Here is a 144,179-nt window from a genome sequence, read left to right as displayed (position 1 = left end):
CCTGATCATCTGACCAAGTACTTCAGAGATGTTTATCCTCCTGACACCAGTTACCCTCATCACCTTGGGCCCAGTGGCCTATTCTGCCCTCTTCAACCAGAAAAGCAAACGCCACTGCTGCCTCTCACCTCTACCAGCTCCTCGTGACTCAGTGCTGTGTCTTCAGCAGAAAAAGGTAGGTCTCTCTCCATCCCAGAATATTCTCCTCGCAGCCTGAATTCAAGCATTCAACCACAGCTTCGACTTCCTCTTCCTGGGCTGGTCCCATCTGTCCCACTCACCTCTAATGGGCTGTCCCTTTGCTTGGCAGAAGTTCTACATCAGAGTATGTGTAATACCTATGGGCATGGCTTTTAAAAATTAATTAATTATGTATTTAAATTTTAAACTGCTTTATTGAGGTATGCTTGACATGGAAAAAGCTGTACATACTTAATGTATGTAACTTGAGCTTGGGGATAAGTATAATCTGTGAAACCATCACCACCATCAAGGCCAGAAACATATCCATCACCTCCCAAAGTTTCCCCCCATCCCCTTTTATTATCACTATTACTACTACTGTTGTTGTTGTTGTTCCGTGGTAAGAACACTTAACATAAGGTCAGAGGTCTCAGCCAAGTGTGAGTGCTTCTCAGTGTTCTCAGCAGCGGGCACCAGGCTGTACACAGACTTCCGGAACTTGTCTGTCCTGCACAAGTGCAGCTGCGCCGTGTGGCCATCACCTACCTCTCCCCTCCTCCTCCAGCCCCTGGCAACCACTCTTCTCCCCTCTTCTGTGTGACTATTTGCGATTCCACGTTACAAGTGAGGCCACAGAGGATCTGCCCTGCGTCTGCCTATCTCACTGAGTACAATGTCCTCGATCGAGGTCCGTCCATGTTGTCGCAAATGGCAGGATGTCCTTGTTTTAAGACCAAACAATATCCCATGTATGTATACACGATGTTTCTTTATCCATTCGTTATAAGCATTTTTAAAAACTGTAAGACATTTTATTCATACAGCAAACATTTTTGAGTGCCTTTTCCAGCATGCAAGGCACTCCTTAGGCTGTGAGAGGAGCCATGGATAGATTGACAACTGTCCTGAAACTATTGCAACTTAGAGGCAAAGATCAGACTGGTAGCTAACACTGAAGTTGAGGGAAGTGTGTGGTTAGTGCTTAGAGGCATATTTTAATCTTTGATTTGTGTATTTCTCTTGTAATATCTTGTGTCCCCCCCAGTTCTAAAGGTAAGTATCACGTTTTCTAATTCTTTTATTTTTCGCAGGACGTAGACTAGCGCTCTGTACGAAGTAAGCTCTCTGGCGGCCAACGTGAAGTCGAGAATTCAGGCAATTTTTCAAATGAAGCTAATTTTTTTAAAATAAGAAATTTGAGTTTGCACTATCCTGCCCGCGCATCTACGTTGGCCACATTCAGATGCTTTTCTCTCATGCTTCATTTCATGCCTGCAGAGACCTCAGGGCCACATTTCACCGGACTCTCAAGCCTTCCAGGCGACGCCCAGCTCCGGCTAGGGCTTACGGACAGCTCTCCATCTCAACCCTCATCTCTTTGTTTTTTAGGAGAGCAGACAGATCACTGGAATTTTTTTTACGGTTTCTCAATCTTTTCTTGTCTTTCACACCCTTGGCCCTTGACGGTTCTAGTTAGTGAGCTTGCAGAAAGTCTCAGAGTGATCTCTCAGTACTGATTGGTTGAGGCGATGCATTTTGGCAGGAATCCCATGGAGATGGTACTTGGTCCTCCCCAGCGCGTCACATCAGGGGTGCATCTTCTTCCTGGAGACGTTACTTTCCTCACTTGGTTACGACGGCTGCAGATGTTCTCCATGGTAAAGACTATAAAGCTATTATTTTTCTCTTTCTAATTGATGAATCTCTTGGGGGAGATAAGTTGAGACTATGAAAATACCCTGTTTTTTCTCAAAGCTTAGCCCAGTGATTTTTGTATCCATCAGTGGATCTTTCCTGCAGTGACTTTTACTGTGATGTTTGCCTATTGGTGATTTGGTACTTTCCTCCTTTCTTCCACATTTGTTCACTTGAGCTCTGTAAGGAAGAGCTGCCTGTCTCTGCCGGTTGTTTATCTATTTATTTGTTTATTTACGTCACTGTGGACTCATGAATACTTACTTTGTTCTGTGGATTAGGATCCAACTCTTGTAATGGATGTTTTAGGAGCCGCTGTCTACTTGGCTGCTCACATCAGGCCGGTTTTGACCGTAGGGGGCTCCTTCGGGGGGCTGTCTGCGCCCTCGTGGCACCTCCCTCTGTTTTTCAAACCCGTCCCAGCTTTCTATCCCCACGCGTCTCAGGCTCACAACCGGACCCCACGGCAAGGTCGCCTTGTCCGGAACAGACTGCAGGGCGGCCTCGCTGGAACCTCGCCCCGGTTTCTGAGTCTCCGGTTCACAGTCACACTTGCAGCCAAACACCACCTTCCGGGAGAGCCTCGGCCCGGAGCGAGGCCTCCTCGTCGCTCAGCCCGAGCCGCGGGCGGTCCCGGCCGCGAGCAGCGGTGCCACGCCGCCCCGACCCCGGCCGGACTCGCATCGCTCAGGAGCGGCCGCTGGCAAGTGGGCCGCAGGCGTCGGGCTTGGAAACAGTTCCAGCTTTCGCCAGCCTGGGGAGCCGGAAACTAGGAACCAAGCGTCTGTCCTCATTTCTCTAAAAGTAGCTCCGAAGGAAACAATCCAGGAGAGTGTACGTCACCTCCACAGAACTGAGTGCCGTTCCAGCAGCCAGGAAAGAGGGACACGTGTGTCACAGGACCTCAGGGAGCTCGGCCTCTAACGCGCACACGCACGCGGATCCGAAAAGCTCCTTTGCCCACACGTGCTGGACGCAGGATCCCACAGGAGAGCAGGGGCACCGGGGGTCCAGAGCCCCGGGGAAGGGGGGGCCGGGGGTCCAGAGCCCCGGGGAAGCGGGGGCGGGTGTCCAGAGCCCCGGGGAAGCGGGGGTGGAGGTCCAGAGCCCCCGGGGGCGAGGGTGGCGCGGGGGGGCGGGGGTCCAGAGCCCCGGGGAAGCGGGGGCGGGGGTCCAGAGCCCCCAGAGACGAGGGGGGCGCGGGGGGGCGGGGGTTCAGAGCCCCGGGGGCGGGGGGGGGCGGCCCCAGGAGCAAGGGGGAGGCGCTGCCGCTGAGCATGGCTGTTGAATTCGTCTACAATGAAGCACTTTAACATGTACCTTTATTATTGTGAGACACTCTGACATCGAACTTTTCGAAAATAAGGTCTGAGTGACACGAGTGAGACCAGACCCCTCTCTTGGTTTGCCCGTGATGCCCCGGGGCCCGGCGGACTCCCGGGTTCACAGCATAGGGACCTGGGCCAACTCACAGGGACGCACAAGCTGTTCAGTGTCAGCCTGGCTCCTGACTCACTTTGGGAGGTGACAGCACAAAAGACAGAGCCTAAAGACGGACACCCCCGAGTTCTCATCCCAGGCCCCCCCGTTACTCCCTGCACTTCCCGAGGCATCACTTGCCCGCTCAGACTCCATGGGGCGCATGCGTGGAAGTCTGGAGAGCCGCCTGAGGCCCCCCAGGCTAGAGCGAGCTCCAGTCTCGAGAAGACAGCACCGAGGCTTAGCTCCACCTGACCGTTTATCACCTGCCCCACGTCAGTCTTTGATTCATGAAGGTGACTTTGGTCCTAATTCCTTCTCTCCTTCAACTAGCCTGTGTCGTGTACCTGCCACGTGCCCCGCGCTGTTCTAGGGGCTGGGGTGCCGCGGGTCCAGGTGAGTGCCTCCTCAGTCAGCAGAGCACAAAGGCATCTCCAGAAGGATATATCAGAACTTCTGTTTCTATTTGTTTTAATATAAAGTTTAAAAAATGAGCCGACCTCATGCTTAGCCTAGAGAGTGACAGTGGCCCCTCCACGGGGAGGGTCCTAGTGGTGACCGCCACCGGGCACTGTGGGGTCCCTTATGTGGATTTGCAGGTGTTGAGCAGACAGCCCCCAAAAGAACTATTAGCTAGAAATTGTGGATGAAAGATGGCGGTAATAAAGAGCAAAAGCAAACAGCAGCCCAGAGCCTTCTTCACTCCGAGTACAAGCTCTTTGTCAGCTGTTTCCAGGCTAAAAACGTGCAGTACTAATCTAACAGGAAACCAGTCCCCAACATTTGTGATTCTCAGAATGGCTATTTGAAATGTAGATGCTATAGACTGAATGTTTGTGTCCCCATGAGATTCACATGAGAAACCCTAACCCCAAAGTGATGGTGTGAGGAGGTGGGAGGTGATCGGGTCCTGAGGATGGAGCCTCATGAATGGGGTCAGGGTCCCTTCAGAAGGGACCCCAGAGGGCTCCCTCGCCCCTTCTGCCATGAGAGGACACAGCAGGAAGGCAGCCGTCTGTGAACCGGGAAGGGGGCCTCACCAGACACCAGATCTGCCGACGCCTTGATCCTGGTGTCACAGCCTCTGGAACTGTGAGAAATAAACGCTCGTTGCTGAAGCTGCCTGTGGTAGTTTGTACCTCAGTCCAGTCAAACTAATACGGTGGATTTCCACCTTCTGTCATTAACATCAAACCTCACACCAGACATACGTTTTACCCTGAAGTATCAGCTAATGATCTATCCCAGTGATCATGTAAAAGTCTTGAGTACACTGGCTTAGAATCACCCAAACGCCACGCTCACTGAATGAATGACTCATTTAATAACCTATGCCAGACAGCATGTAAGAAGCTGGGTGCTGAGCTAAGGCACTACCCCGGCTTAACGGAGCTCTCTCTCCACACACACGCACACGCACACACACACACACGGACATGCACACGTGTGCACACACACTGCACAGTACAGTGTGATAAGTGACATGTGAAAAGGCTTCTGTAGGACGAGGTTCTGTGGGTGCAGCAAGGGACGTGCCTGGGGGAAGCAGGGAGGGCTCGGGGGGAGGAGCCGAGCCCTGGGGGAGAGGGAGCTCGTCTTCCCCCGAGACAGGCCGCACGAGAGGGAGCAGGCCGGCCCGAGCGGTCAGCTGTGCAGAAGCAAGGACACCGCAGCGTGCGTGGCATCCCAGGGGACAGCAAAGCAGCCTGGGAGGGAAGCGCCCCGGAGGCTCCGGGGAGAGGCGTGTTCACGCCCCCAGGCTCTGCCACGCCACGTGGTGCCCTCCACAGCCCGGTGCCGCACAGCCCCTCCCGGGGAGCTGAAGGCCTGTACCGAAGGCCGGGCGGACCTTCTGGAAGACCTTGTGATTCCAAGTGAATCTCTCTGTCCTGGGGGGGCAGGGGGGTCACTCGCTCCGCATGGGTGTTCCTGGCTTTGCAGTTTCCGCCCCGGTCCTGCCCCAGGCCCTCCCCAGAGGCACCACGACAGCAATTTGGGCCCGTTATCTCCCCGCCTATTTCTAGCCTTTATATGTACGTCTGTGAATAGTATATGTTTGTTTTTATAAAGGATCTAGAAATTATATTTGTGGCCTTTTATAGAAAAGTAAACATGACAGACTATTAAGTACCAGTACTTATAGTGGAAACCTGGGGGTTCGTTATATTGTACTTTGTATATTTTGGATTTCTTTTTTTAAAAAGCCAGCAAAGCTTGGGACCCCAGGTGGTTGACGGCCCTGCTCCATTCACGGTTCATAATCCAGAACTTTCTCTTCAACTCCTCTGGGGGGCTTACCCGACAGCTCCCCAAGGGCAAGGGTGGGGCAAGAACTCGCCTGAAGCTGCCTGTGAGGTCCTGCCCGGAGGTCACCTGTGTGGTCAGGACCCAAGCTCTCCACACTCCTGTGGGCCTCGTCCCTGGCCTGGGGCAGGGCAAGAGCTCATGGGGGCATTTCTGCCTCCGACCCAGTGCACAGCGGGGTCAAGGCCACGCTCGTCTGAGTCCTGGGGACACCGCTTCCAGCTATGTGACCAGCAGTCTGCGAACGGAAGGGTCGGATCTACCTGCCGCCGAGTGACGTGGGGCAGTAAAGCCCTCGGCAAATGGGGCTGGAGGAGGGGGCCGGCACCACCCTCCGCTCTCCGTGGGGCAGCCAACAGGAAACGGGTCCCTCCTGGCAGGACCGGTGAACGGCACCTCTGCTTCCTTAGAGCAGCAGCGTGAGGGCTACAAATCTCGTTGGAGAGCCGTGTGCTGTCAGAGGAGATGGTGTGTGAATCTGGAAAGCAGGGGGCTCAGCACATAGAAGTGACATCAGCTGAAAATAACAGTGATTGAAGTCCTCTAATTTACAAAAGAAAAGGTCTCCAAAGAAGACCTTAGAATGAGAAGGAGGTCACAGAAGGGAGGCTTGAAAAGAGGAGGCAGGTACCGGGGAGGAGGCCGCGGTCAAGACAGAGCAGCTTTGTCCCGGGAACGCAGGTTTGGGGGTAAAGTTCCGAAGGGGAGCAGTTTCCTACTGAACTGAGAATCTCCTGCACCCGGAGATTTGTGGTTTGTGCTGGCAGTGAGCATTTCCCAGGGGTCAGGGTATCACCATCACCGTCATGGAAGAACAGACACATTCTTACAGGGGAGATGGTAAAAAGGACAAACAGCTGCTTCTCTCTGAGGTTCTGGGAGCTTCATCCGTTAATCAATCGTGGAGCCAAGATGAACACAAAGGTAATTCTCAGAACACTTCCCCTCCCTCACCTCCGCCAGTGAACATCAAAATACTTATGCCTACGATAGTTTGTTTTTTAGTGAGAGTGGGAAGGAGACCTCTGCTTAGGTCTCCTTCTTTTAATTACCTATCTATACTCTAGTATCACTTATGTAAAACTCTACCAGCTTTCTCTGTCTGGCATCTATCTATCTAATCTGCCTAGAGAGACTGCAGGAGGAATATTTGGATGTGTTCACATTGCTTATCTCTAGATGAGGAGGTGGAGATAATTTTTACTTTTAAAAAATATTTCATATACATGTATACTATTTCAGTAATTAGCATATGTCATTTTTATCTTCAGAAAAAAAGCTACGTTTATTTTGAGAGAGACAGACAGACCAAGGTTGATCATATTGCAGAGCTTCAGATTCAGGCATTTGATCAACCAAGTTGAATCTTCTGCAAAGGGTGTTGAAACAACTGAGCTGGAGCACAAGTGTGGAGTTATATCTTTTTTTTTTTTTACAGACTTCCTTTATTTAGAGCAGTTTTAGGTTCACAACCAAATTGAAAGGTACAGAGATCTCCCATGTACCCCTGCCCCTGCCCCCCCTCACAGAGACACACACACAGAGACACAGACACACACACAGACACACACAGAGACACACACACAAGACACACACAGACACACACACAGACACAGACACACAGAGACACAGACACACACAGACACACACAGACACACACACAGACACAGGCAGACACACACAGACACACACACACAGACACACACAGACACACACACAGACATACACAGAGACACACACACAGAGACACACACAGAGACACACAGAGACACACACAGAGACACACACAGACACACACAGAGACACACACACAAGACAGACACACACACAGACACACACACACACACAGAGCCTCCCCTGCTATCAGCATCCCCACCAGATGACGCAGGTGTTACAATCAATGACCCTACATGGACACCCAGTTACGACATCAGAATCACCCATGGTTCACATCAGGGTCCACTCTCGGTGCCGTGCATTCTGCAGGTTTGGACAAATGTATAATGATATGTATCCACATTATAACATCATACACAGTATTTGCACTGTCTACTCATCTCCTTCCACTGCCACAACCAGTGGTATTTTTATGTTGGGGTTACAGCTTTTTTTTTTTTAATATTTATTTATTTATTTGGCTGCGTCGGGTCTTAGTTGCGGCACGCAGGGTATTTCGTTGCGGCGTGCAGGCTTCTCTCTGGTTGTGTTGGGCAGGCTGCAGAGCTTGTGGGCTTAGTTGCCCCATGCGTGTGGGATCTTAGCTCCCTGACCTGGGATTGAACCCACATCCCCTGCATTGGAAGGTGGATTCGCAACCACTGGACCACCAGGGAAGGCCCTGGGTTACAGCTTTTTAAAGGCCAGATCTCCTTTCGTACTGCTTCTTTCTTTGGAATTTGGATTTACAGAAAACATCGTTCTAATTTCTAAACTCTACTGCTTATCAGCTGTGTGGCCCTGATCAGATTGCTCAACCTCTCTGAGCCTAAGCAGCCTCCACTGTAACACAGACGCAAACTAACTATCTGGCAGTGATGAATAAATGTGTACAAAGGGCTTACGGTCATTCTGAGGAACGTGCGTGTGCATGTGTGCCGTGTGTACATGTGTGTCTGTGTGTCTGTGTTGTGCGCTGTGTGTGCACGTGGGACTGTACAGGCATATACTGCATATGCAGGTGCCCATGTGTATTATATGTGTGCACACGTGTGTGTGTACATTTGCATTTTGCCCTCATTTTACTGCCACCGTGTATTTCTGGCGGGCGGTGCTGATGAGGCCCAGAGGCGGTACAGGAGGTCAGAGGCAGGGGAGCCTGCAGGAGACCCAGCTCTGCCGGCCCCTGCCAACCAGCACTCCTGCCCGGCCCCCCCTGCCCCGGGGCTGAGGCAGAGCACCCACTGGGACCCCAGAGTGGTCGGAGTGAGAAGTTACCCAGGGTAGTTGAAATGCACTGTTTATTTGTCAAATTCCCAAAGGTAACCCTGCCAAGGATGGTTTACCGACTCACAGCACTTGGGTCTCCTCTTACATTATTAAGCTCCAGAGAACTGTGTTTCTTATTCATCATCACACAAAGCTCAAAAGAACCAAGACAGAATCCCGCCTCCTGGCACCTCCACAACCCCAGAGGAAAAATCGAGCAGTCCGAGGTCCCTGGTCTCAGATAAAACAAAGTATTTAAATTCTGACTGATTTTTTTCTTTTTCCCAAGAGGGGTTTTATGCTGGGTGATAAGAACTTCTTTAGTTTTGTTTTTGTTTTTTGGATCTGTTTCTTTTAATCCCTGCCCCCTGTAAACTTTATTCATTAATGTTAAGAATGACATAGTAGAGTCAAAATTCTGGAGCTGAAGTGGAAAAATATAACCAGAGTACGTAACGTTGGACCCTAAGCCACAAAAATTATAGTGCAATTTGTTGCTAAACAAACTTAATGTCCTTTATTAAATTTCTCTATTATAAGCCTCCCAACGATTCCTGCAGCTCCTGGAACTTAAAGCTGTACAAGCCACACCATTTGCTACTTTTCTGTCGCTAAATTTCCAAAACCAAGTAATGCTGAGATCTCAACCAGGAAACAAGAATTGTATACTCTTTTTCCTCACCTTTCTCTCTGGTGGACAGTGCAACCCAATGAATAATATTTTAGGAGATTCCAAAATTTTCCCAAATGGTTAAAAAAATTATGTTTCACAAATTAGTTTGTAATTTAAACATACATATAAATTAGACAAACAGAATCCCAATTCAGTGATATGCAGTACAATCAAAGGGAAGGCTCCCGTCAGGCAACACTTGGCTTTAGACACGTACCCGGAGGATGAGAGGGGATCCTGTGAAGCCCAGCCCGGGAGGATGAGAGGGGATCCTGTGAAGCCCAGCCCGGGGGGTTCTCGGTTTCGGCCCCGCTGACATTGTGGGACAGGTCGTTACTCGCGTGCGGATGTTGAGCCGCATCACTGGCCTGTGTCCACCAGATGCCAGGAGCAGCCCCCTTCCACGTGTGGCAGTCACAGGGCCTCCAGACATCACACAGGCAGGCCCCATGGAGACCCTTAACTCCAATTAAAAAAAACAGGCTGTTCAATAAAAAGGAAAGAAACACCAACACAAGATACACCGTGGATGACTCTCAAAAACTTTATACCAGGAAGGACGCCAGACCCACAGACCACACACTGTCCCATTTATATGAAATACCCTGCGAGGCAGCTCTACAGAGAAAGAAAGTGCACCCGTGGGCGGGTGTCAGTGCGGGAAGCAGGGGCGATGGCAAGGCTCTGCATCTGGTTACGGTGACAGCTGCACAGCTTGGTCGGTGTTTTAACCTCACTGAATGGTACACTTTAGATGTGTACTATTTACATATAGCATGTAAATTTGACCTCAATAAAGCTGTTTTTAAAAAAACATGAAAAAAACAATAGGAGGGTAAACGTATTGCAGAAGGAGGAATCAAAACAGGGGCCAACCTGATCCCAGCGACTTGCTTTGACTCTGGGCAGCGGTCTCCCCAAACAGGGGTCAGACCCCCGCCTTCTGCTGGCCCGAATGACCGTTAGAACAAGCCTGAGGTGTTTTTGCCAAACAGCTGCATCGTCTGTTAGCACCTGATGCCACCCAACGGGCTGTGTAGTCAGTGCTGGTGTGTGTCTTTCTATGGAAAACATTGTGTACGCATGGCCACCCATGTCCAACCCGGCCAGGAAGAAGACGGGCGATCAGCAGGGCTCTGCCCTGTAAGACCGTCTCCGTTTTCTGTTAGCATGTGAAATAATTCATGGTGAGGCATACCTAGCGTGACATGAAATGCAAAGGGGAAAAAGGTTTGAAACCCCCCAGAATCCCCCATGGCCGACTCAAACCTCTGCCACAGTAAAAAAAACCAAGTCTATCTCCTTTGGTGTGCCTTAAATAACAGCTGTTGTTGCTATTCAAAGAAATTCTGGGGTCTCTTTTATTGTAAATGGGACAGCACATGCCTTCTTGGGGAACGGAAATATCCTCTCTTTCCTGGAGGGCTAGCCGTTTCCAGGGGTTGGTAACCTGTCTCAGGCGGGAGAGCTTTCCCTGGTCAAGTTATAAATACCTACTTGACCCAATACACACACAGCCTTAATTGTGTGTATTGAAATTTTTAGAATCTTCAGCTCTGATGGACCCAAGAAAATCGAGAAATGGGTTACAAATTGAGGCTGTTGGTTGGGTAAGTTATCCCAAGACCTCACTGTGGCAAAGTTTCGGGGAAAGGAAGGTGTTGATAGTGAATTCACCCCCATCTCCTTTAGCTGGAAGCTGTGCGGGCTTGGAAGAGATAATTTCAACAATTTAAATTTCCCCCAAAGGCCACGCACACAAAAAAGATACTTTTCTCTTTTAATGACTCTACATCTGACCTGAGACAAAACACTGAAGTTCTGAGAAATTCTGTCTCTATTTTAAGACCCGGTAAACTGAGGACAGGAGAACTCACACCGGCCCTGACGGATATGGCAGCTAGGAAGGCGGGTGACGCCTGACAACATTTCCGGAAAAATAACTGTACGATAAATAATTCTGATTAGGCCCAACTTCCGAAGTGGGCTGAGGGCAGGAAGGATGCTGATCTACCCAATTAAATCCCACTGGTTTCCTAGAAAATTCTTTGTCTCACACGTATTCTGTGAAATGTGCACAATTTTGCAGTGACGTTTTGCTGAACAGGGTCCAGGCAACAAACACATGTTAAAAATAATCATCTCCTAAAACATGGGAATAAGAAAAAGGTGACATCGCTAGAGAAGATCCAAAGTCGTGGTTTTTTGCCTACCTCTTTTTGACAAATACATAAATATAAGCTTCAGAAGTAATTTTGCAAGTTTTCTTTCCAGATCTTGGCAGTTGTCAAGTGCCAGGATCGGAGCGAGAGGCACGTGGCTGGGGTAAAAGCCCTCACTACCTAAGTGGCACAGGTTAGGCTATTTTCCAAAATACGAAGTTGTCTTTTACTTCCAAAGGGCACGATGGTTCCCTGCTTTCTTAGCTTTGAGTTTTAAGCTTATAGAAACCAAAGAGGGAGGGCGGGGTTACTGATTCAACAATGCAACTGGGTTTATTCTAGCTAAGCAAGTCAGAGATGTATTCACCACTATACTTCACCATCGTCTGTTAAAGTAATTTACTCATTGCCTTTTTATAATGGTTGTTATAACTACTTTCCAATTGCCCCATTGTTTCCTTTCCTACACAAACATTTCTTTTGAAAAAGTCAATTCTTTTCCATGGACTTGAGAGCTTTTGTTTTGTCTTGTTTCGTTTTGTTTGTTTTTGTTTTGTTTTGGGGCAAAACAATTCTGGACAAGAGGAGGCTGATTGTTTGGTCTTAAAAGTATGTTAAGATATGTCGGATGATGTGGTGTTAGCCGGAACAGCTGTCATTGGTCCGGAGCTGTGTGTGTGAGGCCATGTGACTCGGTGCTGCCCTGTGCATCGTGGACAGCAGCACCCCTCACTCCGCCTGGCAGGTCCCCGGGACCGCAGGGCACTGCTCCTGGACGGTCCATCCCCACCTGGACCAATGTCCCTCCTTCCTGTCTGCTCAGTTCTTGGGCCACCTGCCCCATTGCTTCTCCCGGCAGCTTCTGCCCTGCCTCTGGCTTATTTTCCGCACCTTTGTCTTGGTTCTTCCAGCAGGTCCCTCCTAGACAGACACCATCTCTACCTGCTGCCCCTTCTAACCGAGATGCCACCCATTGGCATGTCTAGACCTGTTTAGTGGATCTCAGACACAACCAATTCACGTCTACAAGCCTCAAGACGATTTCAGATCCACAGTCCTTGAGGAAAGACACTTCCCTGTGTAAATGTATCATGTGGAGGCATGACCTGGTCTCTCGTGGACCAGGTAACTGTGGCCTCTTCTGCGATTCAATTCCACTTTATCAATTCATACATCAATCCACTGGGACCCGACTATGTCACATGATAACGTTGCCTCAACCTTTGTTTCTAGATTATTTTGGCAGGTTATCTTTGTTTTGCTCACATGGAGAGCGCGTTGCTCATTGGTTCCAACATGGTATGGAGCAAAGAGTAACGGGCTATGCGTCAGACCTGAGTTCTAGGTCTTGTTCTGCTACTTAGCGGCTGAACGTGGGTGCTGGTGACTCCACAGCTTTGCTGGGAAAACGAATTAACGTGTGCGAAGGTCCTCTCTATATGGAAACACTTTATGACGCGTTATAGGATTTACAAAATGAAAGTAATTTTCTGAATGAGGGAAAACAAATTTTCATAATCTCAGAAAGAAGCTATTGAACAGAAAATCTAGAGTCTGGAGTTTTCCCAGAGAAACCTGAAGACAAGAAGCGGTAAAATGGAACAGACGTGTCTGGAGACCGTGACACAGTAAAGCACTTCAGATCCCATCAAGAGGCTGCACAGGGGCCTTGCCGCCAGCAGGCTGGCTTACGGGGCAACATTCTGGCCGCCCGACGTCAGCTCGTGCCTTTTCCAAAGAGGTGTGTGATTCTAGGACCAGAAGTTGTGCTTCTCCAGAGAGAAGAAAAGTGGCTTTAAGCAACCGTTTCAACTGGTACCGTGAACTTTGTCCAGAGCTAGTTTCACAGCAAACAATCAGCGTCAAAACTCTTCTGAGAAATGAATGTAAATTGTGAGAAAGGCAGTGAATGAAGAAATCCAGGAAACAGAACAAGGCTATCAGATAGCAAGTGCGTGGATTGGAGTGAAAGGTAACAAGAATAAGGTCCACGGTATTGTAAGAAATATGTAAGAGTTTAAAAATCCAAGCCACAGGAAGGTGGCTGAAGCCAGAAGAGTGTGGCTGGGCTCTGGTTGGGGCTGCAGAAGGGAGCCGCAGAGGAGACGCCGGAACAGGCCTCTCCTCTGCACCAGAGGCATCCTGCACCCTGGGGGGACACATGGGCTCGGCTGGGCGGGGACCTGGCCCGGGGCTGTGAGCACAGCGGGGGGGCCACCAATAGTTTTGACTGATTGACTTAAATACAGGAAAAGGAAATAAACATGTCAGCAGAATTATTTCTTTAGCTTAAGAAGCAAAATAAAATAAGATTAGGGTCCTCGTGGTGAGGCCCTGATAAAAAGAATGTTTAAGAGGCTAAGATTCAATTCCCAGAACATTTGACTTTTCTGTATTTATTTTTTAAAGAAAGGCCCAGAAACAAATGACGTCAGCACACAGGGGAGGTTACGAAACTCCAGGTGGGCTGAACCGGGTCCTGCCTGGTCCACAGTGGGCTCAGATTCCTATTTTACAAGGGGCTAACTGTATGGGGGCAAACGAGGTCCTGAGCACATTCCTGAAAGCTGGGTGGGTGGGTAGGCAGAGGGGCTGCTGTCCTCCGCCGGATGGCTCAGCCCACCGTCTCGCGAGCCCCACAGTGAAGACGGGGCTCCCACAGCGCACAGTCGTGAGGGGCCAGGAGGGAAAGCACAGACCGGAACCTGGGGTCGGGGAGCGAGGAGGGCAGAGCTGGGGCCTCTGGGGCGCCCCGCTCGGTGCTTGCTGGCCCAAGGGGGCAGGACAGCCTGATGGGAGCGAGACTCCGGGGAGCTATGACCACAAGACTCAAGCTCCTGCCGCGAGCCAGGCCCCGCCCCCAGGAAGCAGAGGGCCCACTGCCGAGGCTGGTACTCCCACCTTAGCAATGCATTTGGTGAGCAACGAGGATTTACTGTGCAGCACGGGGAACTCTGCTCAGTATCTGGCAATAACTTACAATCTGAAAAAAGTATGTAAAACTGAGTCGTTTTGCTGTACACTTGAAACAAACACAATATTGTAAATCAACTAAACTTCAGTAGAAAAAAAAGAAAGAAATGCACTTGGTGATTTTTGGCACAGGGGAAGGGCATGCTTTGTGACTGGGATTCATCAAAGTCTCACAAACACTTAAATTAGGTCCTTCACCAAATAGAGGTGCATCGTGATTTTTGCAATAGAGGAGATAGTCTTAATAAGTCGTTATGTACATAGAATTATTATATATCTGAGTCTCTGAAATGCACTAGGAGAGACGGCAATTTAAAGACACATTGATGGGAGAGGGGGGATGCTTCAACCTCTGCTCACCTCTTGTGAAGTGTAGATTCTCATATGTGAGCCTCTTAATGGAAGGGACACCCACAGGAGAACACGGCACAGGAAACATAGAGCAGCTTTCTCACCGAGGGTCCCCCAAAATAACAATAATAATCCTCAGTTATCTTTGAAGAGAGGACCAGAAAAAGTGAACATTTGAAAAATCAGAGAATTTTCATTATCTTTTCACTTGTGCCTCTACAGAGAATGAAATAGAAACAGATTAGTGAAGTCTCGGGTATTAGGAAACGTGAAAAAACCAAATCAGAATGGGGTTGGGGGACCCACGCACATAGGCTGCAGTAAAACAGTGGGCTTCGGGGCCTCAGTGTTTCCAAGGGGACTTGTGAGCACAGGTCCACACAGCATATATGACACCAGGGTCCTTCGTGTGACAGCCAGTAATGGTCACGGAATTAAAAAAGAGTATGGGACAGAAAAGAAACACATGCTGTTAAAAATGTTCTTGTTGAATTTTATACTTATCATTCCAATAAATAAATGAGAACAAAAATAAAATAAATATCACAGTAAAAAGAAGAAAAAAGTCATGGACTAATACTTTTCAACTGCAATAAAGTATATTTTGAAAATTGGGGAAATAACGTATGTACCTGTATGTTGGTCTGTCACATTAATGAACAATTACAATTTGTTTTAAAGCCTTAACTTTTGCAAATTTATTGCAAAAGTTAACAAATAAACATAAGGAGAACCGAACTTCTCTTTATGTCAGATTTGTCAATCTATCTTCACTCATCATTGATCACAGACCTCTTTTGCTTTATTTTAATTTTGAAAAATTTCTTTCATGTTAAGCAACAGATATATCGATACAAATAGTTAGGAAAAGTTTTAAAAGCATAAGATTGGGAGAGATTCACAGAAAACCCATTTCACATCAAATTCCATAAGTAGCATGTCTATGCGTCTTTGGGACCAATTCTGGTAGCTTTCAAATATCTCTCCAGCCCCAGAATTGTAAAGGCAAGTAAATGTTCAGGTGGTACATAGGGGCTGCCCTTGGTTATTTCAAATCTACTCTGCAGGTTGGAGACCAAACTGCCCCCATGGGGCTCGGATTCCAAGTCTTTCTGAATTTAGTGAAAAAGAAAAAGACAAAACTAAGACTGGCTGATTCCCTCTGTGCCGGTGCTGCCTGTTTACTGGAATTCTCTACATTCACATCGTGTAGAAAACATTGTTAATGAAAGATGACGTAATAAAAACACCCACATCTGAAGGGGATGTAATATTATTAAGGCTCTACAGCAGACACAGCCGTTATTTAGACTTGGATCAACCAAAGAAATTCTGGGGGAGGAGTATTTTAGCACTGGAATGGTTTAGGGTTGCTGGCTCTTGGTAGACAGATGAACGTTTAGTTGTTTATTACTAAAAGTTATTTGTAGTAAATGCTCTGTGGCCAGTGCGTCTCCACATCTCCTGCACTGGGAGCGGTGGGGCCCTGCTGCCCCCCTGGAGGGACGGCTGTGAGGAGGGGCAAAAGGGATCCCCCAAGTCCTGGTGCCGCACCTGGGGGCGGGGAGGGGACTTCAGGTCGCCAGGGGCACCCGGTGACCACGCTGCCTGGAAGCTCCAGCTCTGGAGTCTGGAGTTCGGCTGAAGCATTTCGGCGGCCCTGCTGGGGACACCCTTGCGCAGAAGTACCTCTGCAGGGTCTCATGGCAGCACCTGGGGACCCCGGAGAGCGGCCCGGCCGCCCCAGCCTGGGAGCACGGTGAGCGCCGCCAGGCTCCGGCCACTCTCTGGGGCCCCCGCCCCCGGCCTGATAGCCCCTTGCCCCGCCAGCCTCCTCCCCCTTCCGTTACAGGTGCTCCCCGCCAGTCACCTTTGGCACCTGACCCTTTCTGCCTCTGGGGAACGCAAACCAGCACTGCCCGCCACTACTTCAAGGTGCCGATGACCTACCTATGTCAGTCCCCTGGCCTGGTGGATTCGTATCTGGGAAGGTCCTGTGGGAGCCCATCGGGCTGGGACGCCTGCCCTTCCTCACAGCTCTTCCCCCGCCTCCATCCCATCCTGCCCGCCAGTCATAGCCAGGCCCCCAGATGCCCTGCACATCTGCTCCCAAGTGCACCTGGCCGTGCCGCCCCCTCGTTCGCCCTCCGCCCAGCAGGCGCTTGACTCCCCTCCCTTTCCACCCCCAGCCAGCGCACCCTCCTCTGCAGGGGCCTCGTGGCCTGCATCTGTGCTTCTAGCTCAGCATTTGCTCACGGGACATTCCGGAGTGACTGGCCCCTCTCCCCAACTCAGTTTAAAAGCCTTTGAAGGCAGGGCCGCCACGCCTGGCTCCTCCCCTCCCCATGGCGGTCTGCACGAGCTGCTGGGCACCTGCACGAGCTGCTGGGCACCTGCACGAGCTGGGCACTGGGCCCCGACTGAGGAACGCAGTCCGTCCTCCCCCGCCCTTCACAGGGGGCGACAGTTCATAGCAGATGTCAGAGGCCACTCGACCCTGCTGGCCTTCCCTTGGAGGGTGTCATTTCTCCAGATGGGCCATGGGAAGTACAGATCGGGGGGCACACTGGGCACATTGGCAGGCATGGATGCTTCTAGGATGCGTTTTAAAGATGAAAGCGGTGAGTCACAGGCCAAGCCCCCGACAGCATGCTTCTGGGGCAAAGCTTGGAGGAAAACCCAGGCTCCTCTCTCAGAACTACTTTTGGCATCAGCTGCTGACACCGATACTTCTTGGAAGCCGGTGGTATTTCCTCTTCCTATCACGGAGTCTCCGTCCCACGCATGCTGAGGACCAGGGCTGCCTGTAGGAAGGAGTCTGGCCCACAGCGAGCAGAATACCCTGCCAGCCAGCATCCCATTGGGTCTGGGGAGTCAGGACAGGACACGGGACGGGAAACTTCTTCTGCCCCGAGCCTCCCCGTACTTCTTGAAGACCTGCCCTGCCTCCCTGCCCCCAGCCCTGCCCTCAGCCCCAAAGTCGGAAGGAGGCCCCCAGTTCCTTCAACACCCACTGTTGCTTCCCCTGCCTCTGTCCTTGATGGGTCTCCACTGAGTTATTTGAGCTGAATAACAGCAACTCCCTGGGCTTCTTGCACACCCCCTCCCGGAGCCCCTCAACTTGTGTAACGCTGCACCTCGAGGACAGAACACCGTCTGCTTCGGGTGCTGGGCTCCAAGCACCAGCCCCACTCCGGTCCAATTCTGTGTTCCTGCAAAGGGCCTCCTGGGGCGCCACGACACCCCAGGACTCTGCCCGCCACCCGGGGCGGAATCAGGAAGGCCCGGTGGAGGCACGTATGGCGGACACAGCGTCCACGCAAGGGGATGTGGTGGGAAGAAGAAAGGCTTTCCCTCGTGCCTCACCTGTGTTCCTCCTCAGTCTCCCCACGAGCCCCGGCCTCAGGAGAGAACCCCAGCACGGATGCCCGCACCCACTGGCATTCCCCCAGGGATGCTGGCGTTTACAAGGGACCTTAGCGCAGTGGGGTCAGGCTGCTTGGACTCCAGGCCTCACTCTGCCACTTTCTGGCCTGAGACTGGGCAACACGCAAGTTCTCTAGAATTTCTGGAGTTTCTTCACCTGAAAATTGGGGATAAAAGTAAAACCTATGTGACAAGATTGTGGAGAGGATGTGGATTCGGGGCCATCACACACTAAGTGCTCAGTGACTGCTGACCGTCCAGAGGCTGCCTGTCCTGTCCTCCAGATGGGGGGGGGGGCAAAGGGGCCTTCCCAGACCATGAGGGGCCACCCCGGCTGGCCGCGAGGTGGGCTCTGGCCGCACCTGTGCGCCACCAAATAGGGTGCCGTCCAGCCCCGCCCATCCCTCCCAGGGAGTTTCTTTCATGCGGGTCTGAGAAGAAGTCCCCACGGAGTGGGCTGCCTCCTCGGGGGCTCCCGAGGTGTTCCAGGGAACTGGGGTCGCAGCGGACTTCTACCAGGCCACCTGGTCACGGGTCCAGGCCTCGGCTGCGCCCTCCCGGCCCGGCACCACCTCTGCCCCGAGCTGCACGTCGGTACCCGCAGCTCCGAGCTCCCAGCCGCGGATGACTCAGGAGGGGCCCTTGTGCCCGGGGAAGGGCCCACCGCGCAGCACACCTGGGATGCACCTGACCTCACACCCTCCTGCTGTTCCTGTTGGCATCCGCGTGCTTCCCACACACCAAGGGGAAGGGAGCGTCCGGCAGAGCCGGGGCGGGCCTTTCTGGATGCCCTGAGGAAGCTGGGCGCCCGTGGCCTCTTGCCGTGAAGGGCACACCCTTTGCAAAGCAGAAGGTGACATTTCTCTGGGGCACATGGAGGCCTTTTGATTATTATTTTCCAAAAAGTCTTCCTCCCATCAGTGCCTTGGGGAAACCCAGAGCTGACTGACAGGCAGGGCCGCTCGCCAGCAAGCACGGTTCCTGTTTGTGCTGGTCTGGCCACGTCTGGGGGCAAGTGGACTCTGTCCGTCTCTGTGGCCGGAGGGACACACACGTCAAGGTCCCACCACACACGTGCTCATCGTGAGAGTGTCCGGGGGGCCAGGCCCCGACCCCCGTGAGCTGATGTGTCTCCCTGGGTCGAGCTCACAAAACGCACTTGGCATGATCAGCGTTGTTTCCAAAAACTGTCCCGAACTATCGATACTAGAAGGGATTGTTCTCCCCCAGAAGCAGCCCCCCTGCCCCATCTAGTTTTCCTACACAGGCCTTGGTATAGAGGACGTTCTCAGGTCTGATCCCATCCCCGTAGACGCAGCACACCGCCTGGATCAGAACACCGGCGGCCTGTGCTCAGTCAAGGCTGACAGAGCCCTTTACACACCCACTCTCACAACTGAACCAGAAGCTTCAGGAAATGAACTGCGGACTGTTAACTCCTGATAATTGTCTGGAGCCAAAATACACCAGACTTGCAGGTGTTCGTTCAGCCACGGACGCAACGCTTCCCCGACAGTGAGCCCAGACCAGCCCTGCAGCCTCTCGACGAGCTGGAGGAGCCCAGGCTGCAGAAGAGAATGCTAATTCTGGTCCTGGCTGCGATAATCACGTCCCATTGTTGCAGCTGGGAGGAAACAAGAGAGCAAAGCGTCCCTGTGAAATGCGGCCGGTGTCACCGGATTCAAGCACCTGACAGCCTGGCTGTCCTAGCTGGGGGCCTAGCGAGGCCCCAGTAAATCCTCAGAAGGGACAGAGAACATTCTGCAGCCTCCGGGGACAAGTCAAAGGCCGTTTTTTTTTTTTTTTTCTTCCTCCCTTTCTCTGGGCAATAAAAAGGAAAGGGAAGAGGAACTTCCCTCCGAAGTCTTGGTGATTTCTTGTTAAGTACATCTATAAATACAAGCGTGTTGAAAGCACATTCTCGATAAAATTATTAATAACGCAGGGTCAGGATGGGAGGGGTCACCTAATGTGGGATCACAGGATATTGAGTCTTAGCATGTTCCCTATTTTCAAGACTAGATGCTGGTGTGCAGGGCAGCCTGTCGTGACCAGCTCTGACTTCCCCTGGGCGCCCAGGTTCTGCTGCCCAAGGTCCCAATGCCCCTTGACGTTGCCCACATGGCTCCTCTGAAGGCTCAGGAGTCCTCTAAAATAAAAGTTAAGACAACAGAACACCGCTGTGTGCACACACACGCATGCACAGTAGTCCCTGGAATTTGTAGGCTGTCTCATGCACCAGCAACAGGAAGCAGCCCCAGAAGTTGGAAGTGGGGTCCCCTGCTGAGACAGAAGCTGGAGAGAACCAGCACCCCATACATAAAAAAGCCCCCAGTGGGAACCTATCCCCAGGGAGAAGCCCAAGGTTAACAAAGTTGCTCTGAGAGACGTGAGTTAAGTCAGAGAACCGGCTCAGGCAGAGGGAGCGCGTACCAGGGTGGCTGCTGGGGACGAGGACAGGGACGTAGGAGGCCGGAGGCTGCAGACATGCTCCCGGGCGCTATGGCAGCAGCACGCGTCTCGGGACACGCCCGTCAGCAGACCCCGCCCCCAGGTCTCAGCCCCACATCCAGGAGCGTAGGGAGATACCTCAGGACTAACTTACAAGATGCTTTACTCCTTTTTTTTTTTCAGCTTTATTGAGATATAACTGACATATAACATTGTGTAAGTTAAGGTGTACAGCATGTTGGCTTCCAAAAATCTGATAATGAAAGACAGCCTAGTTAGGGGATAAAATTAGTCTTCATAAAGCTAATGTTTTACCTTTCACAATAAATTAATAAACTGGACATTTGGATTGGACATGAATTGTCACAAGTATGGTGCCTGGGAGTCTGTTCCGGGTCTGTGGACAGACTTGAGCCCCTGGGGCGCGAAGCTGGGTGCCAGCAGGGGGTGAGCCTCGTGGACGCCTCTGGCCAGCGGCCCCTTCAGTCTGCCCTCGACGTGCCAGAGTCCACACCCCACCTCGGCCGGGGAAGCAAGCCCCTCAGGGGTTCTGGTCCTGGGGGCACCGGCCTCCCCCTCCCCACTCTCCCTCAAGCCCCTTCGCCTCCGCACCAAAGCCCCGCTCTGGGCGCCACGACTGTCGCCTGGATGGCCGTGCTTGCTGCCTCCCGACAGGCCCCCGGCGTGGGCCCCCTTCCCCTGCACCATCGTGGCGCCTTCCTGCCCAGCACGTTCGGCAAGCCCCACTCCGTGCCCGCAAAACGGCATCCACGCGCTTGCAAAGCTCCACGCCTGGGGACCAGACCGCGGGAAGCTGCAGGGCACCCGCCCTCTGAGCTTGGTCAGCTCCAGGGCTGGTGTGAGGAGACCAGTTACTGTACCAAGCAGAGAGCGAAAGCCTGGGCCTCTGCCTGTTTCTGCAGCTTTGTCTGCACCTCTCATCAGCGCCCACCCCTGTGCCTGCTCTGGTCACCCAGAGTGACTGTGGCCTCTCCTGCACGCGTGCCACGCCCCTGCCAGGACTCCCCCGCACCCACTGTGCCAGCCAACTCCAGCTCTCATGCTTCAGGCCCCGACTAGGTACCACCTCCTCTGAGATGCCGTCCTGGGACACGACCTCCCTCACCCAAACTGGAGTGGCCTCTCGGTTCCCTTCCCCACACACAGCACCAGGAGCACCTATACCAGTGCGTATGGCCTGCTCTGTAACCGCCAGTTTTCCTAACTGCCAACCCCACCAAGCTAGTCTGAGAATCAGGGGTGGGTCTGTGCATCCTGCCTGAGTCCCAGAGCGCCTGCTGGGATGAATAAGCATTTCTCAAGCGAACTGGCAAATGAGTGAATGAAGAGAGACAGTGCAGGTCTCCTCCACCATGGGCCACGGTCCTGAGACCCAGGCTGGACAGACCTGTGTCCAAAGAACATCACAGAAAAGACAGCCTAAAGAAACTGCCAGGGCCACGACCCCCTCCTCTAACACGGCAAAGCCCTTGGGGCAGGGGGGTTCACCGTCCCCATGTCCACGTGACCTGAACACCTGCTCTGGTCTCGGAGAAGGAGCCTCTGCCTCTAACGTCTAAGCACGGTCAATACCATCCTAACGGCAACGTCCGTGTGCTTTTGGCCACCACCCACCACGGCCCCAAACAAAACCCTGAGAGACCGGGGGAGCAGGCAGAGGCTTTGGCTTGGACAGCCGTGCACACGGCAGCGGTGCTGGCTCTCCCAGGGGCCCTGGCGTCAGAGCCTCACAAACCTCTAAGCGCAAAGCCCAGGGCACTCCGCCCCTCCCTCTCACATTGCACACTGATTTGAGATCAAAAGACCCAGGTTCAGGCAAAGTAGCACTAACATTTTTAGCTTTTGGTGTGTTTCTTGGCCTCTCTGAGCCTCAAGTGAATGAAATAATACCTTCTCTGTGGGTTTATACAGCTTCAAGGTGACAGTTCGTGACCTGCAGAGCACCGATTGCTAGGTGATCGTCGTGGGTGCCACGAGGGGCGGGGGAGCCCACAGGGTTGGGGCCCTCGCCAGAAACCCTGCTTCCCTCATGCTGTTTCCTCATGCCCCCTGGCACGCCCTCACAGGTGGGCAGTGGAGACACCTCAGGGCCTCGAGGCCTGGCACCTCCACCTGGATCACCTGTTCCTCACCCAGGTAGGCCTGTCAAGTCAGTGTAAGCATCGTGATGCCCGTCATCCCACACCCATCAGGGGCCGTTCTGGCACAAAGTGTCCTGCCCCGAGCCCTTGCCAGGAGCGTCCAGGCACTGGAGACGCAGCACACAGGTCAAGCCTCCTTCAGCCAACGAGCCCACACACCTCAGCTCCTGTAGTCCCGCCAAACCTCTCCTTTAAGTAAAAAGTTAAATTTCCTTCTTCCCCCACTGGAGTTCGACGAGAGAACGTTGGGAAACAGACTTAAACTGCTCTTCACACCGGCTGGTGTCCTTCACGTTGAAGCCGAGAGCGGAGTTGGGAGACGGCCCTGTGCACCCCCCAGACTTCCCTCTGCTCAAGCGGGGGACCCGCTTTCTCTCCCGGGGAAAGGAGTTCACGTCTCCTGCCGTCACTACCCTCCTTCTGGAGGAAGGCAGTGGCCTTAAAATAAAGCAGCGTCACTGCCGGGGGCAGCCTCCGAACGTGCCTCGTGGCGCCCGTGGCAGAAGCAAGTGGGATCCACACCCCAGCTAAGGGCGGGCGCAGCGTGTGGAGCTGCCCTTCACCAGATGCATGCACGTGTGGTGGAGGCGAGACCCCAGGACGAAACAGCCAGGAGACAGTCCCCAGGGGCAGGTGTGCCCAGCAGGGCCCTCAGGAGTGGCAACCACGATTACCGCAGGGTCACCGGGTGGGGCAGCAGGGCCCTGAGATGGCCTGGGGGCAGCAGGGCTAAGGGCAAAGAAGGAGCCGCAGCAGAGGAATTAGGTAAAAACCCTTCCCTTGTCAAAGAGCACGCGTAGTTCCCAACATATGATGACACAATTGCATATGTATTGTTTAAATGAAAACAGGCGAGTTCACAAATTACTTCTGGACACTGAAAAATGAACTCTGGTTGCTTTTCTTCTGGGCAGCACCTAAACTCTGGCTTTGCAGTATTTCAGGTACATTACAGTCTTCTGAGAGAGGCGCAGTACTTCAGAATCCCTGGGGTGGCTGCGGAGAAAGAATGTCACTGGCGACCGATATTAGGACAACATTTCAGGTTACAGGAATAGGTCTAGGCGTTCACATTGTACCCGTATTTAAGTCTTCAAGCTGACTCCTAAATACTTCTTCTGTTAACATATTTACATTTCTTTTTGGTTTAAGGAAAACATGACTTTAGAGCAAACCGTCTTGGCTGTAGGTGAGGAGCTCCGCGGCTGCGCTTTCCTTTCTTGCTGTACATCTGGGGCCTGCACGAGTGTGGAGCCTGGCCAGCTGGCTTGGCCTGACGTCGGATTTACCCACCACAAAGCGCTCCCAAAGCCCGCGTCAGAAGCTTCGAGTGGCCCAATGATATGATCCTTTTCCCTTTGGCTTCAAAAGCAATCGTGACCAAACGCTTTCAACCGTGAGGCAGAGTTGATTGGAATAATGAAAAACACTTTTTCAAAAACCGTTTAATGAGGTAGCTGAGATCAAATCCCAAATCCACAGCAGACATGAAGGTGCTTAATAAGTGCTCAGGCATTAAATGTATTTCTAAGCGCAAACCGTGACAGTGCCTAACAACTGCTCTTTCTTCCTAAATCCCGAAGGTGCATGCAAGCCTTGCGAGGGGTTCCCCAGAGTGAGAACAGCAGGAGGCTGGGAGGAGGGGAAGCCGGACGGGGGAGCCGAGGGCGGGCGTCTGGGCTGCGCCCCACACCACCCAAGGGCCGGCGGTTCAGGCGGGCACACACCGAGCAGGGCTCGGAAGGGCAGGGCTGAGCAGGGCCGGCGGCCGCAGGAGGGCCCGCTCGGCCACCTCCGGGCCCCGGGGCCCAGTGCCGCCCTCAGAAGGCGGAGGGGGCCCCTGCTGCCCCCTTGGCCACCCTGAGGCCTCCCCGCTGCCCGCTCGCAGGCCCGGCGGCTCCTCCACGGCCACCTCCAAGTGCCTTCCAGCGGATCTCGCACGGGGAAAGGCAGTGAGGCCGATGCCGGCAGCGTGGCTTTCACGGCAGCTCCCGCAGCGCACACGTTCAGAACTCACGCTCACTCACTCACACACGCGCGCGCGCGTGCACGCTCCCCAGCTTGCCCACGGGTGTGAGGCAGCAGCGTCTGGGCGGCGCAGAAGCTGGGGGTGGGGCTGCTGGGGTCTCGGGGGGGGGGGGGCCTGGATCCACCGGGACACCCCTTCCCGTCCGCGGGCAGGGGCGCCGAGGGCTCGGCTAGGTCTCCGTGGTGCAGCTGCCGTAGGCCGGAGGAGGCGAGGCCGGGAGGCCACCCCAGCGCCCGGCGCCAGGCGGGGGCTCCGCGCGCCCCTGCTCTTTGTATTTACCCAGAATGCCTCTGGCTTCTTCTGCATCCCGCAAAGGGCTCTCTCCGTACTCCTCCTTCAGCCACTGGCGGAACTGGAGAAGTGAAACAAACCAGGACGTCACACAGCTCACCCCCTACACTCCCACCTGCTACCTGATGGTGCAGGTTTGCCCCTATGAACAGGGGGCCAAGGGGCATCGGGCAGTCAGCTCTGAGGGTTAGGGTTAGCAAGAGAAATGACTGCTTCTTCCAGGTTCTGGCCTGAGAACGTGAAAGCAAGCCTGACCAAGGAAATGGCACTTGACCCCAAGACAGAGAAACAGAAGCTACCATGGGGCCTGAGGACGGTGGGAAAAGGGAACGACCGCAGCGGCTGGTGGACGAGGGGCCAGTGATACTGCAGAGGGGCTCAAGGGGTGTCCTTGGACCAGCCGACCTCGGGGGGCCTTTCCAGCCTCCACAAGTCTGGGCGGGCGTGGAAGGACGGAGGTGCGTTCCCAGCCCCCGAGCACGCTTACCTGACGGACCTGGCGCTCCTCAAACTCCTGGAGCTGCCTCTGGAAGCCCAGGTTGGGGTTTGCGCAGGACCTGCCCGCACGCACGGTGCGCAGGGCGTCTTCCCAGCCGAAGTCGGTGACCGTCATGATGTACGCCACCACCAGAGTCACGCTCCTGGAGACGCCGGCCAGGCTGCGGGGCCAAGAACCACACAGGCAGGGGAGGGTCGGGGACCCTGAGGACCCACCGAGGAAGCCTTCCTGCCTCGGAGCGCGCGTGGACAGCAAGCCAGTACGTTACTAGGCGATCACGCAGGACACGCCAGCTCTCTCTGCTTTATGCCACTAGAAGCTCAGGCGTTCTTCGCCTGTGCAGCCTCATTTTTTATTGGTTTTCTACTGGCTGCGGCTCCGGACACTTCCATCTTCTGATTCTCTATTGCGCCCGAGCCCCTCTTCAGATAGTCCCATCTCCCTGGACAGACGAAGTAACTAAAGGACATCCAGGGACTGCAGGGGTCCAGGATCTGAGCAGCAAACCCAGTTATGATCTGCAGCCATTTAGACAGCCTCACGTTTTTAAAGTCTGGTTTTCTTAGAGATACAAGGGCCAAGTCTATAACTTAAAAAACTCATTAAATACAGAAGCCCTTACCAAATATTTTGTGATCCTCTTCACATACATAAGCAGAGTGCCAGCGTGGGCACGCTCTGCAGGCCATAACGGTCAATTTTCTCTCACAGGCTGAGTAAGGGGACCGATTTTAAATGCACATGCAAATTAAGGTGGTCACAGAGAGGTGGTGCTGCGTCAGACTCAGCAACGGTTTAGATGGGGAAGTTTAGCGAGTTTCTCATTTTTAGAAAAGCCTGTCTTCAGATTGACACAACTGTATGAGACACAAATTCCTAGAATATCAGGCCTGCACATATTCAAATATAAATAATAGTAAAAAACCACTCTCAAGTAGTGGTTCTTCCCTCGGGCTGTGTATCAGAAAAACTGAGAGAGCGTTAAAGAAAAATACATCCCCTTGGGCTGCAGCCGGGCAGGTGCTAACCCACCAGGCACAGGGCTCCAGAGCCCCTTGAAACGGCTCTGACTGCACCGCGAAGTGTTCTGAGGCAACTGCGAGCAAATGTCACAAAACCTGCACTTTGTGTTTATTGCATGTCCCGCTCTTTTTAAAAGTAAAATGAAAATGGGCAGTGATGAAACGAGGGCCCACATTCCCTGAGCGCCTGCGATGTGTCAGGTGCAGGGCACTGTGCCTGAGTTCTGTGTCTTTCTCTGCACGATGTGTGCCCAGGTGTATGCGTATGTACCACACAGACTGCAGCTGAATGCGGGTGGATAGCTGCATAGGAATTGCTCAATTCTAAGAGTCTATTCAGTTCTCTTTAAAGCAAAGTATAAGCCCAAAACACATAAAAGCTCCAATCTATAAACTGAGAAACAATGGTCATTTTGGTGTGACAGTAACGCAATGCTGAACGCCCACACGTGCAATCAAAACTCTCCAGCAAGAAGCAGTGTTCTGCATGGACACTGGGCGGAGCTCATATTCTGACGGGATCTCGGAGGAAGGCTGGAAAAGGAGTTTCTGTGTCGTGACCTCAACAGTCCCTGCAGAACCCTAACTGAGAAAATGAAAATCCTAAGTGAAAAGGAAAGAAAGGATGTACGGTTCTCTTTGCACAAAAGCAAACAATGGCTAACAAACAGGCAGGGTCGGGTGGGGTGTGTACTGGGCGTTTGGGGGAGGTGAGCAGAACAGGCCCGGGGTCACCCGGCAGGGGCACACGTACCAGTGAACAAGGCAGCCCTCACCTCGCAGGCGGCACTCGTGGATGAATTGAATACTTTCTTTGAAATGTCTTGTCCTGGGGTGAGGAAAAAGGAGAGAAGTGACATCACAGGCTGTTTCACTGAACGCCACTGACTTGCTGGGGGGTGGGTCCTGCCCAGCCCCATGGTCAGTCTGGGTCCCTCAACACTCAGCAGTACACTGACCTGCTCGCCAGCCGCTCAGGTGAGGGAGGTGCCCACCCAGTGTGGGCTCCCTGAGCCCCAAGGCCAGTTCGTTTCTGACAGTCTGTGGATAGGTCCTGTCTGCCCGTCCTCCAGGCCGGGGAAGGGGAGCTGCAGCTCCAGTCCTGCTCGGCCTCACTGGATATGGGACTTTGGGAATGTCACCTAGCTTCCCTTAACCTCACTTAGAAAGTGGGAGCTATGTCTCACAGGCTGGGACGAAGAAACATATACCAACGTGCTTTGCAAACTCTGAGGTCCTGCATGAAGATGACACCATGATCTTTTCTCCTGACCCTCAGCTTGTCTACGGCCCCCTTCTCCCGCCCCTGGTGCATGCCCAGCTGTGCGCACCAGCATGTTCTAGATGCGTAGGTGGGTTAAGTACAAGTACTCTGAGGGGAACCACCGAGTATGTGCTTTTCGACGTCTCCTGCCTTTGAATGGCTTATAAAGCAGCAAAACACCTAAAGTTGCCCATGGACTAAAGTCACAACACCTACTGAGTAGTGAGTACTTAGCAGGGACTCTGCTAAGATGCAAGAGATTCAGAGCTGAATAAAATGTCGTTCCCAGCCACGCAAACTAGGACCGCTGTCTCCTGTCAGGGGGAATGACAGGAGTAAGGACGGGGAATTCAGGCGAGAGAAGCCGACTCAGCAGCTCCTGACTGCAGGAGAGACTCAGAAACCCAAGTGCCGGTGCCCGGCTGGATTAGGGCAGCTGGCACAGAGGAAACTGTAGTGGCAGGCCTGATGCCACCACGTGTGGAGGGGCCAGGGTCCCACCCACAGACTCTAGACTCTCGCCTGAAACCTGACTATAGAGCAGGGCAAGGGGTGCTTCTGCTGACTTTCCCAGGGGCAAACGCTCCCAGTGTAAACGTACAAAGTGAGCAGGGCGCCGCAACGCTACTCCGCCAAACCCACTTGCTGTAAAACAGGCGAGGAAAGATTCCTGCTGTGATCCTGAAATCCGAGGAGACCTCGGAGCAGGGCCGTGAGGCAGAAGCCAGGAAGGCCGGGCAGCAGAGCAGGGAGGGGCAGAGGGTGTGGCCCTGGGGGCCACAGGTCCGGTCTGGGGCGGGGAGCGCCGCCCATCCTGTCTCTCAGCAGGCGGAGCTGGCGGTGAACTCCTCTGATGCCTGGGAAGGGCTGGGGCTGCGGGGGTCTCCTCCGTCACCCTGAGGCTGTCGGGCAGCAGTTCCCAGTCCCTCGGAGGCCCGTCTTCCCTCCAGTTCCGGCCACAGAGAAGTAAAGGGGAGGCTGTGGGCTGGGGGCCGCTCCTGATAAAAGGAAGGGCATCTCTGCCCCAGGCTTCCTGCCAGGAGACTGGGAAGTGGCTTGTGCCCAGAGTTGCGTCAGCCGCTCCGCGACAACAGGTGGCAGGCCTCCGGGGTGGAAGGGGGTTCCAGGAGCTGCTGCCCAGGCTTCTTGGGTAGGGAGTGAAGTAAACCAATGTCTTTATAACTTAAAACACTGTCAATCAGATATTCTGCTATTTACAGCCAAGCACTGTCTACCTGATGTTAACAAGTGCAACGGTTTTAAAGACACTGAGCCACTCAGTGGCCGAGGAGCGGCTACAGGCTGCCCGCCCACCCTCTGCCTCGTGGTTTCCCCTGCAGACACGCCAGAGGGTGGGCAGCTTTGACTGTGGGTCCAGGGCTAGGCAGTTTGCCCAGGACCCAGGCCCATCTCAACTGCAGGCTAGCGGCTGAGGGCACACGCCTCCGCACCCTAGGCTGGCCACACTGCAGTATCCAAGGGTTCCCAAGAGGCCTCTCCATGCCTGCAGCCCATGCTCTCGCCTGTCCTCTGTGGGGCTCTTTCTGGTCCAGGACAGCTGTGTCTGAGATGAGACAGGTGGGAAGAAGACCCTTCCAGCAAAGGAAGAGCGAATCAGGAAACGAGAGACAACGGCCTGAGCGCGTGGGGAGCACGGACGGCCTCGGAACATACTGTGGAAGCTACACCAGGCAGGTGGCTTGTCCCGGGGACCTGTCGGCCCTGGGGAGGCCACCGACACCTTGCAGAGATGACAAGTGAGCCCCTTTACTGAAACCCCTGGGTGGGAACCTCTTCCGCCTGCCTTCCACACCTGCATGTCCGAAACCACACGCACGAGGAAACCCAGGTCCTAAATAAGGCGTGGTGCTGGGTTCAAGGGTCAGTTTTGCCACATCTCAGCATGAGAGACTGAGGTGGGGTGTGGTCAGCAGGGAAACATCCGAAGTGGCCAGAGCCCAGAGCGTGTGTGCGAGGGGCCCCCAGACAAGGAAGCTGTGAGGAGGGTCTCCCCCTAGCCTTTCCTCTTTCAGCTCTGTCTGCATCAGGCGTCAAGTCCAGGAAAAACCCACCGACGGCTCCGGCCCATCACTGTTTTGGGACAAGGGCTCCGGCCCAGGAGCTTAACGATGCCCACGGAGGGCCCGCTCAGAGTCCCACCTCGAAACTTGACTCACGGGCAAGACCGGGCACGAGGCCAAGCCGGACAGACACTCCTCGAAGTGCCTCTTCCAAGGAAAGCCAGGAGGCAGGTGCGCTCAGCGCTCCTGGGGTAGGTTATTTCCAGGGAAGCTCGTGACATAAGCCCTGGCCCGGTCATCACACCCCTCCTCCACAGTGGGAAATACCCGGGGCTCCGGGCCGCACGTTGCTCAACCCTGGATCAAAGCAGAAGCCCAGAGGGAAGCACATCCGCCACAGGCTGTTTCACTGAACGCCGGTTCCCTATTCCTGATCTCCGTGCTGTACCTTTACTTCCACACAAAGACACGCGGGCAAGCTCTGTCGGAGGACAGCCAAGCTGGGCACGTCCACAAGGACGCGCGCCTACACGCGCACGTGGCTGCCGACAATCGCCGAGAGCACGGGGGCCAGGCGAGAGATGCCCTTCCGTGGGGTTGGTGCACAGCCCGGCAGCTGTGCCACTGTCCCCTCCTTCCTCCTCCGCAGTCTGTGCTGGCCCTCCCCGCGGGCCAGTGCATCCCAGCCCGCCCTCTCCATCCAGAGGCCCAGAGCAGGACCAGCCGGGTCTTCCTGACCTTCGGGAAAGGACGCTGGACGAACCTAGCAGAGCCACACCACCTGACGCTCATTCTTTTGAGTTTGGACCATCTCTTCTTACTCCAAGACTGCAAGACTTGGAGGCTGTGGTCCCCACTGTTGGGGGGTCTGAGGCGGTCCTGTCCTGCTGGGAAGGACTCTGCTTGTGGGAGGTCTGGCCCAGCACCTTGGGGGGCAGCTGGGCTCACCCCAAAGCCAGCAGTGCCAGACCAGGCTGCGCTGACAGCACAAGCCACAAGATCCAGGCCGCTTCTCCTGCCCCTCATCAGAGTATGAACATGTGTGTGTACGTGTGTATGCACGTGTGCGCAGTATGTATACAGGAAAGCAAAGGAGAAAAAGACCAGGAAAGGCCAGCACCTTAGGGGTTTTTTCCCTCAGAAAAGAATGTTTAAAAAAAAAGCCTACGGGTGGCGTGTCTTCTCGGGGTGCGGGCTCTGGAGGGTGGGCTCAGGTCAGAGAGCTGCTTCCTCCCGGGCAGAGTCAGCCCAGCCCCCCAGGCCCTGCGCTGACCGGGCAGCTCTCACTGCACCCGAGGTGAGCGGGAGGGAAGCTTCCTCACCGGAGCACGTTGCACACAGCCTTCAGCACATTTACGTCCAGGCTTCCGCAACTTGTACATTTCCTGCACTGTCAACAGTTAAAGAAAAGTCGCGGGGAATGTGTGTACTGTACTTTTCATTTTGCCAAATAAGGTCATTTAAAAAACAAACAAAAACACACCCCCTCTCTACCATCTGCTACAACCTCATTTCACAAAGAGCAGTTCCACCCCAAAAAAACAAGGACGACATAGTCTAAGACTAAAAAATAGGTTTTTAAGTTGAATAAGTGAAGCCTTATGAAAAATGCAATACACATTTTCCACATATTTCTCATTCTGCGACCGCAAAGTCCTCAGGAGTCGTGTATGTGCAGGTGTGTATGTGCATCTTTGTCTGGAAGCAGGACAGAGCACATCAGGGCCCACTTAGCTCTGATCTTGCAAAACGGCTTTTTAATAATAAAAATAAAGAAAAATGTAAATGAGAGAAAAAGAGAGCTGGAAGTACAGAAGACATGAGCTAAACTAAAGAAAACACACACAAAAAGACAGGAGGTGGAATAAAGCAAGGAGGGTTTAAGGCAAGCGCTCTGCATTTCTGGTGCCTCTTCTCTCCACAAAAACCCCAGGAACCTGAGACCCTGCTCGACTCTCAAGCCACTGTTGTCACCAAGTTTCTGCTGCGAAGATGTGACGCTGCAGCGCCACAGAGAAGACAAAGAAGATAACCCTCCCCTGATGGTGTCTAAATACTAATAGCAATCTGATAAACATTAAACTAAGAATGAATAAAATAAGCTGCGATACCTCCAACCATTCACTCTCAAGACACGTTAACACTCCCTTCTCGAAGAGGCAAAATATGGAATCTGATTCTTTGGAGACACTTAGTGTCTTTACACACTTGCACTACCTCACCTAATGCTACAGAAATCGTGTGAGACAGGTATTCCACAGGGGAGACAAGTGAGGTTCAAATGACTTGCCCAGGGAAACACAGACAGAAAGCAAAAGCAAACATTTCCAGAAGCCTCAGTTCACTCAACCACTGCATGTCGGCCACTGGCAGAAGGGGTGTGCATTTGATGTAAACCCGACGACGCCTCCAATTCTGCAAATCACGCAGAACGCGTCAGCCTGGGGTCTGTGGGGTTGTGGCCACTGTGAGGACCTGAACTTCCACGTGTCCTGACTTTGTGAGGCGGGGTGGTAGTGGGGACCAAGCTAAAATTCTGATGTGTTACTGCTGTCTCCAGCCAGGGTTATGCATTTCGGGTTCCTGGAAGATCAGAGGGGAGTTTGTGAGGAGTACGGCCAAGACAGAAAACTGACCTTCCTGGAGCGTCTGCGGTGACCGAACGCAGTTAGTCTCCAAAGGTCACAACCCTCTTACTAAGCATAACTAGCAAGAAGAATTCCTGCTGGTATAGGGATTTGTGGGGAAAGAGTTAGGATATAAAACCTTAAGTTATATCCAAAGTTGGAAATAATTTTTAAAATCTGTAACTAAGTTTAAAAATATAAGCAATACAGTTTTCTAGAATTTATTTTTGTCATTAAATATAGGAACTCTTAGGCACCAGGAAGTAAAAGCTGCTAGACTGAAGGACCCCTGGTTCTAACTGGGTTTCCAGAGCAGTTAGAGGATTTGTCTCCTGACCATCTACATTGGCTGATGATACAGAAACTGAAGGCACATGCTCCTACTACTTGGTGAGTAATAAATACAAGCTACCCAAAGCGAGGTGGGTGATACAGAGAAGTCAAGAGCTCTGCCTGCCAGCGTTAACCGTCTCACTGTATCACGAATGCATGCTCGCTGTGCTTTCCAGTGAAATATCTGTAACAGGTAGAGAAACTCAAACTATTTCATAGGCTGTCTCTTAACATACGAAGTACCCTCGAATTCCAAGCTTAACTTCACGATATAACTTCACTAAAGCAAGAAACATTTATAGAATCGTGGACATTTATGCACCTAAATCCTTACCTGTATATAAGCTTTGCTATTACTAATGGATCAAAAATAAAAGTTTCCCTGAAGAATCACACACGTGCCTATGAGCACAACTGTCTTTCGCTGAGTTATGGTCTGGACCCCCTTTTCCAACTGAACCCCAGGTCGGGCTGCTGCAGGGCTTCAGTCACAACAGCAGCGACGGCCACTGCCCAGCTCGGCCTGTCGCCAGCCCCAAGCTCAGACGCCGCAGCACCCACCTGCTGGACCACACTCTTGGCCAGATTCAAGGAAAGGGAAAGAAGGCAAACCACACATCGTAACCAGACATCCGTACACACTTGGGACAGGAGAGAACTAGTTCAAATCTTATGAGCTAGTCCTCTGGCCCCAGGTTGACTGTGCTCGGGCTGGTTTTGCCAGAAGATCTGAACAGACCCAGGAGACATCGGAAGTCAGGGGACCGGCGGCTGCACCCTCTGTCCCCGTCCTTCCCTGGATCACACCTTCCCAGCATCCGTGAGGGCCTCCTGAGCACCAGAACTACCCTTCCTGTAACTCTCAGGCCCCACCAACGCACTCTGAGTAAAATCACACTCTTATTTTCAAAAGTGCTCGGAGGTCACAGAGAACACTTCCACACACACGGTCTCATCTCCACAAATCCTGGAGGCAGGCGTTTGCAGATGAGAGAACTGAAGTGCAGGGGCGTTAGAATGACTGGCCCGAGGCAGAGGGAGCTGCTTTTGAACCTGAGATCCCTAAGCGGTCTGGGTCTACCGCTCACTCGTCTGCACAGGGCAGGACCGCTGAGCGCCGTCTTCACCTGGTGAGTCAGGGTCCTTGCCCCAGACGTGGAGCACCGTGCCTGCCTCTACCGAAGCTGAAGAGTCCTGGGGCGGTTCGAGCAGAGTGGCCATCTGCCCTGACCACAAACACCCACGGGCTGTTGCAGTCGGATTCTTCCGAAGGGTCAGAATGCCAATCAGGTACCGACAAGTTCAACAGTGTTAGAATTTCGGTTTGAGATAAGAGCAGAGCAACCATTCTAAAAATAGCCACCAAAACATGGGCAGAAGATTGCCGTGGTCTCGAGAGAAAGGCAGTGGCTCACTTCCTTCCGTATACACCATGCCCTCCAACCACTTCTGTTTCTCGACACGACTAGTAACCAAGGAAGTTCTCTGATACTTCTTCTCCTTCCAGATCTAGGCTACTACTGTTTTCCTGGTGATCCTATAGAACCTTTCCTTCACCATCCTCGATCTTAAAGATTGACTTTTTCTGTGAAATATGGAGAGCTGTTGTGGAAACACAGGCTTTGGGTAGGAGGCTTTGGCCCTCCGTCCAGCCTCCCCTGCCCCTTCCTGGTCTGACTCTACACCTCCTGCCCCTGCCCTCACCTTTACTCTTTCCCCCATCAGTCCATCTGACTATAGCCTCCCGTTTTTCCAAACAGGTAGACCTCACAAAATTACTGCATAAGCTGTGATTTCTCTGCTCTCCAGCAGTGAAAAACCAAGGCTGGCTGACATTCAGTACTGGACAGCCTTCAGAGGGGTAAGATTGTACGGTCTGTACTGCTGCCATGTCGGGCCTGCAGGCGATAAAGCTTGAGAACCATCAAGGTTCTCAATCCTGACAAGCCCGTGGACTCCCCAGTTCTCAACCACCACAGCCTCTTCCCTGATGAAACGCAGCAACGTGTCACTCTGGAAGGGTCGTGTGTCTGACCTAAAACAGGCAGCAAAGGTGAGTCTGCGAGGCAGAGGCCGGGCCGCCGGACGTCCTGAACAGGCACGTCCTCGGCTCCTGTGCCCCTCAGCCTGCCTGGCTCAGATCCAGGCTCAGGAAGACTTTCATCTAGTCCGTGTCACCTCCAGACACCGAGGAGTGTGGTGTCACAGCTGTAACCTCGGTGGTCTCCAACCCCTGTCCCCCATCTGCCAAAGCCCAGTCCCACAGGTCCCGTATGACTGTGGGGAATCTGCAAAGGAGAGCGATTATGAATCTCTCCTTGGAGGGACAGAGAGAGCTAAAGCGGCATCAGAGATGTATTCAGCAGCGGGCAAGAGAGGGCAGGACTTTCCTGACCAGAAAAACCTGGTCTCTCAACTCAGACCAGCTTTCCAAGGAAGCTGTCCCTCAGGTGGCCGTTGGCCATGTGAGGCCGCTGGGCACTTGAGACGGCGCAGGTCCGAATGGAATGTAAGTGTAAAAAGCACACCAGATTTTGAAGACTTTGTATGAATAAAAGGATATAAAATATCTCATTTTTAAAATGATGAGCACATGTTGAATTGATAGTATTTTGAGTATATTGGGTTAAATAAAACATATTATTAGAATTATTGTCACCTGTCTCTTTTTTACTTTTTAATGTGGCTCCTAGAAAATCTAAAATTATATGTGTGGCTTGTGTTTGTGGCTCATATTCTGTTTCTATTGGACAAAATGCAACAGCTTCTAGGGAGAGGGTGAACATGCTAAGGGTTTGGTTTGAGGCACCCTTTGCAAAATTAGGCTCCTTATACACACCCCAGCGTCAGAGCTGCACAGTGGAAGGACCGGCAAACCAGGAGCACCGACCTCTTGGGCCCCCCGCCTCGCTGCAGGGCAGCAGCTGTGCATCAAGGCCCCTCTGCTCTGATGACGTGAAGTCCTTTACCTTTAACGTGTCCAAATAATGCAGAAAAAAACTTACAGGTTTTGAGATGGTGAATCCGCTGCTGGAATGCACAGGTATTTAACCCCCTGTGGAATGATAAAAAATAAAATAAGATAAAAAGATGATACTCTGTGGAGAAAAACATTTAAAGGAACTATTTACTCAGGTCAAAAAACAAAAAGTAAAAAGGAGAAGTTTTTCACTCATCTTCTATTGCCAAGGAACTGGAGGAAGACTCTTAGTTAAGTTCCTGGTCATTTTCTATGACCATGCACACAAATATTCATGCTCTAGTTTGTAGGTTAGTTTGTAGGGTTTATCAAAAAAGCGAGATAATTGAGTCCTTCCCAGGAAGTGCCTACACGTTTCAAAACTATCATCTCTGATGCTTGTTCAAATACTCTACTCTTTAAATCTATTTCATTTAAGATCCTGAATGGCCAAAAAGGAAGCACTGATAGTAAAAACCTTACCATGATGACATGTTATATGACAGTCTTAGGAGGAGGAGAGTTACAGTTTCACTGATGCAATGGTAGGCGCTTCACTCACTGGAAACAATTTGATTTATTTTGCTTGCTTTTCAGAAGAGTAAAAGTTTACATACCAAACTAATATTTTTTTAAAAGGATGACCCAATTTGAAAAAAAATGAACTTCACATTGTTCACTATAAAAATCTATAAAAATGTTTGCATAAATTCACACTATAAAAAAATCATGCCAAATTTGAGTTTTATTAAAAACTTGGTTGCCTCTTCTTTGGAGGGATTTAAAGTATAATACGAAAGGTCTTCAATGTCAAGGAAAAATACAAGGTCTAGAAATCTCAGCAAACTTTGCGAAGGAATATGGCTTCATGAAGACTTAAATAAACCACTTTTAACTCTTTCTCTCTTGATAGCCTAATCTAATAGAATCTAGCCACCAGGTCATAGATGATTAATGGGGGGAAACATATCAGAAACTAGAAAAGTAACCAACCTAAGAGAGTCAAAGAAGGAGAAATATGTGGAATCATGGTACAGACAACCACAAGTCCCTTAGCAGCTGAAGGCATAAAATTATTATTTCTAGAATTATTTGCAATTTTTTTGCAGTTGGTCATTAAAATTTTACACTCAACTCATATCATTAGGAATTTCTGTGTTGTATTTGCTAGTGCAGTCTTGTGAGGAACACGTGGTCCTTCTCCACGTTGTGGATCCCACTTTCCAACACAGAAGCTACAGAAACTATGTTTCTCAACCTCCTTTGCTGTTAGGGTGCAGACTCGGGACCTGATTGCATCATCTGACACACCTACTTGAGGCAGATTTGGAAACAGGACACGGGAAGAGTCAGATGGGTACAGAGCACCTGCTCGGCAGGTGCAGGTGGCGGCAGAGGCGGGAAGTGCTGGGCGGACGTGGCAGCAGGCCGCAGTGGGCAGTCATATGTTGTGCACTGGGTGTTGTTCCTCGAGCTGCAGTTGGCAGCCTGTCTCTCCAGCTCTTCGGAGGAGAGCATAGCCCTCGGCTCTCTCTTAACAAGCCCCTTTCTGCCGAGGTGCCTCAGAGTGGAATCTGCTGTCTGCAACTACGATCTGAGCGGCACAATTCCCCTTCCTGTCCCCCGCCGTCACGAGAGGTCAGAAAGATCGTTTCTCCTGCTTATTTTACACACACACACACACACACACACACACACACACACGTATATGTATGTATGTACATATATATTTTTCAGTTTTGAGTCAGTCATGACACCTTCCAACAAAGGCTCCTTTGGATCTCCAAGAAGATGAGTTTTACTGCTACTTATTCACAGAGGAACACTCCACATGGGGCCACACGTGCTAACACGCTAACACGCCACGGGTTAGCTGCTGGGAGAAGAATGTGAAGCAGCAGGCTGTCCCTCACTCGAGCTTCGCTTCGTCACCTCACTGTCCCCTTCTGTCTCTGTCCCCGTCCCCCTGGACTCCGGGCCTTGTGCTCTGCTGGAAACAGTGAAGCAGCTGCCTCAAGTCCTAAAGCACCTCCAAACCCGGAGAGGTTTGACAGCCCTGATTTGCAGGGAAAGAAAATGGAAAAGGAAACGATACTGTTAAAAAGAGTCATTTCAGGCCTCCCCTCACGGAGGCCAACAGGCTTGCTGGTGTAGACACACACTGATCACCTTGTAATCCGCCATTGAAATGACTCATTTACTTTTTTCCTTTTACTCTTAAGTGAGAGTTGGCTGGATCAGGCCCAGAAGCTTGTGAAATGCTTCCCTCCCACACACTTCCCCCAATTCCCTTCAGACCAACCCTTCCAGAGGGACGCGAAGGGTTCTCAGGGTTCCACTTTCCCTTCTCCTGCGACTGTCAGTCTCAGCAACTCGCCAGTCAGCGACGCTGAGGTGGGTCCCTCTAATGTGGGGTGAAAGCACCTGTCACGCTTTCCGACTGACAGCCCCTTAATTCTGCAGAATCTAGAACCGGCCCAGCCCGTATGTCAGGAGGAGAGAAAAAAATGGAGAAAAGGAAGAGAGGAGGGGAGGGTAAATGGCTCTTAGCTTATTGAGAGCGTCCACCATCAACGCCAGCATGGTGTCGGGGGAAGCGCTCTGCTTCTTCAGGGTTCTCTGGACGGGGTCTCGTTCCCCTCTGTGCTGCCTCATGTACGAAGGGAAAGAGGCCAGCGCCACACAGCAGGAGCAAACCGGGAGAAGGTGGCAAGGAGTGTCCCCACTCCGAGCCTGCCGAGGGTGAAGGGGCACCTTTCGGCCACGTGGGTCCCCTCAGCCTCACTAGCTGGGACGGGCATGTGGCGATGACGGCTTCCCATCTGTGACGCATTTAAGGAGGAACAAAGGGGCTCCTGGCCACAAGTTTGGGGATCCCCTACTGCAAAGGAAGGACGCTGAAAACATAAAATATAAGATCATGTTCTCTCAAAGATGGAATAACAGCACTAATAACCTTCCCTGGAATGATGCCTGGTATACCACAGGCACTTACTAAATGTCTGTCGGATGGTAAGAACAAGGTGAAAATCAGTTAACGTGAAGATCACATCACAAGAATAGTACAAGGGAAGAAAAATACTGTGAAGTGCCCAGGCCTTAGTCTGGTGACCACGAAAACAAGAGTCACGCCACGCTGGGGGCACGCCGCACACACACGCTCCAGCGGGACGCAGCTAAGAAGCAGCTCACCGTGATCTACAATAAGAAGGGAACAAACTATGCAAATACAGTGAAGAAAGGAGTCAAAACTGTCGAAAAGGTTCAGTTGCTCACCACCCAAGAACGTCTACTTATCCTGGCTTAGTCATTAACAAAGCACAAAAAGTATCTTTCTTGGAGGCCACAGACTGCAGAACATAAGGTGCCTGAAAAAAGGCTTCAGATGCCTGCACATGTGTACAATTCAGTTAATTACTAATTCAGAAAGCAGCAAGAGTGCTGGCAGCGTGAAGGACCTCAACGTTAATGAGAAAGCTGGACAGTCTTAAAATTGTTAAAGGACTGGGCTCTGCAGATGTTTTAATATGATGTGGAACAGAATTTTTCATCTACTTGGACCTAAACAAAGGACCATTCTGTAGTGCTGGAGTTCAGAGAGACAGATGTTTAGCTAAGTTATGGAAAGTTTAGCAAAAAAATAAAGAACATCTTATTATAGGACAAAATTCTAGAGCAATGTGAAAAATTCATAAGTAATAAAAATAGCAGCAATGTTTCCCTTACTATAGCATTTGCTAGGTGGTATTTCCTCCTTCATATTACCACTAATATTTTTTCAAAAACCCTAAAATCAGTTATCTTCTTTGAAACAAAATTCTTACTAAATAAATAAAAATTCAGTATTTCCATGATGCTTCAAAAAAGTGATTGCTGGAAAGCTAATTGACATTAAACTTTTATGGAGCTAATAAATGTCGAGTTACAGACTCTCAACTTAGAGAGCTGGCCCAGGAGTGCCCAGTGAAGTACAAAAATAAGCTCAGTTAAGACGGCCATAGTTTCTACGAGGGACAAAGAAAGAGCAACCAATTTCTTTGGACTACATGACATTTTGAACGGCCTCACATGTCCTGAGAATGGCACCAATACTGATGAAATGGGAACCGGAGGGAGGAAAGAGGCCAAAAACATATACACTAAATATTCACAATACCAAGTGACACATCAATTAGTGTGACATAATGTCACACTAATGTGACATAATGTAGGAAAAAAATTAGGAAAACACAGGGAAGAAGTAAGAGTTAGGTGGGATTTGCCAAGGAGCGCTTTTTGGATGAAGTTTTGTTTTTGTTAGGTTTTCAAAGAAGCGGTAGTCACCACTCGACTGAAAAGAAAGTTTAGAAAGTATTCCAGAAGCTCTTCTTGAACAAAAGGTTAAAGCTTTCTAAGTCCGTATTCTCAAAAGTTCTAATAATTTTCAGTTTTCTGTTTCAACAAGCATAGTAACCACCAAGAGTAAGGTTTTTGCCTTTCTTTGGGCCTGAAACTAAAGATTACACTTAAAACGATACGTAGGCAAGTACTTGAAAAGCAGGGCCACGGTTCTGATTTCAGGACTAGTGAAGGAATCAAACTCTCGCTTGTTTCAAGTACAATTTCTAAAATTCACTGTTCTTTTCTTTCTGAAACATCATAAGTAAGAGTCTTCTGAAGAACCTAGTTGACATTCTACATTTCAAAGGAAAGGCCAAGCCCTTCAGAGCTGTCTTGTCTCTCCCAGGAAGCTAATGGAGACCAGTTATAGAAAATAACTCCTTTCTGCCTATTTACAACCTAAGAGGAAACGTCAGTAGGAGGAGCAGGGGCTCACTAAGGGGCCAGAATCGGGAAATCCAGGCAGAAACGACATAATCAGAAATCTTGGTTTCTCATTTATTCCGTTCAGTGCCAGCAGCAACTTGGGTGTGCATGGGAGGACCCCTGAAGAGACTGCGTTTTTCCTTCGACCAGCATGTTTGGGGGCTGTACTACACGGCTTGAGAAAGTACGCTGAAGACCCCATGAAGAGCTAGTTTCACCACATTCCCAAAAAACTCTGAGTCCAGAAAAGAAACATAAAATTAAAGAGAATTAAATTTGGCGACTTCCCTGGTGGCACAATGGTTAAGAATCCGCCTGCCAATGCAGGGGACATGGGTTCGAGCCCTGTTCTGGGAAGATCCCACATGCCGCAGAGCAACTAAGCCCGTGCGCCACAACTACTGAGCCCGCACTCTAGAGCCCGCGAGCCACAACTACTGAGCCCACGCGCTGCAACTACTGAGCCCATGTGCTGCAACCACTGAAGCCCGCGCACCTAGAGCCTGTTCTCTGCAACAAGAGAAGCCACTGCAATGCGAAGCCCGTGCACGGCAACGAAGAGTAGCCCCTGCTCGCCACAACTAGAGAAAGCCTGCGCAAAGCAATGAAGACCCAGTACAGCCAAAAATTAAAAATAAATAAATAAATAAATAAATAGAACTGGAAGTACAGTGTTGAAAAAAAAAAAAAAAGAATTAAATTTGAACTGTCTCACACCTGATCAGAAGCAGGGCCACAGCTTATATACTAATTTTAAAAAAGTCTCTCTCACTTGAGACAATCACTCTCTCCACTTTTTCGGTGTGGTAAAATATACATAACATAGAATTAACCATTTTAACCATTTTAAGTATACAGCTCACAGGCATTAAATGCATTCACATTCACATCCCTGCCACCCGTCTTCAGAACCTTTTCATCTTCCCAAATGGAAACTCGGTCCCCATTAAACACTAGCTCCCGCCCCTCCCCAGCCCCTGGGAGCCTTCTACTTTCTGTCTCTATGAATTTGACAACTTCTGCACTTTTATATAAACCTAAAGGTAGGTAAACTCTGAAAAAATTAGTCTGGCCACACTCTTAAAGGTCACATACCCAACAGATGGCAACTGCTGACTTGAAATTGCTTTTGGACAAACATACCAGGTTTGACAGCCTCACTGTCTGTTTCCAGGGCCCCTCCTGGCAGAGTCTCAGTGCAGAGAAAGCCCATGAAGATGCCCAAATCGTTCATGTACGTGGAAGCCAAGCCCAGTTCCTGGCACATACATTTTGATTAGTATTTTTCCTCGATTTAAGAATTTTCACCCAGCCAATAACATTTTAAAGGGAAAAAGTACAGTACAAAATTATATCCATAAAGAGATTACATCTGGAAAACCTGATGTACGTCTGTGGACTAAGAACTGGAAATCAGCATAAAAGACCAAACAGGGAAGGTCCAGAGGGTGAGGTTCCCGCCATCTCTCTTTTTGGTTGTTTATACCGCAGCAAAAATCTCAAAGAAACTACTGTGGAAAATCACCCCAGAAGCTAAATGTGGCCCTTTAGTTGTGCCATATAATACACGTCTTAAATCCAGGTTCTAAACCGAAGATGCATTTTCTTAACGTCCCCATTTGCCACTGATTCTTCCTGCATCAGCTAAATTTAGGAAACACCACCACAAATAACAACTTCCAAGAACTCTGTGGTGCTTGGTGGGGAGGGGAGGGGTGGGAAGGTCAGAGTGGAGAGACAAGATTTAGCCCTCAGTTTGATTTTGTGAGAAAAAATGCAAATGAGAACCCTCCAGCACCTGCTGGCTTCTTTCAGGTTAGTCAAAAAACGACATACATTTGACTCGTCAGGTCAACAGGTGGAGAACCCAAAGGCTTATTTTTGCTCAAACTCCTTTTGCTAATGCGGGCACAGTCCGCTGGAGTCCCTCAGGCTGCGAGGGTGGGCGATGGGGAGGTCACGCCAGTCTACCACCCAACCCTCTTCCGCGATCTGGGTTCTGTCTGAGGACCTGCTGGTGCACCCGACGTGACTCGTGAAAACAGGGCAGTTTCGGCAAAATCTCTCCAAATCGAGCAATGCTGCGGTGTAACCTAACGGGCGTTAATGCTACACAACCATGTTGAAAGTCACCGTGAATGAAACACTCCTCAGGAGTGATCAGCAGTGGACCAAGTTTGCCTGTAAAAGACACAAAGGTGGATTTTTATCTGATCATGTGTCTCGGCTGGTGAAACACCCCGTCTGCAAAGTAAAAAGACCCCCTCCCAAGCTCTGTGGCTCTGTTACGACCCCCCTTCCTCCAGCTCACCAAGCCCGGGCACCTGCTGCCTGAGCCCCCCAGGCGTCCTGCACTTTCCTGCCCACCCCTCCCCAGGCTCCTGTGGATCCTTCTCTCCATCAGGAGTCTTGGGGGGCACTTCCTCAGAGAGCACCCCCGTCCCAGGCTGACTCCAGCGATTTCTCTAACTGCCCCCCCCCAGCACCCAACGGGCCGCACAGGGTGCCGGGGCCCCAGCACAGAGGACGGTAATTGACTTGAGGGTCAGTCTCTCCCTTAGACCCCAAGGGTGCCGGGGCCCCAGCAGAGAGGACGGTAATTGACTTGAGGGTCAGTCTCTCCCTTAGACCCCAAGGGTGCCGGGGCCCCAGCACAGAGGACGGTAATTGACTTGAGGGTCAGTCTCTCTCTTAGACCCCAAGGGTGCCGGGGCCCCAGCAGAGAGGACGGTAATTGACTTGAGGGTCAGCCTCTCCCTTAGACCCCAAGGGTGCCGGGGCCCCAGCACAGAGGACGGTAATTGACTTGAGGGTCAGTCTCTCCCTTAGACCCCAAGGGTGCCGGGGCCCCAGCAGAGAGGACGATAATTGATTTGAGGGTCAGTCTCTCCCTTAGACCCCAAGGGTGCCGGGGCCCCAGCAGAGAGGACGATAATTGATTTGAGGGTATCTCCCTTAGACCTCAGTTTCCTTCAGTGCCTGGGTCCCATCTCACTCATCTTTCTTGCAGCACCCTGGCACCTCTCTCTCCAGAGATCATCAATACATGGTCACTAAGTGAAGGAAGGGAGATCCACTTTTAGAATCTTAAATTCCAATGTGCCCTGAGAGTCCTGTGTCCAGGGGGGCCAGAGGTCCCTAGAGTTGGCAGGAAGCACCACCCAGGGCAGGCAGGCAGGCCAAGCCATCTTAAAGGGCGATGTCTCCATCTGCAGGGTCCTATGAGCTCTAAATCTCAGCAGGATGCTGTGGTCGGTCTCACTAACAATGAAAAACGATTACTAAGGTGGAGGCTGGCCAGATGCTCAGAAATTTCCAGGAGTGCATTAAACTGGGGACTCAGTGGCCCCAAGTTTCAGATCCAACACAGGCCCCTGGAAGCCGCTGGCTCAGTCCCTGAGGTGCACCCGAGCTACGCTCCCTGCCACCTGGCCACCAAGACCAGAGGTGACAAACAGGCCCGTGTGTGTCGGGACACAGCCCGCCTGTTCATCTGCATGTGGCCCGCAGCTTCTCTCACGACAAGGCGCGAGCCGTCCCCAGCACAGACCAGGCTGCAGAGGTGGCGCCCGGGGGTTAGGAGGGCCGGGCTCACGCGTGGCTGCGCCGCCGGCTGGCCTCGCCTCTGTGCGGGAGGGCGCCCAGCCCCTCCTCCGCAAGGAGCTCAGCATTTGGAACGTGGTCTGCGGTCCCTCTTGCAGGCGGCCAAGCAAATGAGTCCAGACTCCCTCCCTCCCAATGGGACGAGACCTTCCCGCAGGCGAGTGGCCAATGCCGCAGATTCCGCTGGGGCTCGATCCTCGGCACTTCAGGAGCTTTTTCTAAGCAGCATTCAAGGTCCCTCGGGCCTAACATCACGTCCTCCAAGTGGGGTCAGACCCCAGAAATGGTGTGTTTCGAGAATGAAGCAAACACTGACCCAGAGAAGGGCACTGCCCTGCGAGCTGGCCAGTCCTGCGTGGGGGGCGTTGGGGTAAGGGCATGCAGAGGTGGGATGCGGTAAAGGCCAGCGCGTGCGTCCGTGACTCCCGCTTCTCCGGGGCGTGAGGAAGGGCGCGCTCTCCAAGGCAGGTACGTGTGGACGGCCAGATTGCACTGGATCTCCCTGGCACGTGGGTCACCGACATACCACAGTGCGGGGGTCCAACCCCCAACACTACAGGGGAGGGGCGCCTTCCTTGAAGGGCAACACTTCACCAAGCCCTCCCTCCCCGACGGCTGCCGCTGAAAGCAAGCTGACGGGCTATTTTTATTTTGACAGCTGCATCCTCTCGCAGTGGGCACAGAGGAGAGAACTGTGTGGGGAGGCCAGAGGTCCCTCCTGGGGGTGGGCAGGACGTTAAGACAACTGGTTGAAACCACTGGTCTTGAGGCCACTGCAAGTGCAGGGATGGCAGCAGGAGAGGGTCCCAGTGGAAAAGTGGGGAAGTGTCAGGTTACAGGAACACGCCCACGGGAGTGGGCGTGGGAGAAAGGCAAACACTTGGGAAGGTCGTTCTCACTTTGTTCGCCATGAGTCGGGGTGTTCCAGGAGGCCGTTTGAATTCAGTCCCTTTGGGTTGATCTGGGGATCTGGGAGTGTCTTCCAATTGGATTCCATGGGGCTGGCCTGGTTAAACAGGTAAATTCAGGTTGGACCAGCTCCACCGTCGCTAGGCCCTGATGACTCTGAAGGCCAGTACAGTCGGCAATGACCTCTGAACTACTCTGGTTAGGAACAGTTTCCAGGACCGGAACGCTCAAGCCGAAGTCCAGGCTCCACTCTGTTGTCTGAGACGCCTCAGGTGATCACAGTCAGGGCAGCGTCCCTCTGCAGCCACTGGGACAAGGCAGGGTGGCCTCTCCTTTCTCTGGCTCTGGCAGTAGTTCTATGGATGATCTTCCTTTAGTTGGGACAAAGCCTGGGAAGCAACCAAGCCTGTCCACAGTTGGCCGTCAAGAGGAGGAGGGTCCCACCCAGAATCCAGAGGCACCCGTGTCCTCTCCGGCAGCCAGCCCTCCACCCTCACCGCGGAGTCAGTGATTTTCCCTTAGAAGAGAGCGCAGAGCTGGCTGCAGACGCCCCGCTCAGCTATGAATGCTGAAACCACACCTGTGCTCCTCGTGGTGATAACTGAGGGGAGGGAAATAATTTCTCACTCCAGACCTGGGGCCTCTGCCACTCTCTGCCCCGGCACACACGCAAACGTCCCGCCACATCCCAGGAGTCAGAGCACAGAGAGGCGAAGGCAGGACCTCGGCTGCAGTGAGGCGATGACACCACCTGGTACCGCTGCTTCACCCCCAGCTTCTGGAGTCAGGTTGGGCCACTTCCCTTGCAGGTGTGGCAGGCACAGGGCCCACTGGCAGTGCCTACCTGGTAATGAATTATAGGAGCACCTGAAAATGGCAAAGCTGCTTAGGGTTTTATAAGGTGCCCACAAGAATTCTATTTTGTCTGATAAAACTATTACTATGCCACCTTTCTTTTGGTTCATGTTTGCTGTAGCCCCGTTTCCCATCCTTTGATTTCTAACCTTGCTGTGTCACTTTGTGGAGATGACTCCTCTACTTCCCGGTGTCCCAGTTCAGCCCTCACGATTTCTGACCAGGATTACCGTAAGAGCTTCCCAGCAGTTTCTTTGGTATCTGTCTCCCTCACTCCATCCCATCCCCTAGTCAACATCTTGGAAAAGAAATGTGAATGTGTCACCTGACTTTGTTCATAAATCTTCGCTGAGTCTCTGCTTCGCACAAGACGAAGCGCAGACTCCTCAGCTTGACGAATAAAACCTTTCCTCATCTTCCCCACGCCTCTTCCTCCAGCCTGGCTCCTGGCACCCCTGCCCTGCTGAGCCCTGTGCTTTGCACACCTGGTGCCCTGCACACACGCCCTCACCCAGAATCCACCCCCCACTCCAACTGCCCCTCCTCACCACCACTACCCAGCAGACCCTCTTATCCTGTGGGGTCACTCCACACTGCCAGCTCTGTGGCGAGGGCTGGCTGACCCAGCGGGGATGGTGCCCCGGGCCCCTCAGCTCTGTCGTGCATCCGCAACTCCGCACCGTTTAAGGGTCTCCGTGCCTGTCTCTTCTTAGTGCTGGGCCACAGCTTACTTCTCTTTGCATTTTATCCCCAATCCCTGCTACAAGGTAGGTACTCAATTAACATTTGCTGAATCTGAAGGAATAACTCCCAATTTAGCCAAAAGGAGAACTGAAGATGGCACCACCCTCACCCCACCATGCTGACCACCCTCTCCACTCTGTAACCAGACGACATCCACACGTGTCCTTATTTCCCCCTTCCTGACCAGCCCGGAAGGGCTGGTCCTACTTGAGACACACCTCCCCACTGAACGGGACATACCAGTCCTGCAAGGCTGCCTCAACACTCCTCTTCACAAAGTCTTCCCCAACCCCCGTCCACGGGCATGAGGATGTCGTATAAACAGACCAACTACCATCCAGCGCTTTACGGGCAACCCCGCTGCAGCGTGTGTCAGTGCACACTGCCATTCCAGCTGGAGCAGCGGGGAGAGACCACGTGTCACACGCTGCTCCTGAGACCTTGGTTTGGAAATCCTGGCAGATCCTGCCACTAGCATATTCCCCGCTGAGGACTGGCAGGGGTCTGAGCTAGGAGTGCCCCCTCCAGAAGCAGCGCTTGGCACCCATGCTCAGGACGTGATCGCACAGGGGAGTCTGCAGAAGAGAGAGGAGACGGAAGCTCAGCAGGAGATGCTCAAGAAACTGGGACTTGGCTGAGAGGAAAAGTCTAGGAAGAAGAGTGTTTTGCAGAAGTCTTCAGGTACGTGGACCCTGGTCAGTAAGTGTGAGAACGAGACAGACGCCCACAGCTGAAGTGCCAGGAGCTCCGGGGAGCTGGGCAAAGGGAAGTTAACACATCTCTTTCACTTAGAGACAAGAAGCACTGCTTTCCTGCCTGGAACCAACGCAGGCCTCGGCAATTTCAGCCCCTCTGGCTCATCCGCGCTGGAATTCTGGCTTCAGAATTCCATTTGTCACAGAAGGTCCGCAGCCAGGGGGGCCGCCTTCTTTGCACTTGACGGCCCACACACGGGGAGCTCAGACACAGCTGGATTCAAGAAAGAGCGATTACTAGACAGTTTTCGATACCTACCATAATCATTTCTATTTGAGTCATTTCTATTTAAGTCTGGGGTTGGCTTCAAACAAATTTACCTCAACACATGAAAGCTGCAAACTTTTGGCACAGGAGGTGCCACTGATACTCAAAGACTTTACCGGAGAGATGGAAACAACTGTCAACCTGAGAACGATCCCAGGTCGAACAACAATTTGCTTTCAAAGGCCCTGGACCTCATCAGCAATTATGATAGTGCGGTGGTTTTTGTAATGCCAGTAAAGTAACAGAACTCATCCACACCGACCAATCCGACCAGGAAACCCTGCCCAGTGCTTCAAGCTGTATCACTAGGGGATCTGTGAATCCTAAAAAAAGGACATAAACTCATTTAACTGAAACATTCAAGTAGAAGTACAACATAACTGATATTGAAAATAAAATGCATATAGTTGAAAGGTGTGTCATGGGCTTTCTTCTCCCTTTGAAGATTAAGATGACTAAAAGAGATGCTTTGTATCCACTGACCGAGGATGACAAGCTCGCAGTGTGCCTGAGGTCACACATTCACATGTGAATCCATGGGAAACATTGTTACCAAACACAGAACCCATTCCAGCCAAGCCTGGACATCCAAATGCAATCTACCTGGCACTACTCCAGACACCAAGTGTGGCCACCTGCTTACCTTCCTTCCCTACCCCTCTTCCTTCAAAATGATACTATGAAGATACTCCCATTGTAGAAAATAAATAGAGAAAAAAGTGAAACTCATCCTTTCCACCCTCTTCTCCTATCCTACTGCTCTTTACCATTCCTTAGGGGTCTGATATGGTCCTTTCAAACTCTTATGTGTGCATTTACACACTTATTTATGTACATACAGGAATACATTATTGATATGCAATTTTACACAAATGGGATCATACTGTGTAAATTATTCTACAACTTGCTTCTTTTGCTTAGCAATTAACCTTTTACTGTGCACACATGTAAGCCTTCCTCTTCTTTTTGAATTGCTGCAGAGTATTTCTTTTATACAGATGTATCACAGCTGACAGGTACCCTTCTGCTGAATATGTGGGTTGGCTCCAATTTTTTGCATTACAAACAGAGCTGCAGTGAACCTCCCTGCCTACATCTGTGTGTACAGGACAAGGCATGTGGCTTTCAGCAATTCCCTTCCCCGTGCCAGGGGAAATGTGGTCAATAGCCCCTGTGACTTGAAGGTCATGGACAGGGGGGGCCTCAGAGTCCTAACAGCTGAGCTGACATGGTCACCAGGTAGGCAGAAAGGCAGAGCTGGGTCTGCCTACGAAGCCTCCAGAGGAGGACAAGGTAACCAAGGTCTCCCTAATGAGTCAGAACACGGCCCCGGTGCCTGGAAAGTCCTCCCAGCCTTTCATGATCCGGCCACAAGCTCCCGAGATCCGAGAGGATGTCTCAGCCAACCCTCCCGACCTCGAGCTGCCTTGGCTGTGGCCAGTCTTCTTTTAATTGGTCGTCACCGTCCGTGTCTTAGACTGTGCTTTCCTTGTAGGACCAGGCTTCCAACGCAGACCAAAGGTAGCTGAAGCACCGCTGAGAGGTCAGCCAGAGAGTCACAGAAGAGTCACGTGGTTGCAGGAACTTAGCAAGAGGGAATTCTGAACTGGAGGACACTCCAGCTGTGTATGGCAGAACATCTGCACCTGCCCAGGCTTCCTGACAGCGGGGGGCGGGCAGTGAGGCTGAGCTGCATTAACGGACCTCTGGCCTCACAGATCACTGGTGGTCAGTATACCATTCTTGACACTGCTCTTCTTTCACACCCTGAAGTCAGCCACAAACGACCGAAGACACGGCTTCTCACCTGGCAGTGGAGCTTAAATGCACTTGGCTCTGAGTCTGTCAGCAAGCATCTGCAGAACCAGATCCAGGCTGAGTGCTGGGGAGACCGAGAAATCCAACGCGGCAGAAATCCACTGCCCACAGTGGCCTAAGCCCAGCTGAGGAGCCGGGATGGAGATGCTGAGAAGCTCGGCCATCAGACGGAGGTCAGCCAGCCATGTGATGAGCTGCAGGGTCTGTCCCGGGGCACGCACAATTCAGGACCCAGCAAAGAGTGCAAACTACAAGTATTCCAGGAAAAAGGGAAGAATTCCTGAGGTTGGAGGTCACTGGGAGTGCCCTTCTCAGAAAAGGAGCTGGGCCAAGGTCTGAGGGAGGGTAGGACTTGGGTGGGCAAAAGAAGGGTGGAAGAAAGAAGTGGACACAGAAGCACAGTTTCTTCAACTTCAAATGCCATTTCACACCTTGGATTGGGCTTGTTTTACATTTAGGAAGCCAACAAAAATTTTGAGGGTGAGAAACGGGGTGGGTCACCAGACAGAAATGCAGCAGGGGAACGAGGTCCCTACAGGAGCCCCTCAGGCTCTCAGCGCCACTGTCCAAGCAGACTGGGCAACTCTTGGAGATACACACTTATACATACAGACACATAAACAACAGTAAGTATCAGAACCAGGAGAAGTGGTCAACTACAAACAAAACTAACGACATTAAATTCTGAGTCTGGATACCTCAAGAAAATGTCTTTGGTGTTAAAGGAAATATAAAACAGAATCACCAGGAATAAATGCTGGCCTATGAAAACATCCTATTCTTGAAAACAAAAACAAAAACAAACGCTTAAATGGTTCAAGATACAAAAGTCACAACTTAAAATGGGAAGAATATCCACGCTGGACTCAAGCTCAAAAAATCTATCTGGCATGCATGCAATGCCCTGATTTGAATATATGTATATAAACTATTTTTTTTCTATTTAATCCTAAAATATAAATCATTTAAAAATTAAATTGTTTCTGTTATTAGCCCAGTGAAGGAATGAGAATACTTTTTAAAGCATTTTTGTTAATAGTGAAAAATAGTTGTTTCCTGCAGGTGCTCTGGTTAAATACCCAACATGAAAAATGAAACAAACTCTGAAATTTTTACATTAGAAAGATAGACTTCTGGTTCTTTTTTCAGAGGAAGGGAGAAACCTTTCATTGCTCAATATTACTTCCTCAGCACCTACAAACAACACGGGGCTTCTGATTTGAAAAAGCACTGTCTTTGTGACAGGAGTTTTCACCATCCCTCAAATCTGGAGCAACCCGTAGGCGCTGAAAACACAGCTCACAAATCAGGAAACACTTTCAGCAAAGGCAGGCCACTGCCCCACCCAGTCTTCAATGTGGAATCGGAGGAAGGGATTTTTCCCCCTTAAATGTTATAATTACAGATTTCGGCTTAATTCCTACTTGAAATTCATCTACATGGCAATGATTTCTCCCCCCGCTCTGCCATTTGCTAGCAGGTGACGTGAGCAGGCCGCCAGGTCTGGCTATGCCACGAAGGAACCAGGACACTGCTATCCTCCAGGCTGGGTCCCCAGGGCCCATGGGGGATGAGCAGGACCGACGTGGTTCTGTGGAGTCAGGGCCCCACCCGAAGGCATATCCTGGCACTCTACCAGCCAGAACGGTACCAACCAGATTTTCTAAATCCCCAGTTGTCTCCAAAGCCCCAGCCAAAAGCCTAGCACCGCAAATGCCTCCAGACTGACGTGGTAAAGGAGGAAACTTGTTCTCTGAGTGGTTCCTGCCTTGAGCCTGACGGTAATTATTACTAATATGTATAAAAGAGTTACCGTGTGTATTTTGTTTATTCACTGAGGGCTTCACCGTGGCAGATACTGGCATTCACTTTACCTCTAGCACCTGCCCCAGGGCCCCGCACGTAGCAGGAGCTCAAGAGCAAACCAGCCACTCCCGGCCTTCAAACGGAAGAATTGTCTGGACAGGGGACTCGACAGTGTGAGGAAGGCATTCACAGAAAATAAGACAAAACAAAAATACTGCTAATTAAAAGTAAAGAAGAGCAAAACTCTGTGCTGGTGATGGTTTGGGGAAATAGTATTTTGATACACTGCCAGTGAGGGTACAAATGGTACCACCTTTCCAAAGCTGATGTGTCAATGTCTACTAATACTGCTAGCAAAGTCAGAAGCATCAGTCATGCTAGAAGAGGACCAAGGCAAGGAGCATTCTGGGAAAATCTCTGGCCTGGGAGAGAAGATCCAGGTTCCGTCAAGCTACCTACAACAGCTGTGGGATCGTGAGAGTCCCTTCCTGCCTCTGAACTTCAGCGTCCTGTCCACAGTGATGGGTCAGGTGGGTGATCTCTAGGACCCTGCTCAGCTGGGATTTCTACGTCAAACACAGAGCAGTAGGCATAAAAACGGAGCCAGAGTGCCTCAAAATCTCAGATATTAGTTTAGAGCTGACTCGGTGAGCGTGAGGTTCCTAAGTCTCTGCCAAGTCTCTAAGACTCTTTATTCTGGAAGATCGAACCCTCAGATACTCTTCTGAAGAGACAGTAATTGGAGCCTTGGACCTCTCTCCTTCCCCTGACCACCTCGCCGCAGCGTTCAGAGGACAAGCAAACCTGATCTCATCCACCGGAGAAGCACCTACAGTGTCGTGCAGGGCAGCAAGGCTCACAGAACTCCCGAACGGATGTGACAGGACTGAAACCTTTCCATTTCAGATAGTAACTACCTCCCCACTTCCAGCCCAGCCCAGCCCAGCCCAGCCCAGCCCAGCCCTGCCCAGAGAAAGTTAGGGCCTGTTCTATAAACATGCATGGCTTTGAAGATCTCAGAAAGGGCATGAGGTGCCAGCTCCCTCCTCTCCTATCCCTCATCTCTCCACGCTTTATCAGGGCCCTGAAACCATCTGCCCTCTCACCTCATCCCTGCCCTACTTCCATCCAAGGATCAGGGCCAGCAAAACATGGAGCTGCTGAAACATAAAATCTATCCATTAATTCCCTACTGACTCCAAACAGGTAATTTCCCGGACTCATCTCAGGCTGGGTGAAATTATGGCTTCTGGAACTGAGTTTGAAATTTAAGAGAGACAACTGCCTTTATGCATCAGGCAGAGGGCTAAACAAAGGTCCAGAACTTCTGGGACCCTGGCGAACTTCCTCGATCCCAATCACTTAAGGCAAGCATGGCCGATCAAATAACTTCTGATGCCTCAGTTTTCCCCACTTGTGCAATCAGAGAATCTATTGTTTTAATCTTTAAACTAAGAATATATTCATGAATTACTTGTGAAGTTAAAAATGAATAAAGTAAGAGGGGCAACGTTAAAGTATGTCATGCTATAAAACGAAGGTCTAACCCTTAATAAAATGAAATCACAGGAAAGTACTTACTATCAAGAGAGGTAATAAAAGCACCCAAAGGCTGAAACAGGATGTTGCCAAACAAAAGCAGTCCCGTGGGGAAAAGGCAGTAGATCTGGTACCTGGAGGCTCGGACCTCTTTCCCTCCACTGACCACGTCACCCCAGGGTTCAGAGGATAAGCAAACCTGATCTCATCCATCAGAGAAGCACCTACAGTGTCGGGCAGGGCAGCAAGGCTCACAGAAGTCCCGCATGGAGGAAGTTCTGTGAGCTTGAAGACCTGGTATCTGGACGGAAGCCACAGTGTGGACGGATTTCGGGGCCGTGTTCCTACCTGACAACGTGTTGTGCCGAACAGGGCACAAGGTTGAGAGGCAGCCTAGAGGGTGAGGGTGGGGAGGACATCTATGCAATTTATTAAAATAAAGGAAACCTCAAGCCTCATCTTGTGATTTAAGAGGAAGTAAATCATGACCAGTTTACATTTAACTTATCATCTAGGCCATAGCTTGGCTATATGTTTAATATAAACTATTGTTGATGTATGAAAAATGGAGTAGCTATTTTCAAGGGAAACGTTAGGCTCCAGAAAAGTGATGTTTTGTTGTTGTTGTTTCCAATAAAATCATGCTGCAGCACAAATCATAGCACCTTAACAAAACCCATGAGCTAAAACAACAAAGGGAAGTGCAAGGTCAAAAATCTGGAGAAAGGAACAGAGGTTTGTTCACATCCCACCGTCCTCTGTATGGTGATGTCAGTAGAATCACTTATTACTCTATATCCTCATTTATTTGAAACTGACTGAAATCTGGCAGCTCTAATGGCCAAGTAAAATAGATAAATTTGAAATAAAAATATATTACCTACTCTTGTATAATATGAATTTAAGTATAAACTGATTGAACTGGGATTATTTCTTTCAGAACAAGCCACGCCTCCCTCTCCAACACCCAACCCTAAAATAGAAAAACATATTCATCACAACCACACTCGCATTATTTTCTAAAAAGAGGTAGCTTGGGCTCTGTCAAGGCTAATAAACAGAAATATATTTTGCTCCCAGCCAACAGCTCAAACCGTCCATTAGCGTAAAGTTGAAGATGCTTTTGGAATTAGTGTAGAGGCAGACACACCCTGTTTACTTTAAAACCTAAAACACGACAGCAGCTTCTGCACTGACAGTCTGCACAGAGAAGCCCCGGAAAATCTCCAGGGACAATTTATCCTCCATTGCCTTTTTTTCCTAGTAAATAATTGAGCTTAAATGGAAAAAATCAGGAAATGAGCAGCCTGAATTCTTCTGGATTCTAAAACGGGAGATAATTTTGAAAGGAATTAAAATAGGTTTTAAATGTCCTTAAAATCCAAAGGGAAAGGCAGCATCAGCTTGTTCTTCGGCATTTGGCCAAGAAAGCCAAGCTAGCAGCGTAACAGGAGGACAGTCAGAAAACGAAGGCGTCCTCCCGCCGCGCCGCGGACCAGGCACAGGCACAGACACGGCCTGAGCGCAAGACTACACAGCCAGCGACGCAGGAGCACACTGGTACTGGACAGGACACGGCTGCTTCGTCGGTGGCCCCGGGACCCAGGAGCACAGTGCAGACCCGCGTGCAGCTCGGCTCTCTCTTACCTCCAGTGTTGGCCGGGCGCTGTCGTGCACAGACAGAATGTGTGTCACCTTGTTCTTGCTCAATTGCTCTGCATCTCTGGCATCTGTCATAGAAGAAAGAGGAGGACATTTTAATATTTTCTGCAAGTGAAGTACTCCTTAAGTTTAGCCGGCAAAAAAATCACAAAATGACTTGCATATTTCTCTCTTAAAAATTCATAACTGACTAGACCAGAATAATCTAGACTTAGGGAATCTAGGATTATTGCTTTTAGGTATTCTGCAGATAACTAAGTTTACTTCTGATTGGCACATCTTTTGTTAAAAAGTAGTCATATAAAACATGAAATGTATTTAGATTAATAAACGTTATAATCATGAGTGTTACTGTTTAAAGGAAGTCACTTTGTAGTTGACACTTGTTAAGTTGTAGACCCTTAGGTTAGTCTTTCACATGAAACATGTAATAAGAAAGATGTTTCAAATATTTTTTAACTACCTCTTAATGATTAGTAATCTAAGTTAAAATTAAATACAAAAAAGCAACTTACTATATAAGATATAGGAATCTGCCAGACTACTCAACCCTCATGTCAAACAGCAGGGAATGGCTCCAGATGCAGGTAAGACCGTGGTTTATAACATCTACATTCACTTTATGGCAGAACTAAAAATGGGACATTTTCTGGAAATTCCAAACAAAATAGTCCATAAGTTATAAGTTGGCTATTAAATTATCTGCATATGAAACTAAGGAGACACCAAAATTACATTCCCTTCCAGTGATCATACCTGTAGAAGAAAGTCGGAATAAATACCCTCAAGTTGGAACTTCTGCTAATCTACAAAACAGGGTCCAGCAAGAATCAAGGCGGTCCGCTCCCCCTATGCCCCTGTTCTGGCCTGGGGCAAGCCCTTTAAAATGATACAGGGTAAAATGGACTGAAAATCAAATGTTTAATTATGATGTTTCTGGAGAATATTAATGACATGAGAAAATGCTCAGGATACGGTATTAGCGGGGGAGAGGGGGAGCAGGTACCAAACTACAAACACAACATAAACTCAATTTGTAAAAACACACAAAGACAAACACACACAGTGGGGGAAAACTGCTCTAAGGAATTAGCCCAAACGGTGATAATCTTGAAGAGATGGAATTACATACAAGTATTTAAAATTTTTTTCTTCTTTATAGTTTTTTTGTGTGTATTCAACACAGGTGGTTGTGAAAGTTTAACATGCCTATTCACTACCTGGGTTTTTTTAGAAAGGCAGATTCCTGGGCTCCAACTTAGTTCAAGGTCTATGGCAGGGCTGGGAACCTGCATTTCTAATAAGCCTTGGTGATTAAGCAGAAACTAAGAAACACCATTCTTAACATTCTGCAATTAGCATGTAACATTTTTAGAGTCAAGAAAATGATCTTTAAAAGTAACTTTAAAACGTTGGTTCTACTTTAAGACTCTCTTAACTGCCGCAACAGCCCCAAGCAGCCTCCGCGTCCACCACACAGGACCCGGCCCGGCAGACCCTCCACCAACTACCCCAAGCCGGGGCCTCAGTGAGTTCTGAATTCGGCGGGAACTGGAATTATTTAGGGTCCCACAGGCAGGAAGACCCCACATGTTCACCAAGGTGTGGTTTTCCAGTCCCCACCAGCAGGTGCATTTTAGAGGAGCAGTGAAACAAGGTCAAGCTGGCGCTTCTGGTGCCCGGACAAGGCGGGGCAGCCGGGCGGGGGGCGGGGTCTCCAGAGCAGCGCAAGGCGCTCCAGGCCGGGCTCTTCCAGATTCTGACTCCGCCCAGGACTTGAATTTCAAAGACTGTTTAAATATACGTGTTTTCCTTTTTTAAAAAACAGTGTTATTGAGGTAATTCACATACCATAAAATTCACCCTTTTAAAGCGTACAATTCAATGGGTTTTAGTATATTCAGAATTGTTTAACCATCACCACAGTCTAGCTTTAGAGTATTTTCATCACCCCATAAATATACTTTTGTAACACAGATTAAGATAAACAACAACAAAAAAGGTGGTTTGGGGATAAAATTATTTGTTTTTGAATACAGCCACCCTTGATACCACAAGTGAGAAAACTGACTGTTGGGCCCCAAAGAAAACAGAAGTGACTCCTGGAGATGCTTCTGCCCCTTCGGCTCTGTGCTCCTTTCTATTCTCTCGCAGCCCCGTCCGCATGCATACGCCACCTTGGGATTACTCTCTCCCATAAGCACAGGCTCTGTCCGCCCATTGACGTGCATAAGCGCTCAGCCAACACTATTGGGATGATGCCATTTATTCTTCAGGACTACAAGTTATTGGTGGATGGCTGTCTAGAGCCATGGGCACCGTGGTAACGAGTGTGAATGCAGCTGGAAGGTCTGCCGTGGGGTCATCAGCTAGCCCACGTGCACGTGCACAAGCTCTTCCCGAGCACGAAATCTTAGGAGAACTTAGTCCTTTGCTGCTCAAACCGAGGTCTGGCAAGCAGCAGCCTGGCACCATCTGTGAGCGTGCTGGAAACTGTTGGCAGAAGTATTGAATTTGGTTGGTATTTATTACAATTTTTGATTTGTAAAAATATTCACCCAGCAATTCTACTTCCAAGAATTTATCCTAAATTCTGTTGTTTTCAAAAACAAAGACATTCCCCTCTCCCCATGAAAGCGCTAATAATAATTCATTAAATAACCATAAAGATGTTCATGCATTCTAGCACCTCTCGCCTACCTGCCACAAAGCACTCGCTGCTTTTTCAGAACTACAGAGCTTACTAATTTAGGAACTCCAGGACTATTTTTAACATGTTCTAGCAGCAATCAGCAGCTGTCAGCTCACTGCGCTGAGTTCTCTGAGGCCAGTTAGCTGCCCTCGGAGCCCAGGGGGAAAAGGAAATGAACATCACGCAGAGAAGTCATTGAGACTGTTTTAACAATCGATGTGAACCTGAACTCACAGACTCAAGCAACAACCAGAAAACAGACAGGAGTGTGTTCTTATTCGTCTGGGGAGGGAGGCGTGGTGAGGAGGGCCCTCTCCACCCAAACAGGAGACTTGTTTCTGCACGTTCCCCGGGCCCAGTCCACGGATGACGCACAGACCATCTCCAGCGCGAGCGAGACCGGGCTCTCCATCACACACACTCAAACGCCTCACATCGCGGGGACCAGCCCCTCCCCTCCGCATGCACTTTGCTCCGTGGGTTTCTACTCACCTTTGCATCTACAGAGCATTTTGAGACAAATGAGCTAAAAATAAAAGGTCAGTAGCAGACAGCCTATCAACAGATAGTCAACAAGCTGCAGAGACATGTGTAAGCAGAAAAGTCAACACAGGATAAGAATAATCTGCTAGAGATGAAACTGCCACTTGTTTTCCCCAGGTAATTAAAATATTGGGTCTCTGAAAATGTATTAATAACTAGAAAATAAAAGTGATAAAGATGATACACAAGTTACATGGCCGCTAAACGTGCCTTTTAGCCATCTCCTTTTGGTAATAAAGCTCCAGCAAGCGAGCAGAGTTAAAAAGAAGGTCAGAGGTCAAGGTGGAATCCGCAGGGCTCCAGGCCGCTCTGCCAGCCAGTGGCCAAGGCGTCGGGGTACCAGGACCAGAGCACAGTGGTGGCCACGTCCAGACCAGACTCTGGATGAACTGACGTCTACGCCTGGACTCCATCGTGCATGAGAGCCTAAAGGTAACCTTTAAAAGAGTGAGCTCACCACTAGCGGGGACATCCAAGTGTCCATCCACAGGTGATGGACACACACAGTGCGGTTCGTCCATACATTGGAACATTATTCAGCCTTACACAGGAAGGAAATTCTGACGCAGGCTACAAAAATGAATCAACCTTGTTATGCTCAGTGAAATAAGTCAGTCACAAAAGGACTAATACTGCATGACTCCACTCAGACGAGGTCCCTAGAGCCGTCAGATTCACAGACTGAAAGTAGGGGTGTGGCTTCCAGGGGCTGGGTTGGGGGATGGGGAGTCAGTGTCCAATGGAGACAGATTCAGTTGGGAAAATGAAAGAGTTCTGCGGACGGATGGTGGTGATGGCTGCACAATGGTGTGAATGTACTTAATGCCACTGATCTGCACGCTTAAAAAGAGGTTAAAATGGCATATTTAATAGTTTGCATATTTTACCACAATAATAAAAAGGGAGGACTCACCTTTGAAGTTGCCGATGTACAGGCCAGGCAGGATCTAGGGGGAGACACAGACCAGACGCGAGTGTTACAGGCCCGCGGCTGACGGCATCTGGCACAGAGGCGGGGCCCTCCCGGAGGTGGGAGCACAGCCCCGGCCTGTGCCCACCACACCTGCCTCCCAGCACCTTCCCAGACGGACAGCGTGGACGACAAGGCATCCTTGTCTCCAGGGCTCGCGGTGTTCGCCGGCTTTCTGAGTCCAGCCCCAAACCAAGCGCTGCCAGCATCCCCTCCACCCGTCCTGCCTGCCCGCCCCCCGCTTCCCCCTCTCCCACTTCTCTCTCAGCTCCAGCAATCCCGCCCTCTGCAGTCTGAGGTTTCGCGCATGCAGCTCTACTCCCGCTCTCCCCATCCTTCAGGCCCCAGCTCCGACTCATGCCCTGGGGAGGCCTGTCCTGAGCCCCGTGTCTGGGGGGACCCCTGCTTCAGCGCCCACCGTCTTCCCCTTGCAGTGATGCTGTCACGTACATCACTAGGCGGAGGTCTGTCCCCTCCGCTGGGCTGCACACCCAGCTCCTGGCCCAGGGCTTGGCCCGTGATTACCGTTCAATAAAGAGTTGCTAAATGAATGAAAGAACTGTCTAAACATGCATGTTAATAAGAACATACATTTGCTGCAAAACATCTACTTCTAAGGCAGTGCTTCTCAAGCCCGACTATCCACCGGAACCAGCAGAATCTATTAAAACTTCAGATTTCTGGGAAGCCCCCAGCCCCAGGCTCCACACAGAATGATTCAGTAGACCTGAGATGGGAATGGGTGACTGTAATTCTCACCCTAAAGCACCCCCCGCTTTGCAAAACACGAAGCTAATTCCTGTCCTGCCAATACTCTGTATGGGAACTCTGAAATCCAAATATGGACACTGCTTTGGAAGCTACGCCACCTGTATGATTTCCAAGTGCATAGAGCACACTGGCCTTGGTGACTCTTCACGGCAACCCCTGGTGCCCTGGCGACACCCTCGTCAGCGCCACTGCTACACACACCTCTCAGCCCCATCTGCTTCACACTCCCTACTGTTTTCTCCACTTGCACTAAGAAGGCTGAGAGCAGCAGGTAGTAACGTCCTTTACGTGCTTGGATTCCTTCAAGCATCTTCCTGACAACCAGCTGCCTGCTAAAAAGTCAGTGGGGAGCTACTGGGACACAGCAGTACTGGGTCAGCGTCTGTCATGCGGGACCACAGAACTAATCGACCAAAGTAGGGCACTTGTGAGAGTGAAAAGAGGTACTATTAATAATCTAGGACAAAAGGCAAAATCCAGAAGTGACATCGTCGTCATGGAGACATGTGCTCACTCTGGCTGACTCAGTACCCTGGGAGGCAAAGTTGGCTTGGAGAGTGCCCCAGGGGACTGAGAAAGTCACAGCACTGAGGTGGGCGGGGTTAGCCCTGGAACCAGGAAACCTAAAACTGCCAAGGAACTAAAACAACTTGACAGGTCTTTCTTGAAACATAATCAGTCTTTGGGATTCTCCCGGGAGGAAGGGTGGAGTAAATAGTTCACCATTCCTGTTTTAAAACAACATAAGAACAATGCAAGTTCACCTGGGAGACGCCTCGAACTGACGCTCTCTGGCAGCTCTTGCCTGCATAGAGCTTTTTCACGTGTCATCTGCGGTTCTCCAGGGTCTCTCCTATCTTTATTAGATACTCAAGGGCAAAATCATCACCCAGCTCCTTTGGCTGATGGGGACACAGACTTCCTCCCCGACTGAACTTCGAGTCTTCTCCACCTGGCTGGTCCTTGGCCAGATTTAGCCAAGAATCCTGCTGAGCCAGTTGCCGAGCGCCCAGCCGCTCTTGGTGTCAGCCAAGCTCCTCCTCCTCCACCCTTGGCATCTGATCAAGTTCCATCAGTGATTTCCATCCACTCCCTCACCTGCCCCGGTTGCACTGGGAGTGGAGCTCCTTCTCCCACTTGTAATGGTCTTGAATAAAATCTTCCTTGCCATTTCGAATGTGTCAAAATTATTTTTCTTTCCTAACATTGACCACAGAAGTCTCCCAATTCATACAGTTGACAGTTACAGTGGACCACAACATAGTCATGCAGCATGTCTGCTTCCCCAAAGTCACAGAATGTATTACAGTGGCTGAATGGTTTACTGAGTTCCTGTCACACACGGGTACCCTCTGGGCACTCGGGATACAGTGTGCCCAAGAGACATGGCCCTGCCAGTGTCCCACTTCCCTTGCTGAGATGCTTGCCTAGGGAGGGAAGAGGCACCTTGACCACTCTGGGGTCCCCGAGGACTTTCAGGAGGCGATGACACTCAGGGGTCCTGATGTCCAACAGAAGTGGGCTGGGAGAGAGGAAGGACAGGCAGGGGAGCGGTGGAGACGGCCAGCCCTGGGAAAGAAGGCCAGTCTCTCCTGGGAGCAAAGCAGGAAGGAGGTGAGACGGAAGGCACAGAGGAGGCGCAGCCACTGCAAGTGTTCAGGCTCTAGGTTAAGTGCCACTGAGACGCTAGGTGTGTGGGGCTGTTAGAAAGAAGTATTTCTATTTACTGTACCTTGGAAAGATCATGATAAATATAAAGGAATGCCTTCCTTATTGTGCTCACCTCTGTGAAGGGGACACTCGGGACTGGGAGGTCTGGAAAGACCACTTTTATATTTCCTTTCGCACTTTTCCATATCGTGCACATGCATTACTTCAATTGAGCTTTTCCAGAAAGTCAAGTGGGGTTATTTGGGGAAAAGATTATGGCCCATTTTTGCTTTTCTTCTTTGTACTTCTACTACCTTCTCTACTAAACATAAGTGAATATATTTCATGTTATTTTCAAATAAAATAAAACAGGGGCATGAGATTAGCTCACCTCTGGGCTCTACCGCTCTCGAACTGATTTTATGATCCTTGAATCCATCCCTTGGAACTCACCTCCAGGGCGTCTTCCACACCCTGCACCCCGTTACCCTCCCACCCCCACTATCGATCCCACCTGCCCCCTCATGGTGTCACCTTCTCCCCGTCACCCAGAATGAAAAACGTGGAGCCCACTCCCAGCAGGGCACCCCTCAGTGGGCTACCAAGTCCCATCACGGCCCTTGCCTCTTGGTTGTGAGGCCAAGGATCCCAGTCCAGAACCTCAGAGGCTAGAGCAGTAGCCACTGAACTTCTCTCTCTGTCTCATCAAATTAATTACTGAAAGACAGATCCTCACTGGGTCATTTTCTAGGTCAAAATGTTTGCTGGCAAACCCTTTCCCAAGAAAATGAAGGCCAAAACTGAAAAGGAACTGAAAATTTCAACATGGCTTCCTACCTCTAAAGGGTTCCCCACTTCTCTTCAATCTCCAGTCAAGCCAGATATCCCCTACTGGTTCCAGATATGCCCAATATCCCCTACTGGTTCCACCTTGGAATATCACCTGCTCTGCTCCCAATACTCTCTCTAAACAGGGAAGAGATGCTCACTCTTTGGGGTCCCTCACCCCATGGGTATGTTCGAAAATTATAAACCCCGTAACTGACAGTGAGTTTATTGGTTTCCTAGCCTCTGAAGGCCTTTCCTGTGTTTGGAGAATCCCCATCCCCACTCTGGAGTCTTAGTGGGAAGCAGAGCCCAGCTCTTCCTACATCAGATCCCCACTCCCATCTGCCTTCCTGCTATAGCAGGGACATGGGACCTAAGTGCAACACGTCTCCACAGCTCCTCCAGACTAGAAGCCAGAGATGACTCAGAGCACCCTCTCTTGCAGCAGGGCAGGTGGAACATGCAGGACCCACTGGCGGCAGCAGTAGCATTTTGGGGCAGCCGCAGAAATGCTCTCACCAGACCAGTTCTAGGATCTGCTCCTGGCAGAGTAGCCTAAATCTGGTTCTCCAGACTTCCCAGCCTTCTGACCTATTCTACCTAAAGCAGCCACGTTTGGATTCTGTTGCTTACAACCAGGGACCCTGATGTTGGCCTTTCAACCCAGAAAAATGCACAAATGCAAATGAACTGCACAGACCTTCAAGCAAGTCATAGACTAGCAAAGCCCTACCCACCGGCACGCCAGGAACCAACAGGAGACCCCTCCCTCCTCTGGACACCGCTCCTGCCTCAGTCAGCACTTACTTCCACTCCTCCACGGATCCCCAATTAGTCTGCTCCCCCGGGACCTGCTGCAGTGCCTTTGTTCAGCTCCCGCCTGACCTACTGCAACAGCTCGTAGAGACCTCCCTACCTCTGGACTGGTCCCTCCAAAGGATTCCTCAAGCCTCCTTCAAGGTGCAAAGTTGATCACATGACTTCAGATTAAAATCTCCTTAGGGCTCCAAGTAGCTATCAGAAATTCGATAACCTCAGCAAGAGAGACCTTCAAGGATGGAGGTTTCTATGTCTGTAGCCTCCGCCCCATGCCTGGCCAAGGTGATGATGCAGAGATGCAGGCCAGGATCCCCAATTCCAACATCTGGGTTTTATGGGAAACAGCCCAATTTTCAAATACTGTCAACTATATTTTTTTAAAACCTTAAATACTGTGATAAATAAAATATCTGTAGGCTGAGTATGACCCATAGACATCTAGTTTATGACCTCTATCTGCTGCCTGCATCATATTTGTGAGTATGTTTTCTCTAAACTTCAGTGGTTCTCCATTGATTGGTAGATACTTAAGCAAATGTTTCTTCAACAAACGAATGAACAAATAGACAACGTGAGTCAGGTGCGAGGGGGCCAAGCAAGGAAGAGAAAGATGGAAAACCATGATGAGTGAGGCCTGAGAGATCAAGCTTTGCCCCTTTCTGCTCTGGGCCAGTGGCTCTGGGGCTGGTGTTAAAGGAGAGCAACTCCCAGAAGAGACCCTGGGGCAGAGCGCGGGCAAGGACAGAGGTCTGAACTTAGCAAAATCAAGGAGGCAACTTACCAAAAACCATTTAAGATGCGCATTTTACATTCACTTAAATATTTTAATTATAAGGAGAGGACAGATTTGTGCCAGTAAACTTTTAACTCCATTTTCCTGACCAGGAGAATAAGCTACAGATTCAGGGGCTGGAAATAGAAAGCAAGTTGCTCAATCCCAGTTTCTGTAGTTTCTTCCATATAAAATTACAAAACAAGATCCAGGAAGGCTGGAGAACTGGCCATTGCCAGGGAGAGAAATTACATTTTTGTTCTCAAGGAGAATAAAAAGCCCATAAATATTTAAACTTCTACACCAGTCAGCCTCAGCTCAAACTTAAAACTCAAAAGTTTGACTGGTTGACTTCCCTGATATTATTGTTGCTGGTAATCCCTAAGTACAGAGGAAGGGAAAATGAAATGGAATACTTTCCCAGCAGGCTCCTGGCTCCTCTTGGCTCACGAGGGAGGCCAGGGAAGAGCAGAGCGTGCACCTCGGACAAAGTGGCTGTGACCAGGGAATTCATGGAAGGTCTGCACTCAAGCCAGAAGCAAGAACACAGGGGGAGTGAAGTTATCACCACCTGGTGAGAAGTAAGGATAGATCAAGGAAAAAGTCTGTAAATGCAACGTGGGAATGTTCTATGGCTCTAAAAGAAGAGAATTGGTCCCAACCATCCTTGGGCCTTGGACACCATTGTTCTTTCCCTCTGCTGTGGACTTTCATGCCCCATCATCCACCTGGGTGGCTGCTTGTCACTTAGGTCTCATACGCGATAACAGCTCCCAGGGAGGTCTTCCCTGACCATCAAACTCCCTGGCACCCTCTGTCACATTACCCTGTTTTATTTTCTTTATCACGTTGATCAGTACCTAAAATTTTTTCATTTGTTTGCTTACTTTTCTGATTGACCTTGAAGCAGGGGTTGTGTCTGCCTTGTTCCCTGCTGTGTCTCAAAAGCCAGGCCCAGAGATGGGCACATGAAGCGATCATCTCTGAATAAAAGGTGATGAAACACCTCACGAAGGGCAACACTCTCTGACACTCTGCTGGTCAAAAATGATTCTTGTTTTCTCCTAAAAGACTATCTGGGAGAGATAACGAAGGTCATCCTGCAGAAACCCTGTCTGATGATGGCTGATGGCCCCTCTTGGTCAGCGTCCTTCACAGCCACACCGTACTAACGCTGACCACAGAGACACGGACAGAATCAAATCCTTCGCCACAAAAAAGCACTTGGGCACAAAGCAACATTGCTTCTAAGACAGGAAATATTTTGAGTTTATTTTTTAAACATTTTTCTTAGTACTTCAGGATACCATGGAATCTGAGAGCACCACCCAAACAGATGTAAGATAAAATTCCTGACCAAGCAGCAGTACACGGTCATGGGGCGGGGGTCTTAACTCTTCCTAGGTTGGAAAGGACTCTGTGGGTTTCAAAGCCAGGGGCGACGGGGAAGACTTCGGTGGATTCCCTGAAGGTCTAAATGTCACAGCCTTTCTTAATGCCATTTGGCCATGGACTTAACAGTTCGCATTTATGAAAAGAAGAATCCGAGAATACTCCTGTGTGTACTTAGAACAGTGCCTTAAGCATCTATTTCTTTAAAATGAAATAAAACTGTAATGTTGAGAAGAAAAAATATTCAAGGGGTGGTGTGAAGAAGACAGAAACCACCAGCATGGAACCATGCGTCCACCAGGCCCACAGCCGCGCCACTTGAGGCACGCTCCCTCCTGCAGGACTTCTCTGCGGGCTGCCTGTGACCGATCTGGGCGGCAGGGTCTTGCCTTTCACGTTATTTCCCACCACAGGATCTAGCACGGTGCCTTGACAATAGCAGGAATTCAATAACCTGATCTGATGAACTGGTGAATGGACAGACGAATGGGTTCTGAAGGCAGCCACATCTGGGGCTCCACTGTGGAAAGAGCAGCATCTAGCAGCACAAGGATGTCTGACCTTCCAGCCCCTTCCAAACTAAAACCACGCTTCTCTACCTTTCAGCCTTATTCCACCTTCTGATAATGGCTCAGTTCCATATCACACAGGGCTCAGGAGATTGTGAATGGAGAACCCTAGGCCAGTGGTTCTCAACTGTAGTTTTACCCTCCAGAGGGCATCTGGCAGTGCCCAGAGAAATTTCTGGTTGTCACCATGAGGGGAGAGTGCTACTGGCATCTAGCGGGTGGAGGCTGGTATGTTGTTCACCACAACGCCATGAAGCCCCCACTGGGGTCCACATCAAGGAATGATCCAGCCCCAAATGTCAACAGTACAGAGGTTGAGGAATGGTCTATGCCTAGGGGGACGTACTCTCCTTGCCCTCTGCCCTTGGACTATACTCCTTTCTCAACTGTACTCCCCCGTCTTCCTAAGAAGAGAAGTCATCCTCAAACAGGTGTCAACCATATCTAAAGCAGATGTCATAGCTGTCACCGTTGATGGGAAAAATCCAAGAACACTAACAGCAGTGCGTATTTGTACTTCACAGTTTGCAAAATGTCTTCTAATACATTCTCATTTGCTTCTCCCAAGAATCTGGGTAGTAATTGGGGGAAGTCACATTATACTCATTCTAGAGCCAAATAAGGAGACTAGTTAAGCAAACCACCATCCCTATGAATCAAGGGCAATAAAGAAATTGATGCTCAGAAACAATGAGTGACTTGCTCGAGCGCACACCCATGCAGTGCCGGGGTGGCAGACACCCCAAATCAGGCCTTCCGATAGCTCTGCCCCTCTCCTTCACAACAGTGGGCTTCTCACAGGAAAGTGAGGCACCAAGCTAAGTGGTTGCCTCCCGCTGCCATGAGCAAGTTGCCCATGAAATACTGGGCAGCATCTGTTTCCACCAGGTAGGATGCTTTCGGGGGACACCGGGCAGTGAGGAAGGAAAAGGCCACCAGACTGGGCAGCTGTGTGCTGGATGAACTGAACCAACGCTGGGTCCTTACAACCTGCCCTAGAATGGTAATGCTTCAGCCCACTTTTGGATCATTAGTTCAGGTTGCTCAGGATAAAAACATGCACGTTTCTCTAACAGAATGCTTGGCCAGAGAGATTAGATTCTTGTTTGTAACGGGTTATTATAGTACTTAAGACTAATAAGATGACAATGAGGACTTTTCTTTATAGGCCCTCCCCCAAAAGATTTGGGGGTCAGACCTTCGAGAGAACTTCGACTCAACTAGGAATTTTCAAAGGCTCCACAGAAACACATTTGCTTGCAGCAGCCTGTTTAGTTTCACCTAATCCTACTAGAGACACTGGCCAGACTGGCCTTCAGCGGCAAGGCGGGGCAACCTGCACGAAGCCAAGAGCCAGGCCACCGGGCTTCGAGTTCAGGCTCCGCCACTCACCCAGTGGGTGGCTCTGGCCAGGTCATGTGTAAAGCAGGGATGAAATCGGCAGCACCCGCTTCATGGAGTTGCGGTGGGGATTCGATGAGTTACTCCATGTGGTGAAGTCTCAAAACAGGCCTTGGCACACTGTAAGTTCATTAGTGACTATAATTTTGGTCACTTTAGAGGATCTATTTGGAAACTGCACAAAAAACAATGAAAAAATAGTTGTAGTTGCCTGACTTAACCCTCTCCTCCTTATCAATATCAAACATGAAGGGAGAGAGGAGATGGCTTTTCCTATTTTGCAACTAATTTGGGACTCTGGGGAGCTTTTTTCAGTGTCTTTAGAAATCACTTGGAATGAACTGGTATTCTAGTTCAAAGAAAAGACTTCTACTACCTTCAACATCAGAGGGAACTGGGTTCAAAACCCAGCTCTGCCACTTCCTAGCATTAGGACCTTAGACATGCTACTTATCTGAGTCTCCATTTCCTAATCTGCACAGAGAGTGAGATAAGACAGACTGACTCCTAGGGCTATGGTGAGGCTTAGATTTTATAAACTGCAGGCACATCGTATGAGGCTCAAAAAAAAAAAAAAAAAAAAAGATTACAACTGCTGTATTCTCTTCTCTGTTTCCTCATCATCTTTCATGGGCCAGAATACAGATACTTCTTCCCCTAACACTCCCCAAGTAGCACGCTGTGTACACCTGACTGAGATGGGCGTGATATTCTGCCACCCAGGAGACTGGGGCGTACTGATGAGAAGATCCTCCACGAGGACATAGAATAGAAATAAAAACTGCTGTATTCAAAAAAACTGCTGTGTTCAAAAACTGCTGCATTGTTTAGTTCATAAGTTTCCTTTTGCCAAGGATGACCGACTTTTGTTGAGACTGGAAATAAATCTTGTCCCAGGCACCTCAGGGCACACACACAGCAAATAAAGTTTTCAGTTCCAAAGGCATTGCGTTTTTATCTATAATGTTCTTAGAAAAGCATTTCTATGGCTAGCACCTTATACTAATTCCACGAGGTCTGCAAATCAACCATTCTTTTCTTTTTTTTACCATAAAAAATGAAGCCTACTTCCAAGTCACACACTAACACATGAGCAAATTCTAATTAAGCCTTTTAATTTCTCGCTTCCAGCAATCTACTTTGCCACTAAATAACCTTGCAACTTAGAGCACTTCTTCAGATCTCAGCCTAAACATCTTTTCTCCAGCATGATCCTTGGACTGGACTGAATGCTGCTTCTAGGTTGTACTCATCCCATCTACTTACCCAACTCTCGAAAAATTGCCTACCTTATCCTCTGGAGCCTCCACTCCTCCCCACCTTGTGTTTGTTTTCTCTCTCTTTCTCAAACACACAAACACACACACACTCACACAACCCGTGTTGTGTAATACAGTAGCCATTAGCCACAGTGGCTTTGAGTACTTAAAATGTGGCTAATCCCAAATGAGATGTGATTTAAGTATCAAATACACACCAGACTTGGAAGACTTAGTACAAAAAAAAATATACAAACCATTCTAAAAGTAACTTTATCCTGGTTAAATGTTGAAACAACAATATTCTCAACATATTTCAGTTAAATATATTATTAAAATTAGTTTCTTTTTACTTTTTTAATGTGGCTACTAGAAAAATTTAAATTACATATATAGCTCACATTATATTTCTGTTGGGCAATTGTTGGTCTATACTGAAGGTTCTGTGAAAGACCTCTGTGTTTTATACCATTGCACCTCCCCCAGCCCCCTCAACCAGTACAGCACCTGGCTAATAGTAAGTACACAATAACAATTCGTTGATTTAATGGTGACAATATAAGATGGTCATGAGAATAACATCATCAAGAAATGTAGTGCTTTCTTTGAAAGGTAAAAATCATGATATGAATATGACTACTTTTGCTGAAAAGCCTGCAATTAATTTTGAACCCTTAGGCAATGATTTGTATTCCTAAACACGTTCTTTGAGTTATAATAGAAAAATATTACAAATTAAATGCTGAAAGAGGTGGAGAGTGAACACCTCAAGTGGAAATAACTGTAGGAAAAAAACAAAGTAAAGCTGAGGTGTGACCACAACTAATGGGAAGGCAAACAGAGACCACAAACTCGCAGAAGCCCCTTTATTGTTCTGTTCGCATTAAAAAAGCAGAAGCGCATGGGGCTGACGGATTCTAGTGCTAATGGAGACATACATACTGCGAGTACTTATCCAAGAAAGAGTCTCTTTCCACCCACCCTTCCCACCAAAAAAGCCCTCACAAGGAATACAATTCTGGTTACCAAAAGACCTCAGGTACGCAGGCCTAAACCACACAATCGCCCTTTTATATAAACTGAGTCTCCATGACAGTGAACTTGATGTGGCAGGTAGAGTTAAGTGGGTACCTTTCCTACCTGCCTGGACTGCTAACACTCCAGCTGAAAGAACCCCAGGGCTGACAAATCAGCTTTATACCCACCCAGTAGGGAAGCTGAAAGTGCGCGGAGACGCGGGTGAGTGGAATACACCGGGGAAGAGAAGCAGACCAGAGACTAATCTCTGATCCAGGACCATTTCAAAGACCCGTGAAGATGAGGGCTTTTTAAAAAAAAAAAGTTTTGTAAGTCTTTTCTTTAAACCAGCAGTACCAGATCAAAAACTCCTTAACCTTGCGTTTGACATGAATACACCCCAGGCAACTCTCAACTGTAAGAGCTGGAATCTGGTCCCCTCCACCGGCAGGAAAGGCACAGACCATCCCACGGCCTCGGAAGAAGGGTCTGGGGCGCCGGAGAGCACAGCAACCCGGGTCTTCTGTTCTAGAAGGCACAGGTCGGCCTGCGCAGAAACCACACGATCAGGATAAATCAGCTCTGAATCTGTGCTCTCACCACCCGCCCCCACCCCGCCCCCCAGGGAATTAAAAGCACCTCAGTATTTAGGCCTCTGTCAACTTTTCTGTCCACAAGAAAAAGTTATCTGCGTACACGGAAAAAAAAAAAAAAAAATCTGGGAAGAGGAAATTACGAAAGAGAAGACACTGGTCTACTCCACTTTAGTAATGATATGGGTGGTGATGCTTCAAGAGCCGAGTCTGGGGGTGAGGGGAGGGGAGAAAAGGCAGAAACCACAATCCTTGCGAGCTCAGCCCAAGTCGGGGCAGAATAAGCGCCGGCGCTGCTAAAGGGCACGGCGAGTTCTCAGCCACAAGCCGGAAGCGGCGGGGCCCGGGGGCCTCGCAGACGCAGGCACGCGGCGGCCCCCGCCTCTCGGGGGCCCGGGGGCGCGCAGGGCTCCCCTCGCCGGCAAAGCCCCGGCAGGCGGGCTGAAGAGTGGAGGCAGAGGGCAGGGACGAGGGCCACGTTACCTTGTTCATCCCATTCCCCATGGCGGCCGCGCGGTCTAGCGCCCGGGGCGCGGCGGCAGGCGCACTGAGGGCATGTTGGAGCGGGCGGGGAAGCAGCGGGCACTGCGCGCCCGCAGCGTAAACAGCAACACGGGCCGGCGGCGCCCAGGCCTCTCTGTCCGCTGCGCTCCTGCCCCCCGCGGCCCCCGGGCTCCCCGGCCGCCGGGCAGCGGCACAGGCGCCCCTGCGGGAAGGGGCTCGCGGCGCCCGCCCCCTCCCGGAGTGAGCCCGGCGCCTGCCACGCCGACCCCCGGGACTTGTGGACGCGGTTCCTAGGGGCCCGGCCGGGGCGCAGGGGTTATGTCTCCCGGGGGCCGGGGCGCAGGGACATGACTCCGGGGAGCGGGGGCCTCCAGGATCCTGGCTCCTCGGGGGCCCGGGCCCAGGGCGCACGCGCACCCCCGCCCCGGCCGCCGTCGCCCTGCGCGTTCCGAGGCGGGGCGGGGCCGGTGGTCACGCAGGCGCAGCCCCTACGCGGTGAGGCGTGTCGCGGGTCGCTCCCCCGGGGTCAGGGTCACCAAAACTCCCGCAGGCCTTTCCCCCGGGCCACTGGGGGCCTGTTACCAGCAGTCGCCGCCCTGCCTTGCCTGCCTGGGTGAATCAGGTGCTAATCGAAGCCTTGGTCTTGCAGGCTCCCCGGCCTGGGTTTTCTGAGTGCTGCCGATTTAGGCCGGGTGGGGGGATTCCTACGGCCCTGCCGCACCCACGGAGAGCGAGAAGGCTCAGCCGGTGCAGAAAGGAGGGCTCGGTGACTCATCTCTGGGATGACCTAACCTCCCGACCCTGGCGGAGCAGATGTCCGGATGTCAGACGTCATACCGTGACTTTGGACGGCCAGTGTGTCCCCTTCAGATTATAAACTGGCTCTGGTAGCTGCATGGGTATGTTGATACAGTTGCTTCCGGAAAGCCCCTTTCCTTGCTAAGCAACACGGTAATGTCTGCGTTGTGGTTCTGCCTGGAGTGGAATACTTTCTAACCTGTAGCAGAATTGTGTAAGTATTCTGTCACCCTTACTAAACTCCTGACTTCTTCCCTGCGGACAGAATCCTTGAACTCGGCGTTTAGCCGTTTCATTTTTATGCCCTCAGCGATGCCCTGCACGTCGCGGGTGCCTGATAATTATTTGTTAAATGAACGGATGCCTCATTCTGATACGGCCGGGCTCAACCTCCGATGACCTCATTGCATCTGCTCCTCCTTCTTTCCCGAGTCGCAGCCACACAGACTTTCTGCGTGTTCCTTGAACGTGCCACCCTTGGCGCTTGATCACTTGACCATGGCCTTGAGCCTTTGTGTGGGCTGTGCTCTCCTCCCAGCCATCTCAGTCCCTAGCTGGCTCTTCTCTTCAAGCTCCCAGCCCAGATGTCACCTCCTCAAAGAGGCTTTTCCTGACCACCCAATCTAAAGGAGGTCCTCCAGTCACCATCATATCACCCTGTATTGTTTTCTTCATAGCACTTAAGATGAGTGGACATTCTCGTATTTATTTGCTATCTATCTCACTAGAAAGCATCCTGCAGAGGAAAAGGACCTTGTCTGTCTTACTCACTGCTGCAGCCACATGGCCAGGGCCAGGGCCTGGCCCAAAATAGGTGTTCAGTAAATATTTGTGGAATAAATTCACAGATTCCAGAAGACTGAGGAAACAGTAGTGAGGTTCTAAGGAATGCTGACATTTTGAGAAGAACTTGCAGACTCCATCTTAGTCATTTCCCTCCTTGTTGATGTCTTCTGGGCCACGACAGGTACCAGAGCCCCCTGTGTAGGAAGCCCCCCTTGGTGTGCACCCAGATTGTCCCCCGTGGGTAGGATAGGCCCCTTCCTGTCCCTTGCTTCTGGGGTGTTCCTTCCCTCCCACCTTCACGTCCTCTTTGCCCTCCCACCTCCCAGTCACCTGGACGGCCCACCTTCTCTGCTCCTCACCGTCATTACTTTTACTTCCTTCCTGCTTATGGACAGCACAGCATGGTTAGCGGGCTGCCTGGGGAATGCCAAGACCAACCTGTGTTCCTAAATCTCAGAGAGCTATTGGGCAAGATGATCGACTTTTCTGAACCATTTTTTCCTCCTTAAAATAGAGCATTGGACTGTGAATTTTCAAAGGTCCTAGCCAGCAATCAGTGAACGATTGCAATCAGTGAACGATTGTATTTCCCTCCTCTGCTTGTGCTGTTGTTGCTTCCAGTTGAGATGAACTTTCAAAAACATGAACAATTCTTGAGTTAGTATTTGCCCATAAATGACAGAGCCATACCCAGTTTTTCTTCTGCCATCCATTTGGAACATTTTCTTTCTCTTATTCATTTCTTATAAACTTATTTTTCTAGCTCAGACCATCTGCTTAACAAGCTCTCCTAAGCTCAGAACCAGCTATGGTGTGTGCGTGTGTGTGCGTTTGTGTGTCTGTATTTGTGTGTGTGTCTGTGTCTGTGTGCATGTGTGTGCACGTGTGTCTGTGCGTGCGTGTGTCTGTGCGTGCGTGGTGTGTCGGGAAAGTTTTCCATAAGGGACTCTATCTCCCTGCACTCCCGTCCACCTTATCCTTGAAGCTAACCCCAACTCCCTGCATCATAACCCAAAAATTATCATTGTCATGTGTTGCAATTCTGTGACTAAAGAAAAGGAAAAGAGAAAGTCTGATCCATTTTGACATGTCCTGGTTTTCTCTTTTAATTTTCATAGCACCACCGCAGAGATTTCCAGGTTCAGCTCTCATGCTGAACAGGTGACTCATTTCCAAGCTCCTCCCTGTCTTCCTCGTTTATTCTTTATAGCTGCTGATAATGGAAAGAAGGGAGGGAAGAAGACTCCTAGACGAAGCTGGCTTGCTTCACATTTACAGTAGAATCTATTCACTTGCATTCTGTCTTATTCGTAAAATTGTTAAGGCATCATAAGCCTAGTGGAATTTCACTCCATGTAAGATTTTTACTTCTACTTTTCTTCCTGCTGTTTTCCTGTGTCTCAGCACAGCCAACACCACAAATTTTGGCAGCAACTCCCAAACAAATAAAGCTTTCATGTGTGCACAGTGCGGAATGGTTACTAGTCACGTGGGCCAGCAGGGACCATACGCATGTGGTTAAGGATAACCAGTTAGTGGTGTGTTTAGTGAGCAATAACTTTGAACTTTAAGGTGGGAGTGTGTAAAAGCCCACAAGCAGAAGTTCAGCCGTTAGAGCCAGCCAAGTCATTACGGGTGTTGCTGATAATTCAGAGAATTGAGATAAACCTTGGCCCAAGTGGGAAGTAGCTAAGTAATCTTCCTTGGCCTTTTGAACATACTGTAATCTGGAGTGTCTCAGCCTCAGCACTGCTGACATTTGGGGCTAGATCTCTTTTTTTTTTTTCTTGTGGGGCTGTCCTGTGCATCGTACGATGTTTAGCAGTACCCCTGGCCTCTACTACTGGACGCCAGTGGCACCCCTCAGTCACGATGATCAGAAATGTCTGCAGCCCTTGGAGAGCAAATGCAGCTGCTGCCGGTGTTGTTTGTGCAGTGGGCCCATAGGGATGAGATCTTTTAGGGACGAAATTTCTTTCTCTGTGTGTCTCTTTCCCTCTCTCTTTCTCTCACTTGATAACCACTTAAATGTACACTAATAGGTGATGTTAGCCCCCTGCAGAATCCTCAGGCCACACGGTCCAATTAGAACAAATTAAGAACAAGAAGTTAAGGTGAAGAGCTAATCTAGCCAAAACATGACTGAAAGTTAAAAAAAAAAAAAGCTAGAACCTAATGAATTGTGGAAATAAGTAAAAAAAAAAAAAAAAAAAAAAAAAAGAGTCTATAACTACTGAAGCAAAAGCACAAAACATTTTTCTCTGCTTCTCCAGTACTGTCCAAAAAGAGAGTACGTATCCAGTTGACTGCGTGGGGCCATACGAGCAGCCTGACCGTGAGCATGGCCCCTTCAGTGACCTCAGCGTCTGAAAGGCCACTAATTTCCAGCCCTCCAAGCAGTCTCCTGAGTATGAACTTGGTTTCCTCCTTCCACTTAAGAGGTTTGGGGACCTCAGATCTCAGAGCGCTGACAACTGGAGAGTGTGGCGTCAGGGGAAGACAGCAGGAGGAATGAATACCCAGGTAGGTAAGCAGGGCAGAGAGACGTGGTGGAGAGTCTGGGAGGAGGTAAGTGGAGAGACGCCAGCAGGCATGTAGTTGGGGATCAAGAAATTACGTTGACATGTAGAGCTCCCAGCTGGGTTGGCAGAGGCAAGGCCGGTTGTGGAGGAATGGAGCTGTGAGGCAGATTATAGGGCAGAGTATCAGGCAAAGGGGGAATAAGACAGAGCCCGGGTCCCTAAAGACTGGAGGGAGGTGACACTACTGTCAGCCTACAGGTTGTAGCATGTATACCTGTGTGTTGTCAGTATACCTAGTTTCCAGAATTGTAAGCTTCATGAGGGCAGGGACAAGTTGTCATCAATCTTAGTATCCAGCACCTGAAGTAGCCCCTACTATGTGGGGAAGCTTTCAGATGTTTGTTGATTAAGGAGAGAAAACACAACTGGGAGATTGTTGCATTTATCCAGATGTAAGGTTCACAAATAATTCATCCCTTTATATGCCAGATACTCTATCAATGCTGTATCTACTTAGCCTGCCTTTTCTAGAGCAATGCAATTTCCACGTGGGATGGCTGTGATCTAGGAGTGACCAAAGTCCTCTTGTGCTTTGTTTTTGAAACTGATGCAGTATATACTGGTGAGAGAGAGACAGAGACAGAAAGACACAGAGAGAGAGAGAGAGAGAGAGAGAGAGAGAGACAGAGAGAGAGAGAGAGAGAGAGAGAGAGAGAGAGACAGAGAGACAGAGAGAGAGAGATTGAACACAGTGTTTCCATGTATTGCCGTACCCTCCCTCTTGATTTGCAGCCATAGCTGTGGTTGGCAGAGCCCAGCACTTTCTGTAATTCTGCCCTTGACATCATGCTGTTCTTTGAGCTTTGGTTGGGAAAGCATTCCTGGTTTATGGACATCGTCTTGCAGGTTGGCTATGGTTCTTTTTCTTATCTGGAATGGGTTGACTCCACCTATGTACTTCCCTCTCTCTACTAAGGAAGGTCTACCTGAGACAACAAACAGGTCCTTTAAAACTTTTTATGGTGAAAAAACCAGAAACCTTTCATGGTTGATGATCCCAGCCCAAAACAGCTGACAAAATCTGAACAACTAATGTATTTTAGATTCAGTAGAATAATTGTCCTTTCCATCTGTGTGTGACAAGGCTGGCATAAGATACAACTTGGGCCTTGCTTTTTATTCTAGCTCATCTGGGTGCAAGGACACACACCAAGTACTTCCCTGTAGTACTGTTTTCACGGTCTCCAGATCTTCCTAAAACCCTATTCAAAGTGACCACATGGCCTGCAATCTAGTGGAGAGTGGGATAGTCCCTAAGTGTCCCTGGTCAGAGGATCTGTCTGCATTTACCACACCTGCATGCCCAGCTGCCCTCTTGGAGGCGTACTTCTGCTTCTTCAAATGCCTTTGGTGGTTGGGGGCGGCCCTGAAGTGAAGACACAAGAGAAGATGGCAAGAGAAGCCCCAGCTCTGAGAAACAGCTGGGCAAGGGCAGCTCTCCTTAGGGAAACTGACCCCCATCTGCTGAATGTTACTTTAGAGTTCTTTCCTACTGAAGAGCTTCATGTTGGTTACTTTTGTTTGTTTTTTTCCCCCTTTTATGTGAAACAGAAATTGAACTAGATCTGAAGACATTAAAAAGTGTCTGGGTAGGGGGCTGGAGGGAGAAGGGGGTTTCCTCAGAGGATGGAATGTCCCAAGAGAAATTTCACTGATTGTGAGAGGGGAAGTCCATTTCATATGACATAATGGTGTCACTGTTCAACACCTTGTTGGACAATTTGTTAATATTTATCATTATTTTGATTTGGCATTCATCATTAAAACCCTGTGAATTACAGAAAGACCATTATACATAAAGTGCTACTCAGGCTAGACAATAGATCAGGGTCATTTTCTTTCTTATCCATGGCAGGGCATTTGTGTTTTCTCACTGACCATCTCTTGGTCTGCAGGAGACCACCTGCCTCCACCCAGACAAGACAGTTTCACTCAGAGCTGCATATTGCTCTTCAAAGACTGGCACCTTTCCAGTGCTAGTTGGCCTGCACTTTTTACCATCTCTGTCATACCTGTGTGTCCTTTCTATGCAGGGCTTCAACTCCAGATCTGCGTAGACAACCACTAGCACAGGAGCAAGTGCTGCAAGGAGGATCAAGCCACTGTAGCACGAGGTGTATTCAGTTCACAGGAAGTTAGGGTGTGTTTCTCTTTCACCTCTCATACATCCAGTAACCCCTGAAAGAGGGCAGGAAAGTCTGAGGCAATGCTCGCCCTGATTCACCAGCACGCAACTTGCATACTGTACAGACTAGAGCAATGTCTCAATCTAAAAACATTTATATTTGGCTTTATAGTGGCATCAGTTTCTCCCCCATTCTGCTCCAGAATACAAGGGAGTGCTTACTTTACCTCTCTTGTAATTAAAGGGTCCATGATGGTGCTTTTACCCTTTCAAAGGCACAGTTTGTCTTCAAGGTGATGTGAGATCTCTGTCTCTAAACACAGAAAACTTTGTGACTTTAAATAGCAGTCTCCTCTCCTGCTTGTCAAGGTTTTGTAAGGCAGCCCAAGGGCAAGTGCAGTGGTTGGTTAGAGAGATAGATAATTGATATATAAGACAGTATGGTATGTGGACATCTTTCCTCACTGCAGTGCTTTTAAAAATGTGTATAATTTTTTGAAGTGTAGTCATTTACAATATTGTGTTGGTTTCATGTGTATAGCTAAGTGATTCAGTTATATATATTACACATTTTTAAAAAAATTAATTGATTTATTTTATTTTTGGCTGTGTTGGGTCTTCGTTTCTGTGCGAGGGCTTTCTCTAGTTGCGGCGAGCGGGGGCCACTCTTCATCGCGGTGCGCGGGCCTCTCACTGTCGCGGCCTCTCTTGTTGCGGAGCACGGGCTCCAGACGCGCAGGCTCAGTAATTGTGGCTCACGGGCCCAGCTGCTCCGCGGCATGTGGGATCTTCCCAGACCAGGGCTCGAACCCGTGTCCCCTGCATTGGCAGGCAGATTCTCAACCACTGCGCCACCAGGGAAACCCAATTACACATTTTCAGATTATTTTCCATTATAGGTTATTGCAAGATATTGAATATAATAAAAAAATGTACAATTTAAGGTGAACTTTTGCTTTTAAAATCTCACTATTTTCATTGCAGTCATAACAACCAAGCAAATGGGGCAGGAAGCTCTCTGCTTTGTGGTTATTTTATTCAAGCCATGTATGAAGTTTCTTTTTGGTATAAAGGTATGTGTGTGGTTTTTTTCCTTGAGTAATAGTAACTCTAGAACTTCAGAGTCAGTATAAGTGTTGATTCTGATCTCCAGAATTACATATCTGGCTAAGATAGGGCTGCAGAGGTAAAATGTCTACTCTGTGGTAGGCAGAACTACCTTGAAACAGACCATGCTCTCTTCTAGTTGTTAAGTGTAAAGTTTCACTGAGTTAAGATAATAATCCCTTAGCCCTCTTTACCTATTTCCTAAAAAAATATGTGGTTTTAGTTTGTATCAGTCACTTTCTGTTCTTTTTAATTTTATGAAATTTCTTATTTCTAAAATGTTTAGTGATCACATAAAAAAGAGGGGACAGTTTGGTCCTTTCACTCAGTATAAAGCATCTGTCATGAGTGTTACTATCTTGTCCCAGTTTGCCCAGGATTTCCCTCATTTTAGAACTGGAAGTCCTGTGTCCCAGGAAGCCCTTTAATCCTTGGCAACCCAGGACAGCTGGTTACCCTCGATCTATGATGTATTTTGGGGAAATACACATTAGCTTTAAATAAGAAAAAATACTTAATAGTTATTTAAGCACCTTCCTCTTTATTTACAAATAGTTCCAGGTGTGAAATGTTGAAAAGGAGCAGCTGTCTCCCATTACTGGACAGAGCCAGGCTGTCTTCAGCTGCTTCTATGTGGCAGGAGCTGGTCTCTCCTCAACAGTTATAGCAGCTGCTACTTTCCAGAAGGGAAGTATTGGCTAAAGAAAAGTCAATGTCAGTATTTCTCCCTGAAGAAAAATGCACATTGATCTTCCCCAAAACAAATCAGTAGTTGTGTTAGGTTCAATTTGAATATTTTCCCTAGAAACTATCTCAGAGTAACCATGAGAGCCTAATAGATTTTTCTTATAATATTAAATTGACGAGGTCACAATGCTTGAAAGAGTACTTATTTCAAGGAAAATGGACAGTTTCCTAAAAGCAGTTCGATTTTCATGAAGTGGAGGGTTTGGGTACATAAATGCTTTAACTGAGCATCTTCTTTCTCCTCTTAAATCCCCCTCACTGCCTACTGTCCCTCAGCCTAGTTACTGCTCCCCAGGTAACATGGCCTTAGATATCCTTTTGCAACCCCATTTCCAAGCATTAAGGTGACATTTTTATTCATTCGAGCAACATTTATTGAAAACCTACTATGTTCTAGGCATTGTGCCAGAAGCTGAGGATACAGAAATAAAAACAAAACTGCCCCACACTTAACTCACATTTATTTATAAGTTCATTGGAAATAGGGACTTGCACATAAATAATTTCCATGTAATATGATATACTCTGAGTTTGTAAAACTTGCTTTTTGGAACTTAGAGGAGGGCGCTCAGAACTGCCTTAGCTGGCTCTTCTTTTCTATAAAAATAAGCATCGTATCTTAATAAGGAAGAGGCGGTTAGGACACAGACACACACAAAGGGAAGACCTTATGAGGACACAGGGAGAAGACGGCTGTCTACACACCAAGGAGAGAGGCCTCAGGAGGAACCAACCCTGCTGGCACCTTGGTCTTGGAATTCCAGCTTCCAGAACTGTGAGACAATAATGTTCTGCTGTTAAAAGAAATAACAGATGTTGTCTGTCCAGTCTGTGGTACTTTGTTATGGCAGCAGTTCTAGCGAACTAATACAGAGAAGGAAGCAGCCACTGCCAGAACCATGACTTTGTCAGGGAGGCCATGGGGAAGAGATACCCTACCCTCTCTCTCCAACTGCTCTCTGATCTCACTTAAAAAATAAACCTACCTGGAGGCCAGCAAAGGAGCCCAAGTGGTTTGTTCCACATGTACACTCTCCCAGGGCACTTGCAGGACAGAGAAGGGTAAGAATGGATTCGGGGGGACAAATAGAAAATGATCAGCAAAGACATCTCATCAAGTTTTGAAAAATCAAGAAGGGCTTCATGGAGGAGGTGACTCTTGAACTGAGTGTGGAATACTAAATGAGTTTATATGAATAAAGTACTTAGAAGCTTACTTGTACCATAATATGCGTTGTGTGTGTTGTTGTTTTTACCACCATACCCTTTCTATTTATTATTTCTAGTTCATCGTAGCAGTCCAGGAAGGTTGGTATTATTTTCCCCTTTTTACAGATAAGAGAATTAGGCTCAAAGAGGTTGAGCAAATGGCTAAGCCAGTTTTCATACTCAAGCCTGCCTAGCTCAGAAGCCACCAGTCCAGGTTGCATCCCTGATAGCCATCAGCCAGATGATGAAGCCTGAATAAAGGACAGTTCCGAAAGAGGATGTTATAGACACAAAGGCATGTTGGCAAGAGAGACTGTGGCACCTTTGGGGACCTGAGGTGGTTTACCAAGGTAGCAACATAGAATGCAAAGTGGAGAGAGGCAAGACATCAGTGGAAGGGGGGCAGAGCCTGTTTAAAGACATCTTCATATGCCATGCCAGGAAGTTTAGACTCCCTCTCAGAGATGCTGGGGACCCTTTGCAGGATTTGGATTTTAGAATGAGCCTCTTGAGGGCTTTTTGGAGTATGTCATATTTTAGTAGGTGAGACTGAAGATGGGGAGATCACTTAGAAGGCCATTGCCTGGTGAAAAATAATGAGAGCCTTAAATAAAGATTGGCAGAGGGGATGGAGAGAAGGGCTGGTTGGGGAAAAGGGAAGAGGGAGAATTCGTAGGACTTGAAGATTAATTGGATATAGGAAATTGGAAAGGGAGAAGAGCAAAGGGTTACCCCCAGGTTTCTAGCTTTGGTAACTGTATAGATGGTGGCGCCATTCACAAGGGTGGGAACACAGGAGGAGGAACAGGGTTGGTGGGAGAGTGATGATTATTGTCTGGACATGCCGAGTTTCAGATACTTCTGGGTTATGCAGGTAGAAAGTACAGAGCTAAATTACTCCAGAAAATACAGAAAACCCAACGATTACTTAAGTTTTGTTGTATCTTACAGCATAAATCACAATATTTTGATTGCTCTAAAAAGTGATTATTTTTCCTACCTTTGTTCTGAGAGATAAGCAAATACCACCATGATTAGGTCATAGTTATAAGCATGTTATTTCAATAATTTTTTAAACAAACAATTATTGTTCCAATTTTACATAAAGTACTAAAATAGGTGTTGGGAGATAGGAAGGTAATAGTGAAAGATGAATAAAATAGAGTCTTCCAGGAATAGCCGATGGAGTTACAAAAATGAAACAAAAGAGTGACCCAAAGAGGATGGAATTAAATATGGGCATGGTATGTCTCAAGTTTTCCAACTGAACACTAGCCTGATGACTAAGCTACTCATAAATCACATTCCAGTTATGTTGTCAGCAATAGAAAATAATAATAGGAATAAGGGCCAGATAAAGGCAACAACTCTTAAGCCCCACTGGTAGAGCAAATTATACATGTCATGTAGTAGGCCTCTTTCTAGTGTATCATTTCAAATGAGCTCCAATAGGCAACAAATAATGAGGAAGTGAACTATGCAATACCGAAACTTGTAAAGATAATAAAGATGCCTGTGTATTCTAAATAAGAGACTCCAAAGATGGTTTTATGAGATCTTAATTCGAAATGATTTATTTTATCATCCACCTCAACTTCAGTGGCTTGGTAGTTCTGACAACCCTAATTATGGTCAGCAGGTATTCCTCTGGTGCCAAGTAGTATAAAAGAGAGATAGCCTCCTTGAAAAATGGCCCTCAGTCCTCCTAAAAGTCCCTTGCAAAAACATACTGTTGGTCAAACAAATGCCCCTAATATATATTTGGATAATAAGAAAGATAAGGCACCATGCATTTTCTTTATTGCAATAAAAAACTATGTACTTTGTTATGTCCTAATTGAAATTTCACTTAAGACATAAAAAATAGAAAGGCAAGGAGTTCTAAACATACAGAAGATAAGGAGTTTTGCTCCTACTCTAACAAGTAAAAACTAGATAAACTATATAATTATAACTTTTCTTGAACCCATCAGAGACCTGAGGTCACAGGTAAACTAAATAGCCCCAAGTCCAAGGAAAGGTAGGCCCTTTCAAGGATAGACAGGATACAAGCACTTGCCCACCCATGGTAGAACATAGCAGGAAAAGATATCGGGCGCCGTACAAGTAGGTAAGAGCTAAAATTTTGGTAACAGATGGCTAGAGGCCAAGTACGAGCGAAAGGCCCCCAGGTGGCATGAGGAGAGTCTGTGCCCACTCACAGGCTCCTCCCCACAGACTTCCATCCGATCCCTATGGGTGCGACTGGGGCTGGGGGTAGGAGGTGGAAGGCAGCCCCTGTGGGGCGCAGACGTGGAGGAGGGGAGTGCTGCCAGCCCAGGGAAATCCGAGTCCCATCCAGGCCTTTCTCCCCTTTGCGACTAAAGCTTTACGTTCCTGGGAGAGGGACATGCACGAAGGAGCATGCGTTGTGTCTGAGGAAAGATTAAAAATAAAAACCATCTATCTTTGGGGGAGGGACAGAAAACAGTCCTGGCCCAGGATCCCATACCAGTACCTTGGAGGGCTCCTGCCACTGGGAGAGGGCTGGGAACTGCAACACTAGGGTTACCAGATTTAGCAAGTAAAACTAGAGCTAAATCTGAATTTCACAAAAACAATAAAAGAAATTCTGTGTAAATATGTCACCTCCCAGTGGTAGACGGCCGTGGCTTGTTCCTTAGCGCTCACTATCTTTGTGATGGGAAACAGGAGAATGCTTTGTTGTCCTGGTCTAGCTTCAGTCTCAGGTGGGTCCTGTGCGCCTGGGACTCCAGGACTGGGCTTCCCCTCTTCCCATGGAGTCAGATTATTCTGCATATCTTTGGCAGCTCAAGTATGGGTAGGGTTGTCAGGAAAAAACAAATTAAATTTGAATTTTACATACACAACAAATAATTTTTCAGCATTAGTATGGGTTATTAACGCTTACGGTTCTATGATTCCCATTTTAACTGACCAAAAACTAAAGTTAAAAGAGGGTAACTCCCCATAATCATGTGCTGAGTAAGTGGAAAGTGTGGTATTTCTACCAGGTGGTGTGGCTTCAGGGCGCCAGCACTTAACCGCTCCTCCAATGTGAATTCTCTCTGTACTGTGCACACTTACTGACAACACTGTACTTCATTAGAGATAATTACAGAGCAACCCCGCATGGATTTCTAACAACCATTTTTTAAATAATAAAATAGTTTTTAATTTTTAATAATATTAAAAATTTTTCCATACGTTGAACTGATTAATAGAATCACAGATTAGAACTTACTGTTTTTTATTTCACACACTTACATTTCTAGACATCTACTGTGATTCTAATTCTGCTAAAAGAAGAACATCTGCTAAATATTTGTCTCTGCTTGGCTGAGTTTGTCTAAGTTGATGGAGGAAGCAACAAAGAGGAACCACAACTCCAGATATAATTCTGAAGAATAACAGAGAGCAATAGAGAAATTTCCTTGTCTTCTTAGAGTATAGACTACCCAAAAAAACCAAACCAAAACAAAAAAATGGTAATACTGGGCACAGCCAGGCACATGTCTGAGAGTCTCGGGAAAGCATAGTTTCCTTTTAACTCAGAGAAGATACGGGTTTAATTTTATAAAACTAAATTCTTGAATTACAAAAATTCTTCTAGTTCTAGGGGAGAGAAATTGAATTTCCTGAGAGAATATTATGTTAATTAATTTTCTCTTGCTGCTGTAACAATTTATCACAAACTTGGTGGCTTAAAACGAAACAAATTTATTAGCTTATAGTTCTGCAGGTTAGGGGTCTGACATGGGTTTCACTGGGCTAGAATCCAGGTGTTGGCAGGCTGCCTTCCTTTCTGGAGGTTGTAGAGGAGAATCTGGTTCCTCCTCATTGGTCTGCTGGCAGAATTCAGTCCCTGCAGTCGTAAAACCTATGTCCCTGTTTTCTTGCTGGCTGTAAGTTGAGGGCCATTTCCAGCTTCTGGAGGTCACTACATTGCTTTCTCCATCTTCAAAGCATTAGCAGCCTGAATCCTTTGCACACTGCGTTTCTCTGAACCACTCTTTCATTGTCTTCCACTTTTAAGGATTCACGTGTTTAGACTGGGCCAGGATAATATCTCTATCTCAAGGTTCTTCACCTTAATCACATCTGCAAAGTGCATTTTGCCATGTAAGGCGGCAGCATATTCACAGGGGATTAGGATGTGGACATCTTTGATTTATTCTGCCTACCATACATAGAGATTCGCTAAGAATTTTGAACCTGCAAATAGAAAACCTGACTGCTAGTGAGTTAAAGAAATAGGAATTATTTTTCTGTGATAGAATGGTGTCTGGAGGCAGTGAGATTGGGTTTGGGTGCCCATCAGGGTCTGGCCTCTTTCATCTTTCCGCTCCACGATCTTTAGTGTTTTGACTTCTTGATGTAGCTGCAGTCCCAGGCACTATGTCTGCTTTCAAGGTTAGAAAACAGAGGGAGAGCTATTACAGAATCTCTCCTTCAAACTTCCTTATGTATCTTTGATCAGAACAGGGTCATGTGGCCACCGTTGTTGCAAGAAAGGATAAAAAATAGAGTACCTGGCAAAGATGAACTATATTGTCTGGAAAGTCTTAGAGCAATTATAAGTCATCTCATGAGACCATCATGGGAAATATCTGGGGGTTTTAAGCAAAGAAGAATAGGGGAGGGTTCTTGAGTAGGCAATGAACAATGAGTTGTCTCACAGAATCAAAGGAAAAATAAAGCAACCAATAGTCAGAAGAGAAATTCCCAGCATGTCTCCAAGGATCTGAGCAAGAGGGATTTGTGAAGCTTTTCCCTAGATAATACAATAATGTGACTCTCCTCCAACAACTCCTAATATAAATCTGCGTTTTTACTTCTAGACTTTAAATCCCTGGGAGAAAAAAATTTGATTGGCCCAGGTTAGGTGAGATGCCCACCCCTGAGTTTATCAATTATGACCCTGAAGTCAGGGACATTTAGTGCAGACAAGGCCTAACCCTGGACATCTAACCCTGTGTATTGAAGACTATTCTAGAGCAATGGTAATTGTTAGATGAACCTTTAGCAAAGTGATGTCTGTGAATGCTAAAAAAGTAAATATGGATGAAACTTAAAAATTGAAATTCTGACTAGATGACTGGGTCATGATTTTATTATGTGATAATGATGGCCAACACAGTGTAGTGGCAGAAGTTTTTCCAAATAACATGGAAATATATTCACTAAGTTAAATTAATGTTTACATCTCATTTAACTCATTTGGTGAGAGCTAAAGGTAATATACTAATGCAAGAAATGTCTAGTGATGATTCTACAAAAAATATGAAGCATATGAATAAGGTTTTGCACTAATACTTCAGAAGTGGTAACCTTTACTGTTGCCTGTTTATCCCTCTCAAAACTATTTACCTATATGGAGGATTCTATTAACATCATACTCAACGGTGAAAAGCTGAAAGCTTTTTCTCTAAGCTCAGGAACAAGACAAGGATGCCTCCTCTTGCCACTTTTATTTAACATAATACTGGAATTCCTAGCCAGAGCAACTAGGAAGAAAAAGAAATAAATGACATCCAAATCGAAAAGAAAGAAGGAAAACTCTCTATCTGCAGATGACATAATATTATATATAGAAAATCCTAAAAGACTCCACCAACACTGTTAGAACTAATAAACAAGTAAAGTTGCATGATACAAAATCAATATACAAAAGTCAGTTGTATTTCTATACACTAGCAATGAACTATCAGAAAGACAAATGAAGAAAAGAATGCCATTTACAATTGTATCAAAAAAAATAAAGTATGTAGGAATAAATTTAACCAGGAAGGTGAAAGACCTATATTCTGAAAACTATAAGACATGGAGAAAAGAAATTGAAGATGACACAAATAAATGGAAAGATATTCTGTGCTCATAAATTGGAAGAATTAATATTGTTAAAATGTCCATGCTACTCAAAGCAATGTACAGATTTAATGTCATCCCTATCAAAATTTCAATGGCATTTTTTCCCCAAAGAAATAGAATAAACAAGTCTAGAAGTTGTATAGAACCACAGAAGACCCCAAATAGCCAAAGCCATCTTGAGAAAGAAGAACAAAGCTGGAGGCATCACACTTCCTGATTTCAAACTATATTACAAGGCTATGGCTTTGTAATATAGTATAGACTAGGCATAAAAACAGACACATCGATCAAGGGAACAGAATATAGAGCCAAAAAATAAGCCCACGCACATATGGCCAATTAATTTATGATGAAAGAGTCAAGAATATACAATGGGGAAAAGATAGTCTCTTCAATAAGTGGTGTTTGGAAGACTGGACAGCCACATGCCAAAGAATGAAACTGGACCCTTATCTTATACCATACACAAGAAAATCAACTCAAAATGGATTAAAGACTTGAACGTAAGAACTGAAACGATACAACTCCTAGGAGAAAACACTGAGGGTAAACCCTTTGACATAGGCCTTGACAAAATTTTTTTGTATTTGATACCAAAAACAAAGGCAACGAAAGCAAAAATAAACAAATGAGACTGTATCAAACTAAAAAGCTTCTGCACAGCAAAGGAAAACATCACCTAAATAAAAAGGTAACATACAGAATGGGATAAAATATTTGCAAATCATATATCTGATAAGGAGTTAATATCCAAATATATAAAACTCATACACCTCAACAACATAAAAAGAAACAATCTGAACTACAAAGTGGGCAAAAGAACTAGACATTTTTCCAAAGAAGACATACAGATGGCCAATAAGTACATGAAAAAATGCTTAACATCACTAATCATCAGAGAAATGCAAATCAAAACCACAATGATTTATCACCTCACACATATTGGTATGACTGTCATCAAAAAGATAAGAGATAACAAGTGCAGGCAAGGATGTGAAGAAAAAGAATCCCTGTGCACCATCGGTGGGAATGTAAACTGGTACACCACAGTGGAAAATGGTGTGGAGTTTCCTCAAAAAGTTAAAAATAAGACTACCATATGACCCAGCAATTCCACTACTTGGTATATGTCTGAAGGAAATGAAATCACTATATCACTGTCTCAAAGAGATGGCTGCACCCAATATTCACTGCAGCATTTTCAAAATAGCCTAGGTTGGGAACCAATCTAAGTGTCCATTAATGGATCAATGGATAAAGAAAATGTGATTCTATAGATCTATATCTATAATAGAATATTATTTAGCCATTAAAAAATCCTGCCATTTGTGACAACATGGATGGACCTTGAGGGCATTGTGCTAAGTGAAATAATTCACGCAGAGAAAGACAAATACAGTATGATCTCACTTATATGTGGGGAAAAAAAAAAAAAAAAACCTCAGAGAAAAGGAGAATAGATTGGTATTTGCCAGAAGCAGTGGGTGGGCATGGGAGAAGTAGGTGAGGGTGGTCAAAAGGTACAAACTTTCAGTTATGAGATAAATAAGTTCTGCAGATATAATAATGAACAGCATGGTGACTATAGTTATTAATACTGTATATTTCAAAGTTGCTAAGATAGTCGATCTTAATAGTTCTTATCACAGAAGAAAACATTCGTAACTATGTGAGGTGATATGTGTTAGCTCAGCTTATTGTGATGTCATTTCACAATATATACATATATCAAATTATTATGTTGTATAGCTAAAACTAATACAATGTTATGTGTTAATTATATCTCAATAAAACAAACAAACAAAAAAGAATTAGAGAAATGGAGGAGGAGCTGGTATTATAGGAACCACAAAAATAAAAGAGGTTCTTACAAAAGGGAAATTCTTGATATATTTTTCCATTTAAATAAAACACACTGTACAGCCAATGATATCAAGGAGAAGCGCTGGAAAGAGAAAAAAAAAAACCCTACAAAGATTAAATTTTTGTAGCATTTGTTAACTTATCACACAGTGGAAAGAACATGGGCTATGGCATCAAACAGATTTCAGTTTAAATCTTGCTACACTCAACAGCCATGTAACCCTGGGCAAGTTGCTAAAGTGAGTCAGTCATCTCAGTCGTAGTGTGTGACAAGATACCACCTAGCACAGTTATGAGAATTAAGTGATATGTATGAAAGTGGCTAGTGTAGCTAGGAGCCCAGGAATCCACTGGTTACCTGCCTTTGGTTCAGCAGGTCTGAGCCTAGACCTGGGTATCTGTGTTTTAAAAAGTTCCCTGGGTGATTATACTGCATGGGCAGGGCAAAGAAACATGTAAACAACTCAGTGTCTTGCACATGGTAAGTACTTGGTGGTCGTTTTTATGTACAGAATATAAGGATTCTATCATCTTTATTAAGGCTGTTGTCACTTTTTAAATTAAGCACAATGACAAGACCTGTCCTAAATAAGCAGCTCAGATTTTCTTTTTTCTGCCATGAGAGAGAGAAAGAGGGATGGAAGGACGGATGGAGGAAAGCAGGGAGAGAGAGAGAAAACTAAAATGAACAAAGGAAAAATATAAATGCTATTTATGGTCTAAATCTGTACCAAGGCATTTAAAGAGTAAACATGAGAGATGTCAAAGGTCTTTAACATGTGGTCATGTATAATTTTGCTGAGGCAAATTTGAATCATTTTTGCTTTATAATGTGTAGGACCAAGTCACTTAGTTGATATGTGTGCTTACCCACTGATCAGTATCCAAATTTCGTTTAGGGTTTGTTGTGCTCTATTCATCACCATAAATAGGTAAAAGCTTTGTTCTTTGTGAGATGGCCTCAGAAGAAATTCAACTGCTATGACACAAAGATATTTGCAAATTTGGGGAAATGGAAAAGGTCTCAAAATAATCTAGCAAATGTCAAAGATTTATTACACTATACATTTTTTAACATAAGGGAAAGGTCTCATTCCATTTCACAAATAGTTTTCAACAATAAAATGTCACATGTAAAGGTCAGAGTGCATGGCATATAATGCTCCCAATATTTCAAAAGTTTGTCTGCCTTTCTTCATAGGGAAAAAAACAAAACAAAACAGCAGACCTTGGGGAATGGAGAGAATCTAATTTCCAGAGTCATCGTATTATAAGATTCAAATGTCCAGGTTTCAACAACAACAACAAATTATAAGGCATACAAAGAAACAGGAAAGTATGACCCATGCAGAGAGACAAAATATATGGATAGAAATGATTCCTGAGGAAGAACAAATGCCAGACTTGACAAAGTCTTTAAAGCAACTTTCTTAAAGATGCTCAAAGAGCTAAAGGAAGACAGGGACAAAGTCAGGAAAACAATGTATGGACAGAATAGAAATATCAATAAAGACACAGAAAGCATAAAAGGAACAAAAACAAATCCTGAAATTGAAAAGTATAACTGAAATGAAAAATTCACTAAAGGGGTTCGAAAGCATATTTGAGCAGGCAGAAGAAAGAATCAGTAGACTTGAAGAAAGGACAATTGAAATGATCAAGTCTAAGGAACAGAAAGGAAAAAGGTTGAAGAAACAGGAATAGAGCCTAAGGGATCTGTGGAACATCATCAAGAAAAGGAACATATGCATTGTCCCAGAAGAGGAGAGAGAGAAAGGCGCAGAGAGATATTTGAAGAAATAATGACTAAAAACTTCCCAAATTTGAAGCAAGGTATGAATCTTCAAATCCAAGAAGCTCAATGGACTCCAAGCAGGATAAATTCAAAGACATTCACACTGAGGCAAGTTACACTCAAACTGTTGAAAAACAAAGACAAAGAGTATCTTGAAAGTAGAAGAGAGAAGTTATTCATCACACACATGACACCCAGAAGCCTTGGAGACCAGAAGGCATTGGGTTGAGATAATTAAAGTGCTGAGAGAAGAAAACTGTCAACTGAGAATTCTACATTTAGCAAAACTCTTCTTCAAAAATAAAGGAGAAATTAAGACATTTCCAGATAAACAAAAGCTGAGGGGGATCATTAGCATCTGACCTCCTTGCAAGAAATGCTAAAGGAAATTCTTCAGGTTGAAATAAAAGGATGCTAGACAGGAACTCAAAGCCATTTGAAGAAATAAATGTTTCCAGTAAAAATAAATACATAGGCATTATAAAAAACTAGTATTATTGTATTTTTGGTTTGTAACTCTTTATTTTCTACAAGTTTTAAAAGACAAATGCGTAGAAAAACAATTACTAGTCATTGTTTTACGAAACACAGTGTGCAACTTTGTAATTTGTGACAACAATAACTGTCAGAGGGTGGGGACAGAGCTGTATAGGAGCAGAGATTTTGTATGGCATTAAACTCAAACTGGTATAACCTCAAATTAGAATGTTTTAACTTTAAGATATTAAATATAACCCCCATGGTAACCACAGAGGAAATAGCTATAGTATGTACGTAGAAGGAAATGAGAAGAGAAGGAAAATGTTTCAATTAAACACAAAATAATACAGTAAGGCAGGAAATGAAGGACAAAGAAGCAATAAACCCTACAGAAAACAAATAGCAAAATGACAGAAGCAAGCCCCTCCTTATCAGTAGTTTAAATGTAAATGGATTAAACTCTCAAATGAAAAGACAGAGATTTGCAGAATGGATTTTTAAAAATAATCCAACTATATGCTGCCTACAAGGAATTCACTTTAGATTCAAAGACACAAAAGGATTTAGGGTGAAAAGATGGAAAAAGGTATTCTATGTAAATAGTAACCAAGAGAGTTGGGGAGGTTATACTAATATCATACAAAATAGACTTAAATTAAAAAAGCCTGTAAGAGACAAAAAACTCATTATATATTAATAAGTTTCAATACAGCAAGATTATATAACCATTATACATATTTACACACCTAATAACAGGCGCTCAAAATGTATATGAAGCAAAAACTGAGAGAATTTAAGGGAGATATGGACAGTTCTACAATAATAGTTGGAGATTTCATTACCCCACCTTCAATAATGAATAGAACAGGGACTTCCCTGGTGGTGCAGTGGTTAAGAATCTGCCTGCCAATGCAGGGGACACGGGTTCAAGCCCTGGTCCAGGAAGATCCCACATGCCATAAAGCAACTAAGCCTGTGCACCACAACTACTGAGCCTGCTCTCTGGAGCCCGCGAGCCACAAGTACTGAGCCTGTGTGCAACAACTACTGAAGCCTGCATGCTCTATAGTCCGTGCTCTGCAACAAGAGAAGCCACTGCAATGAGAAGCCTGCGCACTGCAATGAAGAGTAGCCCCTGCTCGCTGCAACTAGAGGAAGCCCGCGTGCAGCAACAAAGACCCAATGCAACCAATAAATAAATAAATAAATTTATTTTAAAAAATAATGGATAGAACAACCAGACAGAAATAAGTAAGAAAACAGAAGACTTGAACAACACAACAAACCAGCTAGATCTAACAAACATACACAGAACACTTCATCCAACAACAATAGCATACACATTCTTCTCAAGTGCACATGGCACATTCTCCAGGATAGACCATATGTTAGGCCACAAAACTAGTCTCAATAGATTTTAAAAAATTGATATCACACAAAATACCTTTTCTAAACACAAGTTGAAGTTAGAAATTAATAACAGAAAGAAAACAAAAAATTTCTGTCTATCAACAGATGAATGGATAAAGAAGATGTGGCACATATATACAATGGAATATTACTCAGCCATAAAAAGAAATGAAATTGAATTATTTGTAGTGAGGTGGATGGACCTAGGGACTGTCATACAGAGTGAAGTAAGTCAGAAAGAGAAAAACAAATACCGTATGCTAACACATATAAATGGAATCTAAAAAAAAGTGTTTCTGAAGAACCTAGGGGCAGGACAGGAATAAAGATGCAGATGTAGAGAATGGACTTGAGGACATGGGGAGGGGGAAGGGTAAGCTGGGACGAAGTGAGAGAGTGGCATGGACATATATACACTATCAAATGTAAAATAGATAGGTAGTGGGAAGCAGCCACATAGCACAGGGAGATCAGCTCTGTGCTCTGTGACCACCTAGAGGGGTGGGATAGGGAGAGTGGGAGGGAGATGCAAGAGGGAGGAGATATGGGGATATATGTATACGTATAGCTGATTCACTTTGTTATACAGCAGAAACTAACACACCCTTGTAAAGCAATTATACTCCAATAAAGATGTTAAAAAAAATTTACAAATATGTAATCATGTAAAAGTATAGTCTTTAACAAGCAAAGATTTCTTCTTTCTTGGTCAAAGAAGAAATCACAAAAGAAATTAGAAAATACTTAGAATTGAATAAAAATGAAAATACAACATACCAAAATTGATAAGATGCAGTGAAAACACTGCAAAGAGGAAAATTTATAACTGTAAATGCTTACATTAAAAAAGAAGAAAGATCTCAAATCAACAATCTAAATTTATCCTTTAAGGAACTAGAAAAAGAAGAACAAACTAACCTCAAAGCTAGCAGAAGGGGGCTTCCCTGGTGGCGCAGTGGTTGAGAATCTGCCTGCTAATGCAGGGGACACGGGTTCGAGCCCTGGTCTGGGAAGATCCCACATGCCACGGAGCAACTGGGCCCGTGAGCCACAACTACTGAGCCTGCGCGTCTGGAGCCTGTGCCCCGCAACGGGAGGGGCCGCGATAGTGAAAGGCCCGCGCACCGCGATGAAGAGCGGCCTCCGCACCGCGATGAAGAGTGGCCCCCGCTTGCCGCAACTAGAGAAAGCCCTCACACGAAAACTAAGAGACCCAACACAGCCATAAATAAATAAATAAATAAATAAATAAAGTATTAAAAAAAAAAAAAAAAAAAGAGTGGCAAATTCAGCAATACTCTTAAAAAAAAAAAAAAAAAAAAAAAAAGCTAGCAGAAGGAAGGAAATAATAAAGATTAGAACAGAGATAAATAAAATAGAGAATAGAAAAACAATGGAGAAATTCAATGAAGCCAGAAGTTGGTTCTTCAAAGAAATCAACAAAATTGACATACCTTTAGCTAGCTGGACTGAGGCAAAAAGAAAGACTCAGATTACTAAAATCAGAAATGAAAGTGGGGAAATTACTACCAAATCTACAGATATACAAAAGATTATAAGAGGGCACATAAACAACTGTATACCAACAAATTGGATAACCTAAATGAAATGGACAAAATCCTAGAGACACAAAACCTACCAAGACTGAATCTTGAAGAAATAGAAAATCTGAATAGATCTATAACTAGTGAGGAGATTGAATCAGTAATCAAACACCTCCCTACGAAGAAAAGCCCAGGAGCAGATGGCATCACTGGTACAGTCTACCAAACACTTAAAGAAGAAATAACAGCAATCCTTCTCAAACTCAAAAAAATTCAAGAGAAGGGAATACTTCCTAACATATTCTAAGAGGCTAGCAATGCCCTGATACCAAAGCCACAGAACGCTACAAGAAAAGAAAGCTACAGATGAATGTCCCTTATGAATTATTGATCCAAAAACCTTCAAGAAAATATACCCAAAGTGAATTCATGAGCATATTGAAAGGATTATACACCATGGCCAAGTGGGATTTATTCCTGCAATGTGAAGATGCTTCAACATATGAAAATCAATCGTGAAATACACCTATTAACAGAATGCAGAGGGAAAAATTACATGATCATCTCAATTAATGCAGGAAAAGCATTTGACAAAATCCAATGCCCTTTCACGGATAAAAACACTCAACAAACTAGAAATAGAAGAAAACTACTCAACATAATAAAGGCTATATATGAAAAACCCACAGCTAACATCACACTCAGTGGTGAAAGACTGAGAGCTTTTCCTCTAAAATCAGAAACAAAACCAGAATGTTAATTTTTACCATTTCTATTCAACAGAGTATTGAAAGTTCTAGCCTGTTTTCGTCAGTTTGGGCTGCTGTAACAAAATACCATAAACCAGGCGGCTTAAACAACAGACATTTATTTCTCACAGTCCTGTAGTCTGGGAAAGCTAAGATCAAAGGCCATATGGGTCCTGGTGAGAACTTTACTTTTGGTTTGCTGATCACCTCCCCCTTGCTGTACCCTCACTTTGCTGAAAGAGAGAGATCATCTCTCTTGTGCTTTCTTTTTTCTTTTTTAAATAAGGGTGTGAATCCCATTCATGAGGACTCCTCTCTCAGGACCAAATTACCTCCCAAAGGATCCATTTCCAAATATCAGCAGTTTGAGGATTAGGGCTTCGACATGTGAATTTGGCAGTGGGGACGGGGGAGCATTCAGTCCATAACATGACCATAGCAATTAGGCAAGAGAATGAATAAAAATATTCAAACTAGAAAGGAAAAAGTAAAATCATATCTATTCACAGATGACATGATTTTATTTGTAGAAAACCCCCCACATTTCATACAGACACACACACACACACAGAGCAAAAGAGAGAGAGAGACGGAGATAGAGAGAAGCAAAAACTGTTAGAACTAATATGCAATTTCAGCCAAGTTGCAGAATACAAAATCAACACACAAAAACCATTTGCTTTTCTATACACTTACAATAAACAACCCAAAAAGGAAATTAAGAAAACAACTTCATTTACAATAGTGTTGAAAATAATAAACCACTTAGGAGTTAACCAAGGAGGTGAAAAACTTGTACTGAAAACTATAAAACATTGTTGAAAGAAATTAGAGATAAATAGAGATACATCCCATGTTCAATTGTCATATGTTTAAGATGTCACTACTCCCCAAAGGGGTCTATACAGTCAATACAATCCCTACCAAAATCTCAACAATTTTTTTTTGCAGAAATAAAAAAATCATACTAAAATTCATATGGAATCTGAAAGGGACTTTATATTGCCCCAAAAGTCCAGAAGAAAAGACCAACTTTGGAGTACTCACACTTCCTGATTTAAAAACTTACTACAATACAAATTTACAGAAGTCAAAACAGTGTGGTACTGGCATGAAGACATATGCGTAGACCAATAGATGAGACAGAGAGCTCAGAAATAAGCCCACAAATATATGGTCAAATGTCTTTTGACAAGTACACTCAAACCATTCAAGGGGAAAGATGTTATTTTCAACAAATGGTGCTGGGAAAACTGGGTGTCCATATACAAAAGAATGAATTTAGACCCTTACCCAACACCATATACAAAATTAACTCAAAATTTCATGACATTAGATTTGGAATATCTTGGATATGACACCAAAATCACAGGCAACAAAAGAAAAAATACACAAATCAGATTCCATCAGAATTTAAAACTCTTTGCATAAAACACTAACTATACAGTAAAAAGGAAACCCACAGAGTGAGAGAAGATATTTGCAAACCACATATCTGATAATGCATTACTATCCAGAATATATAAAGAATGCCTAAAACTCAACAACCATAAAAAACAAACAACACAATTCAAAAATGGGCAAACGTCTTGAACAGACATTTCTCCAAAGATGATACACAAGATATACAAATGGCCAATAAATACATAAAGTTCAACATCACTAATCACTAAGGAAATACACATCAAAATCATGAGATACCATGTCACAGCACTAAGATGACTATTATTTTAAAACCCCCAAATACAGAAAACAACAAGTGTTGGTGAGAATGTGGAGAAATTGGAACTCTTTCACACTTTCGGTGAGAATGTAAAATAGTGCAGATGCTTTTACATTCTGTGTAATTACATTTAAACACAGAATCACCATATGATCCAGGATTCCACTTCTGAATATATACACAAGGAGATTGAAATCAGGGACTTGAACAGATATTTGTACATCCATGTTCATAGCAGCATTATTCCCAATAGCCAAAAGGTGGAAACAGCACAAGTGTCCATCAACAGATGAATGCGTAAACAAAATGTGGTATATTATACACTCGAATGATATTTAGCTTTAAAATGAAATGAAATTCTGAAACATGCTATAACATGGATGAACCTTGAAGACATTGTGCACAGTGAAAGAAACCAGACACAAAAGGATAAATATTGCATGATTCAATTCACATGAAATGTCCAGAATAGGCAAATCTATACAGACCAAAAATAAATTAGTGGTTGCCTCAGGCTGAGGAGCGGGAATTAGGAATGCGGAGTGACAGCTGGTGGGTACTGGGTTTCTTTTAGGTAATTAAAAATATTCTGCAATTAGATTGTGATGACGGTTGCACGATTGTCTGAATATATATACTAAAAACCATTGAATTTTACACTTCAAAAGGGTGAATATTATGGCAATAAATTGTGTCTCAATAACGCTGTTGGGGGAAATGCTGAGAAGATTTAAAGATGACAAAAATAAATTTTATACATATACAATTTCAGTAGAGTGACAGCAGTCAGTTCCTGGATCCCTTCCCACACTCAGATCAGCTCCTCTCATCCACCCCGAGTTTCAGCCTTGTCCTACTTGTTCTTATTTTTTCCTTTGCTCAGGCCACAAAGACTTCAGTTTTCTTTTCTCTCTGTTGGCAGTTAGACACCATCCTTTCCAACTCTTGGGACGTTTTAACTCTGAAACTCAGCTAAGGGCTAATGCGAGGGTTTCCTGTATTAACCTCTTCCTTGCTAGGCAGAGTTGCTCCTTGGGTAGCTACTTCTGCTCTGGACTTCGTCAGAACTGGTTTTGAATTCTAGCTCCTCCACTAGTGAGGAGATGTATAAACTTGGGAGATTTATTAAATATTTTAAACTTGGCTTCCTCATCTGCAAAATGAGGACATAATACCTGTATTAAATTCCTAGGGTTTGTGAGACTCAAAGGATGCAATGCATCTGAAGCACTTAGCGGAGTCCCTGGGACATCTTAGTGCTTAGTAAGGGCTTTTATGATTTGATTTTCTAAAGTGGAACACTTTCTTCTTTTGTTTTTTACAGTGTCACTGCCAATTATAACAAAACTAATCACTACAGAAAAAATGAAATGATGTAACAACAAATAACGAATGTAAAGAAATTACAAAACTTACAAAGTTCCTGTAGTGTATTAAAACAGAACATTTCACTCTATAATTTGACTCATTCAGCAAATGTGGTGGTAGGCAGAAAAATGCTCTCCCCCCGGAGAAGTCCACATCCTAATCCCTGGTATCTGTGAATATCTTACCTCAAATGGCAAAACGGGCTTTGCAGATATGATTAAGGTTAAGAACCCTGAGATGGGGAGATTATCCTGGCTCAACCCTTAAAAGTGGAAGATGACAAAAGAAGAGTGAGTTGGAAAGATGCAGTGTGAAAAGTACCATTTCTTTAAAGATGGAGGAAGGGGGCCAAGAGCCAAGGAATCCCATGGCCTCTAGAAGCTAGGAATAGCTCTCAGATTACAGTCAACAAGAAAATATGAGCCTACATCCTACAACTGCAAGGAACTGGATTTTGCCAGCAAGCCAAATTAGGAGGAAACAGATTTCCTCTACAACCTCCAGAAAGGAATGTAGCCTTTCAAATACATTGATTTTATTCTAGTGAAAACCATGTCAGATTTCTAACCTACAGAACTGTAAGCTAATGAATTTGTGTTGTTTTAAGTTATTAAGTTTGTGGTAATGTTAGGGCAGAAACTAATAAAAATATTTATTGAGTGCAAGGCACAAGGTCAGAGTGGGTTGAGGGGAGTGGGGAAGGATACAGGCAGAGGCATGACCTTCATGGAGTTTACCCTCTGGCTAGGGAAAGAAATACTAACTAAATAATCACAGGTGCAAAAATGGGATATTTAATGTGTTTTGAAAGCAGAGTAGGGGATCTAACCCAGTTGGAGGATACAGGAAATTCATGATATTTCAGGGAGACTTAAAATACGACAACCAGGAACTTCAAAGACTTGTGTTCTCAGCCTTTATTTCTGATAGTGGAGATCATCCCCTCACCCTCTGTCCTTGGATAAAGCCTTCCAGCACCTTTCTTCTAAGGCTTCTCTCCCCAGATGGAAGAAGCCATCAACATAATTTGCTTCTCTGGGGACCTTCAACAAGTTCACTAGACCCCTGTTAGCCCACTAATGATTTCCTTTATGGAACTTCATTTATCAGGTTGGGAATACTAAGACCTCAGATTTAAGCTATAAAACTTTGGGAATTTAGGCAGTAACACCCAGAGCCAAGTGTTAGATTTGGAATAGGAGGACTTTCTCTTCTTTTCTCATGAGATATCACTTTGAGATGAACAAAGTTGATCTTGGCCATAGTTTTTACTTTGTTTTTGTTTGTTTGTTTGTTTGGGTTTGTAATAGTCTGCCTAAAGATCAGAATAAGGTAGATAATACTTTTTAAAATAAACATTTTATTTTAGAATAGGTTTAGATTTATAGAAAAGTTGCAAAGAAAGGGCAGAAACTTGCTCTATCTTTCCCCATTGTCTTTTATCTCTCTATCTATTTAATTTTTATTGAAGTATAATTGATGTACAATATTATATGTTACAGGTGTACAACATAGTGTTTCACAATTTTTAAAGGTTATACTCCATGTGTAACTATATTCCCTGTGTTGTACAATATATCCTTATAGCTTATTTTATACCAATAGTTTGTACCTCTTAATCCCCTATCCCTATATTGCCCCTCCCCTCTTCCCTCTCCCTACTGGTAGCCACTAGTTTGTTCTCTATATCTGTGAGACTGCTTCTTTTTTGTTATAGTCACTACTTTAATGTATTTTTTAGATTCCACATATAAGTGATATACCATATTTTTCTTTCTCTGTCTGACTTATCCCCCATTGTTAACATCATACAAAACCATAGTACATTTGTCAAAACTAGGTAACCAACACTGGTACATTACTGTTAAATAACTCCACATTTTATCCAGATTTCACTAATTTTCCACTAATGTCTTTTTTCTATTCTGGAATCCCATCAAGGATACAATTATTACATTTAGTCATCTCCTCTGGCCTTTGACAGATTTTCAAACTTTCTTTGTTTTTGATAACCTTGAAAGTTTTGAGGAATATTAGTCAGGTATTTGTAGAAATGTTCCTCAGTTTGGGTTTGTCTGATGTTTGCTCATGGTTAGACTATGGTTATGGGTTTTTAGAAGGAAGACCACAGAGGTGAAGTGCCATTCTGATCATATTAGGGTTATATGTTATCAATGTGACTTATCAGTGATGGTAATCTTGACCACCTTGCTGAAGTAGTGTTTTCCAGGTATCCTTACTGTAAAGTTACCCCTACCTTGTCCTTATTCTTCTCCTTGGAAGCAAGTCATCAAGCAGAGCCCATACTCAAGAGGAGTCTGGGGTAGGGAGGAAGGATTAAGCAATACCTCTTGGAAGGCAAAGTATCTACATAAATTATTTGTCATTCTTCTATATATAAGATCCCTTTCTCTCTTTCTTTCTTTCTTTCTTTCTTTCCTTTCTTTCTTTCCTTCCTTCTTTCTTTCTTTCTTTCTTTCTTTTTCTTTCTTTCTTTCCCTTTCTTTCTTTCTTTCTTTCTTTCTTTCTTTCTTTCTTTCTTCATTTATTCACTCATTCAGCCACGTATTTATATCAGTATGGCCTCATGGATGTTTATTTTACACTTTGGGTTATAGTCCAATACTATGTTATTTATTTTGTTGCTCAAAGTTTTCCAAATTTTGCCATTGGGAGCTCTTTCAGCTTGGCTCTTGTGTCCCTTTGACATGATTGAATCATTTTGTTTCTTGAGTACTTCCTTTATTGCTGGCACTACTAGATGCTCCAGTCTCACCTTGTATTTTCCCTGCCACAGAATTAGCCTTTTCTCTAAAGAGCTCTTGTTCCTTTTATCAGAGAATGGTGTTGTTAGAAATCAAGATCTGAGTATGCTCATTGCTACTATGGTCCCACTGCTTCTAGGCCCTCTTAGTAGACAGAGTTAGGACATATATGAGATATATATATATATATATATATATATATATATATATACACACACACACACACACACACACACATATATATACACTAACCCATGTATACACAACTATGTATAATTTCTTTATCTATCCATCTATGTCTGTGTTAAGCTAAACATGAGCTCATTCTGATGTCTCTAACTCTAACCTAGTACCACATTTTTCATTCTAGGGCGTAATAATTTGAAAAAATTTCCCATAAATATCAGTTTCATCAATTCGATTATAATTTTACATATAGCCCTATGGGCATCACCTTTCTCTCAAAACCTTCCTGTGACTCGCTTATTGCATACAGACTCGAATGTCAATTCTCAGCTTATATACCTATCTTTTACAACTTTATTGACATAGGCGTAATTGATATACAATAAATTGTACATGTTTGAACTGTATAATTTGTTGTTTTGCCTCTGAAGCCATCGCCACAATCAAGTGAGTAAATAAATTTATCCATCATCCCCAAAAGTTTCCTCATGAACCTTTTAGTAATTTCTCTCTCCTTCCCCTCTCTGTATACCTTCCATCCCCAGGTAACCACTGACCTGCTTTCTGTCACTAAAGATTAGTTAGTACTTTCTAGAATTTTATATAAATGGAATCATGAATTTGTACACTTTTTTGGTCTGTCTGCCTTCACTTTGCAGTTATTTTGAGATTCATCCATATTGTTGCATGTGTCAATATTGATTTCCTTTCTATTATTGAGTACTATTCAACTGTATGGATATACCAAATTTGTTTATCCATTCGCCTGTTGGTGGACATTTAGATTGCTTTCAGGTTATGACTATTACACATAAAGCTGTCATAAATATTTATGTATAATCTTTGTATAAACATGGCTGTATCGTATGGTAGGTGTACGTTTGAATATGTTTGACTTACATTCCCACCAAAAGTGTGTGAGAGGTCCAGTTGTTCCCCATTTTTACCAACACCTATTTTGGTCACTCTCTGTAATTTTAGACATTCTAATAGATGTGAAGTGGTATCTCATTCCTTAATGACATATGATACTGAACATGTTTTCCTGTGCTTATTTTCTATCTGTTAATCTTCTTTGTTAAAATGTCTATACAAATTGAACATTTTGATAGGGTAGTTTATTGTCTTATTATTGGGCTTTGAGAATTATTTATGTATTCCAGATACAAGGTTTTTTTTTTTTTCTTAATTGGGGTATAGTTGCTTTACAATGTTGTGTTAGTTTCTGCTGTACAACGAAGTGAATCAGCTATATGTACACATATATCCCCTCCCTCTTGGACCTGCCTCCCACTCTCCCTCCCCACCCATCTACGTCACCACAGAGCACCGAGCTGAGCTCCTGCTCCATACAGCAGGTTCCCACTAGCTATCTACTTTACACATGGTCGTGTATATATGTCAATCCCAATCTCCCAATTCATCCCACCTCCCCTTCCTACACCCCGTGTCCACACGTCTGTTCTCTACATCTGCATCTCTATTCCTGCCCTGCAAATAGGTTCATCTGTACCATTTTTCTAGATTCCACATATATGCGTTAATATACGATATTTGTTTTTCTCTTTCTGACTTACTTCACTTTGTAACAAAGGGAACCCACTTGCACTGTTGGTGGGAATGTAAATTGATACAGCCACTGTGGAGAACAGTATGGAGGTTCCTTAAAAAATGAAAAATAGAACTACCATATGACCCAGCAATCCCACCACTGGGCATATACCCTGAGAAAACCATAATTCAGAAAGACAGTGCACCCCAATGTTTATCACGGCACTATTTACAATAGCCAGGACATGGAAGCAACCTAAATGTCCATCAACAGATGAATGGATAAAGAAGATGTGGTACATATATCCAGTGGAATATTAGCCATAAAAAGGAACAAAACAAGGTGTTTGTTTGTTTGTTTTTAGCAGATGTGTGATTTGCAAATACTTTCTCCATGGAGCTTCACAATAGGAAGTCTGAGGAAACGACATTCAGAGGTACAGATCATCTGATAAATGGTTGGCCTTAGAGTATTCTCACTACAAGTTATAATAGGGCTCCATTTCTCAGTCATGAAGGAAATAAGGGTAGTAAACAAATTTTCAAGGCAGTGGCCCACTCAAATCTGTACAAAATAAAGATATGGTCCTGAAATGGGGTACAGATGGAGTCTTGACTACAGAAAGCCCATTTACTAAACTGGAACAGGTCAGAGTAGAACAAACAGGAATATTGACTTGGTGACAAATTATCTACCTCAGGGATCCATAGATGCCTTTTCTACTATGGACAGATTTGGTAGCAAAATATAGGACAGAGTTACATTCTTAGGTGGGCTTTTCTTAAGTAATGCTGTGGTGAGTAGAAATCTGGCTGATCAGGGAAAACATCAGATTGTTAAAGCTAAGTCACATAAAAGCTTGTTGTCAATACATAGTCTGGGATAATTGGAAAGCCATCTGGAAAAATAAATAAGTATGAATCCATACCTTATACTTTGCACCAGCATACATTCCCAATGGAACTTATTTAATAATAAGTTTGGAAAAAAAATGAAACCAGAAGGTACAAAACAAAACAAAACAAAAAAAACTAAAGAAACTAAAAACTAAAGAAAAAAAAGTTTTTAAAACTACCGTTGAGTGAAGTTTCCCTGGCTAACTATTATACTAAACTCAGAAAATATTCATAAATTTAGATACACGAAAGTCAAACATTTCTGCATAGCAAAAGCCATCATAAGCAGAGTCAAAGAACAAATGATACACTGAGTAAATGGATATTTACAAATCACATTGAAACAAAGGACTAATTACCCCAATATACTGTGATTTTATATATACACATATATATGTATATGTATATATATATATATGTCAGTAATATTTAAGTAGCAGAAAAATGAGCTAAGAATATGAGCAGAGGGCTTATAGAAAAGAAAAAGCAAATGACTTTTAGCACATAAAAAGATGCTCAATTGCACTCATAATAAGAAAAGTTCAAATAAACCAAACATATTGGCAGAGATGAAAGTTTGATAGCACTGTGTTGGCAAGAGTATAGGGGTAAATTCATGAAAAATATCTAATAATTATAAATATATGTGCATAAAACAGCAGAGTCAAAATATATGAAGCAAACAGTGACAGAATTGAAGGGAAAAATATTTCTATAATAATAGTTGAAGATTTCAATATATCATTTTCAATAATGGATAGGACATAGAGAAAGAATATCAATAAGAAACAGAGGACTCAAATAACACTATAAACCTAGATCTAACAGAGATATGCAGAACACCCCACCCAACAACATCAGAATACACATTCTTTTTAAGTACACTTGGAACATTCCCAAGGATAGAACATATATTAGGGCACAAACTGTCTCAGTAAATTTTAAAAGATTGAAATGATACAAAGTATCTTCTCCAATCTCAGTGGAATAAGCTAGAAACAAAAAACAGAAGGAAAACTGGTCACAAATATGTGGAAATTAAACAACATGGTCTTAAACAACAAATGGCTCAAAGAAGAAACCACAAGGGAAATTAGAAAATACTTAGAGATGAAGAAAAATGAAAACTCATGGGATGCAGCAAAAGCAGTGCTCAAGGGGAAACTTATAGCTGTAAATATCTACATTAAAACAGAAAAAAGATTCCAAATCAATAACCTAACTTTACATCTGGAGGATCTATGAAAAAGAGAGAGAGAGAGAGAGAAAACTACACATCCTTCTGCAAAACTAAAAGAAGGAAGAAAATAATAAATATTAGAGTGGAGATAAATGAAATAAAGAATAGAAAAATAGAAAGTCAACAAGACCAAAAATTGTTTTTTTGAAAAAATAACAAAATTGACAAACTTTTAGCTATACTGACAAAGAAAAAAGAGAAGACACAAATAACTAAAATAAAAAATAAAAGTGGGAACATGTATTTTACAGAAATAACAAGATTATAAGAGGATACTATGAACAATTGTAACCAACAAATTAGATAACCTAGATAAAATGGACAAATTGACTGAAGAAGAAATAGAAAATCTCAACAGATCTGTAACAAGTAAATAGATTTAATCAGCAATCCAAAAACCTCCAAACAATGAAATGTCCAGGACCAGATGGCTTCACTGGTGAATTCTACAAAACACTTAAAGAAGAACTAACAATCAACCCTTTATCAACTCTTCCCAAAATATAGAAAAGGAGAGAATACTTCCTAACTCATTCCATGAGACCAGAAACACCCTGACATCAAAGTCAGAAGACATTACAAGAAAGAAAAATTACAAACCAATACCTTTTATGAACATAGATGCAAAAATCCTCAACAAAATATTAGCAAATGGAATCCAATGGCATATTAAAAGGACAATATACCATGACCAAGTGGGATTTATACCAGGAATGCAAAGGTGTTTCAAAATAAGAAAAGCAATCAATGTAATAGATTGATCACATTAGAAGAAGGAAGGGGGAACATATGATCATCTAGATTGATGCAGAAAAGGCATTTGACAAAATTCAACACCCTTTCATGGTTGAAAAATCACTAAGAAACTAGGAATAGAAGAAAACTTCCTAAACATGATAAAAAAAATCATTTATTAAAAACCCACAGTTAATATATTACTCAATTGTGAAAGACTAAAAGCTTTCCCCTAAGATCAGAAACAAGACAAGCATGCCCATTTTCACTCCTGCTATTCAAAATTGTACTGAATGTTCTAGCTAGAGCAATTAGACAATAAAAAGAAACAAAAGACATCCAAATTGGAAAGGAAGAAGGAAAATTATCTGCATTTGCAGAGGACATGATTCTGTATATACAGACTCCTAAAGAATCCACAAGAAAACAAATCCAGTGAAGTTGTAGGTTGCAAGATCAACACACACAAATTCAGTTGTGTTTCTGTACGCCAGCAGTAAACAGTCAAAAAGGAAATTTAAAAGTCAATTTCATTTACATTAGCATCTAAAATAATAAATACCTAGGAATAAATTTAACCAGGAAAGACTTTACACTGAAAACTATAAAATATTGCTTAAAGAAATTAAAGAAGACAAAAATAAGTGGAAAGGCATCCCATGCTTATGGGCTGGAAGATTTAATGTTGTTAATATGTTAATACTACTCATAACAATCTACAGATTCAATGAAGTCCTTTTCAAAATACCAATAACCTTTTCTGCAGAAATGGAAAAGTTGATCTTCAGAATCATAGGGAATTGCAAGGGGCCCCAAATAGACAAATAATCTTGAAAAAGTAAAACAAAGTTGGAAAACTCACACTTCCTGATTTCAAAATTGACTGCAAAGCTACACTAGTCAAAACAATGTGATACTGGCAGAAGAATAGATATATAGACAAATGGAATAGAATCAAGGGTCTGGAAATAAACCCATACATCTATGGCTAGTTGATTTTTGACATGGGTACCAACTCCATTCAGTGGGGGAAGAAATCATCTCTTCAACAAATGGTGCAAGGACAATTGAATTTCCATATGCAAAAGAATGAAGTTGGACCCCTACCTTACACCATATACAAATATTAACTCAAAATGGGTCATGACCTAAATATAAGGGCTAAAATAATACAACTCTTAGAAGAAAACATAGGAATAAATCTTCATAACCTTGAATTTGTTAATGAATACTCAGATAAGACACCAAAAGCTCAGTCAACAAAAGAAAAAAATAGATAAATTGACTATCAAAATTTTAAAATTTGTACATCAAAGGAGATTATCAAGAAAGTGGAAGACACCCTACAGAATGGGAGAAAAGTACTTGCAAATCATATATTTGATAAGCGATTGATATCCAGAATATATAGAGAACTCCTACAACTCAACAACACAAAGACAAATAAAAGAATAAATAAAATGGGTAAAGGGCTTGAATAGACATTTCTCCAAAGAAGATATACAACCAGCCAATAAGCACATGAAAAGATTCTCAACATCATTAAATCATTAGAGAAATGCAAATCAAAATCAAAATGATACCACTTTACACCTACCAGGATGACTATAACTAAAACAATAGAAAATTATAAGTGTTGGCAAGAATGTGGAGAAATTAGAATTAGAATTAGAAATTGCTGATGGTAATTTAAAATGGTTCAGCCATTGTGGAAAACAGTTTGGTGGCTCCTCAAAAGGTTAAACATAGAATTACCACATTACCCAGGAATTCCAGTCCTAGGTATATACCCAAAAGAATTGAAAACAGGAACTCAAACAGATACTTTATGCCAATGTTTACTGCAGCATTATTTACAATAGTCAAAAGGTGGAAACTATTCAATTATCCACAAATAGATGAATGGATACATAAAATGTGGTATGTACATTCAATAGAATATTATTTGGGCATAAAAAGGAATGAAGTTCTGCTTCATGCTACAACACAGATGAACCTTGAAAACAATATGCTAAATGCAATAAGCCAGACACAAAAGGACAAAAAAATCACATGATTACTCTTATTTGCAATATCTAGAATAGGCAAATACACAGAGATAGAAATAAATTAGAGGTTATCAAGGGCTGGGTGGGGGTGGGGAGGCAATGAGGAGTTATAGCTTACTGGGTACAAGGTTTCTGTTTGGGGGTGATTGAAAAAGTTTTGGAAACAGTGATAATGGTGGCAGAGCATTGTGAATGTAATCAATACCACTGAATTGTACACCTAAAAATATTTTAAATGATAAATTTCATGTTGTATAAATTTTCCACAATAAAAAAGAAGGAGAAGAAGAAACAGTGGCCTCAAAAGAAAAAAAAAAAAAAAACCTGGTGGTTAATGTGTCATTTTCCCACTCAAAATTCTCAGCTGCTACTTGTAGTAGAGTTTTCAAACATACAACATATATTTGCTTATATATGCATAAGCAACTGGAATTACATACAAGAATTTGAGAACACAGGTTGTTTTTCGGAGGGAAATTGAGTAGAGGTGAGAGGAATACTTTTCATTGTATACCATTTTGTTTCTTTTGAATTTACGATTTGTTTTAATTAACTAAAATGGATCAAAGCAAAAGTTTTGAAATAGAAGACTACCTTCTGTGCAGTAAAGGGTTAACACAACATATCTGGGTCATCCAGACTTGTACTTTCCAAAGGAAGGTCAGGCTCATGCTGGGCTCCCAGGAGATAGCCTCTAAGTCCTGTCAGTTAAGAGTACCTGAGGCCACACCAGAGAGTTTATGCTGATACCCTGATTTATGGTTGGGCCTTAATGGAGACCAAATTCAGCCACAGAGTCAGCCATGTCTACATGACTGACCCTGGATAAAAACCCTTGACATAAAGGCTTGGGTGAGCTTACCTGGCTGGCAGCACTTTCTGCATGTTGTCACACATCATTGTTGGAAGAATTAAATGTTATCAAAAAGACTCCAATGGGAGGGGACACCTTGAAGCTTGTGCCTGGTCTCCAGCATTCTGCCCTATGTGTCTTTTTCTTTTTGATTTTAATCTGTATCCTTTGCTGTAGTAAATTGTAACCATGAGTATAACAGCTTTGCCAAACTCTGTAAGTTCTTGTAATGAATCATTAAATCTAATTCTTTATTTTTATATTTGTTGGATTTATTTATTGAATTACAATTAACATACAATATTATAGTAGTTTCAGGTGTACAACATAGCAACATAGTGATTCAATATTTTTATACATTATGAAATGATCACTACAATAATCTAATTACCACATGTCACCAAAGTTTTTACAATATTATATCCCATGTTGTATGTTACATTTCTGTAACTTATTTTTTTTCCTTTGGGAAAAATTTTAAAAAATTTTTTATTGGAGTATAGTTGATTTACAATGTTGTGTTTGTTTCTGCTGTATAGCAAAGTGAATCAGTTATACATACACATATATCCACTCTTTTTCAGATTCTTTTCCCATATAGGTCATTACAGAGTACTGAGTAGAGTTCCCTCCTGTAGTGCTATACAGGAGGTCCTTATTATGTATCTATTTTATACAAAGTTTATGGAAAGCCTTATTTTTTTTTATAGCTGGAGGTTTGTACCTCTTTATCCCCTTCATCTTTTTCATCTGTCCCCCACATATCCCTCCCCTCTGGCAACCATCTGCTTGTTCTCTGTATCTCTGAGTCTGTTTGTGTTTTGTTTTGTTTGTTTTGTTTTATATTTTTTTCTTTTTCTTTTTTAAAACTTATTTATTTTATTTATTTTTGGCTGTGTTGGGTCTTTGTTGCTGCATGTGGGCTTTCTCTAGTTGTGGTAAGTGGGGGCTGCTCTTCGTTGTGGTGTATGGGCTGCTTATTGCAGTGGCTTCTCTTGTTGCACAGCATGGGCTCTAGGCACGCGGGCTCAGTAGTTGTGGCTCACGGGCTCTAGAGCGCAGGCTCAGTAGTTGTGGCGCACGGGCTTAGTTGCTCTGTGGTATGTGGGATCTTCCCGGACCAGGGCTTGAACCCTAACCCTAACCATGCATTGGCAGGCAGATTCTTAACCACTGCACCACCAGGGAAGCCCCTGTTTTGTTTTTTCGGTTCCACATGTAAGTGAAATCACATGGTGTTTGCCTTTCCCTGTCTGACTTATTTCACTTAACATAATATCCTCCAGGTCTATCCATGTTGCCTCAAATGGCAAGATTTCATTCTTTTTTATGGCTGAGTAATATTCCATTGTGTGTGTGTGTGCATCACGTCTTCATCCATTTATCTATCAATCGACACAGGTTGCTTCCATATCTTGACTATTGTAAATGGTGTTGCAATGAACATAGGGGTACATATATCTTTTTGAATAAGCTATTTTGATTTATTTGGATATATACCCAGAAGTGGAATTAATTGGTTATGTGGGCATTCTATTTTTAGTTCTTTGAGGAACCTCTATACTGTTTTGCATAGTGGCTGGACAAATTTACATTCCCACTAACAGTGCACAAGGGTACCCTTTTCTCCACATCTTCACCAACACTCATTTCTTGCTTTTTTGGTAATAGCTATTCTGACAGGTGGGAAGTGCTATCTCACTGTGGTTTGATTTGCATTTCACTGATGAATAGTGATGTTGAGCATCTTTTCATGTGCCTGTTGGCATTTGTATATCTTCTTTGGAAAAATGTCTATTCAGGTATTCTGCCCATTTTCTAACTGGGTTGTTTGTGTTTTTGATCCATACCATTTTGCAATGGTATGGATCTTATCCATACCATTTGCAAATTTTTCTCCCATTCAGTAGGTTGTCTTTTCATTTTGTCAATGGTTTCCTTTGCTGTGCAAAAGCTTTCAAGTTTGATTAGGTCCCATTTGTTTATTTTTGCTTTTATTTCTTTTACCTTGGGAGACTGATCTAAGAAAATATTTCTATGATTTATGTCAAAGAGTGTCCTGCTTATGTTTTCTTCTAGGAGTTTTATGGTTTCCAGTCTAACATTTAGGTCTTTATTCCATTTTGAGTTTATTTTTGTATGTGGTGTTAGGTAATGTTCTAATTTCACTCTTTTACAGGTAGCTATCAAGTTGTCCCAGTACCAAGTATTGAACAGACTGTCTTTTCTCCACTGTGTATTCTTGCCTCCTTTGTCATAGGTTAATTGACCATAAGTGGGTGGGTTTATTTCTGGGCTCTCTATTCTGTTCCATTGATCTTTGTGTCTGTTTTTGTGCCGGTACCATACTGTTTTGATTACTGTAGCTTTGTAGTATAGTCTGAAGTCAAGGAGTGTAATTCCTCCATCTCTGTTCTTTTTTCTTAAAATTGTTTTGGCTATTTGGGGTCTTTTGTGTTTCCATACAAAGTTTTAAATTAGTTGTTCTAGTTCTGTGAAAAATGTCATGGGTATTTTGATAGGGATTGCATTGAATCTGTAGATTGCCTTGGGTAGTATGGTCATTTTAACAATATTAATTCTTCTAATCCATGAACATGGTATATCTTTCCACCTGTTTGTGTTGTTGTCTTCAATTTCTTTCATCAGTGTCTTATGGTTTTCTGAGTATAGGTCTTTTACTTCCTTAGGTAGGTTTATTCCTAGGTATTTTATTCTTTTAGATGTGATGACAAATGGGATGGCTTCCTTAATTTCTCTTTCTGATAGTTCATTGTTAGTGTACAGAAATACAACAGATTTCTGTTTATTAGTTTTGTATCCTGCAACTTTACTGAATTAATTGATGAGCCCTAGTAGCTTTTTGATGGTGTCTTTAGGATTTTATATGTATAGTGTCATGTCACCTGCAAACAGTGACAGTTTTACTTCTTCCTTTCCAATTTGGATGCCTTTTGTTTTTCTTGTCTGATGGCTGTGTCTAGGACTTCCAATACTATGTTGAACAAATGTGGTGAGACTGGGCATACTTTTCTTATTCCTGATCTCAGAGGAAATGCTTTCAGTTTTTCACCATTGAGTATGATGTTAGTGAAGGGCTTGTCATACATGGTCTTTATTATGTTCAGGTATGTTCCCTCTATACCCACTTTCTGGAGAGTTTTTATCAAAAATGGATGTTGAATTTTGTCAAATGCTTTTTCTGCATTTATTGAGATGATCATATGGTTTTTATTCTTCAATTTGTTAATGTGGTGTATCACAACATATGAGGGAACTTTCTAACAATCACATCTGGACAACAACTGAATAGTTGTTCCTTCTCAGAAGTGCATGTGCTCACTGGGGCCCTGCAGCCACCAAATAGATGACCATCTCTCAGCTATGTTGCAGGCAAGATTGGACTTCATGGTGTCTCAGGCTCCTCCCATGCTGAATCTATAAGTCTACATACAGACAACAGGCTGCAATCTGACAAAAGTGTCTTTTCTTTGGATTGCAAAATAAATAAATGGTTGTTTATAAAGAGCCAGTAAGGGCAAAAGGCATAGGCAGCCCGAGGATGTGGGCTCCAAGAAGCAATTGTCACTGGGCACAGATCAATAAAGTGACTTGGTTAAAGAATAAGTTTGAAAATCTGCCTCCCAAACTTGTCTTTATTTGAAAAAAAAAAAAAAAAAGAAAAGGCCAAAAGCTTTTACTGTTGCTTTTTGGCTATCTGGTTAAAACAAAGCGGAGATGTGAGTTCAAGGTTTATTGTCCACGATTAAAAAGGAATCAGTTTTTGGTTTTAATATACTTCCTGCAATATAGTAAGCTTTTAAATGAAAGTGTTTGTTGCACAGCCTGAATGGTCAATAAATCAATTTTTTGTATCTGCGTTGGTGTCTGTGATTTGTCACTCATGCCTTCTTACAATAATCACTCCTCGAAGAACTGTCTCAGTGACTGTCTTTGAAGTAACTGAAATATGTCTTATTAATGTACTGGTTTATGGGAAAGCATGTAAAAGGCAAACACATACAAGCAAAATTATCTCCAAAAATTAATCACTTGTTCACTGCTGCTTCCTTCCACTAGAATATAAACCATTTTGTTTGGTGTAGCATATCTGGCACCTAAAATAGCACATAGTAAGTACTCAATAGGTCACTGCTGAGAGAATTCCAACACTTACTGGAATGGAACTCTTCTACCTTCAGCTTCCTAACTACCAATTTGGATGCTAGAGACAAGCAACAAGGAAAATTCCTCAAATCAAAAGAGGCACCAGGGTATGCAGCAGGCAAAGGGAAGGGGAGAGGAAGAGAGGGACACTCCCTATGCCCACAGAGGGACATTGAGTCTCTAGTCCCATGATCTTTGCTGGTTCCCAGGCTGACCTGAGACTTGATCTGGGCTCATGACCTCTTTTGGTGAGGCTATAGTGCTGGTGGCAGAGTATTTGTTGGGGAGATGGGATTTAAATGCATGCACAGTCTTTTTTAAATGATATTTAAAACTTTTGCTGGGCTCTCAAGTTTTGGTGCATTACAAGCAAAGCCCTATTAGGCAAAGCCTAGTTTCAGTTTTGGCTCACAATAACATTCTCGGTGACCTACTGGAATCATCCATCAAAGGGAGACATCTCCCTGACCCCACCTGCTCCTGCCTCAACCCAACTTTTCAGAAGTATTGGAAAGAACCTTTTCCCTCTCTTCTTTTTCCCTTCTCTAACTCCTCAGCAAGGATAACTAGTGGTGCTACCCATTACGGATCAGGGTCAACATATATAGTTCTCTTCTCCCCCTCCTCCCTCCCCTTGGTGTTCTGTCTCTCTCTCTCAACATTTTTTAAAACAGGCTGGCCACAGGATGCACCTGTCCTCGTCCCCTCCTGGGGTGAGCCCAAGAAGCCAGGTGCTGCCCTTGCTGGGGGAGGCTTACAGCTGTTTTGCCTGTGGGTGGGTGGTAACTTGAAGACCATTTGGGCCTTGGGTGCAAGCCAAGATTTTTAATCTAACCTTACCAGTAGCAAAGCCAATATGTTGATCCACATCTGGCTTCTGTGTCTGTGTGTCATTATTTCATTCTCAAACATCAAAAATAATAGTAGATTTAATTTTCCTCAAAATGAAAGATATTTAAAAGTTAACAAATAAAAGTCAGCTGATACTTTTATATAATAATTCTACGAGGCTTTAGCAAGGCTTAAACCAGGTATGCCAGTTTTAGTTTCAGAGAAGCAGGGAGCTTTTTATCTATTCTTGCCTGGAAGGCAAGTGTTAGGGTCTTTGTGGGAACCTAACGATCGTCACATTTCATTCCCACCTGAGGCTTGAACCAATTAAGAAATAAGGTAGATGAGTTGACATATTAATGAAGAAATAACTTATATGTACAGGCAAGCATGGGCTTCCCAGCCCAGTCACAGGTAACGTCGGAGTCCTCCCCTCGTGGGGAGGACTGTCTCTGCAGGACTTGCAGCACGGAGGAGCCGTGGCAAACGTGGGCTTCCCATGAGCATCTCATGCTGAGGAAAGAGGCAGAAGGGGCTGCACACCATCTAGTTCCCCTTCCAGATTCCAGCAGGTGGGGGAGGAGTCGAATCAGGAGTGGGTAGCGATCATTCCTCCTCAACAACCAAATGGAAGCCGGAGCAGTGCAGACCGCTTCTCCGTCGCCCTCAGGCAACTTGTCCAAGCTGAGCAGAGTACCCGGCGGCTCAGAGCCCGGAGCAGAGAAGGGCACGGTTAAAGCTGAGAGCAAGTGTGCAGAGAAGCTCTCTGCACTGCTCCCTAGCTGGCTTGCTAGTTTGCTTGGCCTTTTTAAATGAGGTATAAATTACATACAGTAAAGCACATAATATTGTTGACCTTTTATATGTAGACACTCCTTTAACCTCCACCAGTATGAGATATAGAACATTTTCTGGGTTGCTTTCAAAAGACCTGGCGCACACCTTCTTCTGACCTGAGGAATATCCGAGAAATTCTATTTCCATAAAATTTATTTTTCATGCTTACCTTACACATGTAATCTTTAATTTGTATCCACTTTACCAATTATAGCAATAGTTTCAATTTTTAAGCATTGAAAAATTAATTTTTAAGCTTAAAAAGTTCAACTTATCAAGAGATGTTATTCTTTCAGGGAAGTGATTATCTGTCCCAGGCACTGACTTCCTTCCTCTTAGCAAGAAATTAGAAATTTCTCATAGGGGAAATTCTTTCCCCTATGGTGACAGCATCAGATTTAGAATTACCTCACCAATGGGAGATTTCTCATCATTAGCCAACCAATAACAGTCAGAGCAAAATAAAATAAATTTTCAAAAGGAAATCACTTCTCCAGGAACTGTGTTTTCCTAGAACACATTCAGTGCTTTAGAGGAAAACATGTTGGCTTTGTAAATGGGTATATTGTTCTTAAATGATACAAGTGGAATTCTGATGCTGAAACATTTTTCATGAGCTTTTTTCCTCAAGGAACTTTAGATCTAAGTTAAAACTTTAAATTAATTTAAGGTGATCAGCTTTAAATTTTTAATAATAAAATTGCCGTATATTCCTTCCCTTAAAAAAGTCCCATGAGATACAAAATAGATAAAATCTAGGGAAAGGATACCCGTGTCGCAAGCTGTATATCCATATATATATTTAATATATACGTTTATATAAATATGTTATGTAAATATATATATCTATACATACATATCTATATCTTTCTATCTATAAAAAATAAATATAATGTAACATACAGTATTACAGCTCGCCTACCACAGTGTGTTCATACGCTGACCAGCTGGCTGACTGTATAAATGCTGACCTGTAACCCTTCTTTGAGCATCTACTCAGGGGCCAGCAGGGCTCGGGCCCGGCTTTGACATAGCATTTGCTAGACAGGCCCGGGAGGATGAGAATACCCAGGCACAAATCAGGTCAAAATACCATCATAATAGCACTGATTTAGATAATACGTAGCAAGTAGCTGGATGCAAACACAATGCTTAGCTCTGAGCACATCCAGGTCAGGGCCAGACTTCTGTTTACTGCGTCAGTAATGACTAAATGGTTAGTGGTCCTAGTTTACGCCTTTGCTCTTGGTTCTCCTCTTCAGCTCTGAGTGACAGGACAGATGTTAAGTATTGTACACACATAGCATTAGTGACAGCTAAAGACGGTGATTCTCCAGAAAACCACGCTGGGTCACTGCCTCTAGCTGGCAGTGAAGAGTTGAGTCTCTTCTATAGACCTAGGGCAAAGAATGAGATGTTGGGTTAGGCTCATTTCAGCTCTAAAGTGCCACAAGTCTTCATTCGAAGCTTTCTTTAGACTTTAAGGTCATGACCACTAGAAGGTAAACTGCAAAGGGGCTTCCCTGTCTACATTGGCCATTCTTTTTTGGTGTCTATTTTTAAAGGAATGTGAGGAGCTTTGAGAAAGACCTCGAAGTCACTGAAATCTCAAAAAAGATATCATTCTATTACCACGTCCTTTTTGTTCGATGCCTTATAAGAAAATGCACGCTCATCCTAAGGGTCATAATCAACCTTTCTTCCCATCACGTGGATTAATACATGATGCTACATGCACTGTGTCTAGTGTCAAGTTTCACTGCCTTCTAGGAACATCGATTTCAGAATTGTGTGACTTGTTCTCTTGGGCTAATATTCTTTTAGTTTCATTTTAAAGCCAAAAAAGGGGTTCTCTTGGTGAGTCTTTCCTTAAAATTTCACTTTTAGTTGATAGTATTCATTTGTGCATTTATCGGTGCTCTGTGGTGACCTAGATGGATGGGATGGGGGCGTGGGAGGGAGGTCCAAGAGAGAGGGGATATATGTATACATACAGCTGATTCACTTCGTTGTACCACAGAACCTAACACAACATTGTAAAGCAACTATACCCTTCCCCCCAAAAAAAAGCATATACTGAGTACCCGTTCTGGACTGGAGCCTAGCATGGAGACGTGAGTGAGCCAGTGTTGATCGTGGGCCTCTGTCAGAGCTGGAGGCCAGAATGCCTTTCCCAGGCATGTCTCCCACACCCCATCCTTGTAGTGGAAAAGCTAGAGGCCATATTGGTGTGACATAACCTCCCTAACCTCCACCCCAACTTGGCCACAGTAGATTGGATTGGGAGGGTGGAGTGGCTGACACGAAATGGGCCAATCACAGTTCTTTCCTAGGAATTGGGAATTGAGACCAAGAGGAAAAGAGTTTGTCTCCCTCCATATAAAACAGTGTAATTGTCAAAGCTATATTCTGCCAAGTGGTAGCTACTGAAAAAAATGAAGAATGAAGAAGACTGACAGGAGAATTGGAGATAAAGATGGAGAGAGATGGTTTCCTGGGTGCCCCTTACAACCAAGCTAATGTCTCTGGTCTTTTACTGAGTCCCAGTTGTATTTCTGCTTATGATTTCATGAAACACTCCATACTCCTGTGTTCTTAAAATAAATCTCCCCTTTTGCTTAAGTTAGTGCCAATGTGCTTCTGTTGCTTACGTTCAAAAGAGCCTTAACATGGTGTCCTGTCCATAAGCAGATCTTCGTTCAGTAAGTCAGACTGAAAAATACATTTTACAATACTCCCCAGTGTGGCAGGACTCTGAGTTCCTGGGCCAGGATCCATAAGTGTTTTATTCATCCCTGTATCCCTGGCACATTGTAGGAGCTCAAGGGATTGAATGTTGACTCTACAACTAAATGCGTGAAGGAAGAGCCTTGGAAACCTCAGCAGCCTACTTAACCACTCTTTCTGCAGGTTCCTCCTCTGAAAGGGCCCTTAGAAATTATTTGGTTTAAGTATTTATTCTACAGAAGAGGAAGCTGAGGCCCAGAGAGATAAAAACCACTTGCCCAAGGTCACACAGCTAGTTTGCAGCAGAACTGAAACTACAATTCATGTCTCCAAGCTCTGAAGCCAGTACTCTTTGTACTACTCTGTAATTTTCCCTTCCTGTGGAACCAACTTCCATTGACCTCAATGGATAATACAGCCAAACGCCCCCAAAGTCAGCCTCCCTTCTTTAAAACTTCCTCAGTGTGGGTTCATAAGTCAGCCATCATACAGAAAAACTCTTGAAAAGGAAACTCACAGCGTCAGTCATCAGGTACTATTGGCTATAGCCACAGGTACTGTTCAGTGAGTGGCGGAGAAGCCCCCCAAAGCTGGCGTGTCATGAGAAGACTCAGCATGAGGTAACTAAGACAACTCACAGAACAACTTCTTGGTTTTATTGTCCAGTGAGATGGGGTTTTTCCCCTGCCCTTGCCAGTCATAAGAATAAATGAAGAATTGATTACGCCAACACTGATGAACAAAAACATTCTCTCAAATACAATTATGTGAAAGGCATATCTGAGTGAAACCTGGGAAGGACTTGAAAATAAACAAAATAAGTTGATCTGCTAATCAAGAGGAGCAAAGAAAAAAATTCATATTAAAAAGAAAGGCAATGGAATGATAAACAAAGAATTTAGGATGGTGGCTACAGTCCTAAATGCTGGGTGGGGAGAAGCACAGATATAAAACGGGAGAGGACCAGAACACTAGAACCAAATTATTGCCAAAGTACTGGCTTGTGTGTTGGTGATGATGGGTAGTGGGTTCATGGGTGTTTTTATATTATTATAAATAAATAAATAAATTAATTAATTAATTAATTAATAAAAGAGCCAGATATGGACCAATGGTGAGTGTGTCATGAACCAAGGATTATGAATAATCTAAGTCTGTGCAGATAAGATCCATGAACAAGAAAGAAAGTGGAAAAGAAAGAGTAATTATAGTGTCAAAATAATGTCCTTGTTTCTCTCAAACTAGAAAATAAACACTTTATGACATATTAAATATTTTTGTTTTGTTATTATTCTACCTGTTGTGACACTTACTTTGTCACTGTCAGGTAGAAAATAGAGGTCTCTTTAATTTGTTTAATATCTGAGTTAAGCTATATATGCTGATAAATGAGTGTTAACCTTACTTTATAGACTACTTTATAAGAAGCAATAATGCCTTGCTTACCATTCAGGACTAAGACACTCTATGACAAACGTGGGCTTCCTGTGTGTAGCTTACAATATCAGATTGACATGCTAAAACTTGCTTTAGTTTCAGTTATGAAATAATTGAGGACAGACTTTTTCAGGTCCTGCAATGTTTATTAAATGGACAAGAACGTATGTTCTAAGACTTTCTGAAACAGGGCTCCAGAAGCAAACAAACTAAGAAGGAAAACAAGAAAAAAACTGATTAAGAAAGTTGGAGATGAGTTTTGAATAGCAACAAAGCTGCCTTGTTAATGTTTTACATTTTATTGATAGTTGATTGCCTGCCCCTTGATGGAATGAGAACACACGTTCCATAATCCCCCCTTGAGATCACTGCTTTTTTAAAAACATTAACATAGGCAAAACAAATCTGGTAAAATATTACCATCTGGGGACACCTGGTGAAGGAGATATGGGGGTCCTTTTTGCTATTTCTGCAACTTTTCTGCAAGTCTGAAATTATTTCAAAATAACAAGTTTATAAGTAAATGAAAAGACTGGCAATCAATTTGAATCAAGCATTATTTTTATAAAGGTAAAGAACAGCAGCTTTAAGAAAATATAAGAGAAACTATAGAATTGAGTGTAAATGATTATCCCAGGGTTGCACACAGTTAACTGTAAAACCATAAGCCAGGGTCCAGGTCATGGAGAAGCCGCTGGTCTTCCTTTCATGACCTAATAGCCGTGCAGTGGCGGGAGAGTTTAGGGCAAATTCAGATGCAGTGAAACCCTTCAGTGGACACAACTGCTAGATAATTTCTGTGCAGTCAAGTCCCCAAGACTGTAACATTTACTTCTTGGTAAATAAAATAAAATATTACAGTGCAGGGTGATAAGGTAGAGTTGGAGGGAATGGCCTGCAGAAAAGGCTGTTAAATCTCTCAGAAGAAAAGGCACTGCTCATGCCCATTCAAAAACTCAAATCCAAGATGGGGCAATACTAGGAAAATGCTAACTTTGCTAAAATAGTTTTTCTCACTGCAGTCTGAATACAAGTTTAAGGGGTATTTGTTGGTGGTGTGGTGTTTAGTTTTTGTTTTTTAAAGTACATTGAGGGGAAAATAATTCATCTCCTTCTAATAACAACAGTATTGATGCCTCTTTGTTAAATCACCTTGGAATTAATATGAGAATTGTAGTCTTTTTTACCTCATTCTTTGTGGAAGTGGTTCTCCATCAATAAATGTAAGATTTGATTCAGAAAGAAAGGAAAGAAACTTGCAATTAACTTTCCTAGAAGAAACAGTATTCTCTCCCTCTGAACAATCCTAAGGAGGAAGGAAATACAGGATTTCATGTTCTCAGTTCTGCTGAAGTTATGAATCATCACACCTGTGTTAACAGTTACTCACTGTAAGAGCTTTATGATGCCCACATGGGGGCATTAGTGAAATTTGGTGTGCCTAACTTTTTATCCACGTGGCCAAGCAACATGGACTTAAATCTTACTGGGGCAGTCTCTCCCCTGCCCCATCACCCTCCCCCCGACTTTTTATGTTTCTCTGTAGTTGAGTAGTTTTCAAGATAAGGAGCAGTAGCTAGAAGGAGACCATGTATATGAAGAGAAACCATGGGCAGCAAAATCTAAAGGAATCTGCAATATGTAAATAGATAGTACTTTTTCTTTCTCATTTTTTTCTACAGTGACTGTCAGGGAGATGAATCTAATTAACAAGGTAGATGAGACGGAGGGAAAGAAGTTTCAAATTAAGTTTTTTCTTTTAACATGTGTGTACCAGAAACAAATTACCAAAACTGACAGAAAATCTGAATAGACATATAACAAGTAAAGAGATTGAATTAGTCATCAAAAAGCTTCTTACAAATAAAAGCTCAGACTCGCATGGCTTCACTGATGAATTCTACCAAATGTTTAAAGCATAACTAACTCCAATTCATCACAAAATTTTTCAAAATACAGAACATGAAGGAATACTTTCCAACGTATTCCATGAAGCTAGTATTACACTGGTACCAAAACCTGATTAAAACACCACAAGAAAAGAAAACAAAACTACAGACCACTATTTACAATAGCCAGAACATGGAAGCAACCTAAATGTCCATCAACAGAGGAATGGATAAAGAAGATGTGGTACATATATACAAGGGAATGTTACTCAGCCATAAAAAGGAACGAAATTGGGTCATTTATAGAGACATGGATGGGCCTAGAGACTGTTACACAGTGAAGTAAGTCAGAAAGAGAAAAACAGATATCATATATTAATGTCTATATGTGGAATCTGAAAAAATTGGTATAGACAATCTTATTTACAAAGCAGAAATGGAGACACAGACATAGAGAACAAACGTATAGATACCAAGGGGGAAAGGGAGGATGGGATGAATTGGGGGATTGGGATTGACATATATACATTACTATGTATAAGATAGATAACTAATGAAAACCTACTGTTTAGCACAGGGACTTCTACTCAGTGCTCTGTGGCGACCTAAATGCGAAGGAAATCCAAAAAAGAGGGGATATATGTGTACATATAGCTGATTCACTTTGCTGTACAGTATAAACTAACACAATATCATAAAGCAACTATACTCCAATAAAAATTTAAAAAAAAAACTATAGACCAATAATCCCTTAAAAATATAGACAAAATGTCCTCAACAAAATACTAACAAACTGAGTCCAGAAACATATAAAGAGGATTAATTCAAATAAGATTTATCCAACGAATCTAAGGTTGGTTTGACATTGTAAAAGCAATCAATGTGATGCACCATAATAATAGAATAATTAACAAAGCTACACGGTCATCTCAATAGATGGAGAAAAAGAATTTTACAAAATCCAACACCCTTTCATAATAAAAGCATTCCCAAACCTAAGAATATAAAGGAATTTTCTCAATGTGATAAAGAGTTTCTATAAAAAATTCACAGTTAACATCACACTATATAGTAAAAGACTGAAAGTTTTCCCCGAAAATCAGAAACAGGACAAGAATGTCCACTCTCACCACTTCTATTCAACATTGTACTGGAGGATCAAGTCAGGGCAATTATACAAGAAAGAGAAGTAAAAGACATCCAGATTGTAAAGAAAGAATTAAAACTATCTTTATTTGCAGATGACGCGACCTTATATACAGAAATCTTAAGCCGCAAAATAAAATATTAGAACTAATAAATGAATTCATCCAGATTGCAGGGTACAAGATCAATGTACAGAAGATAATTGATTTTATACACTAGCAATGAACAATCTGAAAATGAAATTAAGAGAATGGTTCAATTTACAATAGTCTCAAAAAGAATAAAATGCTTAGGGACAAATTTAACACGGGAAATGTAAGATCTGTATAGTGAAAGCTACAGAACATCATCAAAAAAATTAAAGAAGACCTAAATTAATGGAAAGACATTCCATGTTCATAGATTGGAATACCTAATATTTATTGTTAAGAGGAAAATACTCCGCAAATTGATCTACAGATTCAATGCAAGTCAAAATCCTATCAAAATCCCAGCTGGCTTTTTTTTTTTTTTTGGGCAGAAAACTCACATGGAAATCAAGGGACACAGAATAGCCAGAACAATCTTGTAAAATAAGAACAAAGTTAGAAGAGGATATCATCCTTCCGATTTCAAAGCCTACTACAAAACAACAGAAAGCAAGACAGTGTGGTACTGGCATAAGGATAAATATGTAAATCAATGGAAAAGAATTTAGATTCCATAAATAAACCCTCACATTTGTGGTCAGTTGATTTTTGGCAAGGGTGCCAAGACAATTTAATGGGGAAATCTTTTCAACAAATAGTGTTGGGAGAACTGGTCATCCACATACCAAAGAATGAAGTTGGTCTCCTTCCTTATATACAAATATTAACTCTGTGTGGGTCATAAACCTTAATGTAAGAGCTAAAACTATAACACTCTTGGGAGAAATTATAGGAGTCCATCTTTATATCCTTGAATTAGGCAAAGCCTTCCTAGATACAAAACCAAGTCACAAGTGGCAAAAGAAAAAATAGATGAATTGTACTTGATCAAATTTTAAAACTTTTGTTCTGCAAAAGGCATCATCAAGAAAGTGAAAAGACCACTCATATAACAGAAAAAATATTTGCAAAACCATATGTCTTACATGGGACTTGTGTTCATAATAAATATAGAACTTTTACAACTTAATAATAAAGAGAAAAATAACCCAATTTTTTAAAAAAGGGCAAAGGATCTGAAGAGACATTTCTCCAAACAAAATATATAAATGACCAATAAGCACGTGAAAAGATGCTCAACATCATTAGCTATTAGGGAAACGAAAATCAAAGCCACAATGAGATACTACTTTGCACCCATTAGGATGACTATAATCAAGGAGACAAATAATAACAAGTGTTGGCAAGGATATGGAGAAATTGGAACACTTTTGCTTTATTTATAGGAATATAAAGTGATGCAGCCACTTTGGAGGACAGTTGGCAGTTCTTCACAATATTAAATACAGAGTACTCATATGACCTAGAAATTCCACTCCTAGATATATACTCAAGAGAAATGATGGGTAAACAACAAGGTCCTAATGTATAGCACAGGGAACTATACTCATTATCCTGCAATAAACCATAATGGAAAAGAATATAAAAAAAGAATGTCTATATGTGTATAACTGAGTCACTTTGCTGTGCAGCAGAGGGTGGCACAACATTGTAAATCAACTATACTTCAATTAAAAAAAAGAGAAATGAAAACATACATCTACACAAAAACTTGTACATAAATGTTCACAGTAGCAGCATTTTTATACTAGCCAAAGAGTAGAAAAATTTAAAATATCCATCAGTTGATGAACTGATAAACAAAATATGGTATAGATTCATACAATGAAATATCATTCAGCCATAAAAAGAATGAAGTGCTCATACATACTACAACATGGATGAACCTTGAAAACATGGTCAGTGAAAGAAGTCAGACAAAAAAGGCCACATATTGTATGAGTCTTTTATATAAAATGTGTAGAATAGGCAAATCCGTAGACATAGAAAGTAGATTACTGGTTGCCAGGGGCTGGGGGAGAGGAAAATAGGGAGTTGACTACTAATGAGTAAGAGAGATTTTTTTGGGGGGGGACGATAAAAATGTTCTAAATTATTGGCTATGATCACACAACGCTTTGAATGCATTAAAATCACTGAATATAATACTTTAAAAGGTTGAGTTTTACGGTATATGAATAATATCTCAATAAAGCTATTATACAAAAAATGTGTACCCTTTCTCTTTTGTCTCTCCATCATCCTGGTCATTCTTCTAAGACCTGTGCTTGAAGGTCACATGCACTGCCGAGGAGAAGGTGAGAACGTGAAGATGACTCAATGCAAGTCTTTGCCGTAACTGGAAGCAAGAGCGCACGTGGTATTACGGGCAGGGCATCGCCCTCCTCCTGCATGCCTGAGCCATTGTCTTCATGAGTGGCACACTCACCATGATGGATATGGGAGAGTGTGAGTTTGTGTGGGAGGGATGTGCTCTGTAGAACGAAAATACAGGAGAGTCAAACTCAGAATCACTGAAGTTCTGCTGAAGGAATCTCAGTCAGGCTTTGTGTTTGCTGCTCTCCCCTTTGGTAGAAAGAAGTCAATCAGAAAAAGAATTTCATAATAAGAATTGCTTTTCTTCAAAACTTGATGCTAACCGGCCAAAAGTAAAACAGAGAATTTCAAGCTCCAACTCTACTTTACTTCCTGTTCATTCCAGATCGTCAGGAAAAACAGATTGTCAAAATGGTACTCCAGAGAAACTGCAAGATCCTTCATCATCAAAGAAAAGTTTTCTAAGGTGATGTTTACTAATGGAATGAGTGCATTTTAGAGCAAGAGTTAGACTAAAAGTCTTTTAATTCCTGGATTAATAAGTTTCTTACAATACTGCACTGCTTCTCCTCTTGACATTTCACAGAAAGTTTCACAAACAAGAGCTTAAAGAAACAGAGAAACACAAAGAAATGCAGTTCTCTGCTTATTCCTAAATTAGCCCAGAAAATTCCATTATCATTTAGGGTTTTATTCTGCATAAATGTGTGCTATATGTATGTGTATATATGCATATATTATATATATATTATATATTAGATTGAATGGTTTGAATATGCTGATATTTGACAATTGTAACCTATAAGATAGAAATTTCATGTAGTTCAGCCTAGCACAACACATACATTTAAAATTTATCAAAGGAAAGTATGCATATCTGATGATCTCAAACCAGTAACCAGAGATTGGGTTTCCAGACTTCTCATAGTGAGGTTGTTCATCTTATAACATCTGTTTTACTTGATATCTTTTCCTTCTGTCAGATAATCTAGACCTATCATGGGCCAATGATTTAAAGACCTTGTTTTAGGCTTTGGTCCATGTCAGATGGTGATGGGGTTGTATAAAGGAGGGAAGAGTTATCTCATTGGTGATGAAATATGTCAAAGAAAAATTTTACAAAAAGGTAAAATCAGACTCTAATACAAATATAAAATGAACATGTATCAAAGGTTTTATTGTACTCATTAATTAAATAAGGGAAGCAGTAAGATGTTGCAACCAGTTCAAGGGAGAATTCTAAGAACCATATAGGGAGGGAATAAGGAACTATAAAATGAATTTACAAATAGTCTTAAAATTGTTCTTCCATAGGGCAATGATCAATTGCTTTCCAATAGGACACAATTAAATTGCATTTATATGAAAAAGAATCATTTGCACCATATATTCACCCACTTTTTTCCCCACTTTGAAATCTTTCACAACTGTTCATGACAAATGAATAGCTGAGGAAGGCAGGCCTCAGGATACTACAGAATGCATCAATCTTGGTTATTTTCACCATTTTTGTTTTTGTGTGCCATTTAGAGAGCATCATGCTATCACTATTGTTTTCTATTCAGCTTTTGCTCTGCATGATATGAGCACTGTCCCATCCCCAAAATGTAATCCATATTATAGCATTCCATCATATGGATAGGCCATAATTGCTAACTAGTCCCTCCTGTTGGGTGTTTTTACTTCCTTACTTTTCTCCATTATAAATAATTCTGTGCTCATTTTTTAATTCATTCTTTATCTTTTATACCCTTCACAAATACTATCAAAATTTTTCTGATTTGGAAGTCTGTGCCTTAAGAACTAATGGTTTAGAATCACTGCACCAGAGGTTGGTAATTATACTAGAAACTCTGGAGTCATTACTGCCAGTTTTGTAATGCCTATTATCCTACATGAGTAAAAACTGTCACACTTCCTTTATTGGAAAAGCCATACAATTGCCTATCACATGACACTGTAGAACATTTGTCTCAAAGATTTTGAGGTACCAAAAGTAACTGTAAAAAAATGCTTTGTCTATTTTCACAGTGAATTTTGGTTATGAAGATACCGATGTGTTGGCTTGTAAGACTGTTCTGGTGCCTGACACGTAAAAGGATAAAACAAATAATTTGAATCAATGAATAATATTTTCACCATTAATTGGACATTATTCCTCCTCTGTCTCCTGTGGTTGAAGTAACTCTGTTATTTAGCTAATTTTTAAAAAGATGCTCAAGGTGAATTATTCTATACATGAGGTTAGCTTGTGTTTGTGCACAAATGGGGAGATATGAAATCATTTGGAAATTGTCATCATAAGAAAGTTTTAGCAATGTTCTGAACGTGTTGACAAGAGCAGAGGGAGAAAAATGACCTGATATCTAGAAAACTAGATTCTGCTAATGGCTATGCCACTGACCAGTGGTTTGTCTGTTATTACAGAAGGGAGAAATCCAGGACACATGCTGCAGATCAGTCTGCCAGGAAAGGGAGGAGATGGAGGGATGGGGGGAGATATTCCTTTTATATGTATTATCTCCTTCTATCCTCACAGCAGCCCTGGGTAGAAGATTGATGATCATCCCCATTTTAGAGAAAAAGAAACAGGGGTTTGGGGAACTCATGATACCACGAAGAGTACGCAACGGGAGCAGGATTTGCCTCAGCCCATCTAATTCTGATGAAGGCCCACTCTTCCAACAGGCACGGGAGGCATGGGGCCCAGGGCCCACGCTACCCTCAAAAATAATTAATATTAATTTCTTTTAAAATCAGAAGAAACAATAAATATAATAATAGTGAGTATATAGTGATGACTCCAACCTGGATTTTGTTTGTCATTGTGTCAATACAACCATAAAATAATTAAAAAAAATTTTTATATGTAAAGGAGCCACAAAGGCAATAGTGCCTTTAGTTGCATCTCAGAGGATGCCTGTGCTTAATCAGAGGAGATGCTTGCACTAGACCCAGTCCGAGGCCGTAATAATGCTCCTCTACCTCTACTCAGGCCAAAGCAACCCCTCCTCATTCCCTGCTCTGGAAAACACTGTTCTTGGAATTGGTTCAAGCATAAGAATAACTTGTCTGTCTCTAATATTATTTTTAAACTCCCGGTCAAAGGGCACAGAGAAATAGGAAAAATGGGATTGTAAAATCAACGAGGAGAGATCAATAGATGGATTTAAAAATAATAAACAGTTATAAGCCATTGTTCATAATATTGCCCAAAGAAATGAGTGTAGTCACTGAACTGGACGCTGAAATGATGATAGTGATAACTCAAGGTACAGAGAGGAGTTATCCCCATGGAGTCTCCTCGGCACTCCAAAACCCTGAGCTGCAATGGGCTTGCTCACTGAGTCCCTCCACTTCCTCTTCTGGGCAGCAGTAGTTAGTCAAGAACCTCAAGTGCCTAGGCGATGTAGAGGGCAAACATTTCTAGGGAGTGGAAGTTGTGTCACTATTCTGAGATGTGATCTAGGAGAATGTGGTGGAGGTGAAGACTTCTCGACTAGAAATGAGAAGACCTAGATTCTGGCCCTGGCTCTGATATTATCTGGTTACTTAACCTTGCAATAGGGACAACTTCACTTCTTTGAGCCTCAGTTCTCAACATTTTAATTATAATGTGTCATGGTGTGGGTCTCTTTGGGTTCATCTTTTTTAGAAATCTCTGGGCTTCTTGGATCTGGATTTCTGTTTCTTTCCCCACGTTAGGAAAGTTTTCAGCCATTATTTCTTTAAAGAAGTTTTCTGCCCCTTTCTCCCTCTTCTCATTCTGGTATTTCTCTAATGCAAATATTAGTCTGCTTGATGTGGTCCCATAAGTCTCTTAAGCTTTCTTCACTCTTTTTTTTTTTTTTTCCATTCTTTTTTATTTTTGCTGCTTTGATTGGGTGAGTTTCTTTGTCCTGTCTTTGAGTTCATTCATCCTTTCTTCTGCTTCATCTAGTCTGTTGTTGAATCCATCTGGTGTCTTTTTTCATGTAGTTATTGTATTCTTCAGTTCTGTGACTTCTATTTGGAACTTTCTTATATTTTCTATCTCTTTGTTGAAGTTCTCACTGTGTTCAGCCATTCTTCTCCCAAGTTTGGTGAGCATTTTTATGACCATTACTTTGAACTCTCTATCAGGTAAATCATTTATGCCTGTTTCATTAAGCTGTATTTCTAAGGTTTTATCTTGTTCTTTCATTTGGGATATATTTCTCTGTTTCTTCATTTTGCTTGACTCTCTGTGTTAGTTTCTACACATTAGATAAAACAGCCACTTCTCCCAATCTTGAAGGGTTGGCCTTGTGTAGGAAAACCTTATCATTCAATCATGGCCTTGGATGTCTCTCGAACCTTTGTGATTGTTGAAGCAACCTATTTTATTTTTAATAACTCCCAGTAGTTGAAGGTGTGCTGAGACCACTCAGTGTCCCAAAGGGGAGGATTGCAGTCAGCACTTAGATTCAGGCTGATTGGAAGCCAGACCCTCAGGTAACAGCTTTTAAATAATGCAAATATATACAGTCCTGTGGGACCACATGTGTAAGCCTTGCTGGCCCCTGGAGCCAGTTGATCTGGAGTTGTTCCCTGGGCAGCAGTTGCAAAAACTGGGGCTCCAGATGAGCATACAAACTCACTTCTGGGTGATACTGGTGAGCTGTAGTGAGGCAGAGGGAGAGCACAAAGATGGCATCCTCCAGCCTACGTTCCCTGCGAGCACATCCATAGACCTCTAGATGTGCCAAACCTGAAGGCTGCCTCTGAGGCTGACGCTCCAAGACAAGCACGTAGGCCTCTTTCACAAAACGTCTGGGAGTGTGTTTCATGTTGCCCTCTGTGCAGTGCCTTGTACGTGTGTAAGAGCCCTGGTGGTGTAGCCTTCCCTCTAGGTGCTACAGCCCTGTGGGAGCCAGGAGTGCAAGCCCCCCAGCCACCAGAGTCAGGCAAAGCGGTGTCTCCTGAGTGGCAGCTGCAAAAGCCAGGGTGCCAGACATAAAAACTGGGGTACCAGACATGTGTAAGAGCTCCCCTTCAAGAAATGCTGGCTCTCTGGCATGCAACAGAAGGAAAGCGTGAAGACAGTGCCCACCCTCAGAGGTATCAGGAAAGGTTTACAGTCAGCCCTTAGATGTGTGCTTAATCAGAAGCCCCTCAAGCTGCAGCTATGATGATTAGCTAATAGGCCTCTTTCCAGAAAGACTGAGCTCCTTGGGCTGTTGCCTCTTGCTGTGCCCTGGGGGTGGTAGCTATTTAAGTATTCTTTTGCTGTTGGTTACAGTCTTGAGGGACCTGTAAGCACAAACCATGCTAATCATCAAAGCCAGGAGATGAGGAGGTGTCCCCTGGCAGTAGCCACAAAATTCAAGGTGCCGGAGAAGGGTATAAACTCCTTTCTGTAAGATACTGGTAATCTGGGGCAAGGCAGAGGCAAAGCATGAAGATTGCCTCCACCAGCCTCCATTTCTTGGGAACATCTCTGTAGGCCCCTGTAAGTGCTGCATGCCAGAAGCCTGCCCCTCAAGCTGAAGCTTCTGGACAAGCAAATAGGCCTCCTTCTCAGAAAGACTGAGGTGTGTTTCAGCCTGCTGTCTTTGCAGTGCCCTGGGAGCAGTAGTCTGCCAAATACTATCCCTCCAATTGTGACAGTCTCAATGGAACCCAGGAACTTAAGCCCCCCTGGCCTCTAGAGCCAGGTGATCAGGGGTGTCTTCTGGGTGGCAGCTGCAAAAAGTTGGGCACGAGACTTAAGAACTGGGGCACCAGACATAAGAACTGGGGCACCAGACTTGTGTAGAAGCTCCTCTCTGGGGGACACTGGCCTTCTGGAGTGCGGCAGGGGAAGAGAGCAAAGATGCTGCACGCAGTCAAGTCACATAAATGTATCATTTCAACAGTTGTTTCCATTTTGCAACATCAGTGGTTTTTTATTTCTATGAAGTACATTCTTTCAGAAGTTAAAATTAATTAATAGTGATGTAATGATATATAGTAAGAGCTCCCTTTTATTTACTAAGAGACTTTCCAACTATAATTTTTTTCTTTTATATATATATATATATATATATATATATATATATATACGTATCATAAAGAATCTTAAAGAAAAAAGTATATATATGTACTATAAATACCACTTCTTTATACATGCAATTCCTTTCGTTAGACCATCCTCTCGGTTGTCCTTTGCAGATTTGATCTCAGGTTTGTGCAATTTCTATATTCTTGGATTTCAGTGTTGCTAATGATCAATAAGAGCTGTCTGGTTTGAGTGATCATGAACCTAGTGGCTCATTTTACAGGAAAAATAATAGGGAGGAATTGGACAATCAACTAGAAAGTGAATTTAGTGTTCACTGAAAGAGTATGTGGAAGATGGTGGGGTTTTTTGTTTGTTTTTTGAGGAGATTGTTTTTGTTTTTTGTAAATTTGCTTTGAATTCAGCAGGAGTTGTTATCTTTAGCCTCCAGTTTAGAACAGGTGTGTGAAACACAAATAGTTTTCATTTCTGTGAAGTTTCTTCTTCCAGCTTGTATAAAGTATGTAGGGGCTGAGCTCTGTGCCGCCTTCTGTTGGGCTTTATGTTGGAGAGAACATTTTGATGGAAAGAACAAAATATTAAAAAGTATTGTCACTGTTCATCCAGGGGATTTCTTTTAAAAAGTTCTAATTATAAACTATACAGGTATAGAAAATACATTGTGAGCATTTTAGAAAAAGAAAGAAATTTTAATTGCCCATAATCTAGGAATACTAATGATAACATTTCAGCTTTTAGGGGTTTTTTTGGTCTTTGTTCTATTCATATTACATAATGTAAATATAAGTTTTTACAAAAACAATACTATAAATCTTATTTTGTAATATGAACTTTCCAATATATCAGTGACATTTTTAATGTGGTTAAATATTCATCTACAACAAATTTTAATGGCTGCATACTTTCTCCATTGTATGAAAATACCCTAAAATATTTAGTGAGTCCATTTTTGGATTTTTAAATGTTTTCAAATTATTCACTATTTAAGCAGTACTTTAATAAATATCGTGTACACACATTTTGGGGTATATGAGTCACTTTTAACTATAATTAAAATTTTTCCGAGTAGAACTGATCAGTGTTCCAAATGTGTAAGGTTTTTAGATGCCTACTGCCAAATTCCTCACCACGAGGCTGTAGACCACTTATATTTCTACCATTGGTGAATGAGACTTGCATGGTGCTACAGCATGCCCAACCCTGAGAACTGGTGCGTATGTGTTTGCTTATCCACACCATGGGGAAAACGGCATTTTACTTTTGTTCTGTGACAAGACTCTGATTTTTAGTTGATGTTTTGGAGTCCTGAAGTAACACGAAAGAAGACAAAAAATCAAATAGGCTGGCAGCAACTCAGGAGTTTTCCTTCTCTTTATAGGATCAAAAAACAACATTAGTGTAGAGTTTTCACTGCATTTTGTGTCACAAAATACTTTCCTCTGAAGTCCTAGGTGACTTGTGGAACAGTGTTACTGGGGGTTGAGAGGATAAAAGGGAATTACCAAGAAAGCAAAAATAGAAATGGTGCATCTGGGAAGATGGCCCAAGGAAGCTCTCCAGGTCTCTGGGTGCCCAGCGTGGCACCAGCAGCCATCAGTAGAGGGACTTCCTGCACACCTGAGTGGTCCAGAGGGGGACAGGGCTGTAGAAAGAGAGCTTTGCTTTTGTATTTGAACACAATCCTGGGGGGTGGGAGGGGGTGAGGGCCTGACTTGCCTGAAAACAAGTTTCTCCCAACAGGCAAAATGGACACTGAAGAAGAAATTGTTTTTGGATATAGAAAGTTCTATCTATTGTCCACACAGGTTTGAGGTCAGAAATCCAAAACTGATTGTTTTAACAGTTCTTCCTAGAACCCTACTTTTTCCCTATCACCATCCCAGATAAAATTCCCCAGACACCTGGGTTTCCAGGAGCATGAAGAGAGGGCAGTGGGGTTCTGAAAGACACAGGTTGGTGAGATAGTCTATCAGGCTGTTGTTTCATTATTTCTCTGTCCCTCTTGGTCTTACAGACCCCAGTTCTCCAATTTTATTTTGTCAATTCCAAGTGAGCAAAAAATTCAACCTCTTCTCTGTCTGCTCTCCCCAGAAAGAGGTTTCTCTCTGTGAAATGGTTAACCACAGTCACCCTTACAGCCTGCAGTGTGCGGTGGGCTCCTCGTCCCGGATGAGTCTATGTAAGATAAGTTTCTTTTCTGCTTTGTGATGTCTGAAAAAATGGAAAGAGGCCTTGAGAGAGAGAAGAGAGGGCACAACAAGTGAAGGAAAATCAAGTCATCAAGGAAGTTTCCAAAACCTTTTTTTTCCTTTCTTTTTTGAATGGGAAAATATTTATGTTCACTGATCAGAGTTTTGATTTAAACCTGAGTTTAAATTCTCTTTAGGCTCCCCTGTGTTCACTGTGGAAAAAGAAAAGAGAGTATACGAATAAAACAGTCCTTTTAATAAGATGTGATGAATTTCTGACAAAGAATTTGGGAACAACTCCTGACACACTGAAAAGTTGCATCAGAACAATCCGTGAGGACGCAGCCCCTCCACCCACAAGTACCCTCTGTCGGTACTGGCCCATCTGCCCACGGAGTCTCCCTCCCACGCCCAACACTACTTTCATCCAGTGCCATCTGTTTATGTGACTTTAAGCTTTAGAGGAACAGGGAAGAGGAGGAGAAAAGAAAAGATTGGGGTAATTGGTACCAAACAACAAACCCAGGTATTTTGAAAGGAAGAGATTTTATGGACTACTTTTAATATGCATGTGGAGAGGCCGGGAGGGAGAGGAGAGGAGCCTCCTTCCTCCCTGGCATCCCTCAGTCCCACCCTCCCTCTTCCCTGAAGGCTAGGGCCCCCCAGGCAAGCCTCCAATTTGCCACATCCAGTTTCTTCTGGGGGGAAGGGTCGGGGGAGGGACAGATGGGGAGTTTGGGATTGACATGTACACACTGCTATATTTAAAATAGATAACCAACAACGATAGCACAGGGAACTCTGCTCGCTATTCTCTAATAACTGAAATGGGAAAAGAATTTGAAAAAGAATAGATACACATATACATATAACTGAATCACTTTGCTGCACACCTGAAACTAACAACACTGTTAATCAAATATACTCCAATAAAAAATAAAAATTAAAAAAAAGATTCCTGGGCCAAGAGGCTGAAAGGACAAATGCATCTTCCCCAGGAGCTGATAGTGAGACTTTAGTCTGGAAGCCCCAGTGGAAGTGACCTAATTATACCCTCAAAGCTCTCTCGCGGGCTCATCCTTTACGACAACTTTCTATTAGGGCAGCACTTGGTGTAGAGTCAGTTCATAGGGTTAAAACTCAGAACCCCACTTCTGTGTTGTGTGTCTTTAAGAAAGTCACTTATGCTCTCCGAACCTCAAGTCCCTCATTAGAGAAATGGTGACAAGTAGTGTTAGCTTGAGGACAAGATACAATAAACAACATGACGCTTGCAAAGCTCTTCACCTGAGCTATTCTTCTGCCACTATTATTATTATTATTAAGCCTTTTCTAACTTGATTTGTATTCCTAAGGTAACTATTCCTTAGCTGAACTGTGGAGTTGTGATTATTCTATGTGATAGCTATTGCTTTGAGAAAACCTGCTTGCATGATTGCGGAGCTCAGAGAAGAAGTAACACCCCTGGGAGAGGTTTATCCTCCCGCCTCCTTCCACTCTATCTTTGCTAGCGCAGTGGGGTTGGAGGGTGCACCATCAGGTCACCTCCACCACTCATTTGCAGTGTGGAGTAGAGAAAAAAACATGACTTTTTTGGAATCAGGGACACCTCAGTGTGAATCCTGGCTGAGTGGATTTGGTCATACTTTCTACTTAATGAGCCTCAGTATCTGTATTAGCTTCCAGGGCTGCCATAGCAAATTACCGCAAACTGGGTAGATTAAAGGAACAGAAATTGATTGTCTCACATTCTGGAAGCCAGAAGTCCAAAATCAAGGTCTCAGCAAGGCCACGTCTCTTTTTCTCCCATCTTCTGGTCGCTGGCCATCCTTGCCATCCCTTGGCTTATAGCTGCGTCACTCCAGTCTCTGCCTTTGTTGTCACATGGACATCTGATCACCAGGTGACCTTTAGGGCCCCTTGTCAGCTCATGTATTCTCACCCTCCCACATTTGTTTCAAAATGAATGAACTCAGGAATCTTCTCTGTTCACCCAACAAGAGTTAAATTTCTACATTATTGTTATTTACCTTTTCCCCACATCCATTGTTCTTTTAAAAAGTAAAATTAATACGTGTTCATTACATAAGGATTGAAATTACTGAAAAGTAAGTGAAAAAAAATAACGCAGCATTGGTGTGAGTGAGTGAAGAACAATTTCCCATTTGATATGTGATATGTATTCCCACCACAGCAACCTTTAGCATGACTTGACCCATTCCCTAAAGGCACCAGAACCACAAGTTATACTCCAAAGGGAAGGGAAGCATGGGCCCAGGGCATCAGAGGAGAATCTGAATGGAAAACACTGCTGGCTCACCCAAGCCCCATCCCCCTCCTTCCTCCTCCCACCCAACCCCACCATAGACACAAGTACTGAGCGTGCTCAGCGTGTCCCTAAGGCCACGCTTTCAAGGTATTTCATCAAAAGAAATATCACTCTAATTAAACAAAAGTAAATGGCACTACCATTGAATAAGGTAAATTGTAGATTAAATTAGGACTGTAACAGCCCAGGAATCTTTCACAATTAAAAAAATCAGGAAACTTGGCAGCTGTTACCATGAATGTTCACGTAATTATTTAACCAGCATTCAGGGTCCTCAAAAACTCATCTTTTCACGTACCAATATGATGGGAAGGGCAAGCAGCTAATGACTTTGTCTTCCTTGAGAAAAGGTCACTTAGGACAAAAGTTCATTAACAAGTGCCAAAGCTTTCACAGGAACATCATCCAGGAATCACTGAGATTATGAATTAACAGTCATCTTTTAAAAGCTGTGTGATACGTTAAAATTAGTTATAACTGTAAGTTCTAAGAAAAGATGGTTGATCTCAAAAATCATCTGGATAAAGGAAGGCCAGAAGTAATAAAGAAAAATATTGATTAATTTTGCAAAAAGTGTTTTAAACTTTTACATAAAAAATACACAAAGCCAAAAGATAAACAATATACTGGGGAAATTTTGCAACATGATGGACCACAGGCTTCTTTCCTTACTGTACAAAGAGCTCTGTTATATTAGTAAAAAAAAAAAAGTGAATAATTCTATGGAAAAATAATATATCAACATCCAGTTCATGACAATAAAAATGTAAATAGCCACCAAACAGACTTCTCAGTTACACTCATAATTAAAGACATGCAAATCAAAATAACAATGCAATATACACGGCCATCTATTTAACTATGGCACCAAATAAAATTTGATAAAGTCCTGTTTTGGTGAGGTTTACCTGGAAGTCTCCTGCAGTGCTGGTGGGAAGGTAAATTTGTGCAATAATTTTGGTGGGCAATTCCTGTCAAAATTTAAAAGTCATATATTCTTTTCCAGGCAAATCTATATACCCCATGGACATGTGTTTTTAAGTAAATAGGTATCATCTATCTATCTATCGATATCTGTCTATCTATCTATCTGTCTGTCTGTCTATCTATCTATCTATCTATCTATCTATAGATATCTATGTCTAAGGCTGTTTATTGCAGCATTATTTGTAAGGCTAAAAAAAAAAAAAAATGAGGGAAGGAGAGGAAACCTCCTATTTCCTAAATAAAAGACTAGATAAATTGTAGCATATACATACCATGGAATATTTTGCAGCTATTAAACAGGATGAGGTAGATCTAAATATGATCATATGGAAAATTCTGCAAGTCATATCATTAAGTGAAAAAGCAAGATTTGGAATTGTATATATACACACACACTTAAAAACATGTGTGGACATACATACTGTATATTTATATATATATGTATATTTAATTATAATGATTTCATTTGGGTATAAATTTGAAGGATTTACATCATCTTTGTGTACTGGAAATCTGTTTAAGGGGGCAGGGCCTAGAGTAAATGGAGTTTATTTTGGGGTCCAAGATGCCTTCATTCTGAGTCAGAGCTAGACACAAGTCTCTCTTGTCAGCTCAGGACCCCATGGGGTCACTGGCTGGGAGGTGGGTCCTGTTGGGCTGTGAGAATCCACCTGTTTCAGGTGATGGGGGTCTGAAGCACACATTGCATAAATTATAAGGGTCAGCCTCTTAAGAGGCACCAGTTTGAGGGTTTCAATTTGACCTTGGGGAGCACCTACACCTGAAAAATTAAACCAAACCACATACACCCAGGTGAGTTTCATTTCAAAACCATGGAAACTTATTTGGATCCATCCGGCAGCAGGAAGGTGAGAATAGGTCCACACATCACCACCCACTGCTCGGCTGAGCCCCTCTCTCCTTCTAGACATTGTGGGGAGGGATGCAATCATGCACCTTTGTCCTTTGTTTCTGGGGCACAACTTCTAATGTGCATCTTCTGTCTTGCCCTTCTGCCAATGCAGGCATCATGGAAGGAAGGCTCGTCAATCTTTCCAGAGCACGGTTGCTGAGATTCCACCAGCACTGCCTGAGAATCTAGGGAGGACTTCAAAAAGGACATCACAAGTTGAGGGATTGGGAGAAACTGGTCCTTTGAAAAAAATTAAATTTGAAATTTGCAGAAGGTTATTATTTAATTTTGTTTTGTCTCCCTGTCAATCTCCAAAGAAAGTGCTTATCTTCACTCTAAAAAGGGAAGGGGCATTTTTTCCCAAGAGCAAACCAGGAATAAGCCAAAAAGTGTGTGGTGCAAGTCACTTCCAGATGGAAAATAGGTTATCTTTGTCTTATATTGACCCACAGAATAAAAAAAATAATAATAATAATAATAAAAATTTTAAAAATAAAAAAACCCCAAGATTTTATTTATTTGACATAGAAGTTTGTTTGCTTCAAAAAGTTTGAAAACTATTAAGCCATAGTAGGTGATGATAATATGGTTTAGTTGTGACATAAATCGAGTTTTAAAAATTTCTACAGGCTAGAACCTTGCTTTTTTTGGTTTTGTTTTGTTTAAATATTTCTGTCTTGTTTCCTTTCTCCCCCTTCTCACCATTGCCTGCTTGCTTGTTTCCTTTTTCCTTCCTTGCTTCCTTCCTTCCTTTCCTCATACCCTTGACTGCCTTTCTGTTGTCTAAGGACACATTCTACAACTACTCCAAGTCAAAGGACCACCCCTCCCCAGCCATTCCCACCATCTTCCTTCCTAAAACAACCTCACTTGTGCTTAGGGAACACATGATGGCTCAAATAAAGTGTAGCAATTTATTCCCCTTGCCAGGGTCTGGTCTAGGAGAGAGCTTGTGATCCAGTGTTGACCAATGAGATCTAAGAGGAAGTGTGCTGGGGGCTACTTAAAACTATTTTCCTTCCTGAGGGAGAGAAATGCAGGCGGAGCAAGTCCTTTGTTCCTGCCCTCCCTTCCTGCTTCGGACAACTGTGAAGGCATATGATGCCTGCAGCTGTGGCGGCTGCCATCTCTCCGCATTAAATGATGAACACTCGGCAGATGGTCCAGCCCTCCGGGGATGGCCGAGTAGAAGGACAGAAAGAACCCGGTCCTCAACAGCAGCACTGAGTGGCTGAAACACTTTGGATTCAGCTATCTCTAGACTTATTAAGTAAACTAGAAAAGTCCTTGTGATGTAAGCCAGATTTTTCTACTACTTGTAGCCAAAAACACAATTTAACGTATACACAGGCTTAAAAATCAAGTGGGGAAAACTACTAAATTAAAAAGAAAAGTAATCATGTTAATTATGATTACAGAAATATGATCAGAGAGCTTTGGCTACACCAAAGACTGAACAATCAGCCCTGCTGGAAGGAACTGGGGAGAGCTTCCCTGGGGAGGACTTCCCTGGGGGGGCCTTCTTGGGGGATGGCTTCTCTGGGGAGGGCCATGGACATGAGGCCCTTCTCTGGCCGTGAAGGAGCCTCACGTCATGCAGTGAGGATGAGACGTGCACCTGGGAAGCAGTGGAAGGGCTGGTGTCCCGGGAAGAGCGAGGAGCTCTGTGCAGCCGGAGGGAGAGCTGGGAAGGAGGAATGGGGCCAGATAATGAAGGACTTTGTGTGGCATGTTTAGGAGATATGGTTTTATCCTCTGGATGACAGAGGACACATACATGTGCATGTGTGTGAATGTTCATGCAAGTAGATACACATACCCCTGCCTAATAAAGAATCTAACTGGCCTTTGTCCAAGTTCTGGGTGGGACCCCCAAATCGTTGGAATTTCCCCAGTGACTGGAGTAACTTTGTTGTTCATGGTAAGCCCTGATAGTTTATGCTGATGAAGTGACTCCTGGTGGGCCCTAGATACTTCAGAATGGGGGCTGGCCATACTGGGAAGACGAACGATGTCATTAGAGGATCAAGGCTTTGAGCCACGTGAGGTCAGCCCGACCTCTGGGGAGGGAAGGAGGTTGGAGATTGACTCAACCTCACGGCCGGTGATTCTATCGATCATGCCTGTGGAATGAAACCCCAATAAACTCGTGACCCCAAGGCTCAGTGGAGCTTCCTGCTTGGTGAACACATTGATGTGCCAGGAGGGTGACACTTCCTGAGGACATGAGGAGAGGGCGCAGAAGCTTTGCATTCAGGACCCCAGGTTCTTTGTCTGGTCCTGATTTGTATCCCTTATAATAAAACTGTAATCGCGCATGTACCATTTTCCTGAGTTCTGTGAGTCATCCAGTGAATTATCAAGCCTGAGGGGTTGTGGGGACCTCTGAATTTATAGCTTGTTGGTCGGAGGTGCAGGTGGCCTGGGGACCCTGGAGCTTGTGGTTGGCATCAGAAGGGAGGGCAGTCTGGTGAGAGGCCTTGCCTTTCACCTGTGACGTTTGGCCCAGCTGGGGTAGTCAGGGTCAGAAGTCACTGCACATGTGCGAGGTGACTCCTAGGAGGGAGGTGCTGCAGAGGCTTGGGCGCCGGGGTCTCCAATCCAGGGTCCGAAAGGACTTCTCTTCACTCCAAGTCCGCAGACTGACCGCTCTTTCAGAAAAATGCTTACCTTTGGTCGAAAGGGAGCTGGGGGTCAGGAGTGAAGACATCTGAGAAAAACAGGGAGAACCCAATCGCCCCAGCTGTGTCCCCAGAGACAGTGAGTTGTTGTCACCATGACCCCCGCGGAAGGACGTGGCACCGTGGCCACCTGTGCCCGCTCCGGTGCTGCTCAAATCCCATTTTTCAGAGAAAATAAGAACACAGACAAACGGATAGTAACTGCCTCTATCGGACTCCCAGTAATGGGAGAGATGTCAAATAAGGGTTCTCTTTTTTATAATCTGATCCTCCTAATGACTCTGCTGGGAGACTTTATTCCCATTTCACAAAGAGTGTAATGGCTGATTAAAGCCCAGGTTTCCCAGCACACGTGGAGCTTGGCTACGCGCCCAGCCCCCGTGAAGGCAGAGCCTGAGCCCTAAGCACACGAAATGCTGCCTCTCGCCTGAGGCCAGCGGAGACGCAGGGGCAGAGCCAGTGCCCTTAAAGGAGGTTACATCCTGTCTCTGGGGCTCTGCAAGGTGAGTCACATCCTTCATGAAGTTACTTCCCTGCCTGAGGCTGCATCCGCCCGGACAGGGGGTTTCGGGGCCAGTGCACTAATGGAGTCGAGAGACCTGGGGCTGGAGGGTCAAGGGACAGAGGTGGAGCAGAGAAGGCAAAGGTGACTTAGAGCCCAGGAAGGTGGGGGCAGAGAGTGGTACTCTGGCCTGACCAGGAGGTGGTTACTCTTTGAAGAGAAGCAGGAGTGATCCCTTGTAGTGAGGCATAAATGCTCAGATCATTGGGGTGAAGTTACAGAGTTGGGATTAGGGGGTTTGATTTTCTGCTCAAGCCAGAGAGGTGGAACAGGGGTGCAGCCAATGGAGGTGAGAACCAAAGATGGAGAGGGAGGGATAAGGTTACATGTATTCAGAGAGCCCCAGACTTGAAGCTTGCTTCTGGCACTTTCTAAATCTATTTCTACTTCTGCTTAGTTTCTTAATCTCTAAAATGGATATAGTAATACTTACTTCATACAGCTGGTGTAAAAATTAGCAGTAAGGTAGGTGAAGAACCTCATGTAGTGCCTGGCACAAAACGGGCATATGTAAAGCAAGAATTATTTTTCATTTTAAAGACTGTCCAACACTTAGTTGGAAGAAATGTTTGCAAGTAATTCTTGGAGGAATGGCTCTTATGCCACGCTCTCAAGTCCTTTAGATGTTTCCAGAGGGTGTCACAGGTGGAGCTCCGAAACATCATGCTTTCCTGTCCAGGCCTCCCGCAGTTCTTATTCAGGACAACCTAGTCCCTGGGAATAAGCACCACTCAGGAGCTATTAAATTCCAACTGGGGTAAATAGAGCTAAAGGAGAAATCAGTGCCTGGGAAATTTGCACATCACATCCCTTAGAAAACACTCTCTTTCACCCCTGACACCCTCTCCCAGCAGGAGGGCAGCTGGTGTAGCTCCGGCTAGGCTAGCAGAGGAAGGGCGAGTGAGGCAGGCAGCAGCTGGCACCACCCTCCGCCTGGTGTGTGAAGTCACTCGGGCATTGAGGGTGGGAGGGTGCAGGGACGAGCAGAACACAGCTAACATGTGCTGAGCACCTATGGCAGAACTGGCCCTCAGTTAATTGCTTTCACATGGTAAATGTGGGGTAAATTTTCTGACCCCTGTTTTACATATGAAAGAGATGAGGGTCAGGGTTAAGCAACTTTGATGAAGTCACTCAGATAAAAACTCACAAAGCAGGGATGAGATATTTTGTTTGCCTGATGCCCAAGGCAGGTGGTAGCTTTTCAACCATGGCACTGGCAGGGCTTTCTGAGGGCACCCACTTCCCCCCCACCTGCCATGCTGTGCTGCAAAGAGGTTTCCAACCCTACGTCACCACTATGAGCCCTCGCGGGCCTGGTCTTCCTCTTCTGGAAAGGGATGGTCATCTGATCTACCTCACAGGGTTGTTGTTGGGCTTTAATGAGCGCACGTACCCACAGTGTCTGCTTCTGGGCCTGACACGTGGTCGCCCCCCCCCCCCAGGTGATCAGGCTGGTTGCACGCAGAAGAAAGCAGCTCTGCTTCCTGAAAAAGAGACGTGCAGCCTTGGGTCTGACTCTCAGCACCCCCTCCGCAGCCATGCCTCTCCCAACTAGACTGTGCACGAGGGCTTCACAAGCCTTCTAGAACCTGGACTGTGGTTAAGCCATCATTCTCCCACACTGCAAGTGGAGAGACAGACAAAATGAGATCCAGGAAGCTAAAACATTACTGTGGAGACAGGCCATACTGACAAAACCATGTAAGATTACACGAGTTGGGCTTCCCTGGTAGCGCGGTGGTTGAGAATCTGCCTGCTAATGCAGGGGACACGGGTTCGTGCCCTGGTCTGGGAAGATCCCACATGCCGCGGAGCAACTAGACCCGTGAGCCACAACTACTGAGCCTGCGTGTCTGGAGCCTGTGCTCCACAACAAGAGAGGCCGCGATGGTGAGAGGCCCGCGCACCGTGATGAAGAATGGCCCCCGCTTGCCGCAACTAGAGAAGGCCCTAGCACAGAAACGAAGACCCAACATAGCAATCAAGCAATCAAACAATAAATAAATAAATAAAAAACTTTAAAAAAAAAAAAAAAAAAAAAGCCAAATAAGCCGAACAAGGGCCATATGGGCTGGAAGACTTCCTTTAAAATTACTTCCAAGAGAATCATCACCTGCTGTAATGAACAATAACAAAGAGAGTCTATGTTTGAAGTAGGGACATAAGTTTGTTCTGGTAACTGGACGTTGTGTTTGGCTGTGGAGAGGCTGCACGAAGCACAGGCTGGGAGGACCAGTCAAACCCAAACCCCTCTTCCCCAAATTCATCAGCAAACAGACGGAGAAGTGGGAGAGGATTTTGTTACTGTCACTGTTGCAAAACCCAGGAGCTTCAATTCTGACAACTATAAATTAGGAGTGAAACTACAAGCGTGAAAGCGGAAGCAGCTTAATTCTGATGTGCTTTTTACTAAACCACTTTTGTGCAGGCTTTCACCCAAAATAAATGATACCCTCACATTTATAAGAAGATGCATGGGATAACAAGTGTCCCTTTTTAGAGCCAAGCTTGTCAGGCTTCAGACACCTCATCGCTCTGCCTTTGGGTGTAAGGGGCGGGAGGGAAGGGGACGCCCCATGTAAGACCTCTCGGAATTTCCACTCCCTGGACCACACAGGGACATGGAAAGTCAAATGTGTGATCTCAGAAAAATAGAAGAAAGAAAAAGAGGCAGCAGAATATATAATTGGATGTATCATTATGACATTTTCCACCATCAGATAAAAGAAAAAGAACACTGACCCTTCACATTACAGAAAGAGAATCTCAGAAGCACACATTCACCTCCTGCGGCCAATGTACACTTTATTATTTAGAAAAGCACAACGGTCTAGATTTCCATCCTCAACAGATCTACTATGTTTAAAAGTTCTTAAAACTTTGCTTATCTACTTAAAAAGTGAACCTGCAGTATGGGCATTGATGCAAAGTTTTTCGCTTGTTTGTGTCATTTGATGTTTCTGTTCTGACCATTACAAAATACTCTACAGTAGTTTCCACCCTAACAGATGCCAACTATCTATCTTTACAACCCACTTACATTTTTTTCCTTTTGAGGAAAATATTGGGACAAATAAAAACAATTTTTAGGAAAGAAGCCAAAGTAGAAGTTTCATATCTGTTAATATGCATGTGAATTCATTCATTTTTTCTTGTTATTGTTAGTCATCTTACAAATATGGGACCACAGAGTCTTCACTTCCTTTAGTAATATAGCTCTTTCAGCTCTGGGAATTACAAACTCGACAATCTCTAACCAGTTTCAAAAAAAATAAGTTTCCTTTCTTATCAGAAAGTGTATTCTCTCCCCAGACGCCACTCTACATGTTTAAATAACTGAAATTGAGGACTTCGTAGCAGCAGGCAAAAAAGCTGGTGGCCGACCCAGCAGTACACTCTGAATGTTCCTTAATCCCTTAATTGAGCACCTCAGTCTTCAAAGGCAAGATATTATTTACTTTAAAGTCACCATAGCTATCCATTTTAAGGAAGCTCAGAGATAGAAGTGTTCTAAGGGCCCTGCTAGAGGTTGCAAGTTGCTTCTTTGTGTCTTTGGCAACTGTGTTAAATTTTTTTTTTTAAGTTTCTAGTCTCTCCATGAAGACCAACCCTTGTTTCACGTTTGTTGCGGCTCTTGTCAAATTTAACCATTTGGGTGTGCTTCTTGGAATACTCATTCCTTCTCTTCCCTTTGTGTCAGTGTGCCTTCCCTTGCCACTCAGCTGTAGTTTCACACAGCCAGCTACTTGGAGCCTTTGGGAGCATTTACAGGAACTTGGGCGCCTTGCTAGCACCCTCGATTAGAAACGCCACCTCAGAAGGCAGAGTAAGTAAGTGCATCACATTAATGTGAAAAATACATCTGCACGATGCTCTGCTCTGTCTAATTGAAAACAAGAGGCTTCCATGAAATGGAAATAAGCTATATATGTTTTCAAATCAGTGACACCTCTGAAGTTAGTCTAATACTAATATTTCATGACTCTGGCTGAGAAGCCTAAAAGCCAGCCCCTGCATGAGAAAGGATGGAGCCTCCCCTGAGCCTATTTCTTTAGAGTTCCTGTGCCTAAGGTGTGAAAAGGTCAACATCTGCAGGGGGTGGGCAAGGTGGTGGAGGCTATGGCAGAACCCAGACTGGCATTAATGCAAAATTGAGACTTTGCTGATTCAAGTCAATCCGGTAGAAGTAGCATCAAATTTTTCCAGATTTCTTCAACACATGCTGCTCCAAATTAAATCACATTAAAAAACTTGTATGTCTTTACATGTTAAATTTCTTGGCTGCGACAATGCTATTGTGGTTATGTAGGAGAATGTCCTTGTTCTTAGATAGTACATGCAAAAGTTTTTAGGGGTAAAGTGATCTGATTTGTGCAACATACTTTCAGACGGTTTGTCAGAGAAAGAGATAGGGAATACAAATATGACAAAATGTTAACAATTGATAGATCTAGGGTGAAAGGTAAATTAGGTGTTCCTTTGTCTTTTCTGTGGGTTTGAAAATTTTTTTAAACAGGGAAAAATACTTAGGAATAAATATAACTAAAATACAGGGCTTATGTGAACAAATGTATAAAATAATATTTAAGGATATTCGGATGCATACAATCTGAATATGTGAAAAAAGTTAGATATAAGCGGGAGCAGATGTGAAATACTTTTTTATTGCATCTATATTTTAAAAACTCACTCATTTTTTATTAATTAGGGAGGATATCGATTTAGGTTGTAAAAAAGAAAATATAGACAATTCATTGATTTATTCTTTTATTTTAAATTTGCTCTGTTAGCTCATCATACTGAGCCCCAGCAAGTGGCCCATGCCCTCAGCACCTGCTTCACCTTCCCTGCAAGGTGTGGTGCTTGACAGGATGCAAGCGGGGCTGGGAAGACATAAAAAATGAACAACATATGGATTGTCTCCTCAAGGATGTTGACACATCAATTTATGACTCCAGGCTGGGAAAGGATGGACTCAGAATCTGTGAGGAGGGTTGGGAGTTTGCACAGCTGCTTTGGCCTCCCCACTTCCCACCAAGGCTGTAATGTATTGTTCTGCAGCTTGATGTGGTGGAAAGAGTGTTGAATTGCTGCTAAGAAAATTTGGTTCCTGCCATTAGCTGGCTGTGTGGCCTTAGGCATGCTCCTTCACCTCTCTGGGCCTTAGTCTATTTGTGTGTAAGATGAGAGGGTTGGACTGACTAAATCTCCAAGGCTGCTTCTGGGTCTATAGTCTATTATATGCCTCCATGTCAGCATATCTTTCCCCTATTTCTTCCAGCCTGTTCTTTTCTTCCAAGGTAAACCCTCAGAACGTAACCCTTCGAGGAGCTTAAGGACCTTCAGAAAAGTCGTCACCGTCTCTCAGGTCAACACCCTCCCCCAGGGGACTCTTCGACCAGCTTTCCTGCCCCTTTTCAGTCCCTCAGGGCAGTGAGGTGCTGCAGCCTCCCTTCAGTATGAATGCTGCTGCTAAAAGGGCATTTTCCTTTTAGGAAATCAGATTTCTGTACCAAACAGCATCACACACACTTGGTACCTCATGTGATGGGATTTAGAAATCTCACGGCTCAAGTTGCTCTGATTCTGGAACATTAATTCAGGAAGCAGTACCTCGCTCCAGAAGTACAGATGTCAGAAAACAGACAGGAGCAGAGGTTTTTGTCTGGTCTTCGCCCTGGTTCTCTGCTTAGAAGGGAAGATTAAAGTGCAGGGGAGTGTAGGAGGAAGTTGATCAGTAAAGAGTTTGGGGCTTTTTCAGTCTTAATTTTTGGTCATTAAGGGCGTGTGATGTTTCTTCCTTCTGATCATATCAATCAATCAGTTCATTTCTTCTCCAAATCTGGGATTAGACTGTGAACTTCCTGAGAACTGGGACTATGTCTTCTTCATTTCTGAGACGTCGTGGCCTCAAGGAGAGAGCCTGGGTTTGAAGTCGGACAAGCCAGGATTTGAAGCTTCCTTCAGCATTAAGTTGGCAATAACTTGACCACTGTTGGGCTTCTCAGCTCATTTTGGGCTCTAAGTAGCGTGGATGACGGCCCGTGTGCCCGTACCCCCTCACCCAGTGTGCCTCTGCCCCAATGTGCACACCCTGGATGCAGGTGGTTATGACACATGATGTAGAGCATCACTTCCAGTAGTTGGCATTTGTGTTACTAGCCCATGGGAGGGCAGGGACCAAGAGGGGGGTTTCCTACAACCAAAGAGATGGTGTCATGTGGTGGAGTTTCTACAGGATTAGCGATTAGGCTAATCCTGCCCATTGGCCATTTTCCCTCACATCTCTCAGTCATCACATTGCAAGATGC

General features: G+C 44.9%; 1 protein-coding gene and 1 long non-coding RNA gene across 4 annotated transcripts; one reads left to right on the top strand and one right to left on the bottom strand.

Moving 5' to 3' along the window:
- Nucleotides 1–23,593: 23,593 nt before the first annotated feature.
- On the bottom strand, nucleotides 23,594–70,814 carry DUSP22 (dual specificity phosphatase 22). 2 transcript variants are annotated; one of them, XM_059937761.1, is made up of 8 exons: nucleotides 70,354–70,814; nucleotides 58,743–58,776; nucleotides 54,580–54,662; nucleotides 35,876–35,925; nucleotides 27,380–27,454; nucleotides 25,592–25,763; nucleotides 25,093–25,165; nucleotides 23,594–23,780 (listed from the first exon to the last, which is right to left on the bottom strand). In XM_059937761.1, the coding sequence occupies exons 1-8, from the start codon at nucleotides 70,372–70,374 to the stop codon at nucleotides 23,734–23,736; spliced, it is 555 nt and encodes a 184-aa protein (XP_059793744.1). In that variant the 5' UTR covers nucleotides 70,375–70,814; the 3' UTR covers nucleotides 23,594–23,733. The 2 variants fall into 2 exon arrangements, with proteins under 2 accessions (XP_059793744.1, XP_059793743.1); XM_059937760.1 differs by lacking the exon at nucleotides 23,594–23,780 and having other exon boundaries at nucleotides 24,215–25,165; nucleotides 70,354–70,812.
- A 17-nt stretch (nucleotides 70,815–70,831) lies between these two features.
- LOC132374251 (uncharacterized) lies at nucleotides 70,832–135,064 on the top strand. Of its 2 annotated transcripts, none has more exons than XR_009505609.1 (3): nucleotides 70,832–71,386; nucleotides 74,232–74,481; nucleotides 134,735–135,064. It is a non-coding gene; the product is annotated as an uncharacterized LOC132374251 (long non-coding RNA). The 2 variants fall into 2 exon arrangements; XR_009505610.1 differs by lacking the exon at nucleotides 134,735–135,064 and adding an exon at nucleotides 75,666–76,117.
- The last annotated feature ends 9,115 nt before the right edge of the window (nucleotides 135,065–144,179 follow it).

Source organism: Balaenoptera ricei, chromosome 11 (assembly GCF_028023285.1).
Source record: "Balaenoptera ricei isolate mBalRic1 chromosome 11, mBalRic1.hap2, whole genome shotgun sequence".
Lineage (NCBI taxonomy): Eukaryota > Metazoa > Chordata > Mammalia > Artiodactyla > Balaenopteridae > Balaenoptera > Balaenoptera ricei.
The sequence above is the reverse complement of the archived record's forward strand: the minus strand, read 5'-3'. Positions and strand labels throughout refer to the sequence as shown.

What these genes read in the sequence shown, in the direction of transcription:
- DUSP22 (XM_059937760.1), bottom strand. Translation starts at nt 70,374, where the DNA reads ATGGGGAATGGGATGAACAAG. An exon ending in GCGCCCGGCCAACACTGGAG is followed by an intron (nt 35,926 to 54,579) that starts GTAAGAGAGAGC and finishes ATCATTCCACAG; the next exon opens with GGGGTTAAATACCTGTGCAT. An exon ending in GATTCACCATCTCAAAACCT is followed by an intron (nt 27,455 to 35,875) that starts GTAAGTTTTTTT and finishes TCCTCACCCCAG; the next exon opens with GACAAGACATTTCAAAGAAA.